This window comes from Solanum pennellii, chromosome 12 (assembly GCF_001406875.1).
Source record: "Solanum pennellii chromosome 12, SPENNV200".
Lineage (NCBI taxonomy): Eukaryota > Viridiplantae > Streptophyta > Magnoliopsida > Solanales > Solanaceae > Solanum > Solanum pennellii.
The window spans coordinates 60,938,480-61,042,971 of NC_028648.1; the positions used below are offsets into that span (position 1 = coordinate 60,938,480).

The 104,492-nt window shown below is 31.3% G+C and overlaps 9 protein-coding genes and 1 non-coding gene across 20 annotated transcripts; all 10 read right to left on the reverse strand.

Annotated features, from left to right (window-relative positions):
* Positions 1-15,892: 15,892 nt before the first annotated feature.
* Positions 15,893-17,792, reverse strand: LOC107006461 (acylsugar acyltransferase 3-like). The gene is made up of 2 exons (XM_015205010.1): positions 17,122-17,792; positions 15,893-16,544 (listed from the first exon to the last, which is right to left on the reverse strand). Exons 1-2 carry the CDS (start codon positions 17,790-17,792, stop codon positions 15,893-15,895), a joined length of 1,323 nt encoding a protein of 440 aa, XP_015060496.1.
* A 2,833-nt stretch (positions 17,793-20,625) lies between these two features.
* Positions 20,626-23,870, reverse strand: LOC107005833. 3 transcript variants are annotated; one of them, XM_015204487.2, is made up of 5 exons: positions 23,773-23,870; positions 22,389-23,046; positions 21,742-21,957; positions 21,484-21,575; positions 20,626-21,377 (listed from the first exon to the last, which is right to left on the reverse strand). In XM_015204487.2, exons 2-5 carry the CDS (start codon positions 23,037-23,039, stop codon positions 20,768-20,770), a joined length of 1,569 nt encoding a protein of 522 aa, XP_015059973.1. In that variant the 5' UTR covers positions 23,040-23,046; positions 23,773-23,870; the 3' UTR covers positions 20,626-20,767. The 3 variants fall into 3 exon arrangements, with proteins under 3 accessions (XP_015059973.1, XP_015059972.1, XP_015059971.1); XM_015204486.2 differs by lacking the exon at positions 23,773-23,870 and adding an exon at positions 23,144-23,766; XM_015204485.2 differs by lacking the exon at positions 23,773-23,870 and having other exon boundaries at positions 22,389-23,135.
* A 1,287-nt stretch (positions 23,871-25,157) lies between these two features.
* LOC107007251 (COP1-interacting protein 7-like) lies at positions 25,158-37,957 on the reverse strand. Of its 3 annotated transcripts, none has more exons than XR_001455031.2 (13): positions 37,630-37,957; positions 37,212-37,305; positions 36,398-36,528; positions 36,123-36,305; positions 35,940-36,039; positions 35,828-35,855; positions 35,440-35,482; positions 35,202-35,354; positions 29,620-31,846; positions 28,101-29,487; positions 27,203-27,460; positions 26,995-27,078; positions 25,711-25,728 (listed from the first exon to the last, which is right to left on the reverse strand). XR_001455031.2 is itself a non-coding variant. In XM_015205784.2 (12 exons), the coding sequence occupies exons 3-12, from the start codon at positions 36,454-36,456 to the stop codon at positions 25,664-25,666; spliced, it is 4,329 nt and encodes a 1,442-aa protein (XP_015061270.1). In that variant the 5' UTR covers positions 36,457-36,528; positions 37,212-37,305; positions 37,630-37,955; the 3' UTR covers positions 25,158-25,663. The 3 variants fall into 3 exon arrangements, 1 of the variants encoding a protein (XP_015061270.1); XR_001455032.2 differs by having other exon boundaries at positions 37,179-37,305; XM_015205784.2 differs by lacking the exon at positions 27,203-27,460 and having other exon boundaries at positions 25,158-25,728; positions 37,630-37,955.
* Positions 37,958-40,647: 2,690 nt separating this feature from the next.
* On the reverse strand, positions 40,648-40,720 carry TRNAA-UGC. Its single transcript has one exon. It is a non-coding gene; the product is annotated as a tRNA-Ala (tRNA).
* A 4,995-nt stretch (positions 40,721-45,715) lies between these two features.
* On the reverse strand, positions 45,716-52,631 carry LOC107007487 (phosphoinositide phosphatase SAC2-like). 5 transcript variants are annotated; one of them, XM_015206124.2, is made up of 17 exons: positions 52,494-52,631; positions 52,158-52,256; positions 51,163-51,367; positions 50,928-51,093; positions 50,158-50,380; positions 49,835-49,911; positions 49,447-49,634; positions 49,276-49,373; positions 49,031-49,164; positions 48,792-48,920; positions 48,090-48,435; positions 47,836-47,957; positions 47,635-47,748; positions 47,088-47,276; positions 46,523-46,696; positions 46,287-46,377; positions 45,716-46,164 (listed from the first exon to the last, which is right to left on the reverse strand). In XM_015206124.2, the coding sequence occupies exons 2-17, from the start codon at positions 52,254-52,256 to the stop codon at positions 46,048-46,050; spliced, it is 2,472 nt and encodes an 823-aa protein (XP_015061610.1). In that variant the 5' UTR covers positions 52,494-52,631; the 3' UTR covers positions 45,716-46,047. The 5 variants fall into 5 exon arrangements, 4 of the variants coding, with proteins under 4 accessions (XP_015061610.1, XP_015061612.1, XP_027769421.1 ...); XM_015206126.2 differs by having other exon boundaries at positions 50,530-51,093; positions 52,494-52,597; XM_027913620.1 differs by lacking the exon at positions 52,494-52,631 and adding an exon at positions 51,700-51,812.
* A 7,945-nt stretch (positions 52,632-60,576) lies between these two features.
* LOC107006683 (GDSL esterase/lipase 5-like) lies at positions 60,577-67,009 on the reverse strand. Its single transcript, XM_015205199.2, has 5 exons — positions 66,727-67,009; positions 65,899-66,023; positions 62,284-62,505; positions 61,289-61,544; positions 60,577-60,875 (listed from the first exon to the last, which is right to left on the reverse strand). Exons 1-5 carry the CDS (start codon positions 66,995-66,997, stop codon positions 60,652-60,654), a joined length of 1,098 nt encoding a protein of 365 aa, XP_015060685.1. The 5' UTR covers positions 66,998-67,009; the 3' UTR covers positions 60,577-60,651.
* A 4,200-nt stretch (positions 67,010-71,209) lies between these two features.
* On the reverse strand, positions 71,210-74,099 carry LOC107005404 (ethylene-responsive transcription factor RAP2-12-like). The gene is made up of 3 exons (XM_015203988.2): positions 73,760-74,099; positions 71,561-72,490; positions 71,210-71,461 (listed from the first exon to the last, which is right to left on the reverse strand). The coding sequence occupies exons 1-2, from the start codon at positions 74,040-74,042 to the stop codon at positions 71,613-71,615; spliced, it is 1,161 nt and encodes a 386-aa protein (XP_015059474.1). The 5' UTR covers positions 74,043-74,099; the 3' UTR covers positions 71,210-71,461; positions 71,561-71,612.
* Positions 74,100-76,439: 2,340 nt separating this feature from the next.
* Positions 76,440-85,592, reverse strand: LOC107007363 (AT-rich interactive domain-containing protein 4). Of its 2 annotated transcripts, XR_003575664.1 has the most exons (17): positions 85,318-85,592; positions 84,680-84,944; positions 84,359-84,547; positions 83,596-83,649; positions 83,398-83,486; positions 82,472-82,748; positions 81,838-81,894; positions 80,931-80,962; positions 80,462-80,597; positions 80,195-80,368; positions 79,062-79,691; positions 77,881-78,018; positions 77,642-77,740; positions 77,284-77,384; positions 77,104-77,194; positions 76,864-77,012; positions 76,451-76,765 (listed from the first exon to the last, which is right to left on the reverse strand). XR_003575664.1 is itself a non-coding variant. In XM_027913522.1 (16 exons), exons 2-16 carry the CDS (start codon positions 84,827-84,829, stop codon positions 76,914-76,916), a joined length of 2,316 nt encoding a protein of 771 aa, XP_027769323.1. In that variant the 5' UTR covers positions 84,830-84,944; positions 85,318-85,592; the 3' UTR covers positions 76,440-76,913. The 2 variants fall into 2 exon arrangements, 1 of the variants encoding a protein (XP_027769323.1); XM_027913522.1 differs by having other exon boundaries at positions 76,440-77,012.
* Positions 85,593-87,656: 2,064 nt separating this feature from the next.
* On the reverse strand, positions 87,657-92,150 carry LOC107007365 (translation initiation factor eIF-2B subunit alpha-like). The gene is made up of 5 exons (XM_015205959.2): positions 91,578-92,150; positions 89,501-89,653; positions 88,948-89,089; positions 88,176-88,417; positions 87,657-88,037 (listed from the first exon to the last, which is right to left on the reverse strand). The coding sequence occupies exons 1-5, from the start codon at positions 92,049-92,051 to the stop codon at positions 87,831-87,833; spliced, it is 1,218 nt and encodes a 405-aa protein (XP_015061445.1). The 5' UTR covers positions 92,052-92,150; the 3' UTR covers positions 87,657-87,830.
* Positions 92,151-95,031: 2,881 nt separating this feature from the next.
* LOC107006815 (translation initiation factor eIF-2B subunit alpha-like) lies at positions 95,032-103,239 on the reverse strand. 2 transcript variants are annotated; one of them, XM_027913380.1, is made up of 6 exons: positions 103,005-103,239; positions 101,673-102,211; positions 99,613-99,765; positions 96,349-96,490; positions 95,572-95,813; positions 95,032-95,433 (listed from the first exon to the last, which is right to left on the reverse strand). In XM_027913380.1, the coding sequence occupies exons 2-6, from the start codon at positions 102,144-102,146 to the stop codon at positions 95,227-95,229; spliced, it is 1,218 nt and encodes a 405-aa protein (XP_027769181.1). In that variant the 5' UTR covers positions 102,147-102,211; positions 103,005-103,239; the 3' UTR covers positions 95,032-95,226. The 2 variants fall into 2 exon arrangements, with proteins under 2 accessions (XP_027769181.1, XP_015060820.1); XM_015205334.2 differs by having other exon boundaries at positions 101,673-102,152; positions 103,005-103,238.
* Positions 103,240-104,492: the final 1,253 nt, after the last annotated feature.

Sequence of the window (104,492 nt, forward strand, 5' to 3'; positions counted from 1 at the left end):
GACGGTCCGTCCTGCCATTCCGTTACGAAGTTCAGAGAGTCGATTTCAGTACCCAAATTTCAAAATTCTAAGTGTTTTGGAACGAGACCACCCTCGACGGTCCGTCGTGCCTATGACGGTCCGTCGTGGGTTCCGTCGACTCAGACTGTTTTTCCAGAAATAAAATCTGCTGCTTAAAACGACTAAACAGGTCGTTACAGTTTAGATAATTGTTATTCATTTATTGTATCGTTATTATTCCTACAATTTTTTATTTTGATTGTTATTTAAAAAGTATTGTACTGTATTGTTAAATTTCGTTGTTACGGAACAATGTAAACCCCTATTTTATGGAACAACCAAATTGGTGTGTTCCCATTGTTACTTAATTTCTTTTTTTCAATTATATCTTTACAAAAATTTTCAAAATATTATTTTACCCTTTAACTTAATTATTCAAATCTAGTCAAACCTCCTGTAAGGATATTTTAGTAAATTTCTAAATTGCAATACAATACGATACCATCAAACCAAACAACTAAAATGTTATTAAACAACAACAAACAATACAGTCTAACCAAACATTGTATCTACCATACAATACAGTACAATACAATATATTATGAAACAATAGGTAACAATGATTCAAACAAAGTGTAAGATAAACTATCCATAGAACTTTTGATAATGAGAAAATACATAAAAAAAAAAACCTCTTGAACTTGGTCGAACAATTTATTACGAAGTGATTTTTTTCATTCTGAGACTGTAACATCACTCTCACCTGCCACATCATAGCCACGTAAATGCCACACCATAATCATGTTAGACACCATGTCATTAATTTATTATTTCTTTTTTACTTATTCACTATTTTTTCTTAAACACTTTTTAAAATTAGTTATATCAATTGATTATTTTATTAATTCATAACTACACCTGACCCCACCCCCACGGCCCCACCCCACCCTCTTTTTCTTCTTCCTTGTTGTTTATCATTATTCAAACCTTCAATTCTTTCTTTCTTTTTTTTTTTTACTTTTTCATCACTATTCAACAATTTTAAGCAGGTGTAACGCGGAAATAAACAGGTATAACACGGAAGCTAGCAAAGCAAACATTGAAATAGTTGAGCTAAAACGTAAGTGTTGAACTTGAGAAAATGGTTAAGTTTAAGACTCAAGCTAATAAAAAATTAACAAAATATTTATATTTTTATTATGAATAATATATATATAATTTTTTGGTTCGATTTGGTTATTTTTGCGATTGTTTCTAAGTAAAATCAAAATCAAACCAAATAGTATTAATTTTTATAATTTAAAACCAATCTAACCAAACCAAATCAAATATTAAATTTTTTTCATCAAGTTGATTTGATTTTTAATCATAACCATAAACAACCCTATACATTTGGAAGCAAAATTATTGGTCTCACCGAGGTTTTGGTTAATAGTCAAAGTGAAGAGGTAAGATTTTGAATTATTTTAATATTTTAACTTGTAAGACTAAAAATTCTAAAATACTTTACACACTACAATAGAAAATAAAAGTTTTTTTTCATCATATAATCTTCTGCCATCTAAAGTGATTTAAGTGTAATTGGTTGGTCATTTCTATCTTTAAAAGTCAAATGTTCTTCAAGGTAAAATTTGTATTTTCTCAATAAATATTCAATGATTCATTTTAAACATATTTTTATTAGAATTTTCACACAAAATTAACATAAGTGCTAGTTGAATTTGTTATTATCAAGATATAAGTAATTCTACTGTTATAGAAGTGTGGGCATCAACATGTATGCTTACATGCATTTTATATTTGTTTAAGGATATTTTTGACTTTGCGATGTGTATCCACTGCACATAACAAATCATTTAGGAATTTCTCACTTCTCTATCGATGATAGAAGTTGTTGTGCACATTTGATTGTATTCATCTTTGTTTTTCAATTCTCGTAAATAAATTTTATCTATTTGTTTACAATTCATCTTTTTCTGACTTATCCTTCAAACTCATACAAAGTTTTGACCACAAACTGTACTCGGACTTCAATGAAACCACATCTCCAAAACTTCTAAGCAAGTCGGACTCGAGAGAACTCCTAATTACAACCTGTTATTTCTCAAAGCGGTACAGAACCTACCGAAAGTGTCAATGCTCAAGAAGACTCCAATTTGAGTTAAATGAAACACCCACCTCCAAAATTTCTTAGCAAGTCGAACTCAAATTCATCAAAACTCGATTAAGAGAAATCCCAATTAAAACCGGTTATTTCTAAAAGTTGTGTTGAGCACGAAGAAAGTGTCAATTCTCAAGAGGACTTTAGTTGTGGACACTAATTTGGAATTGAATAGCACAATTTATAAAATCATAATTTGATTTTAATTTTTCACTTAATTAGCCCAACAAACGGATATCATGATATCTTAATTGGACTATTTATTCTTATATAAATCCAGTAAAAACATGAGATTTGTGTAATTCGAAAAAGAGTAGCGACAATTAGAAAAAGAATAAAGATATAAGATAATTTTATATTTTAATTAATATTTTTTTCATTTAATAAATATAAGATAATTATTCTTAGTAATATAATCAATTAATATGAAATGGAGGATGCATTTTTTAAATTATGATTTCATTAAATATGAAGTAATAATATGTGGTTAATACAATGTACGCAGACTAAATAGTAAAGTCATTAGCAATTATGAAAAAATGTAATGATACACTTGCAAGAGAATTAAACGGAATTAATATCTCAAATTGTTATTCAACTTTGAATTGTTCATTTAGAAAGTCACTTAGATTTATTTTATAACTCAAAAGTGTTTCAACTATTGGTATTTCACTTGTCATCCAACAATTGATATTTCATTTAGAATATCACCCAATTAAATTTAAATAATTTTTCATTAAATTTTATTTAAATTATTTTTAAGAAATACTAAGATATATATTTTAATTATCTTATTGATCTACTCTAATTATTTAATTGTAGTTTTTCTAATCAAACGTACAACAATTAATCCTAAAACAACCTTTCCTGTTCTAGTAATTGTATGACTGGATTAAATATCTTCAAAAATTTATCTAAAGAAAATAAGAAATTGGAATCGATAAGTAGTAACTAAGAAGCAATAAGAAAAGCACACAGTAGCAGTTTTTTTACTATTTTATGAAACAATAAGTAAAAATAAAAATTTTATTTTAACAAAATTTAATAAAATAATTGAAATAAACATCTTATTATTTAACTCGGCTATATATAAATTGAGAAAGGCGGAAAAAAATGAGTTTTCAAAACAGTATTCTGAGTCAAAGAAGTAAAAGTAAATACATAAGTTCTAGGAAGAAAAGGAAAAATGCTCAAACAAGTTGTACAAGTTAACAGATCAATTAAAGACCTAGGATCAGTCCATATTAATGAAATGAGTCCATTTAAATTATATTTACTGATTTGGATCACTCATATTTTAATGGATAAATTATCTATATACACATCTTTATTTTCCATAATTTCTATTATTTCCTATCATTTAAAAATATTTTTAAGATTTCTTTTTTGCCTTTCAAACTCATTGTTCCAGATACATAAAGTTATATACGTTTTTCTTTCTGTTTTTACTCCTTATTTCACTCTCTCAACCTCTTCCTGTTTTTACTCACTCTATCTCTTCCTATTTTCACTCCCTCAATCTTTACTTCCTTCATTTTTTAATTTTCAGATTTAATTCTCTTTATTTTCAGTAATATCTCTCCACAATTTTTTTCAAAACAACTCAAGTTTTCGCTTTATAAATTTTTTCAAAGAATTACCGAATTCTCCTCCTTTTTCACCTTCACAATATGCATAAGGGAAAGGTAAAAGATATGATGTATTCATATTGTTTCCTTAAAAAAAATCAGTTTTAGGAGATTCTCTTTTGCTGTTGAAACTACATTATGAAATGAAAAGAAGTAGTCTCTACCAAATGTATCATTTTATCATGTATCAAGTGTTGCTATGTATCTTCTACGGTTATTCAAATTTAGAAGAATATGTTTTCGTACACAATATTAAATTTTATTCGTGATATATTTGTGAGCGAAGAAATCAAGGAAGGACACATGCTCGAGCTTTAAATCTATTGTTTTACAAATTTTCAAAATTTCTCATTTTTGCACATTAAATTAATGTATCAGTGCATCAGATTAATGTATCTCATGCATCAGATTAATGTATCGTGTATAAAATGTAATGTATCTTAGTTAACGATTTATGTATCAGCGCTTATTTTAGTTATGATACGTAAATTCAAATTTATACTAAATGTATCTGATACATAACAATTACCAAACAATAATGTATCGATCTCAAACAATTACTATAATGTATTTTAAAAAAAATTTAAAGTGTTGTATTTCTCAAATAAAATAACAGACATAAATAATAATGTATCAAATACTATTTTTTTAGTTATGATACGTAAATTCAAATTTGTACTAGATGTATCTTATACATAACAATTACCAAACAATAATCTATCTCAAACAATTACTATAATGTATTTTAAAAAAAATTTAAAGTGTTGTATTTCTCAAATAAAATAACAGACATAAATAATAATGTATCAAATACTATTTTTTTAGTTATGATACGTAAATTCAAATTTGTACTAGATGTATCTTATACATAACAATTACCAAACAATAATCTATCGATCTCAAACTTAAAATCTTATGGGCAACACTTACTTATTTAATGTATCTAGTAAAAATATAATATTTATCAATTCAATCGAAAGGATCTTAATGATCTCAAATAAAAGAACATACATAAATAATAATATATCATGCACTAATTTTTTAGTTATGATACGTAAATTTGAATTTATACTAAATATATCTGTAACATAAGAATTGCCAAATAATAATGTATTGATCTCAAACCTAAAATTTTATGGGCAACACTTTCTTATTTAGTGTACCTAGTAGAAATACAACACTTATCAATTTAAATTGAAAGAATCTTCATGATGTATCTTCTCGAAAATTTTGATAATTTTTAATCAAAATTGAAAGAATCTTCAATGAACTAGGAGAATAATTTTGAAATTCAAAATTTTCGTCAATTTTGAATCAAAATGGAAAGGATCTTCAATGACTGGAGAAGAATTTAGAATCTCAAAATTTTTTATAATCTTGAATAGAAATCGAAAAGATATTCGATGAACTTGAAGATTTACAAAAGAAATCGTTTGTCCAACAACAATTCCATACAATCCTTCATAACTCATCCCGCTTTTCAAAATTTCGACATATTTTTTTATGAAACAGAGAGAACGATGAACAAGAAGAAGAAATTTAATTTTTTGATTTTTTTGGGTTGTTACACTATAGGATTTTGAATTCTTGATAATAATTTTGAATGGAATAACGTAATTTGTGGAATCTTAATTTAATTTTTAGTTTTTCCCCTTAATTAGTCGAACGAATGGATACTATGAGATTTTAAATTGATTTTACAACTTTTTTTCCTTAATAAGTGCAACAGATTGATACATAATGTATCAACAATAATGTATTCGGATCCTTAATTATGTATCTGAAATGTCTAAAAAATATGGGATTTAAGTAATTATAAAAATAATAGGGATAGAAGGTAATTTAGGTTTTTACACTATGGTATTTATGTACGTTATACAATTTAAGGGAAATAACATTCACTAAAAAGTAAGGAAAATACTTTTCAAAATAATTTTGTAACTCACACCTCAACTTTTCATTTTAACTTTTAAGTCTCGGGTATCAATTTTAGATACTAATCCTAGATCTGGCTCATAATTCTCAATTCAAAAATCGAATCTTCACCTCAATTCGAGACCCAACTCTTGAGTTCCGGTTTAGGGTGGAGTCTCATATTGGGTGACGGGATCAAATCCATTTTTAAGTCAAACCTGAGTCGAATCAGATCTCGGGTCGGGTCTCATGTTAGAGTCGAGGTTAGGGACGGGTATCAAGTTAGGGTTGGGTTTGGGTCCAATCTCGAGTTAGAGTCAGGTGTCAAGGTTAGATCTTGATTTTTGGGATAAGGTCGGGATCGGGTCTAATGCCATGTGTTGGGATCGGAGTTGGGTCTCGGGTAGGAGTGGGCATGATATAATAAATCTGATTAAAGAAATACATAGTTTTCAAAGTAACAATGAAATCCATCTCGAATTCTCATCCATTATACATCTTTTAGTATTTAGCAACCGGCCATTCTTTGAACAATTAGTAGTCAAAATGTGTAACTTTTGTGAAATTTTAATATTCAATCATGCTATCACTATAATTTGTTGATTGTGTAGCCCCGAAACATTGGTCATACGAAAAAATTACTATCAAACAAAGACTACACCAGAAATGGTTTTTAATTAGTAGCAATTAATTAACGACAATAACTTAATTGCCGTTAAATATGTTATTTTAGAGGCAATTAACACTCTTGTAAATGCTCCTAAAGTCGTAGCGACATTGTATCCTATTGCGATTAACTATTGTCGGTAAGAACTTTGTCACTCTTTCTTAATATATATATCTATATATCTATATATATATATATATACACACACACACACACACACACACACACACACACTCACAAACTAGACAATTGAAGGCCCGTTCACGGGCCCAATATAATTAATTATCTTTACAATTTTAATTTTTTTAAACCTAAATTCACATATTATTCTATTATGATTTCTAAAAAATTTTCTAGCATTTAAAAAAATTACAAAAATCTCATATCAGATACCTCTCTCTCTTCCGTCAGATACATCACTATCTCCTCTTGAATACATGCATATCCTCTCTCGAATACATCTTCATCTCCTCTTGAATACATCTCTATCGTCTCTTGGATACATCTCTCTCCTCTCGGGTACATCCATATTCCCTTTCAAATATAACTCTCTCCTCTCGGATTCATGCGTGTGCTATGTGTCTGCAAGTTTCCTGAATAACAATGTGCATGACCAATGTAACCGCTTATCTACTGATAAATCTAAATTTTTTTAATTCTAAGAAATTTTTTGTAATTTGAAAAGGAGTAGAAATATAATGTATTAACTCTTAAAACTATGAAACTTTATGTCATTTTAACTTTAATTATGTGACATATTTTTCTCTGCAGTCCATTTCAAAAGAATGATGTATTAATATATTTAATAACATTTTGACTTTAAAATATACATTCTATTCTTAGTAAGAAGATTTATAGTCATATGAACATCAATTGTTCGTTTTGGACCACGAGTTTTAAAAGTATTTTTTTTAAATAAAAACTTCATTTTAAGTTAAATAAACATTACAGTAATCGAAATTGTGTGAGTACAAATTTTAGTTAAGTTTTTTTTTTTTTCAAAAAAAAAAACTATTTTGTTGTTTAACAAATCACAATAACTCATAAATAAAATGAAGAAATAACAAAAATGAGGTAATACTAATAATAATACCTAAAGATGTTTCTAGAACTATTTAATTTTTTTGTTATCATTCTTGGTAGATTTTTGCTTGCATGAGTTACATTTTTACCTTTAATCATCATTCACATCATATATAGAAAGATGTTTCTAAAATTATTTATTCTTGATAGATTTCTGTTAAAATGAAATTACATTCATCTTTAATACAAATATATCATCCTATTCATTTTTATTTGTAAAGTTACTTTTAACATCTTTTTCTTTAATTTCAATCTAATATATATTATTAATTTTATCACACTAATTTATTTTCAAGTATATTAATTAAAGCCAAAATAAATATTGAAATAATTAATTAATGATATTTTTATATAAAAAGTAATTTTTTTTGTAAGCATAATGAATAGAAAAAAATTAAGGATTAAATTAAAGTAATAGGAAAATAGAGTAATAATAAAATAGATATCACAGTAAATCACAAAAGAAATAAAAAGGAAATGAAGTAATAACAAAATAATTTAATGGTAATAACAATAACTTAAGCTATTTCTAGAACTATTTAATTTTTTTGTTATCATTCTTGGTAGATTTTTAGCAGTGTGAAATTACATTTTTCCCTTGATCATTATTCACTTCAGATATAAAAAGATAATTCTAGAATTATTTATTATCTTTCTTCATAGATTTTTGTTAGAGTGAAATTACATTTTTGCTCTTAGTCGTTCTCTCACTTCACTCTTCTATCTATATAATAGAAATATATAGAAAGATAATTCTAGAATTATTTATTATCTTTCTTTATAGATTTTTGCTAGCGTAAAATTATTTTTGCCCTTGGTCGTCCTCCCACTTCACTCTTCTATATAATAGAAAATATTTACTTCATATAAAGAAAAATAATTCTAGAATTATTTATTATCTTTCTTTATAGATTTTTATTAGTGTGAAATTACATTTTTCTCATTTAAATTTTGTTTTAAAAAAATAACAATATATGAAAGCTCATTTCAATAATAACACATATATATTTCATTTTTAATATATGACTCACTCCTTTTTTGTTTTATATGAACTTATTTTTTATTTCATTTCAAAAAGAAAATAGCTTCTGAATTTTAAATTTTATTTATAGCATATTAAAGATCACAAAATTAAAAAATATTTCAATACACAAAATTTAATATACATATAAATTTTAATTTTAATTTTGATTGGTTCCACCTAATATTATACTTGATATATAATTATTAAGAGCCAAGTGTAATCATTATTTATTAACTTTCATATAATAAATAGATATCACAATAACTCATAAAAAAATGAAGAAATAACAAAAATGAGGTAATACTAATAATAATATCTAAAGATGTTTCTAGAATTATTTAATTTCCTTGTTTATCATTCTTGGTAGATCTTGCATGAGTTATGTTTTTACCTTTGATCATCATTCACTTCATATATTTGTAAAGTTACTTTTAACATCTTTTTCTTTAATTTCAATCTAATATGTATTATTAATTTTATCACACTAATTTATTTTCAAGTATATTACTTAGAGTCAAAATAAGATTGAAATAATTAATTCATGATAATTTTACATAAAAAGTAGTTTTTTTATAAGCATAATGAATAGAAAAAATATTAAGAATTTAATTAAAGTAATAGTAAAATAGAGTAATAATAAAATAGATATCACAATAACTCACAAAAGAAACAANTATATATATATATAAAAAATTTAGTGGTAGGGGAGTAGGGGAGGGTATATTACTATATTATATTAATATTTTAAGTTATAACAGTATATTTAGACTTTCAGTTATAACATTAAGAATTTCAAGTTGTAACAATTTATTAAAAAAGATATTACTTTTAATAATTGAAAATATTTGTTTTTAAAAAATAAAAAAGATAAAAGAAAAAAAACGTTTTTGAAGGTAAAAAGGTAAAATACAGAAATGGTAGTGTTTAATCTAATTTGAACTGAGGTCGATAATTAATAATTAGCGCGAATTAGGGGATGCAAACTAACTAAAAATATATAGTATCCTTAATTCACTTAAGTTAGTTAAAATTAATTTAAAAAAATAATCAGATTTTATCCTTTTTTTTCTTCAACGTATCTATATTAATTAAACATGATGGAAGATGGAATCCTTCGGGTTAATATTTATTATTGTTTAGTGTTTGTATTTGAATTACAGCGAAATTAAATTTTTTTTTGATGAAACTGTAAATCGTCACTTATTTAAGGGTGATATGTTTTTTTGTTGATTGTTGTGAAATGATAATATTAATGATTTTTTTTGTTTTTGGTTATTTCCTATAGTGTCGCAAAATATGAAAGATTTGAGTATAAATTGATAAAATATAAATAGTTTTATTATTGTAGATTGAATATGTAGATTAAAAATATAATACTGCGTATGGTTTTTTTTTCCGAAAGAATAAATTAAATGTATAGTTTTGATAAATTTGATAGAATAAATAGACAGAAAATTGTATGAAAGTGTGTTCAGTAATTTGTAAAAAAAGTTATTTAGAATTTTAACGAATCGTATGAAAAGAGTGTTTTAAGTTGGTATTAAATTATAAATTTTTTTGTTTATATAATTTTTATCATTTGTGTGTAAATTTGTGTGATAGGATCGAACTATTTGGTATGAGAAATGTATAAATCTTATATGAATGATAATTGTTTGTATGAAATGTATTTTAAGTGGGTGTGAAAGGTGAAAAAATATCTTTTTATGTAATATGTTTTGTAGTGTATTTTCTGAATGATATTTATATGAAAAAATAATGACGAGTATGTATATTTTTGTTGTTATTATAATGATTTTTATGGATGTAATTTGTATCCAACACATGTTTTCTTTTACTTTCATTTTATTTAAAATTGTCTGTGATTTCGTAATGAAACATGAAAATATGTTGATTTTTATATGTGATTTCGTAATGAAACAAGAAAATGTGTTGATTTTCATATGGAAGAAATAATTATAGTGGCATGATCATGGTATGAATAATGAATTTTGACATGAAAATGTATGAAATTTGTGAATAAACTTGAACGCTGGAAGAAATTTGCTCATGTGAAATTCAAAATGTCTAAAGTTAAATGCACTACATGTCATTGATCTAATTACCCTACACCAAAAAAATTATTTAATAATTTTGATTCATTCTGTCTTTTAAGTAAATGAATCATAATTTCATAACATTTATTATGAGTATTGTAAAATCCATTTTTATGTATTCACAGTTTTTCAAATATATAGTGAACAATTTATTAAGTAATGCTAGTATGTAATTGTATTCATTTAGTATGCAATTCAAGTCACACAAATATTATTTATTGTAATTTTTAATTGGTATTCTTTTGATATCCACTTGGTGTATGACTTGAAAAAATATATAAAATAAGATGTAATTGAAATGGATACAATATAATATGATGATTGTTTTGCATTGTGAGTTTCATTCATCCCATATTTATACAAGGTGGATACCAACTTCATATATTTTTTTATTTTCTTATTTTTGTCTTAAATTCTCAAGTTAAAATATCAAATGTATACAAATAAGATACCAATTTAATGTCATTCTTACTTTTCAATTTGATGATCAAGTAGATACAATGTAATTAAGTCAAAACATCAACACCACTTAATCAAATCATTAATCTTTAAATGTATAGTGAACAACTAATTAAGTAATGCTGGTATGTAATTGATATTCAATTCGTATGCAATTAAAGTTACATAGATACTAGTTAATATTATTTTTAATTGATATTGGTATATATCTGGTGTCGACATGAAAAAAATATAAAATAATATGTAATTTAATTGGTGTTCATTTGATTTCGGACTATAATCCAACAAAAATAGAAACAACAAGATGTATTTAATATTTCAAACCAAGTTATCCAAACTAAAACTAGTTAGTGATCTATCCAATTGGTAAGCATTTTGTATACAACTGATATCCCGCTGAAAAATTATAAGAAACAAAACGTAAAATTAGTTGTGTTATTCATCTGATATCCATTTTAAAAGCTTAAGTGTAACAACATATACAATTGCGGTGTACTATATTTATGAGGTGTTTTCAAAACTGGAATCTTATAAATGCCTGACTAATGCTTATATTCAAATTGTATAAACTTTGTATCTAAATTGAAACATTTTACAAATTAAAAAAAAATTGTATGAAGTTGGTATCCAACTGGAACAAATTACTAAAAGAAATAAATTTTACAATGTAACACAGTGCATATTGATTGTTGCAAAAATCTGTAGCAAGAACAAATGCATATCAACAAAAAAAACATGTAAAGAGTGCATTTTCTCGCTTACAAAATCTGACAATAATTAAAAAACATATCAACATTTGTTGATTTTTCCCAGTTTCTCTTGCTTACAAAATCTCAGTACGAATCAGAAGAGGGTTCCACCATTTTTCCTTTCCTCTTTATTCCTTTTTGATTAGGAGGACTTCCAATTTTCTTTGCTTCTTTTTTCTTCTCCTTTCCTATAATTCGTTTCTTCTTTTAAAAGTATCAGTCTTTTTCGTCGGAGTTGCATTCTGTTTAGGCTTTCTCCACATTCTTCGTGTGTAGATCTCCTCCCAACATTCAATCATGTACATGTGGAAGAGTTCTGTTGATTTTCTTTTTGAATGAAGAAGACAAATGTTGAGAGAGAAAAAAAATTAGTTCTCTGTAAAAGAGAAACGTGAGGGTGGGAGTGTGGGGTATGCGTGTGGGTAAAAGAGAGAGATGGTGGCGTGTTAAACTGAAAAAAAAATTCCTAAAAATGTGTAAGAGGTAATGACAATTGATTCTCTAATATTAATGTTATCCCTAAAATGGTATAAGAAATAATAATAATTAATGCTCGAATATTAATGTTATTTCTCTTACTTATTAATTATAATGTAATTATAAAAAATAACTAACAGTAAAATAAATAAATTAAATTAATGATTGAAACTAATATGTTGATGCTGGTAATTAAACTGTTATAATTAGTCATATAAAAAAAGCACATCTAAAGTTTGTAATATTAAGTCTTAAGTAGATATGTGGGGTGATTTTTCCTTTTTAAAAAAATATAGATAGGTTGGTGGAAGGTGGGGGTGAGGGGTGGAAGGATTATTTTTTAAAAAAAATAATGTAAGTCGCTGCCTTTGGCAGCGTTTTTCAAAAAAAAAAAGTTTTTTTTTAAAAAAAAATAAATTGAAAATCGTTAGTCATGGTAGCGATTTGAATTTTTTTTTAAAAAAAAATCACATTTTACAAAATCGCTTTTTCCGGTGGAGTAAATCGTTGTTGTTCCAACGATTTTACCGTTTTGATTAATATAAAATTTATATAACATTTTGAAATTTTTGTTAATATTTTATACTTTTTAGGCTCCAAACCCTAAGATACATGCTCAACAAAGTATTAATGCTACATAAACCATTATTATTCGTCAATATTAGATCTTTTTATTTTAATAATGATATATATTTTATTTATTCGAGATACATAATATAAAATATCCATGCTACAAATATCTTATCACTCTTCGACATTAGATTTTTACTCTCTTAACATTGACATATACAATATTTTGTTCAAGATACAATTTATTTATCCGAGATACAATAACTTATGACACATTTTTTCATAAAACATAGACACCATGTATCTAACAAAATAACAAATCTGACTAACATCTTCTTGTCTGATCATACAACCTTGAATTGAAATCGATTATCTATGACGTATTTTTACATTATGATCTTACAACTACTTGATTTGAACAAGTTGTGGCTATGATCACAAATAATTAACATGATCCAAATTACTATCCAAAATGCACTATGATTATCTGCAAGAACTAGTATGAATACGGTTGCAATGTCACCTCCAACTTCAACAGTGAATGTATCTTAGTCAAAAGATATTTCACCATTGTTGCTTCATCCAAAATTTCTCTCTATCTTTGTTATGCAGAATGGATACAACCCGCAATTGAATTGACATCTTTTCAATTCCATAAACATCCTCATGCCCATCTCGTTTCGAATTTCCAGTTGAGTTACATTGCCTTCCATCGTGTATCTTGTTTCCATTATTTTGCATGAAAAATCGATCTCTAGTTGTGTTGAAATACCACCTACTAGATCATTGTAGGTTGCATTCTCTTTCAATAGCATTCCATCAATTTTATAATTTTCGTGATCGATTTCAGAGATTCATGAACCTAAATGCCTCAACATTATGATTGTATTCGCCATTTGAATTATTATTTTTTTGAAAATTCAGTATTCAAAGGAATGAATCGACGAAGTTTACAACACCAGATCTGTCAATATGTGTGATTTAGTATTTTTTTTTAAAAAAAAACCTATAACATTTGATATGAATTGATCCACCAAACCTGTTTGTTTGTTAAATCCCATATTTTACCCCTCTAATTATGGAATTTAAGTTACACCATTTAATTCAAATTAATTAAACAACGCACACCTTCCTTTTATTTCTGGTAGATATACGCATCTAACTACTTTGATTCATGTATCCGATTGAAAAAATGGTATAGAAAGTAATGAATGCAAGTAATTATAGGATGAAAACAAGTTTTTTTTAAGTTTGATTAGTTTAGAGATTAGAAAATATATTATTTTCTGTTATCAGAGGCGGATCCATGTGTATAGATAGGGTGCAGTACACCCGTTAACTTATTTAAAGAACGAAAAAGGGTCTAAAATACCCTTGAAGTATTGAAAATGGTATAAAATTACCCTTCATCCACCTATTGGCTCCAAAATGCCCTTTTCATCTACATATTGGCTTCAAAATACCCTTGTCATCCACCTTTGGGTTCAAAATTGACCACTTTTTTAATTGTTTTAAAATTAAACTCTTTAAATATTTTTTAAAATATTTGGGTTCAACTATGGTTATAATTTTAATTTATTAATATAATTTATAAACCAACCCACTACCCACTCATTACTAACTAAATCTCACCCAATTAATAATCCAATTATAATATTAAAATCGTCATAAACACTACTAAAACACGATGAAATTATAGATTCCTGAAAATGACATTCAAAATTATTCGAGACCGACTCGAAGCCCAATTTAAATTTTGTTTGAGCCGCTTATTTAGAAGGACACTTTCTTTCAAAATTCAATTAGAAATTTATGATTAAAGGTAAAGAAGTAATATATCCCGAATTAATTCATGCACTTTTTTTTAAATATAATTTTATAAATATTTATGATTTGTTTTAAAATCTTTAATATATTATTTTGAAAAAAAAGTTACCTATGAAGTAACATCACATAATTGAGACGTAAGAATAATTAAGATGAACAGAACATAGTCAGACTTTTAAGTTTATCGGTGATTTTTATTTAGCCACTTGAATGTATGATAATGTACTTCTATAATTTTTAAAAACACTCAATTGGCAGTAGCTTGCATTGATAATGTGACGGGTTTATTAATTTAGATGGATTTAATTAGCAATGGGTGGGTAGTGGAATGATTTATAAATTATACTAATAAGTTAAATTATAACAAATAGTGAGCACCACGTATTTTAAAAAATATTTAAATAGTTTAAATATAAAACCATTAATTAAGTGGTCAGTTTTGAACCAAAAGGTGGATGACATGGGAAGGGTATTTTGGAGCCAATAGGTGGATGGAGTGTAATTTTGTACCATTTCCAATTGAGGATATTTTAGGCTCTTTTCTATTTAAAAAAATCATTTTTCATCTTTCATGTTCAATAATTAAGTCGTCCTCCATCTCAACATATATAAAGGATGGCACTTAGTACTGCTGGTGACATGTGCTCCCGTCCTTAGCTTACGACCTCGATTTGAGCCCAACTAGAAACATGCACATCATATTGTTTTCCATATAAGTTTTGAATTTAAAAGGGATTCGAGTCTTTAAATTCTGAATTCGCTTCTAACTGCAATATGTATATATAATTAGTTTTATTTATAATTTTATAAGGAGTTAGGTAAGAAAATAACTTTCATATTTTAAGCTTATTATGGTAGAGTCATGATCAATAATGGAAAAAATAATTAGTGTATGAGATGGGATAAATTTGTTAATCAAAAGTGTGGGAGAGATTAGGCTTTAGACATATGAAAGCTTTTAATAGGTATTTTTCAAATGTTTCATATATAATCGTTACCATCAATTAAAACACACGACTAGAAAAGAAAAAAGACAAAAATTATCTAAACATCCACTTGAAATGACATAATTATCATAATATCGATGAAACTTTATTGATTGAACAAAAAAACAAGTGTTTGTACGCCTTTCTAAGCTCTCAATGCTAACTATTACTAAGGATCATAAGAGGTTAGCCCAATCCAGTCCTCTCGAACTAGGGTTGACTTCTCGGAGTTTTCCTTTAAAAGAGAAAAACTAAGAAATTGGAACTAAATACGCAAATTCAAGAAGTTGAGTGTCACGTTCCAGCACAAACATATCTTGTTCACTTAACATCACAAAAGCATCAATTCCACCACTTTGATTACCCATCAAGTAAATTACTTTACCAAATGGTCCATTTGCTACACTAACTTTTATAGGCTTTCCCCATCCAAAATCTATTTCATGAAATGGAAATTTTACAAAACTACTACATAAATAAGTGTCACAAGTACTACTACTACTACTACTATGGTACATTTCTTCCTTTGCTAAAGTTGATTCAAATATTTTATCAACCAATACATTTTGTTTCACATTGTCACTTTTGTAAGCTTGTTCTTTTCCTTTTCTCATTTCACTAACTATTATTGATAATTTCATGCTTTCTTCATTGTATATTGATGTGGAAAAAGATGTGAGGATATTTCCTACTATATTTTGTGGCAAATTCAGTTGATTTCTCAAATCAATATGTTGAACCAATGTAGAGGGGAGAAATGAACCCGAATTTGCCTTGATCGCGAATACTATACTTTTGAATAGAAGTCCGCTAACAACTTCTGTACGAGTAGGATTTTGAATTTCTGTTTCCGCGATAACTAGGGTCTTGAGTTCATTTAATTTTGAAGGTGAAAATATATACCTATAAAAGAAATAAAGAAAGATTTTGAGACACGAACATATTTAATTTTTAAAAAAAGATATAATCCATATATTGTTTGAGAATATATAGACAAGTCATTCCAAGATATAGTGAAGCCACTATAGATAACAAACATATTTAATTTCTAAGCATAGATCGTTATTGTAAAGAACTTTTTACAATATCATCTGTAAGACTTCCTTAAAATGAGAAATTTGTAATCTTGAAAATAAAACAGGTATATTATCAGTCTTTTCACAAATTTGCTTCAAAATTTCATTATATACGTGAAGTGGGTGTAAAAGTGACCTAATAGTGAAATTTTTCTTACATTGACAATGTATAACTTAAAATCATATTCTTGTATATATTTACAAAATTCTTTACCTTAAAATTTCTTTCTTTCTCCCTTAATTACATGCTCTTATAGCCATAAAAATATCATGTTTGAGATGATAAATTTTAGGGAAACTTTGGTATAATATGTCAAAAGTTATTTTTCTTTTTATTTCAAATTTTATGCCTGATCAAATACCGTCATATAAAATTAAACGAATAGAATACAAACTAAAAATACCTTCTTTGTACACAATCTTCTTTTTTTAAACCAATGATTGGGGAATTTAAAGGACCACTTGGAGGAGATGGATAAATAGATTGCTCCAAATAGGAAATAATTGGTTTTACACCATTTGGATTACTTGTTATCTTAGCCCAATCACGAAACATATAATAACTATTGCATCCATCTCCAATTTTATGTGAACTACACATACTTATAGCTATTCCTCCACAATTAAAATAGCTAAGTTGAGCTACGATTAATCCACGATTCGTATAATTTTTCCAAGGTAAATTTTCAGGAAATATTGCACGTTCAATAAAAGTGTTGTGACAATCAAGAGCCTCGGAAATTGAACTATCGATTTGTACTTGTAAGAACTCAGCTCCAGTGTCATCACAATCGACGATAGTGTTGTCATGTAACCTCCCACCATATGGATAATATAAGGTTAAAATTTGTGAAAGAGAATTTTCAAGAATATGAGATATTTGAGAAGGGCTTTTTGGAATTGAATTAAGTTGTTGTTTTGTGTAGAAAAGGGCAAAGGGTATGTAAATATTTGCTATGGCTTGATCTATAAGAGAAAGATTGTGCAATTTTTTTGTAGGAGGAGTTGGGGATGAGGGTTTGATGATTTTTTGTGAAATTAGTAGTGTTGAAGGTGACAATATAGTTGAGGCCATTTAATTTGGCTAAATGCTAGTAGTAATATGTAAGTTTGGTTTCTTGAATTGTGCACAAAATTAACATTGCCCAAGTTGGACTTATATAGCCTTGAAGATTGCTAAGGACAAAATAAAATAGGAGAAAATATACCTCATTAGACATACATCAATATCATGTATATGGTTAGTTTTATTTATACTTATAAATGATTACGTATCTTACCACTAATTAAGAATTATCTATCGTATATTATATGGATACACGTATTTTTGTTACTGTATACACTAAAATAGGAGAGAGATGAGCGAGATAGTCATGTATTTCAGATACATATGAATCATACTAAATACATGTATTTGTATGTAATTGGGTAATTCACATGTATCTAGAATACCTGCGAATTAGCGGAGGTTACACAATTCGTCCTCTATACTTGGAATTTATTTCTTTTTCCAAATCTTTGATGTCACTCTCTCTATATTTAGAATACAAACATGATGATTAGTTGGACCTTTTATATCACTCTTTCTATATATTTAGAATATGAACATGATGATAAATTGGACCCTCTACGTCACTCTCTCTATCTTTAGAATACAAACATGATGATCAGTTCAAGCCTTAACAAATTAATAAATTTATTTTATTCTAATTTGAGCTGATTAGTTACTAGTCTGTCTATTTTTCGCTTGCTTTTACTTCCTCTGTCTTATACGACACTATTTATGTTTTGGGAGTCAAACAGTTTAAGTTTGATCAAAAATTTGTTCATGAAATCTTTAATTTTTTTGAAATGAAATTTATATATTTGTATACTACGTAAAAAGTACTGAGTCACAATAATAATATAAAATATTTAAAAGATCTATGAAAAATTTACTGTCAAAGATAGACTTGTTTGAATGTTGAAATACGAAAGGTGACATTAAATATGAGACGGAGGGAGTATATAGTTTCTGCTATTTCTAATTTATTTTTTAAGTCTACTGCGATTTTTTTTAGTATATTTTTTTTTATAACTGTTTAGAGTCTAGTGTAGTTTTTGTGTGTTGCATATTTTAAAATTGGCATAATACGTAAATGTATCTTTTCATTTAGTTCTATCCAGTATTTTAGTCCTTCAACTTTAAGTGTGCACAAATAGCCACTTTAACTTGTATAAAATTGCACAAATAGATGCAATTTATGTCCTATGAAGAGTCTTTCATGTAATATCTCATGTAGGATACATGTGTCTATTTGTTCAATTTTATACAAGTTTAAGTATCTACTTATGCACGCCCAAAGTTGAAGAGTATAAATATCGAAAAATGCATAAGTACCCCCAACATATGCCTGAAACCTCAAAGACAGACTTATACGATACTAAGGTCATATTAACCCCTAAACTTATTTTATAAATAATTTTCTACCCCTTTTCGGCCTACATGGCACTAGCTTGAAAAATAATGTCAACAGACGTTGGGCTAAAAATATAGTGCCACGTAGGAAAGGGATAGAAAATTACTTATAAAATAAGTTCAAGGGTAACAATACTTTAGTATAGTATAAGTGTGTCTCTAAGATTTCGGACATAACTCGGGATACTTATGCATTTTCCCTATAAATATCATCAGGTGAGTTAAATGACGTATAAATTTTGGAATAGTTTAAGGATGATTCTTTTGTTCATTGTGATAATTTAAGGATGTAACTCAAGTTTTAGCTATAATTTAGGGATATTTTTGACCAAAAAATTCTAAAGTTTGATCTATTTGGAATAGTTTAGTGGTATATTTAATCCTTTATACAATATTACTTGGATTCACGGAAATTTAATAATGTTTTTTTCTATGGGAAACTCTCCAAGATCAACTAAATACTTATGCTAGATTTGAGAATATTGACAATTGCAATTGATTTCAAATTTTAGAGTAATAAAAAAAGAATCTTTAGATTTCTATAACTATTTGTTGTTTCTTTATTGTCAATATTTTATTTTCTACATGTCTATCAGAAATAACCTCTCTACTATTTCAAGATCTGCGTATACTCTATCCTCTCTAGACTCCACACATGAGACTAGTTTGTTGTTGTTGTTGTTGATAATAGCAATTGACACCTTTGTAGATGTTTCTTGTTTAAGATCTTTGTGTCGATTTAGAATATAGACATGGTGATTGTTGAACCTTTGATTACTTAACATCTTTTTTCGATTGACCTCCAGCCTACTTCTTTGATTCACAAAAATCAAATTATCATTGTCGTTAAAGTTACTAAATGAATCTGTTTTATTCTAATTCAATCTTCTAATTACAAGAGAAAAATCACGCTCTCTAGGATTTAAAGTAGAGATACAACGACATTGTTTATTAATAAATGTCATAGAAACAACCACATTTTGTTGTAAAATGTTGTAAAAGCAACAACATTTAGTGGCAAATCTCATAGTGTTAGTCGCTAATTACATACATTTACACCTAATATTGTAAATCTAAATCATATTAAAACAAGGCAATGCAGGTAGCCAGGTACATTAAGGGCCCGTTTGGATGGGCTTAATAAAAGCAGCTTTAAAAAAGTACTTTTGAAAGTGCTGAAACTTATTTTTAAAATAAGCAGTTATGTGTTTTAATAAAAGTGCTGAAGTTGCTATGCCAAACGTGAAAAGGGAAAAATGGAAGAAAGAGATGTTAGGGTTATGTTGTAATTTGGAGATTGTATAAAAATATTTAGGGCAAAAAGATAAAAATGTGGTCAACTTAAAACAGCTTATAAGCTAAAAATAAAAAAGCACCCCTATCCCAGCTTTTAACTTTTGGCTTAAAATAAGTTTTTTTAACTTAAAATAAGTTATTTTGAGTATTGCCAAACAGTTAAATAAGTCAAAAATCAGCTTTTAAGTCAGTTTGACCAGCTTTTAAGCTGAGCCAAACAGACTCTAAGTATACATTTTTCTCAAATGAGCTGATTAGTTGCTGTTAATTGACCTTTTAAATAGCTTCAGCTACTATTATGAACATGGTTTTCCAAGAGCTGAAGCAGCTGAATCGATATGAAGAAGTAAACACGCGTAGAGTTTTTGCTTCAATCTGTCAACTGTCTCAGCAACATCTTTATTCAAAGCTGATTTACTCTGTAGCTTGTCCAACCAGTCATTGGCATGTTTAAGTTGTGACAACGCGAGAGCAATTTGGTTGTTTGTATCCGTTTGTTGTACAATACGTTTCTTCTTTTTGTGTTCTTGCTCACTCAGTTGGAAGCCAACGTCAAGTGCTTCATCCAGGAATTTAAGAAACCACGATTGCATTTCGTTGAACAGAACATCTCTTAACTCCTTAACGCCTTTAGAACCGTCTCCTTTTGCCCATTCTACCTTTTCAGACAAAGAAACTTCGATCAATGACTTAGGGGTACTTTTAGTATCGTTCAAGGAACGTGTCTTCTTGCTTGATTTGATCAGCTCCTTGTCTTGTAAAGATAATTTTGAAGCAAAGTTATCTAGGATTTGTTCATTTGATTTCATATTCGTTTGATCCATGAGTTGATTGAGGGTGAAAAATTTGGACAAATTTAGATGAGGGCTCTCTGGTGATGCAGATGAGCATAGTTCAGCAAACATGCTGAAAAGAAAAAAATAAGTGAAGACACGTAGCTCGATTATGTGAAACACAACCCTTTGATTAGCACAATAACATGTTACGACTGAGTTAACGTTGTGATGCTTACCTGATGCAATGAAGAAGATTGGTTGCTGTCAATGCTTCTTCTTGAGCTTCTGCTGCTATTAAAGAAGCTAACTTTTTCCTTCTAAGGATCCCCTTATTATAATGACGATAAAAACAACAACAAAACATAAGTACATTTGCATCATGTTGATTATCTAATGAGTCATCAACGTCTTCTTTAAAATCATTTAATCTTACAAAGACTCTTTCTTTTTCACTTGCTGCAGTAATAAAGGAGAACGCGAAGAAACAAGTATACCTTCCCTGGCTTTGCGAGGTTGGCTGGTAGAGAGGACCAAGGTATGAGTGTTTCGGAAAATGGACAGTTCTCTCTAATGTTTTCTTGTTTGGTGCTAGTGCGTTTTAGAGTTGAAAACTTTGGAGTTGTCGAAAGCTCCCTGCTATTAATCACATTGACATCTGTGTTTGGAGAAAATGCATCAGAACGACTACGAGAAGGAGTTGTAGGCTGTGTCTGAAATTCAAAAGCAGAAAAACTCATCAGCAAACTTGTTTTATAGAATAAAACATATAATACAAGTTTTTTTTTGTCTTACCTTCGATATAAGTTTGTCGTTCAAAAAGAAATAATGGTCAAAAACACACCTGAAGTATCACGTTTTTGCGAGTTTATCATGTGTTCACTTTACTTATTTGTCAAATATGCTTCAACTATTAGTTGTTCCATTTTCCTCCCTGTTTGATGGTGATATTTCAGGTGGAAAAAGGGAACAACGATAGTTGAGGTGTGTTTTGATAAATAGCTCGGAATAATTCAGGTAGGAAACTTGCAGAAACGTGATACTTCAGGTGTGTTTTTGACTAGGTCAAAATGTTCCATTCCTCATCTTACAAGTTAAATGTTGTTCTGATGAATAATCCATGATGCAGGATCATCGATCATACCTGAGTACTTTTAACCTCTGGTTGTTTCCCTTTCAAAGGTACAACCTTATGATCTGCTCCGCTACTGTCATTTTCAACGCCTTTTGCACCAGTACCGTGATCATTTCCACCAATCTTTACGTTCTGGTTTGACACACCTTGCATATACCTGGATGCAACAACCGCCTTTTCCTCTTTGATAACAAATTTCTTCTTCTTATCGATCTCTTTTTTCATTTCAACCAATTCATTCGACTTTGGATCAGTAGTACTACTATTTTCCTGATCAGGTACCTCAGATTGTTCCAGCATTTGCATAAGATCCTTCGGATTGCCAACAAATGGATGTCGCCCTGGAATTGGCCTAACGCCAACTAAGACTGGGACCGGTGTTCCAGCTTCCATTTTGTCAACATAGAAGAACTGTCCAAGTTGCAATTTGTTGTTCAAAATGAACTCATTGTCTTCTTTTGACAGTGTAACATAAGTCGAATGAGAAGAATCGGAGACTTTGATAAAGAAGCCGTGGTTTGGCCACAGTTCTGAACCACTCAACGCGGGGACAATGCTGATTACTTGTAAAAGTACTGATCTATACTCTCCGCGGACTTTTACATTGGAGTTCATACTCTGTAGAAGCTTAATTAGTACTTCTGGTACGAGAGACGCCATCTTTCACCTAAAACATGTTGCAAACTCATGTTAACAAAATTACACAAATACAAAAGGAAGATCAAGAAGGTCGTTTCAAGAAGAGATAATGGTCAAAAACACACCTGAAGATTTACTTTTTTGCGAGTTCCCAACCTAAATTATCAATATCACTAACTATTTATCAAAACATGCATCGGAATTAGTGAGTCAGTTGTCATGTGGACGAAATGTAATGGGCAAATTAAGTTAGTCACTCACCTTTTGGGAGTTGTTTTCAAGCATTTTGTCTAGTCAACTTCGAGATGTGTTTTATTAAATAGTAGTCAACTTCGAGATGTGTTTTGATAAATAGTTGATAATAATTTAGTAGAAAACACAAACACATAGTTCAAGTAGAAAACTCCCAAAAACAGCGAAAATTCAACCTGATAGTTCATGTATGAAACTTGCAAAAAAATGAAAATTCAACCTGATAGATTATGTATGGAACTCACAAAAAAAAGTGAAAATTCAACCTGATAGTTCATGTATGAAACTTGAAAAAAAATGAAAATTCAACCTGATAGTTTATATAAGAAACTCACAAACAAGTGAAAACTCGACCTGATAGTTTATTTATGAAACTTGCAAAAAAAAAAATGATAATTCAACTTGATAGTTATTGTATCAAAAAAGTGAAAATTCAACCTGATAGTTCATATGTAAAACTCGCAAAAAATACCTATAGGCTATAGTTTTAGCATAAACATACCTGAAAAATTGTGGTGCACCAAGAAACAGAAAGAAAATGAACAAACACAGTGGCAAATATAAGAGAAATTAATCCTTGAGCAATAAAAGCAACTTTTTTGTGTAACTTTCTATTGCATTCAAGTTTGTGTCTAACTTATCTTGGCTTCTAAGCCAAGGCAACCAACTTTCTGGTCCTATTTGTTGACAGTTTCATAAGGGGGGCCCTTATATTGTTCTTAAAATGACCATTATGTCCAATTTGTGAATATGAGTCTTGTGAGATTCTTGTCATTTTTGAGGGGTAATATAGTCAATTTGATGATATGGTTGTTTTGCTGGTCAGTTTAGGTATTTTAAGGAAGAGGGGATTGAGCTGTTGAGAGAGTAAGAAAGAAGTTTTTTTATTTTGTAAGTCTATGTAGGAATATTGAAAATGACATTATTATATATAATAATTAGTTATATGTAAACTTCTGTTTAGATGATTATAAAGTACTCTACTTAGCTTGCTTGATTCCTTAAAAACTTTTGTTTTCACAGTGTAATTATTGAGTGATTCTTTTTTTTCGAGAACACTTCATTGCGTTATTTTAAAATATGTTTCAGATGTGACACTATTGCATTAGTTACAACACAACTTGGGAAGCTAGAATCCCAAAAAACCATATTTGTACGTGAAATTAAAAAAATTCAGTCAGATTATGAGTGAACGCATTCCATTGTAATTATTGAGTGATGAGCGCCTATTATTATTAGGCAAAGATTGATTAATTGGCTCATCATATTAATAGTTCTAAAACTATTTCTGTTATTTTCTGTAAACTATTTGGTTAAAAAAAAAAAGATATTGTGGCACTTTCTTTTGGAATTGGCCCAAATAATTGGTAAATTATTCCCTTTTAGCAAACAGATTCTGGTAGTGTTGGTGAGTCAAGCTTGTAGGCAATACGCTGCACTTAAAAGTTTGTCTGGTATGACTGGAAAATCTTTTTTCGAAAAATAAGTGATTTTTTAACTTATTTTTTAATATTTATAAGTAAGCAGTAAATATTATCTCAAAAAATATATTTATATATAATTTATGCAATCACCAAGAGGCTAGGGGTGGGGTGGGGGACAAAGTGTTAAGAGGATGTGAAATGCTACTAAAGGAACTCATTTTCCGTGCTTCCATTAGGGAAGTCATTTTCTTCATTTTTGAGGAATTTATTTTCCGAGAGAAAATATTTCTCAAAAATTATGACGGAAGTATTAAGAAAACATTTTCTGGCACCAAAACAAACACAGATCACATCTACTTTCCCCATTGACAATTGACTAAAAGCAAAAACATCAGAACTTTCAACTCTCTTCACAAGGTCGCAAATGATAAATCCCAATGAAACCTCATGTTACAACCAGAAATTTGGAAATTTTGATCCATTGCTATAATACTTGTATCAACAAACACATACTGAATGGGCGTTATCGAGAAATTCCAGAGGTCTAGATAACAAGGTTATACATCGCGATATGCCTTATATTACAAGCTATAGTACAGCAGAATCAAATAGCTACCTTCTACTCGCACAACATTTGATTTTTGAACACAAATCCATCTTCTGATATTTACACAAAATCAATGTATATGGTAATGTAAGAAAAGAATGGCTCTTAACTTACAAAATCACATAAACATTCCTCTTCAGGACCGTTATCTTAAGATAATATACAAAACTATTTTCCGAGAAAATTGCTAGAGATACCTAAGTGGAAGCAAGGCCTCTCAAGCTCGACGATACACTAACTATACACCATACACAGATGACTGTAGAATAACCTACCTCAGTCTCTGTAAATTACTGTTTTGAATATTGTGAAGGAAATTCCAATTGCTTAACGAGAGGGAACTTTTAATACTTCGGAAGGACCTATCTTGGTTTTGAATCACTTCCTTTGCCTCTGAATGTCGATAAGGAAAAAAATGATTTTGGAGCTGTACAAACAGTAAATTAAACAATAGTCAGCATGTAAAATACTTCGGATCGCTGAAGCATAATAATTTTACAGACTTCAAATTTCTGCAATAGAGTAATACTGTGTTGACCAATTCAACACAGAAAGTAACAAGCATTAGAATCCAGATGGAACAACAGTACTTATTTGTGCAAATGTTCAGCTGCAAGAGTGTAGAAGACTTGGGAGTTTCAACTAGATGTCTAGCTTAAATTGGTAAGATCCTAAGATTGACAAAATACCAAGAAAAATGTATTATCCAAACATGAGTTTTTCAATAAACTTAACAAGTTTAAGGAATCTAGTAGCAAAACCATAAAACAGATTGTCTCACCCACTAAGCTAATCGGAAGCAAGGTTACAGATTATAGCTACTAAATGGAGTTCTACTCAAGTCAGACACCACCTGAAAACACTGTTCACCTCACACTAAGGACAGCCAGTCCTCATTTAGAATGTATACCTTTTAAAAAAATTAGAAAATAAAAACAAAAAGTTGCTAATATTTAAACCAAGTAGGTGGCAATCTACAAAAATGAGAATATATCAAACCGATAACTTAGCCAGCTGTCTCTCTAAAATGATTTGCAGAATATCATCTGTTACTGAACTAAAACTAATAAAAGTTGATTCTTTATAAACACATAATATTTTATTCATACGATATCTCGTGTAACGGTTCAGATGCAATCAGCAATCCCAAGTACTCTCCAGCTGAAAATTTAAGAGAAGAGAAGTCAAAGAGTAGGATGCTACCCCACTATCACTCATGTGAGTCCTGTGGAAGGAAAGAAAAAAGAGGGCTTTCGAGGGGTACATTTGAGGAATAGTCTATCATTCCTAGTTTCTTGTAGGTGCTCATAAAATACTAGTTTGAAATAGAAGATAGGCTGCCATTTATAGAGAATCATATTATGCTGTAGATTCTCTACTTTTTAAATGCTTGTACACGAGATTTTCTCCTTAGTAATAAAATTATTTACCTTATGAAAAATAAAATTCTGTAAGCTTGTTTCTTTTTCATGTTTTTTTACAAAATACAAACCTATGAGCTCTTTTCTAATATTATGAAGCAAAGTGACTACTATGCTACCACAAAAGTTCTTTACCATTTCTATTGTCCTTTTTTAATGTTTTTGCTCATATCCCTGGTGCGAAGTTTCTTCACATGGTGGCTTTAAAATGATAGAAAATAAAGAACACAGAGCATGACAGGAAAGACCAATTTTACATACTAAGTAGTCACCTTTAATTGAGCTCCCTGATAAATAATCCTCCTTCGATTTGAAATTATCTGGAAGTGCCAGAATAGAAGTGTGCAAGGATTGAACTGCCAGAAGAAATGGTCATTCAGTTAGTAACCTTAAATCTAGAATGTTAAAAATAAAGCTGGAAAGAGATGACTGGATAATTAACTCAAACACGCATCAGAAGGAAAGTGAATAAGAAATCACCAACTGAATCTTCCAAAACATCCTCATTTACATTTACATGCATAGAGGTTAAGACCTAAAACCTCCAGGGTTAGGAGTTTTTCCATTTACTTGATGCTCGTGAAATTGACTTAACATTAGATAGAGCAAAAGTGAAATGGACCACTTTGCAAAAAGAAAAACTGAGGATCTCCTTTTCTTCCAAATTTTCTTTATAGAGAAATCTCGGTAGCATCACCCCTGAATTTTTGCTGGACATACAAGAAACACTACAGTGATCTGCACAGAATATCATCTGTTACCACTTAATTTTTACATGCATTGAATTATTTGGAAGTGGAATGAAATGGACCTAAATAGAGTTGAATGGGATATAGAGGATTCATATAGGCAACCAGATTCAATATAGCTGATTGAATGATGTAGAAAAAAAATAGGAACTTCAAAACTCAAATAGTAAGAGAGTTAAAACACACCATATGAAGCTGCAGATAATAAGACGTTTATTTTCATCAAGAACCATTATTATTTCCTTTTTTCTTATAAGTGAGTTTCATAGAATCATATCTACCTCTAATTGTCCTTCAATAAAATCGTTATGAAAAAAAGATCCCTTACCTTAATCTTAATATTCAGTTACACTTCCTATCAGACACATTTGCATGTAATTGTAGTACTATTTGTTTGTTCAAATGTCAAATTTCCTCAATAAATACACCACAAATCTAGGTGTCCTGAGCTTACAATATATATGGTAATAAGCCACTCTTTAACTGATCAATAATATCATTTTGTGAACAGTGTCACTGTAAAACAATAAACAGTCGGAACAATTATTCAAATTTCAGGAGACCAATATTAATCTGCCATATAGAAACAAGAAACATTTCTTTTATAGAATGGAACATCAAAATTTCACCTCGTTCACTGAAAACCTCATCCCTGCACGAGCTATCATCGAGTGGATGCCCTTGTGAGAGGCCCATTCTTGACATTCTAAGATATTCTGAAGATCGATTATAAGGATCACGTCCATCTTCTGTGTCATCATCTCCTTCAGAGGTAGTTGCAGAAATCAGGTCAACTATGTTATCTGTGCCACGATTTTTCTTCCCGAATTTCAATAACCGTTTAAATCCTCCAGATGTATCCTTGCGCGATTGACTTTGAGCAGCATTCGCCACAAACATAGGTTTCTGAGCCATTCCCCATTTCTTTCTATTTCTAGTTGCATCACTCTCTGTCTGACTTAGAGACTGTGAATTCCAGGACACAGGACTTCCCACAGGCGAGTCCACAGATGCATCAACATCAATTATCTCTTGAGCATAAGAAAAAGGTTGGTGAGCATGTAAATTCCATGATACGTGACTTTCTCCCACAGAATCTTGTACAGTTCCACCAGAAAGAAAGCCGGAAGGCAATACAGCTTCCAGAGCAGAGTCCACCAGAGAAAATGATCTCAAAACATCACCACTTTCTGATCCAGAGGTCACCATCTTCTCTGAATCATGGCTCAGTCTTGGCTCCCCATAATCGAAGTATGACCGAAGTTCAGCTGTCATGTTCTCAAATTCTTCCTCTTCCTTATCCAGGAGCCTATCTGCTGTATCATTAGGCTCAAGGGCCATGTCATTATATTCGTTATTATTGTCTTCAACCTTTGATATGACAGAAGACCCTTTCTTTGTCAGACCAGCTCTAGTGCTGAAGACAGGGTCTTTACCCTTTATTAAGAAAGTCTTCGAGTCTGAATTTTTTAGAAATTTATCATTGAGACTTTGCTCCATCTGAAACCTGAGTGGTGCCACAACACCATCTGAATTCAACGGAGATGCTTCCCTAAATTCTCCCACATTGGCAGAGCTTCGCCTCAAGGATTGTGATCGCCATGATTTGTCCTCCTTGACTAGAGATACCCCTTCTCTGGAGCTTTTATCACCGGTATAGTTCCTAGATTGTGAATGAGTGGTTTTACCAACTGCAGAAGAAGACTTGGTGTTTTCCTTTCTGATGTCAGAGAAGTTTGGGACAGACTGAGCAAGAGGATTGTCAGATGGAAACCTTCGTCTACCTGAAGAACTACTAGAAACTTTCTTGCCAGATCTTGGAACAGGTACTAGTGAAGTGCGAGGGGTGGATGAAGAAAAACTTTTGACAGGTAACTGTTTCTTGTTCTGAGTGTTTTTAGAACCATCTTCCCCAACAAATGTTTCATCAGAAGACCTGTCTTCACCATATTTTTTCTGCTTTGGAAATTCAGAAATACCTTCTTCTTCATCACTTTGCTCAAAAACTAATTGTTGCTGTCAAAGTAAACTTCTTCAAGGTTGGTTACACATAACAGAAAAACAACCAATCAACTCTAAGAACAAGAAGCAGTAATGTGCACATGTATAGGTATTGCTTAATTTAATGATAGAGCAGAATTAAACTACCTGGTTTCTCTTCAAAATGGACCTAGAATTAAATGATTGAAGTCTCTCAGCACGCCGACGAGCACCAGAGACAGCACTGCCCTTGTCAGTGGATCCTGCAAACTTGGTCTTCATATCAGCTCTACTCCTCTCAAGGCTATCCTCCAATGCCTTCAATTTGGCTTCCTTCTCAACTCTATTAGAATTCCATTCTGCCCTAAGTTTTGCATCCCGTTTCTGCATATATCTCTCATAGAATTTTCCTTGGGAGCCATCTGAAAAACTTAGCTCAGAGGAAGTCCTATTTAAAAAATCTCCAAACGTCTGATTGTTAGCCTCTTTAGTCGGTGGAGTAACAGCAAACCTCTCTATATCATTGGAACTTGTGGCAGGTTCTCTCAACATGTTACTGTCAGATAATTGAACAAGAGACTTATCTACAACAGGCTTCTGGTTGGAAGAAGTTGCAACTTGCCATCCTTGCATGTCGCTGGCCTTGCTCTTCCTGCTAGAATTAGATTGGTCTTCAGGGGCACGTAGTTTGTGGTCAGCAAAAAGCCTTTCAAGCTCATTAGCTTTCATTTTCAGCTCGTCATTCAACTCCTGGTTTCCTTTTGACTGCCTTGCCCTCTGCACTTTCCCTATAGGGGGTGTCAAAAACGACTTGGGTCCCTCCTGAGCCTCCATAAACATTTTGCCGGACAACATCACTTTTCTTGTTCCAGAATTGCTTTCATCTCTGCTATCTTGTGCCTTCCTGATCTGTTCAGCAGCACCTTGTTTTTTACGCTTCACTAGTTGGTGTCTGAAATCCTCTCCCTTTGATCCAGAAGCACCTTCTACTTTCTCAGACGGGGCCAACTCAACCTTTTCAACTTCCTCAGTTTCACCAGGTGATGGCAATCTTGATTGCAGGTAAGGAGAATTATTTTCAATGCCTTTAGTAGAAAAAGATTCTGTAACTTCTACTCTAGAACTACTATCCAACTGCACAGAGTCCTCTGTAGTCCTTTGAGAAGCCTTATCTCGTTGAGAAACAGAAAGATCACTTGATCCAGGTTCCTCATGATTCCAAATCTTGGCCTTCGCATATTCACTCTCTTGCTGAGCACCATGTTTCTTCAGGCCAGGAGCCTGATGAACCAATTGGCCTTTACTCCCTCCAAACTCATCACCCCCTTGGAACTCCTTGAAGTTTGAGTTGGGAGTTGAAGCAATTTGATCGCCCTTAATTCCAGGGGATGTGAGCAACTCTCCTCCAGGTTCCAGTTGATTTTTCAGACTCTTTTCCTCAGCCTTTCTAATAAGTGGGATTGACCTAGCCTTTCCACTAGCTTGTTCTTTCCATCCATCACTATCGAAGATACCTGAAGTAGAATTTGATATAGACTTGGAAGAAACTTCAATATTCCTACAAGAACCAAATAATTGCTTTGCACCTGCCACCTCTTCCTTTTCATTTGTATATGCAACCCTCAAATTAGGATCTGTCTGTTCATTTAATTTGCTGCTACCAACCACAGATGGAACACTACATAAATTTGGCCTGCCAAAACTTGCTGTATCAGTCAAACCTGATGTCTTTTGGTCATTTGGCTTGGACTGAGAAACAGAGGCAGAAGGAGTGCATTGAGGGCTCTCAGTGTCCTTGTCACCAGTCAAATCAATGCTCATATCACTGGCACCACTCCATCTTCTCAACACCGCCTTTTCAGTGACAGGAGGGACTGAGACACCAAATGACAACCTCTGAAGCTCTACAGGTTTTCCAACCACTAGCTTGCCAGCACTCCCAAAATTTTCCTCCTTCTGCTTGTTCTCAAACAAGCTGATACGGTCCTGCACGCTGAGCCGCCTTTTATGTCTACTAAGCTCGGTCGATTCGGCTTTCTGGGATGAAGTGTCCTCTTCCTTTTCTTTCTCAGCAATGACTTCCCTTTCCTTACTCTTCTGTTCTGATTTTATGTTAGATTCTCTGCTATGTTGCAAGAGGGGTGTCAGTTGCTGACCCATCGAGGGCATATATTGGACAAGGTGGTGTGGATGTTGCTGTTGTTTCAAATAGGATTCTGGACTGGTAGAATGGGACAGAGTGGATGGATGGACGGATATAGCAGGGTCCTCGTCAATCGACATGTCTGATCCATAAGAGCAACGAACAGCTTGATCATCTCTTGGCACCCCTTTCCACGGATTGATCAAGTCTGGCCGCCTCTCACTCACGGATATAAATTTGTTGCATGCTTCACTGAAAAAGAGAGAAAAAAAAAAGAGAGAGATCCATTTATATATTTGAAATTGCAAAAGGTAATAAATGATCTGATTCCATAACCCAAAGGGAACGAAAAAAACAAAGAAGCTGAAAGTATATTATCCAATATAAAATACAAATGATGTGGATCTCATTGATATGTAAGCAGTGATGTGCTCACTATTTCATCAAGCATATAAGCAAATTATACTTAGTCAAATGTGATGTGATGAAAATGTGTCACCAAGGCTTAAGGGTAAGTTCTACCGAGCGGCAATTAGACCTACTTGTTTGTATAGGGCTGAGTGTTGGTCAGTCAAGAATGCACACGTTCAAAAGATGAAGGTAGCGGAAATGAGGATACTCAAATGTGTGTGGCATACTAGGAAAGATATGATCAGGAACAAAACTATACACTGCAAGGTGGGAGTGGCCTCTCGGGAGGACAAGATGAGGGAAGCGAAGTTGAGATGGTTCGGGCATGTGAAGACAAGGTGTAGGGACACACCAGTGAGGAGGCCTGAGAGGTTGGCAATAGTCAATAGTGAGTGTTAGAAGAGGTAGAGGTAGGTCCAAAAAGAGTTGAGGGAGGTGATTTGGCAGGCATGGCGCACCTCCAACTTACTTAGGACATGACCCTTGATAGGAAGGTTGGAGGTTGAGAATTAGGATAGAAGGTTAGCAAGTAGCCGAGTGTTGTATCACCTTTGTGTGGGAAAGAGAGGGGGTTAGTCTCCTCTTCTCCTTTCTTCTTATTAGTAGTATTACCATTTAGTACTTGTGTAATATCTTTTGCATCGATTTTTTATCTGTTATCTATTGCTTCATTAATTGTGTTTATTTTGCCATTTTGTTGCCGTTATTATTTTCTTTATAGCATGTTTTGGTAATGCATCATTGTGCTGAGAATCTATTGAGAATAGCCTCTCTACCCCCACAAAGGTGGGTATGATTTATGTACATCCTACCCTCTCCAGACCTACTTAGGGGTTGACTAGATATGTTGCTCATTACATTTGGTCACATGTTTTGGTGAGCCAAGACTTCCAAATAGTAAAAGTTTATTGCTATTTCAGCTACTTGTCAAGAAACATTATTACATACAAGTACCTGGTGGAATGGTTGAGCTATACGCAAGTTGACCCAAACACCACCATTGTTACAAAAAAGAGTTCTTTCTTTAATTATTGTGAACAATGTCCACTGTAAACTTCAAATTATTTATTTGTCATACAAATTCCAAAGTGTTGTCAAAATGTTGATTTCTTGTTTTTGCAATTACATGCTTTCCTTTGTTTTCGAAAATTCTTGTGTATAACCTTTTTATGCACCTCATCTTCATTTATCATTCACTAAAACTGTAAGGCATTATTAAGCCTTGGACATTTTAAGGTTGACACGACTTTTCAAGTACAAGGCATACGAGAGGTATCTAGGTGAAAAGTCATGCCAACTTTAAGGGGCTGCACAATGTTGTGAAAAGCGCAGAAAAGTGCGCTTCAAAGCGAGGCAACACCAGTGCGCTTCTTTCTTCTGAGGCGATGCGATCTGAAAAAGGCGCTAAAAAAATTAGGTTTTTTTTATAAAAAAAATCTGAAATATACAATATAACTTAATTTTTCTTTCACAATTCTTCTTTCGCTTCTTCTCTCTTCACAACCGCGAGTGAGACTGCGTCTCTCTTCACACCTCGACCGCGATTGCAGGTAAGTTTTAGCCGATGTTTATTAGTTCATCTCTGTGAGTTTCTTTTCTCCTGAAATATACAATCTTCGCCTTTGCTCATCTCTGTGAGTTCCTTTTCTCTTCAAGAAGTGTACGAAGGAGAAAGTCTCACTTATGGTGATGTTTCTGTGGCAAGTGGTGTTGAGGAGAATATTTATAGTTTTAGGGGGAGTACTTTAAGGGGCAAAGAAAGAGGAGTTGGAGGTTCTAGTTCAAGTTGAAACCTTGTTGATGAGCCTTCTGATGATGAAGAAGATGATGACCAAGTAGAACCCTTGGTTATGGCACTTGAAGAGTTTGAGGATCTTGTTGAAGAATAGGAGTTTGAGTCTTTGTGATTTAATTATGTTTTTGATTTTTTACTTTATATGTTATGACTTATAAGTATTATTGACCATCTATTTTCTTTTAATCTAAGACTATATTACCTCTATTTAGTTATTTAAGATTTTTTTATTTTTATACTAAATGTCGCTTTTTTTAAAAAAAAAGTGTGCACTTCGCTTCACGCGTCTCGCTTCTGTGAAGCAAGCCCTCATCGCTTTTTTCCGCTTCTCGCTTCCCAGAACACTGGGGCTGCCGATGGTTTCCACCTAGAAAGAATGAAGTATAAATGGGATTGTGGTGCCTAAGAAAATGTTTGGACAAACAAAATTTTAAGCCATTTTTGACTTCTGGAAGTGTTTGACAAATACAATAATAACTTAAAGTAAGTCAAAAATGACTTAAATAAGTTAGGAAGTGTTTGGCAAGGTTAAAAATAACTTAAAATAAGCTTAAAATGACTAAAAATAAGTTAAAAACCAAAATAGGTCTCCCCCTACTTTTTATTTTTTGACTTAAAAGTCATTTAAGTTTGACTTTCTATTTCAGGCTCCAAGTGTAAAGAATTAGGATATCTAGGCACAATGTGCTAGGGTAATGGTATGATAGATGAAAATGTAAAATATGGACTTCAAATAGGATGACTAATACAAAACGGTGGTATGAGACTGCTAGGCAATATCCATCTACCCGGATTTGAGAGTACATTGTTCTTGGTTAAATCAAACAAACTAATTTCTTCTCATCTGCCTAAGCTTTAGTGATAGAGTTACCTGGAACCTGTATTAATAGGAGAGTGCAAGTACCCAATAGAATAATCGAGGTGCACACAAGTTACATCACTGTTATCAAAATAAGAAAGTCAGACGAACTGCTAAGTCCCATTATGGATGCTTAACATGATCCAATCCCTTTACAACCAGGTACCACAACTTAAAACAGGTATTACTTGGATATATTTCAAGTCATCTTTAGACAAATTGGCTTTTATGACTTAGGAACTTGAACCAGTTCAAGGATTTATTCTTATTGTCCCAGACAATCTGAAACCAGAATTCTCCCACACAGCCCAACCTTTCTAATGAGTAACCAGCTAATTTAAAGACAATAAGCACACCAAGAGACTGTGGACACTTACTGTGCAGATAGGCAATTTGATCAGCATGCCTTCCTAGCTTAAACAACAACAATTAGGATATTTGGGTAGATCGAACCGTAGACTAACTTTTCATGAGGACAGACAGAGAGGAGGAAGGTAGGTTGAAAGAACTAACGCACAAAGAAAGGCGTAAGATATTCTTACTTCAAGCGATGGGCACCAAACTGATCTGCAAACATTTGAAGTTCTGATACTGTGTCTAGATTGAAACCAGCAGCTGCTGCACGAGAAGAAGCTGTACTTAAGTCCTGCCGTACTGCAGTAAGCCTCACATCAATAGCTCGCAATAACTCCTTCCTGTGTAAACAGGCAGTAGGGAACATGAAATAAAGCAACAAATGCTACAAGCAACCACGCATGTAAAGGCAAAAAGAGGGTATACTTTGTTGCATCAGCTGCTACTGTAACTCCAGATCCACCACTTCCTGGAAGAATTATGAAGCCGATAGCAACGTCAGAGAAAACCAACAGAGAGCCACAAAACTAGCGAGTAAATACAGTAATTTAGAATAAAAGTGAGTCCTGAATATCAAACGTAATAGCCAAAATTGACACACGCAAATAATGGAACAACAAACTTAGTACAGCATTTAAAACACACTCAAGTTTAAATAAAGAGAGCTTAATATGTAATAACTACAGAAACCAGGAGCACTTATCGAAATTCATGTTCATCAGATGTTGTAAGGGGCGTTCAAGACCACTCAAAATGCCCATTACCCAAAGGAACGTTCTTTAACCAATACAGATAGGTTATCGAGCATTCATACCTGTGCTACTAAACTGGTACCCTTCTCCCTGAAGTAAAGGAAAAAGAAAGTTATAGTTTTACTAAGTAGTTAAGCGACTTGTTTATGACAGTTAACAATGACAGTTCATTACCTGGGAATATATTCTTCCGGCAGCTTCAAGTTGAGACATTTCTGCATCCAAGGTATTGACAAGCTCCAAAACTTCCGGTGTGCTGACAAACCTCACAAACCTGGAAGACATGTGACATCAGCGATCAATCACATCACTCTTCATTTTCCCAGTTTCTCCTGGACAAGTAGGATGGGCAATTACCTTTCTAGAGTTCCCTTTGTGAACCATGTTTCAGAATTTTTACACCTTTTAACTTCAAGCTTTATAGACTGAACTGCCAATGCAACTTGTTCTTCTGCAACCTTTAAATGGGTCACAAACGGCTTTAATAATCCTGATGCCAGTTTCTCCGTATTACCATCACTGGAAACAAACAATTCACATCTGCCCAAGCAATTTACCATAAGACATGAGAGAAATCAAGAAAATTAACGAAATTTCTCCATAACTGCAACAAATGCATAGCTATCACTCACCGAGAGCGTTTTGGTGATAGCTGGAAAACCGCATAATCAAGCAGCATACTGGATTCCATCTTCCCCTCCCCTCCTTGACTAAGATAGTAGAATCTTCAGATTTGCTTCTTTCATATATACCCTCAATGCCTCTTATATTTCAGGAAAAATCAAGAATAAGTGTGAACAACACATTGAATTTCAAATATGTATACAGAAGAACAGCAACTTTGTGAGTTTAAATAAGCTTGAGAGACAGAGTGAGTATTGGATAGTTTCATGAGCAAACAAAAAAGGAAATAAATATATTCATGAAATAATTTCAAAAAATAATCTTTTACATGATAGATCTTACTTCGAAAATAGGTGATTTTAAGCAGACTGTGTGTGACGAGTAGAATTTTATTCAAGCAAAAGTTGAAATGGCATACTATTAATGTGAAATTCATTCAGATCAGGTTATACAGCAGTCAATCAGCTATGCCTAAATCCCAAACTAGTAGCACTTGGCTAGATATAAATCGTCAGTATCAATTATCAAATGGCAAATTTCATTATAGGAAAAAACAAATTTCAAATGAAAACGCAATGTGAAATTCCGTATAAATATGACAGGCAAAATAAGTTAGCATTTCTCATAGAGAAGTCCCTAGATAAGCAAAGTTCAAGGAGGAGGTAACTGAATTTGCAAAGTAATTAGCTTTCTTGAGCAACTGAAAAATAACTACCCATTAAATTACTAGTAAAACATACAAATACAATTGAAAAAGAAAGTGAGAGAATAGCAGAAACAAGAACTAACATTAACAATACGAAAACAGAGATCTTCACTAACCGAGCTAGATTGTCCCCATTCAGTTCATATCTGAACCAGCATTTTGTTTTTTCTATCAGTTAGTTTCCTCCTATCAGAACCTTCAAAGCCCTAGCTGCTTAGATATAGAAAACCCCATAAATTTCAAATTAGCCAGAGCCAATGCATAATAACCATATAAATAAAACAAGTATGCAACAAATTTCTAAAACTTCACAACTTTAGATAAGCTAAATCCAAACAACTAATCTAATAAGCACAAAAAAACTACAGCTTGTGATATGTGTGTTACCGCACCTCACCAAATATCATTATCCACCAAATTTTGAACCATGAGCCAGTAGCCCTCAAGCACATGAACATCAACTACTAAAAGAACCCTAGCAATTAACAATCATCGCATAAAAAAGTAACAAAATAGTGTAAAATTAGAACTAACCCTATCAATGTGAAGGCAAATATGTTCACTACGTTAGCTAGATCGTTCAAATTCAGTTTAATTCTGAGCCAGCATTTTGTTTTTTCGGGTTCTGTGTCAGTTCCCAGACGAACGAAAATAGCTTTGTTTTTCGAAAACCCTAACAATGGTGAGTGAACTGCAAGTGTGTCAACAATGGTGTTCACTTTACTCTCTCTCTAACTTTATAGGGTGAAATTTGAGATACAGTAGAGAGAGAAGAGTTGAGTGGAAGAGAAGGGGAACAGAATGCTGTATGTAGGACAAAATCGTAATTTTTGCTGTTTTCAAATTTACCAATAATTGTTTGACATTTGTGTTTTTGTATAACAAATTTTTTCCATTAAAGCAACCATGCCAACAATTTTCAAGCTTTTGTCGTGCTCAAAGGTTATTATACCACATGGTGTTAGATTTATAATACGGGACGAATAAAATGTACGTAGATTGAAGTTTGATTGACTAAAATTTATATCGAATACTATTCGAGAGGTAATGCTCCTTATTAAGTTACTCATTTAAAAAAAAGTAAAGGAGAAAAATCCCATTTTTTTTTTACGATAAAGAAAACCGCAGTTGCTATTCTTTGGATGCGCACAGGGTAAAACTCCGCTCCTATGCAATAGCTCGCAAATCACATAGGAGAGGTAGCTCGACCCAGAAGGCAAACCCTATGCAATAGCTCGCAAATCACATAGGAGAGGTAGCTCGACCCAGAAGGCAAACCCTTTGCTTTCGCTGGCAATAGGTTTCGAACTTGAGTTCTCCAACATGGAAGTCCCAAGTTCAAACCACTGGGCCACCCCGAAGTGTCAAAATCACATACTTTTAAAGTTAAATTATCATTTGTCCCTAATAAGTTTATAATATAATTACAGAAATCCCTCAAATTGATACAGTAATATAAGCACTGATACATTAATATGATACGCGAGATACATTAATCGTTAAGTAAGATACATTACGTTTTATACATGATATACTAATCTGATATATATTTTATACATGATAAAATAATCTGATGCGCGAGATATAGTAATCTAATATGCAAAATACATTAATCTAATGCGCTCATACAATAATCTGATGCGCAAAAATGAGAGATCTTGAAAATTTATAATAATAATAATAATAATAGAACTTAAAGATAGATTCTATCATTTTTCCCTTAAAAAGAGAGTAAACCCCTCTACTGTATTAAATCTTTGGATGGCAATTTTTTTTCTTTTGTTTCATACTATTAAGTTAATCCTCCTATGTAACAAAAATTAATTTTTGTATAATCATTTTTAGGACAATAAAATACATAAAACTTACCTTGTGGTGAGAAAAACTAAAGCCATACCCCAAATTAAGTTTATGTAGTTGATGAATATATAGTAATTCTTCATGTCAATTTTAATTTTCTGGATATATTTTATATCGTAACATAAAATAAATCAAAGTATGGCACTTTTTTTTTTTTTGGGATATGTAGTCCCTTTCATTCTTGGAATGTAAAACAAATGAAGAGTTCTTGTCACATGATGGGCATGTGTAGGTTTTGTGTCTTGAGATTTTTCATATAGAAATATAGTTAGTCATAGTTTAACATATAAATATTTTAATACAAGTATAAAATTTGAATAAAATTTAGAGATGGTAGTCTTTTTCTTCTTATTTTATAAATATAAAACAATAATTTATAAAAATTGTCTTTTTTTTTCCTCTTTTTTATTTTTTCGATATTTTAACACGTGGTCATCTATGTTTAGTGCAAAAGTTATATTTCTTACTCAAAACTAGGATTGATCGGGAAAAAATATATTAATTTATACCGATTTAAAATTGTTTTGGGAGTCTAGGTCAAATTATTATTTTTTAAATAAGATTATAAATTGGAGGAGGTAATTGTATATTATCGTCCAAACACATACACAATTTCTTAAAACTTTACACTAAATTTTCTTTGACATTTCAACTAAATTTCATGTCGTTTTGACCTCTCAAGTCAATTGTTTTTATGTATCATTTAAACCTAATATATATATTCAACGCTTGTTAGAGAAAGCATTAAAAAGTTTTTAAAATATGCAATTAAATAATGACAAAAGTATATTATTTTCTCCAAAGTCATTTGGATTTACTTGGCGTATACATTAATTATATTAATAATTAATTTATCATCTTTAACAATATATATAGTTGAGATCGATTAGGGACAAAAGTAAATATAAATATTGCATTTGTGTTACGGTAGATGTATCAAACCATTTCAATCTATATATCACCAACAAAATATATGTCTATTATTCTGGTAATTATAATTCTAAATTTTGATATTATATAGTTCTCCTCAATTTATTTCTTTGCTTATTATTTTAACATTTAACGAACAATATAACTGATATTTTAAACTTTTATATAAATGAAATGAATTATATAAATAAAAAAATATATCTTAATACACACTAACTTGTCAAAAAAATTATTTAACATATACTACATATATATATATATTTATATATATATATATATATATATATATCACAAAGTAATTATTCTAAAAGAAATAAAATTTATTGATTAAACTTTAGTTCAACAATAAAGGTAAAATTAAACATGAATTGCATTGTACTACTCTATAATATAATTTTTCTTAATACAGACAATTCTCTTCAATGCATTTCTCAATAAAAATGATTTAAATATAGAATAATAAATTTAATTAATTGATAAAAGTAATAGCTATAATCAATATAAATGATTTAAAGGTTAGGAAAAAGCAATAATATATATGGACGATATATTTGATTGGTGAACAAATTACTGTACCCGATATCAAAACTTTGACTTTATATTAAATTTCCAAATAAACTTGTTTTTCTTAGAAAAAAGGAATGACTTTTTTAATTCAACATTTAGAAAGAAAACAACTTCCAATAAATCTATATTTGCTACTCAAATCATAAAATAAAATAAAATATATGATAATGTTAACTTATTTTTAAAACAAAAAATTGGAGATGCGGGGGATCGAACCCCGTGCCTCTCGCATGCAAAGCGAGCGCTCTACCATTTGAGCTACATCCCCAAAACTTGTTCATTTTTAATACATATAACATAATATAACTTATAAGGAAATATTTTATACACGCCTTCTGTTTTCTTATTTCCAATATCCCCTTCTATTTCAAAAGACCTTTAAAATTCCTTATTTCTCTCCTAATATATTTAATATATCCGAGCTACATAATAATATATCCGAGCCAGTATTTAATGTGTATGAGCTACATATTATGTATCCGAATTATTTTATAACGTATCCGAGCTAGTTATTACTGTATCCAAGTTACACACACACACACAGAGAGATATATAAAATAATTTTAACTAAAGATACTCTGATTGAAGGTAATATTATTTATCCGGATTATTTTATAATATATCGGACATAGGGGGTACTTGTACATTTTTCCTTAATCATTCGTGTCATTATATCAAAACATTATTTACTCACATTTCTTTTATCACGTATAGGAGTCTTATAAGGTTGATGCGAAGGAACAAACTATGAGAATTTTCATTCAATAACATATTTTTNCAGCGATTTTTCATATTTTTTTTTTAATTTTTTTTTTTATAAAATCGCTGCCTAAAAAAAAAATTAAATTATATTTTTCTTTTTTAAATTTAAAATCGTTGCCTAGGTAGCGATTTCATTTTTAAAAAAAAAGAAATTCACATTTTGCAAAATCGCTGCAGAGGCAGCGATTTTGCTTTTTCCGGTGGAGTAAATCGCTGTTGATGCAGCGATTTTGCCGTTTTGATTAATATAAAATTTTATATACCATTAGCTAACGACTCTTCTCTTTTATTCTAAAAAAATTATCATGTCGTAGTGATTTCCAATCAATTCATCCATAGTGATAGTATATAAGTCTCACCTCTTAAAGATTGGTTCAATTCCTCGATGGATTCTCCTTCTCTCATTTTGACATTATAGATTTTTTGACCTAACTAGTATCTATATGCATAACTTTTAATGTATCTCATATATTATTTTGGCATTAGAGTATCTTTGAGATTCAATAAATTAGAATTTTGTTGGTCTTGGCATTGTTTTGAATGTCTAGCTAGTTTGTGATACTTCCCTCAAGTCTATCTTTAGGTACTTGATTCTTTCCATCTTCCCCATATATTGTAGGAGTGGTTGGTCAATGTAGAACAAACTATCAAAGTGATCCATTATTCTGTTCTTCACCCGCCCATAGTATTTTTCATTAAAGAAGGGTGGTTTAGTTTGTATCACGACCTGAGTCTATATCCTGAATGCGATTGGCATTTGAAATCATTTTTGGCCGGAGTGGATTCTTGATATGTCATATCATAAGATTGGATGTTGATTTATGCAAAAGCTATAAAAATTAAAAATAAGCATGTAATTACTTAGAGAAAAAAAAAGAACTCGATTGTAACTCATATGACTTATCTATGTAGCCTCTAATATAATAAAGGTAGGTTATTAGGTCAGGGACCAAGGCTACCTGATAATGTATACTAACTACTAATACTCAAGATAAACTAGAACCCTCTAGAAGTAAGAATGTCTTATCGAGACGGGATGAGAGTGGTCCTAATGATGCATTTAATGTCGATTTTGAATATTTGTACCTACATCCTTAAAGATGAAGCATCAAATGACGTCAATACATGCAATGTACTATAAGTAAATAATTAAAAAAAAAACAAGTGATTAAAACTGAACATAGTAAGTTGAATGAGTAACTATGAATATAGACTAAAACAAAGTCAACTGAATAGTAATACCTACATGTGTGCTTTAACAATAAAACTTTAAAGCTGAATAATGCAATATTAGCAAATACTGAAAATAATACAACTTTATTATTTTGGAGAGTTTCTTACAACCGACATTCATCACATGAACTTATGATGCCTAACATCTAACCTAGTTCGGAAGGCCTTTCCAAGATATAAAACCTATTTGTCTGATGTGGATCCACTAACTTAACCTCTTGGGCTAAAAGATTTGATGACTAGTGGACTCAAATCCTATGATGACGTGAAATTATGAAATTCGAATTTTTTAAACCCATGTCTCTCAGTGCTAAATAATCCTTTCAAAATAGTCTAGATATGATCATAATATATCATGAAATTATAGTGTTGGTCTTTACACAAATCTATAAAAATGTATAGTGCTCGTGAGATTAGTCACAACTATATGAAACATACTGAGTTTTGTGTTCATGATAAAAGACACTTCTCTTTTGAAATCATAAAATGTATAATAAAAAATTGTAAATTTTTGTAATGAATCTTTCAAGTGACTAAATTTTCTTTGAAAACATAATCTATAAAATAGGTATATAGAAATTTCATGAAGATACACTTTCTTGAGCTCTTTCCCGAAATAATACACTTTAAGTTTAAAATGAAAATATTTTCTTGAAATACATCTAGAAAATCTTGAACTTACTTCTCTTTCATATAAATAATGCATATGAAATACCGTGATGACAATGTTTTCTAATAACTTTGGCTAAAAAGGGGTCAATGTAGCATAATAAACATAAAACATGAATCAAAGATCATTTATGATATAAAACACCACAATTTTGATGATAAAAATCAAAAATCAACGAAACGAGATAGAGGAAATTCAACATCATAGACTTTGGGGTAAAAATTCTTGCTTTGATCTTACTAACTGAAACTCTAGACATAGGGTTATGAGGAAGAATTAAGTTCCTCACTATAATAGTCTTACATACTTTGAATTACTCCAATTGATATTCTAACATTGAAGAGGAATCCCTAAAATCCGTTCTTGAACCTTGAGATGAGTTACCTTAAAGCCCTGATTTTTAATTCTTGCTTAGGATATACATAATCACATCTTAAATCACTTGGAAATTATGACGTGTCTTGCGCAAAATCAAGTCTTGAACTCTGGAAGTGTGTTATTGATTTCTCAAGAGATAAAAAGGAGGATTTGATGTTACAGTCTTGTTAAAAATTCATGATAGAGATTAAGAATATTTATAAACGCTTGAGATACATGAGAGGAACATACATTGGTGTTGGAGATAGAGGGGAGGAGAGAATTTGAGAGAAAATAAGCCCCGAGTCATTCAAGATGAATTTTCCAGTGATCCACTGACTTGACTTAATAAACATGTAACTTGATATAATCGCATGGAGACGATATAATACTCAAACTGAATATCTCATATTTTCTAAATATATAAAAAAAACATACATAATTCATTCCACAAATGAGATTTGGAGAAGATAACAAGCTAATAGGCTAATAGATCTTACCCTTATCTATGTTGACAAAAACAAACAAAAAAAAAGAATTCAAAATATGGTAATAAGAAAATATGACAACAAGATGCGAAACAAGTAAAATAACAGAGAGTAACACACATAGACACATACGCACGCACACGCGCAGCCGTGCACATACACAAAAATAGATTTTACATAAATCTCATAGTGTTAAGATCTAATTATATCATATTCCTACCATTTTTCAAATTACAAAAATTCCTTAAATTTGGTGAAATCTAGATACATCCCAAAACGTCCTGATACATCGTGTCCCGGTTTCCAATACATCTCTCAACGTCCTGATACATCAGTCCCGAATACATCACTCAATGTTCTGATACATCGCGTAAAGTGATGTATCCAATCGGTACATCGCGTAAAGTGATGTTTTCGACTTATACATCGCGCAAAGTAATCTATCCAACCGATACATTGCGTAAAGTAACATCCCGATACATTGAGTGCATCTGATATATCGTAAAGTTATGTATCCGACTAATATATTGCGTAACATAGGAATTTTTATAATTTTTTTAAATGATAAATTTATTTAGAGAATATAATAAAATAAATTGTGTATTTAGATAATTTTTCCAAAAATAAAATAAAATAAAATAGAACAACGTGATTATTAACTATAGGAAAAGGGTAGAAGAAGGCTATATAGATGGACCAAAAATTAGTCAACTAAAAGTTAAATATACTTATCTAAATATTACATGAAAAAAAAACTAAAGTTCATCAATAATTACGATACCAAAGTGCAATTATCCCTAATGTAAATGATGAACAAGAGGCTGCTTTCTAATATCAATCATCAACTGCAATTCCACTATCCTAAATTGTTAAATGCAATGTTATCTTATAATGCATACATAAATTTTGTGTATTATTAATATCTTATTTGATATATTTTTTAAATTAATGTATAACTAGTATAAACATTAGCTATATACACTATTTGATATATGCTATATATCTATATATATATATATATATATATATAACTAATACATGGTAAAACATGACATAAGCAAGTCAAAAAAAATCTAATGCATGTATTAATTATGTTTAAAAACTAATTGTCCATTAATACTTTTTCCACATCCTTCCCATTGTGCATAAGAAATAACCTTAAGCATAAATCTCAAGCATAAATAAACAGTTACATAAGAAATAATCTCAGCATAAATAATGCCCAACATTACAAATATATCTTATTAAACACTATTCTTATACACCCCATCAAAACGACTCCTTTAGTATCAACTTACGCTAACTAGTCTAGAATTGAGATATGCAATTGGTTGACATAAAAATGTTTGGTACAAAACAGCTAATTGAGTTCTTAACACAAGTTGACCAAGTAAACTAGCCTCTCACCTTCAGAATAAACTACATGCATCAACAATATAACACAAAAAAGGAAGGAAAAAAGAAAAACCAATCACAAAAACAACCCAGTGTGATCCTATAAGTAGGGTCTGGGGAGAGTAAAGTGTACGCAAACCTCACTTTCTACCTTGGAAAAGGTAAGAGAGATTTCCGATTATCACCTGTAAATAATACCACAACACACGAAATTTTGAAATATATTAGAATGATGCTTCCTCCAAGAAGCTCGCGTATTACCTAAGCAATCACGATCCACAATTACCATCACTACGATGAGATGGTAACTATAATCCATGAGTTTCAAGATCAAACAAAGCATTCAAAATAGGGCACGTCGAAATGAATAATCCAGCTTCAATTTCTAAAAGTAATAAAAAGTATTTACAGAAACTGAAAGCTAAAAAAAAAATGTTGCTGGTCTGGGGAAAAGAGGATCCAAAAACAACTGAAAAGAACATGTCCTTTTCAATTTACACCTACACTTCCCTAATATAACTTAATAGCTTTGTATAGGCTACTATTCTTTATCCTAGTAAAGATGATCACCTTGTTGTTTATTTTTTCTTTATGTATCCGCATCGTCCTTGGGATGCGATCTATCGAATGAAACTGTCCAAAATAATGTATAGCTCCAAAAAGAGACCAGACCAGAACTTTACTGAAACTTCAATCAAAAAAACCATCTTCTTCGGTAACCCAACGAACAAACTTCTCAGAGTATTGCCGGTGCATCTGCTTACTCACTTTAGCATCAACACTGATTTCTCCGGGAGTCTGCACCTTCTAAAATAAGAAAGTTGGAAAGAAAAAAGGAATTAGTAGTGCACACTAACATGTAAAAAGAAGAAAATAACAAGGTATTTGCTTCACTTATTTGAAATTTTCTAAGCTCTGAGTGAACTGACCTTCAAACTTGTCCCGGAATCAGGAGCTGAAACGTTTGTTGTCATGCTATCCGATGACATGCCCCGAGATGGAGAACCTATGATTGAAGATCTGTAAAAACAGAATAAGCTTAAGATTTAACAAAAAAAAAAAAAAGTACTACTAATATAACAAACAAGGCCATTAAAACCATGTTTTCCTAAAACGATCAATCTGTTGTGTAGTGGTGCATTTGGTCATTAAACATGAAGTTTACCTGTCATATGTTTCTTCTTCACAAGAATTTCCTGATGAAGAGAGCCAATCAACATCTAAAAAATTTGATGAATCGAACAAAGCACCTTCCTCAAATTTAAAGCTACTACTTCGGAGACATTGATCTAACTGTATATCATGGAAAAGCTGTCTGCTTGACAATGAGGGGTTGAACCTATAACAAGAAGAAAAGAACCAATACCGATCAGTTATCGAAGTAGGAATATTTTTCCAAATATCATCACATCAACCCAAGTAAAAAATGAAGAATAGGAAGTTCGAAAACATACATCACATTTTAAGAGCTCAGTTACAACAAAAGTCTTTGAGCAAACAGAATTTTTCAAGATGCAACATGGCAATATCACATACAGCCATGAGGTTAAGGTATGTTCTTTTTCGGTAAGAAATCATACATTATCTTTGCATATTGCCATTAACAATATTTCTACCTCAAGTAGCAGTTAGCAGCCATTCGATGAAGAAATATCCGACATCATGAATCACCTGAATATGTTACTGCTTCAAATGAATTTATGAAGCACAGAAAATCTAAACCGAGCTACCTGGTAAACGAAATATCACTGTCACAGGTACAGATTTCTGGTGATGACTCCGAAATACCCTTACAACCTTTGCCACGTTCAGTTAAAGGCTCGTAAGTGTCTTCAGTCTGATCTAAGTCAGTGTCTTTACCCTGAGAACTGCTTCCGCAACTTATGTTTCCTTCTGATAGCGATCTTTTAAAATATGACCTGCGTATTAACAAACTGCTTTGCTAACAGCTTTGATACAATTGTGTCTGGCAAACAGAAAAAGTTTCTTTCTGTTTTGGATACTTCACCAGATAACTTGAAAAGACAGCTTTAATTACGCGGTGGACACGTAATCAGAATCACCTTTAACCTTCATATCGGTTAGATGGTTACACCTTCATATCAGTTAGATGGTCACAAGGCAGGCTTACATTAATGACAGGCATAAAACAGTGACATATCACTATAACAACCAAATAGTGATTCAACAGAGCGACCTTTAAACAGTAAAAAAAAAAAAAAATCTAGAAGAGAGAAACAAGGGATCGATAAGTCTGCCTTGTAATGGCTTTCATACCTAGATCTTTCGGCAGTTGGATTTGATCCATGCTTCCTAACATCATAATGCTGGTCTGCATTCAATTCCCAAAGAGCTGGCCCACCCTCTTGTGGCTGGAAATGGCCCAAGAACCTGGAAATGGTAATGCATTAAAGTTGCACGTATCTTTTCAAAATATCAGCCTGACAGAACTTATCGTAAAGGAAATAATTCACATACACATTGATGGCATCTTGTTTCGCAGGGTCCATGCACGCATTACGGTAGTAACGCTGGACTGATCGAATGATCTCTTGAGACCTTGTTGCTGCTTTCCATTGGCCTCGCATTTCTGAAAATATCTGTTTGGGTTCATATTCATCAGTATGGCAGATCATCAAAAAAAAAAAAGTTGTCCCACCATCCCATCCACTTAAATGAAGATAACTTAAAAGGAGGGCATCGGAAATTCAATGCACTGAAAGACAGATTACCTTATTATGTGCAGCAGAGCCACCATATTGCAGTGCAAGAGTGTCTCCCATTTCTTCGTAGATCTGCATTAGTTCTTGTGCTAAAGGAGAATGTGAATCAATGTTGATGTTGTCAATATCTACAAAGCCTAAGGCATGCAGCTGATGGGACAGAGCAACCAGTCCATAGGCATACTGGCCAACATTTGTGCGATCCAAACAGTCTACACAATTCGTTCTTAAGACTCCATTTTGGACTGATGAAACTTTGACACAGTAAGCTCCACGCAGTTTGTCACACTCATTGTCCATTTCAACATCCATTTCGTCAAGGTCCTCTTTAACATGGTCTCCTCTATCATCACAACTACATCAAATATGATCGACGTGAAGAGAACAAAAAAAAGAGCTTTGATGCTCTTGAAAGAGCAGCAAACACGAATTGAACCCATATAAACTACTTGAAAATACCCCATATCAACTAGATTGCAACAAAACTCTATATAATTTAATGCACCACACGAGGCTAAATTAACTTATGCCTCAACATATACCCCAGCCGACACATGGTGAATGCAAAAATACCAAAAAAAAGCCAACCAAACATCTAAGCTCCATAGCAGTTTTGCGAGATTCTCCCAAGAAATGACAATTAGAGAACGATCAACTCTCACAAACTAACAAACTAAAACCTTCAAAAGAATCATTTGATTGGCAACTTACCTGGTGGGCGACAATTTTTGTAACTCCTCAGTTCTTGAAGTAGGGATAAGCTGACAGTGTAAAAAGCCAGTTAACTCCAAAGCATTAGCAGCCACATCACCTAGACGTAGCAAGGCCATTTTAGCTTTGCTGTAAGAGAGATACCAGATTGTCATCAAACCCATAGATCAGTACGATAGATTCAAAAATAAGAACCAACTATAAAGATAAAATGAAAAGAAGAGGCAGCGACAATATACATTCTCGGGCGTTTGTTTATATCCCAGTGAAGAAATCTCAAGCGTTCGTCCTCAGGAAGATCTTTGTTTAAGAACTCAATAGCATTAGCAAATTCTGCACGAAGAATCATTTCTCTGGGCCTCTTCTCAAAAGTCTGTTTAACATAAAAATAACAAACAATGCAAGGGGGAAGTGTCAGAAAAAATCACAGTACTGCTTGTACTTGAAAAGTAAAAATAATGGACTGAATCCTGAAAAATATTACCTTAATCAAGTTCAATATAATAATTGGATTTCCATATCTTTGAGCAAGATCTTCAAAGTGAAGTTTGGTGGCTTCAAACTTAAAGTCCCTCCTTGACACTAAAAGATGAGAGAGTCAACGAAAATTGAGAAAAAAATACTCAAAAAAATCTTAAGTATCTATTGGTCGTACATATGATGTCAGGTTTCACATTCAAGAGCGAAGTTTCTTGAGACCAAAAAAGAGGTATTGAACCGCGGTTCTGTACAACAGAAGTTGCTCCAAAAGGGGATCCTTCAGGTACATCTTCGAATACAATTTGTTCCGTCTCAACATCATTTGCTACACGGCCCTTCTCATTTACTCCTCTTTTTAAATATCTGCGTAATATAGAAGGAACAAAACTTGGTTAAGCACTTACTGATGTTCACTATATACTCATTAAGAATTCAAATGAAAGTAATTTAAAACACCTAGGAGATAAGAGAACTATTTTCATAATTTGGTGTCGTGTTAGTTCCAGGCCACTTGCCAAGAGTTAAAATAGCAAATAAAGGATGACACAAGATTCCATACGAACCTGGTACCAGCATAATGGCGAGACCGTCTAGCAATAAGGGTTAAGATGAAGTCTTGCGAAGAAATTTTAAATGTAGCCTGTCCACAAAAGTAAAACATAAGAAAATCATAAACGGTTGAAAGTATGATCCCACTTATAGTGCCATTAAATAAGTAAAGCAAACATAAATGCTCACAACGATATATTTTGAGATAAAATCACAAACTGTACACATCAAATATGGTATCATATCAAAAAGCCATATCTGCCAAGCTATATTGAGCTAAGATTCAGATTCGCAGTTACGTGTACAAATTTAAAAGAATATTTTCAGACAGAAATACCTGCTTAAAAAACCCATAGACTAATGCGACAGTCCATTTAGTATTTTGGAGTTGATTGTGAATTTCTCGAGTCAAGAACTCATTCCATACAAACATTGTCTCATAAATGGCGACACCTGACTTTGAGTTGCTCAGGTTCTTTTGAAAGCTAAGCATTATATGATAGGAGTAGCTGAAAAAGTAGTCCTTTGTGAGATCCATCTTGCGGAGGAGCTTTAGGTATCTATTTCACCGAAACAAGAAAAAAAAAAGGAACCAAAAGAAAAAAAGTTAAGTAAATATCACTTTTGATGCAACAAATAGATAAAGTGTAGAGGAAACAATTTTGAAATAAAAAATTCAATATTTGTGTTGCTAGAATCCTGAAGATACCTTGTCTCATTCAACATGTAAAAAATAACATCAGAACACCACTGTAATTTGCCCCTGTACATTTGCAGGAAATGAACTGGCACTAGGCTCTACGAATGACTTAGCTATAAAAGGCTCATCTATAAGCATTCTCAGTATACTCATCCTGTGAGCATCTGAGTGAATCGGTCAACATGAAATCCATTGGACAATGAATACGTTACAAGGTGTATTGCTAAAATAGTGTAGCAATTACCTCAGCAACATACGACTACTTACAGATGTCAAAATAAGATAGTCACCATCCAAATAAAAGAATATTAAAACACAACTAGAAGTGGTTTCGTAATCGTTCCATTATATTGCCTTCCTAAAATACTATGTACAGTTTACATTGACATGCAGAATTGACGAAAGACCTGTTCTCATCCTTAGAATACGTCATTTTGGAAAGCACCGTAGAATTGGGAACCGGGAACATCTCGCTCTCAGTGATAGCGTAAACAACATGACCACGTATCTTTCCGATCTCTCTTCTTTCAGTTATAACCAATAAGTAATGAGCTCCCAAAAACTTTATAAAACCTAAGACAGAAAAGAAACATTAGTTGTGTTCACATATAAAGAGAGCGACACTTCGGAAGTATAATATACCAATAATTCCATAGCAGAGACAAACGAATTTAAGCCCTCCAGTAGGCTTGTTTCCTTCATGTATTCTACTTAGGAGGTCTAAGTATTCACGTTCAGAATATATGGTGGGATCTTCATGAATGAGTAGCTCTGTGGATTCTGATCTATCAATCTTTAATACTTTCCAAATAGTTCTGCTATTATCCCATCCTATCATGTAAAAGTTCTGCCGTATATATAAAAAAATAAGTTAAATATAATCGAGCATTTAGTATAACGACAAGGCATAATTAATGACTATAAAATTGCGCATAACGACATATTTAGGTTGAGTCAGACAGTTCAGCATAAGAGAGAAACAGGACCTACCAAAATAGGAAAAATAACTAAAACCGCATATCATTTCAAATCTATAATCCTAGAATCTCGGAGAATAAATATGGTGGTGACTAAATTCGTACTAAACAGCATTTACTACTCATTATTGATGCATTCATTAATGCAGGAACAAGAAAACTAGGGAAAAAAGGGCACAAAGCTTGCACAGGTAAAACACACCTAGCAAGTTGTACGCAAACACGAGCTTGAACATAACGTTCTTTTCCACATTCAACCATGAGAGCGCAACTTGAGCCATCAAAGCTAGTACACAAACACCAGCTTGAACACAACTAAAGTTTATTCAAAAAGTGAAATCAATACATCTCTTGAGATTGAAAAAAAGTAATGGTTATTCATTTGAAACCATACTCCAACAATCTAACACAAAGAGATGTAAATAAACACACGAAAATCGAATAGTACAACTCTACATTCAACAAAAACAATTCACTCTCTCCTTCACATTTCGTTTCTCTTCCAGATTCAATCAACTAACTTAAATCGACAAATCCAACTAAAATCAGTTCAAATTAAAATTCAGATACTCAAAACACAACGCAAAACGATCAAAACACACACATTTTTAAACATTTCGAGACAGAATTGTACAAATTAAAAAAATTTCAAGCATATACCGAGCGAGTCTCGTAGAGACGAAACTTCTGCAGATAAAAATTGTTCTCTTTCGGCGGCTGCAAATTGGTTTCATGCCTTTCCTTGCTATCTATCTCCATCTAATCACAAAATTCAAAATTAATCAGTTGCTCATAAAACTGAAAAATCGAAAAAAAAAATTCACAGGTCAACTGACTCATACAAAAATCTAAATGCTTCAACAGCTATTCCAAACAGAATTGACAAACTTTAAAATCAAAATCACAAGTTCAAAAAAAATCAATGAGAAAATAAAAACAGAGTTGATAAATCACAAAGAAGAAAAAAATGATAGAAGAATTGCAGAAGAGATTAACCGGTAAGACGGTGAATTCTCGCCGGCGGTAGAGGAGAGTTGCGAATGGCGGGGTTTACAGATCGGAAATGGAACAGCTCCGGCGACTCTGTCCACAGAATAAACGGACACACATATATATATAAATAAAAAAAATGAAGATTTATGTAATTTCGTACAGCTCAGCGTACAAAGGAACTTTTCAAAAATGTATTAATAATACAATCATCATTTAGATGTCCTAAGAAAAAAAAAATTAAACATTTTGAAGGGAAAAAAATGTGATATATATTTTTTTTATAGTATAGTTACAAATTATTGTTTTTTGTAAATGTAAAAATTCATTATCTCACATTTTAATATTTTTAATATCTAGGATTGTTTGGATTATAGAGTACGTAAGTTTAGGAGTGAATCGTGAGTTGATTTAATTTATGGATCGAATGAGCTATTTTTACGTATTATGATATAATTTATTTATTTATTTTTTAGTGTTCTCATAATTGTAAGTGAAAGTTACGTGGTTGCCGGTAAAATTTTACGCGGGAATTATTTGTGGCGTGAAATTCTTCAATGTGACATTAAAGTTTTTTTGTCGAATATTACTTAGATAAATATGTTAGCTTAGAAATTAATTACGACTTCCCCTACAATTAATGTGTTAAATATTTCAATTCAATAATCTCATTATGGTATCGAAAAGTTACGTGACATCAATTAGGTTTATGTAAAAATTGTTTCGATTGTGAAATTTATTAACAATAAAGTAGGTTTCATTTGATAATGCTATTAGAAACTGTCTTTCTATCTTTTAAGATAGAAATAAAATCTCAATATATATTTTTTTTTCATTTGTAAAACTATCAAAAAATATATAATTATCAAAATAGCGATATATAAAATTAAAAAATATCGACGTAATTTTCAAGTAGTTGAACCAAAAGATTAAAAATGGTCATGCACAAGTTCTAAATTAAATTAATTGTATGACTTCTCTCTTCCTCAATTAAATATATAGAAAAGTTGACATAAGCATATATAATATTATCAAATGTTTCATTCATTTACACACATATTATATTATATATTCATTTAATTTATAGTTAAGAAAAATTCAACAATAGATGACTTTTAGATCGTGTTATATCAAAGGGAATCACGTCGGCAAAAACGTAACATTATCGATTGTCACATTTAATTAGGACTATTCTTACAATAAATTATTTAATTTAATTATGATATTAATTATATTTACAGTCAATAATCATATCATTTAATTATGATGATTTTATTTTAACAATTATTGATTTTATTAAATCATAATTATATTTTTAATCGATTGTCTCATTTTTAATTAAGATTATTTTTATTTCGATTAAGATTATTCTTATAATTATGAATCATCTCGTGCAATTACAACTATTCATATATTTGGTTGTCTCATTTAATCACGATTGTTCTCATCTGTCACATTATTTAATTACGGTTATTCTTATGATCATCTGTGTTATCATTTAATTACAACTATTCTTATGAATGATTGTCTTATCATCTATTTATGATTATTCTTATAACTAACAGTCTTATTTAATTACAGTTATTTTCATGATCGATTATATCGTCATTTAGCTATCGCTATTCTTATATTTGATTGTGTCATGATTTATTACTATTGTTCTTATAACTACTAGTTCCATTTATTCTTACAATCAATCATCTCATCATTTTACTATGGCCGTGTTTACAAGTAATTGTCCATTTTATTTTATTCTTATGATCGTTTGTCTCATTCTTTAATTACCGTTTTTCTCGAAATAGTATAATCAATTGTCTCATTATTTTATTATAATTAATTTTATCATTGACAATCTCATTATTTAATTAAGATTATTCCAATAATTTAATTAAAAATAACACAACACTAAAGACAATTCCAATCATCACAATTCATGTGGAGAAGGGAATATTAATATATCACACCAAAAAGCATATACTATAGAAAGAAGATATAGCTCACATTAGAAACATGACTTTGAATCAACATTTAACTTAGTCACATTTTCGTTAATCTCTAAGAAAATTCTATGAAAATTCACAATAATCATAAAAATAATGGTATATTCTAATAAAATATTTTTTTCTCATTATAAAATATTATTAAATTTTCTATTACAAAGAAAGTAGATACAAGAGATAACAAAAGGACATGGAATTAAGATACTGAGGATTAACTATCATATAAAAATTCTCAAATTAAAATTAGAAATACTATATAGCAAGTCTTATAATATTGCAATATTTAATTTAAATTTTTATATATAATCTTTCTTTCAAACATCCTAATAATTATGTTGCTAGTATTTTTTTTTTTTTAAAAGACACAATGACCTCATATTTATTTATTTTTTATTTTTTTAAAAAAAAATAAATAATATTTAGGTGTGTATGACATGGAGAATCTGATATGTGCAAGATGGGCTGATTATAAATTTATTTAAAATAATTATGAAAAAATCAGAGTTACATTGGATTAAATATTTTTTTAGTTAAGAAATTTCAAAATCAAAATGATCTAAATATAATTCTCATTTTTGACTCATTGCTAGAAACAGAGTTTTTTTTCTATCACATATCAATAGAAAACTTGTTCTAATAAAAACATGGTTTTTCACCTTCATACCGATCGAATCATTTCATTGAGAAGAAAAATACATAATAAAAAATATTTTTGTTCACTTTTTTTTTTTTTTTAATTCTCACTAATTCAATTGGAATCACTAATTCAATTGGAATATGTATAATAAAAATAGATATTGAGTATTATTTTAGTGCAGAATAATAGCTTGTTAATAGTATATTTTATACATAGTAGGATTCTTATCCTCTCGTTTTAATTTATTTATTTTATCTTGTTTTGGTTTAAATTTTTTTAAAAAAATTTATTATACTTTTTATCTGGTGTTCGATATTGATATTGAAATTCGACTAAGCGAATTAATATAAAAAAATCACACATTAAGATAAAATACTTCCTAACAAAAGCGATTACACACTTAGAGAAACTCCCAAATCTTAAAAAGTCTGATTTAGAATGAAAAGCGTTTACCGCTCCATCATATTCTTTCGTTGATTTTTCAAAAAAATAAATGAACTCACACTTTTCACGTGAAATATTTAATATTGTAATACTTATCTTGAGTTGTTCCATTTTAAGCTAGCGTTTGGCCATAGATTTCCAAATATTCTTGGCAAATATTATTTGAGTGAAAATTTGGGTGAAATTTCACCATCTGTTTGGCCATAAAATTTGGTAAATATATTTCAACTTTTTAGAAAAATATGATTTATACCCACAAGTTTTAAAAACTATCAAAACTAACTAAAAGTTTGTATTACAAGTCAATTGAATGTTCGTTACAACAATAACAAATAATGTCCATGACACTAAAACGATGTGGTAATTTGGAGTGAGTGCAACAAGAATTATTCCATGTATCGTGAAGCAGACAAAGTACATGACTTTGTTACCTAAAGCCAATTTTTAATAATTTTCATCAACAATCATATCATTATTTAATATTCACTAAATATTTCATCACTATTTTGGTGTTCACGTAAAAAATGATGTAATACAACGCAAGCAAAAACTAGAGAGGGTGCTTTTGTAAAAGATAAAAGATTGGGGTAAAATTTTAATTTTCAAAATATCCCAAATAATGAGATTTGGCCCAAATACTAGAAAAAACTAGTATTTGGAAATTTGGGATATTTGCCAAAAATATTTGCCAAATAATGGCAAATTGTATGGACAAACATTATTTGCCAAATTTTTCCCAAATATATTTATGGCCAAACGGGCCCTAAGATCACATATTTTGAAAGGGTTCTTCTATTTTTTTAATAAATTTTACGTTAAGTTAAAAATCGATAAATAAATTAAAACGAAAATAAATAGTTTGGGAGGTGTCACGTTTATGATTTGGTAGAAGTGAGAAAGGATAAGCACGTGCCGTAATGACACAATTATTGTCAGAACAAAGTCCGAGGAAGTGTGTGGGGCCCTACTGCCTGAATAGAAGACAAAAATAAAATAAAAAAATTTGGCTTATCATAACTTTTATCATGCTATTTATCAGATCTTTAAAAAAAATAAAAAAAGAACACAAGAAAAGTGTTTACTTATTCTTATCCCAAAAAAATAATTTACAACCTTATCTTAAAAGCGAAATCTATCGATTAATATTTAAGATTTATTTGATTTGTTATTTTGTTTTTGAGTAACTTTTAATAATTTTATTTTTATGTTAAATCTTAACAGTTAAATTGATAATTGAATAAATAATTTTCAATAATTAATATGTCAATATTTAAGTTTTATAAGACTATAACGATTTAATATGTTTATAAATTAATAATTGGTAAGTTCAACTGATAAATTTCAAAATCGAATTGATCGAAAAGCAATCCTACTATTCCACCTTAACGACTTTTCAAATCATGATAAAATGTTCCTACTCTTTTTGTTCTTTTTAATTATTATGGTCTATTCAAAATCAAACTATTAGAATTTTTACTATTATTTTATAATATATTTTTTTTATCATATTGATGTGCAAAAAATGTAATTTATAATTCTTTTTATATAAATAATTAAAATATTGAATTAATGATATCTTTAATCAAATTGATTTTCAAAAGCGTAATATGACTATTAAAAGTGAACGGAGATAGCACTAAATATTTCTAACTCAAAGTTATTGCAAGTATTAAGTTTGAAAAAAGATGGGTTGCGTCGATATAATGTTAATTATATGAATCGTTTATATTTTACGTCTATTAATATCGTTGATATAAATTTTTTTAATTAATTGTTAATAATATAATACTGAAAATTGACGTTTATCTATCGATTTTTTCATTTAGTTTTTGGAGCAAATAAATTCCATAAATAAAGCGAGTGCATGTATGAAAAATAACATAAATCCTATTAATTTAGGAGTAATTTTTCAAGTAAGTTTTCAATATTATGTATCTAATTATTAAAATTTGAATTTTGAATACATTTATTTGACGCATTCAAATATATATATATATATATATATTCTCTCTCTTCTCTCTCAATGTATCTATATACATAATGTATCTGGATCGGTCTTGTTATTATTATATATGTATTTATTGTGATTCACATTTATCTGAAAAACATAGATTATTTCGCTTATCTCACTCTCTGACCCTATTTTAATGTATCTGATAGTAAAAATACATATATCTATTGACTTGAAATATGATTGAAATTATTGATTGATGAGACAATACGAATTATTTTAAACTATAGGAAAAATTAATATATATGTGATTAAATTATTTTAAATATATTTTCCACGCAAAATTGCACTAAAATAACCAAGGGACATATCTCAATTTTGATTTTTAAAAAATAGAAAATTTATTTTACTTGTCTAATTTTAAAAAATTAAACTATTAAACTATTACTTAGTCCCTAATTTACCCTTATTATTGGTTATAGTCATTTCTAAATATATTTAAAAACATTGAATATACCATATTCAAAAAGTTGTTATCAGTTATAGTCATTTCTCAATATATTTACAAAAACATTAAATTTATCATATTTAAAAAATTATATAGTAAATTATCATTTTATTTATTACTACGATCACGAAAGTATTTAAAGTAAGATTTAACTTAAGGCTCTCCACATTATGTCATGTGCGCAAGCTCATTTGATGTATATGATCTTAATGAAGATATATTTATGAGTCAAAGAAAGAGTTAATTAAATTAGAAAACAACTTAATTTTGATAATTTAGTGATGTATTTTGGATTTCCATCGCAATAGTTTTAACAAGATTTTTTTTTCATTTTGAAAATGTAGATCAATTAAAGACACAATTATTATTTTGATTAATTTTCTATTTTTTTTATTTATAAACAGGATTGTCTAATTTTGCATTATGTTAGGTTAGTGTTCAGTTTAATCCTTGTTCATTTATTAATTTTATTATTTAAATGAAACAAAAAAAAAAGATAATTACAGAGTAAGACAATCCGAGAAGATTTTTCTGCCACTCTGTTTTATTTAATTTAAAAATATTCATTGACTTCTGTTTAATGATTGTATAACTATAAAATACATAAATATAATATAGGAAAAATTATATATAATACCAAATTATTAATTTAAATTAAATGTTAGAAATACACTTTGATTTAATTGTTTCCTCTAGCAAATTATTGCTATTTTCGCTCTCTCTGGTGGAATCTCGCTAGCCACTCTCGTTTGGTGGCAGTCTCATTCGCTTCTCTCGGTTTTATGCAAACACGAATGCATAAAATTGTGTTTGTAATTGTATAACGCGAGTGGAAATTATATATACATATATTTTCGTTTCTCTCCCAGATCTAGCTCGCCACTCTCTCAGATCTCGCTTGCCTCTCTCGCTTATACAAACATAAACGAAATGTATAAATTGCATTTCTATTTATATAAAGCGAGAGAAGATTGTATATACACATGCAAATACATATATTTTCGTCCTATACAGCTATAATTATACAATACAAATATTTCCCTGCCCAATTTTCTTTTGTCTTTCTCTCTTTCTCGTTTTATACATACACAAATTATACAATTAATCTTTTGTATACAACTGCTTTCTTTTGTATATGTATAGCTAATTATACAACTGTTTTCTTTGTATATATATTACAAATTATGCAGCTGCCTTTTTTTTGTATATGTATAACGAAATATACATATTTATATTTGTTATGAAGCGCAATTATACGAACTATAACTATATCTACAAATATGATTTTTTTTATATTTGCTATATGTGAAAGTTACTCTATAATATACATGATTTCACCTAGATAATTCATGATATATACAATATTTTGTATAAGCATGTATAACTATGAATATATAGATATACATGAATACACACGCACACAACACAACCTCCGCCCCACCCACACACCCACCCGCCACCACCAAACACACAAACATAGTTTTTTTCGTTTTGTGAATCCCTTAACAAAATTGATTGACGGCTCAATGATAATGAAAGGGGCATGAAAAAGCTTTTGACGCTAATATTGTGGGTTCGAACATATTTTTCTATTTTATCTTAAAACTTAAAACTCCAAACTCCTAATTCTGACTCCTTCTCTCTTTACCGTCCACCCTTACTTGATTCATCTTAAATTCCATTAAATTTTACCATCTTCGTTGTCTGAACCATATATCTACAAAATGGTGGAATAGTTTTAATTGCAGCATAATAAGAACACGTGTATGGATACCAGAGGAAATTAAATTTATCAAAATCGACAAACTTGTGTTATTAGAGTTAATTTTAGTCGATCGACTAAAATAATTACATTTACTAGCTAAATATACAAATAAGATATACGCTATTTTTGTATCAGAATTATAAATTTTTTGATATATCATACTAATATATATATATATTTGTTAGCTATTATTTTAGTGGACTATTAATAACACAGTTTAATTTTCACATTATAGTACTCAATATCTCCCAATTTATATGTCATATGTTCCTTCTTAGTCATTTTAAAAAAGTCATTCTTCCTTATTTAAAAATAATTTCACTCTAAACTTCAAATTTTATTCTTTAATGAGATAATTTATACATTTTCGTCCATTTTTACTTGTCATAGTTTTTTTTCTAAAGTCAAACTATTAAAACTTTGACTAACAGTTTACTATGTATTTTTTTCATCATATTGATATGCAATCAATTGTCATTTATATTACTTTTCGTAAAGTTTTTGAATATCTATTATTTTGTTTAAACTATCAAATTAATATAATCTAATTTAACTCTGAGAATTAGTCAAATTGACTTTTGTAAAGCATAACGTGACAATCAAAAATTGTAATTTATAGTATTTTTGGTATAGTTTTTGAATATATATTATTTTGTTTAAAATATTGAATTAATATAATCTCATTTGACTTTAAAAATTAGTCAAACTGACTTTCGTAAAGCACAACGTGACGATAAAAAATGAATGGAGAGAGTATAGGCAATACAACTTGTTCTGTGCTACGAATTTCAAGATCTTTCTTTTATAAAATACCGTATCCAGTCAAATAACATCACATAAATTGAGACGAAAAGAACAACTACGAGCATCGAAAGAGGGACTTGAAAGTAGAAGATCCATTCCACATTTCAGTTGCCATTTGGTGATAAGTAGTTTCAGTTAGATGATATGAGTCCCAAAATACATGCATATTTGGATTTTGACAAAGCTCAAATTTATGTCCCACTGGCCTTTTTCCTCCACAACTATGTATCCCTCTGAATCGTCCTATTCCACAACATGCTATTTTTCCTTCCTTGAGACCTATCACGATTGCAATAATATAATACTTTAGTTCAGAATTTAAATTTTATAAATTTAAGATTCTGAATTCTCCGATAGCATAACTTTACAACATAACATAAATAAGTCGAGGGTGATCTATTAGAAACAATTTTTCTATCTCTATGAGGTAGGGATAAGGTCTATGTGCATTCCATCGACCTCCACAAATATAATATTGAAGTTATATTTTAAAGGAATGTAAGAAGGATTCTTCCTATTTTAGATGGGCAACAACAACATAATCGGTGTGATCCCACAAGAGAAATCTGGGGAGGGTGATATGTGTGTATGTACACAGATCTTACTCTTATCGATCAATATATATATATATATATATATAAACAATTATTCACATTATAAATTGTGTATATGGCTTTGAAAATAATACATACCATATTTGGAGGGATGATCAATTCTTTTTCTCAAACTACTATTGAAGTCATAGAGTGAATACTTGAACCCTTTCAATTTTTTCTTCAATTTGAAGAGGGTATTGTACAACTCAACATTATGTAATTTGGCCATATTTGAAGCTTTCTCCAAACACCCATTTTTGTTAGATGAATTCAGCATTCTTAACCCTGGTAGACACCCCAAGTCTCCTAAATTAAGGAACCCAAATTTCCTTCCTCCAATTTTGTATATCTCCTGTGGAATTCATATGAAACGAAACACCAGATAGATGAATACTAGAAATTACTAAAATCAATTATTGGTGACACGAGACGGTCACTACAATAAAAATAACTTTTAACAACAATAAATATAAATATTATTAAAGAGTGTTAAAGTCTATACAGACATTAGTCAATTGTCGTTTGAATTTATATGAATGAAACACCAGATAAATGAAGACTAGAAATTATTTAAATTCAATTATTGGTGACACCAGACAGTCACTACAACAAAAATCACTTTTAACAACAATAAATGTAAACATTAATAAAGAGTGTTAAAGTCTATATCGACATTATTTATTAAAATTCATATGAATAGAACACCATATAGATGAAGACTAGAAATTGCTAAAAGCAATTATTGGTGACACGAGACAGTCACTACAACAAAAATAACTAAATATACACATCAACAAAGATTACTGATAAACTCTTTACCGACATCAATTAATTGTTATTGGATCCAATGTTATTATAGATTTTAGAAACATTTTGAAAGAGTGTTATTTACCACTAATATGAACATTTTGAAAGAGTGTCATTTTGGTGAATTCATTTTTTTAGTTAAAAGAAAATAAAGATAGATAAAATTTAGATGTGGCAAAAACAATTCATTTTTTTAGTATAGGCTAATATTGAAATGGACTAAATCAAAATAACTTATTGAAAAATATTTATTATTAGTCAATTTAACCAGCTTATAAACTTACGTTAACGATGGTTGTCAAGTTCCCAACAACCATTTGTTGGTATTGAGGAGAGATTGGTATTGAGGAATTGGTCACAAAGAGGCTTAAGTAGTCATTGCTTCCAATGCTAAACAAGTAAACTGCATTTGACAAAATATTTTGTGATTTCCCTTTGCCCAATTTATTTCTCAACCAACTCTTCACCTTTTTGAAGTTTTTGAGCTGAGTTTCCATATCAATTACCTAAAACAAAAATAATTAATTAAACAATTCATGTTGATCTAAAACAAATAAATAATATTATTCTTTTCCCAAATTAATTGTTCTTTTTCTTGGTATAATCATGTCAAGGAATCTATATATGACTTTCGATACGATTATCCAGGTCTCATTCGCAATCTATTTGAATATAATATAACATACATTCAAATACACTTATTAAGCATCGAATACAATATATTTTGCTACAAAGATACACTATTTTTTGTGATTTCCATGTGTTGATTAAGGTTCATGGACCACCAACCTAAAATTGTGGTGTGGACATAATATTAAGTCCAAATAAAACAGCAATGTATTTGTTTTTGGGCCTGGCCTCTAGTACAAAGCTGTCATTGGTCTCTATTGATTGTCCAAGGGACCCTCTCTATTACTTGTAAGTTGTAACAAGCAATCATGCATGCAAACCCTAGTACAAATTTTCATCAAATTAATGAAAGGCATGTGTTAGAATATATACACGATTAGTGACGGACTCATGATTTTCACAAAGTGGGTTCAAGATATAAAAAATAAAACTAAAGTGTTGGAATAAGGATTTAAACTCGGGCAGGCTAGGAAAATTAAGCCCTTTTCACCACTGGGCCAAGGGTCACACTTGTGTTAGTAGGGTTAAAAGTTAATATATAGATATAAAATTTTAAAAACTGATCAAATATACATATATATACGGTGTTATTTTTCAACGAAGTGGGTTCATCCTTTTTGGGTCCGCCCCATTGCACAATACATAATTACTTTCTCCGTCAATTATTAATTAAGTATTTGTTTGCAACATCACAAATCTTATCATTTTTTGGTGCATCCAGATTCATGGAGTTAAAATTAGGTGTTGTTCTAGATACTATGTATCCAATGTAAGTGGATTCGTATGTATCAGGAACACATAGACAAATCTCGCTCATCTCCAGCTCATCTTGCTCGTTATTACTCTCCTATCTAGTGTAATTGCATGTATATGAGATATATAGAGACAAATCTTGTTCATGTCCCTCCAGTTCTCGATCTCTCCCTAGCTATTCAAGTCATGTATCTAGTAGCAAAAAAACTTGTATCTAGGTGTATCTAACTTGGAACATAGTATGAAATTATTAATTAATGAGTAAAATATAATTATTTCAAACTATAAGGATAATTAGTAAATATGATATGAATATCCAAATTCAAATCAAATATTAGTTAGTTTGACCCTCCTATTCAAAATCAAGGCAATTATTTTGGGATCGAGGGAGTATAATTTAATCATCATAAGTCTGTTTCTTTTTCTTTTTGAAACTAGCCACTACCTTTTAAGTGTGCACGTGGTAAACTCATTTATTAATTATGTTTTAAATTTTTTTCTGGTATATAATCATTAGTTAGGTGACTCTTTGTCCTAATAGATTTGGAAAAGGAATATTTTGTCCTTTTTGGATTGAGAGAACATTTTCCTCATAGATTTGGGGTACTTGAGATCTATAATAGGGTATGTAGTTGGAGATTCTGAAGTATTGTATATGAAACAATGTAGTCCGAAGGGCTTGAAAACATTATAAACTTGTTCTTTTTCTTTCATAGTGGAAAACTTTCTCTGTTTGCTTGGAGGAGTAGACTTAGCTAAACCTCATTATTATTCTTGTGTTATTTTCTTCTCTGTTTTCTTTATTTGTGATTGTGTATTAGTTAATTCACGATATTTTCACAACATTACTCTTTTGCACTAGCTCAAAAATCACTAAAAATATAAATTATACTAGACAAACTCCGATTTAACATGCTCAACTAAAGATAAAAAAATAGTATTCACCAATTCAACTATTATTACGAGTAATTACTAATTAACTATATGTTATATTAATTTGATATAAATACTGAATACAAATTAAAAGTATTCTTGATCTCTCATCTTAATTGAAGCGAATTGAACCTAACATAAAAGTAGCTAATGGAACATATAACGGCTTTGAGAATCTGCCTAACATATACTATAATATAATTTATTAATTTCACCTACTAATTATATCAACATTGACTTTTTTTAAAAATATATGTTCCTAATAAATAGCTTGCATAGTCCCCTTTTTATTTATTTCAGAATGTGGGCACTAGGAAATACGAACACGACAACATGTGAAACTTTTCGATTTTTGGAATCGTAAATTCTTTTATATCTTTTAGTTATTTTGAATGATTAATTATTTTGACTTATAATATTTTTTCTTATGCAGTTAGTTTATAAAGATATAAATTTTATTTTAATTTTTTTTAAAAAGATTTCATGCACAAATTTCCGATCACATTTAAACTATTTGACTCTCGAATTAAAAATAAAAAATATCACATAAATTAAGATAACGAGAATAATACTAAATATCATTAAATCATCAACACACTTTGGTTAAAATGAACAACGATAAAATGTGAAAGATAAATTTGAGTCACTTTTATAACATTAAAAGATAATATATATGACATATAATATTAAATATTTCGAACAATATTTATATGGGACTCTTATGCTGAATAGTGAGTCAAAATTACTTGTTTAAGTTATTTTTGAAAAAGTCAACTATACAAAGTCAGTAATTCTTAGTTGTCTCTATAGAAAAAACATTTGATTCCACCTAATATAGCTAGCTTCTTTAAGTCAACAAAATAATTATTTCATCCTTTTTAACTTATGTCAGAGAGTTAAAAAAAATAAATTTAAATAATTGTTTTATTAAACATGTTACTCTTTAAAGTTCATATACTTCCTCCGTCCAGAAATAATTGTCAGATTTAGATGATACACATTTCTCAAGAAAAAATTAATATAATATGTAATTTGACAAATATAATCCTAAAAATAATTGTCAGATTTATAACAATAACTCTAATGACTCTTACATTTAAAGGCAAATGAAGTTTATACAGAGAATAAACTTTTGGTATACAGAGAATGGATATTTACTTGCTACTGCTCTAATGACTCTTAAAAAACTGTACTTAGAATGGTTGATATTTTATTGAAAACTGCAAAAGCAACCTTTTATAAATTAAAGTCTTCTTGTAACTTTAAATCAATAATTATTAAAATGAACAATTATTAAGGGTAGAATTGAAAAAAAAATGAGTTAATTAGTTATTGATTGTTTAATTGACAATTAATCTTACACATCTATTTTTAATATATCGGACAATTATTTCCGGACGAAGGGAGTATTGTGTTTGATATTAAATCTCCTTAATATAAAGGAAGTTTTTAATTTAGTAATAAATATGATTAAAACTGTTATGTACGTTATAGATATGAATTTAAAGTATGACATTATATACATATATAATATTGAATTCTCTTGTTAGAATTTTCAATAAGGAGGAAATTTAACGACTTACAAATCCCTGAAAAGTCGTGACAAGAGATCCCGCTCCGGCGGAGGCGAAATTTGCTCCATTATAATAGGTGTGTTGACTACCAGGCTGCAGAAAGGGTGGCAGCAATGGCAATTTTGCATATTCAGCTGTCACCAAATAAAAACAATAAAAAAAGACAAATATATGAACAGTAAAATATATTGTCATATTACAATCTAGGCTGGCTAGCTATGAAGAGCCCCCCATCCAAAAGAAAAATTTAAAACGAATAACGGAGTCAGAAATCTTAATAAATATTATATCACATTTATAATTCAAATTTGTAATCAAAAGTAATTTTTGAACTATTTATGTTATTATCTAAAGATTTTGATATAATACGATTCAAAACCTTACGTATAAAAAGAATTCTTTCATTTAACTTATGTGTTTACTTTGTTCAAATTTTGAACATCAAAATGAAGGATGTTGATTTAAATACCTTCATTAATCTCAACCCCTTGTAAAGTTCTGAATTTGTCGTCGTATTTGTATATCTCGGTATACTTATCGAATTCAGATGGATATATGTATATTTAATAAATTTCTTAATTTAAAATACAAAATTTATACTAAAACAATTAGACTCGTTCGAATTCGTACTTAATACTATAGTTCCAAGGCAAATACGAACGTCGAGTCGGGGTTGGAGTTAGGGTTTACATTGAAAATTCAATCAAACCAATAACTTTAATCCAAATCCCTATATTTATCTTTAAATAATCTATTTAGATGTATACAAGTATTGATACAAAAATTCAGAATCTATAAACTTCAAATCTGTTGTATTTCAACAACAATATTACTTACCTATGAAATCGGAAATCAGACGTCCATCAGAAAATCGACCGGTGGGGAACTTGAAATAAGTTTCTCCATAAGGCTTGAAGTTGGCTTGGTCAAGAGTGGTGGTGTTGATGTAATTGTTGTTGCCCACATCAAAAAGAGAATCACCAAAGATGAAGAGAGATGCCTTTTCTTTTGTTTTTTGGCATTTGCATTCCACAATATGAATATGGAAGCAACAAGCTATAATAAGTAGGACTAGGGTGAAATTAGAGGTAACCAAAGGCTTTGACATGCTTGACTTTATTTGTGANGACAATCATTTTGAATTAAGGTCTTTAAAGAAATTCTTTAAATATCTGATTTGTTTGATCATAGATTTTGAAAATCTGTCTTATAAGAAAAAAAGAAATCAAGTCCTAGAAATTGGTTCAAACTTATTTTTGGGATTTCTACTTGTAAAACTTCAAGTTTTTTCCAAATAAAATACATGTTCAAATATAATTTTTAAGTAAAAAGTTATTACTTTAAAAACTGGATTTTACAAGTAAAAAGATCTTCAAGGGAGTATTTGTTTGTTATTCGTGTATGAGTTTTTTTTTTTTTGAGAAATTGATATAAATAGCTTTCCATAAAAATAAGTCAATAATTTATTTATTTTATTAATATATGAGATACATAAAATAGTGTATTTAAAAAATATATGATTAACGAATATAATTGATATGACCAATTTTTCAAGTATTTGTAATTGATTTGAAATATTGCCTCTAACCATGCGAAATAGATTATTTATATCTTTCATTATATTTTGGGATAAAAATTCTGCCAAAGAAATCACATATTCTCAAGAGTTAACAATCAAAAATTTTAATATTTATGACATATCATATAAAATTAATCTTTCTACTTAAACGTAATCAATTAAATTTTTTACGAAATTATGAATCATTAATTCTGACCTAATGAAATCGATGACTTAGTTGTGGACCACTTGATTTAAGGATATGGTGACAGAAAACTGATTAAATGCATCACATGATTTTGCCTTTGAATATCTAACCCAAGTTGAATAACAAATTGTAATAATGGATATAAGCGGTCTATTTCGCAAAATTTAAAAATAATTTTAATGTTTTTCTGAATTTTTAAAATTCCTTTTGGGCTACTAAGTCAACGGTTATCAATTACTACTATTAATAACTATGAGTGTGTTTGATACTAAAGAACATGTTTTTTAGGGGGATAGTGAGTTTTTTTTATCTGCTTTTTAATATTTAATAAGTAAAAATATTATCTCAAGAAAAATACTTATACATAAAATAGGAATATAACAAATATTATAAGGTGGGATGAATGCGGACGAGTGAGTGTTTGACGTGGATATCTGGGAGTTGGCGGTGTTATGTGAGTAAATATAAGATAAATAATTTAAAATGTCACTTATAAAACTTCTATTTTCGTATCAGAATTCATTTTCCTTATTTTCTAAAGAACTTTCTTTTTCTAAAGAATATATTTTCAGAATATATTAAGTAATCAAATATGAAAAAATAATAATACACCCTATATGTAGTTAAATATCATTCAAATTCATTAAGAAAACAAATATTTATTTTTATATTGTAACATGTTTAAAAATTACTTGTATTTTCCTCGATGGCAAAATAAATCTTGACAAATGTTAATATATAAAAGTTTTAACTCTACTTATCATTAAGGAATTTCATTTTTTATTGAAAAATATCTGTTATTGATTAAAAATAAAATAATAATTTAGTAATAGTCAATAAGTTCTGAAAATGACAACAAATATTATTAAATATATTCTAGTTGTTAGAAGATGTGATTCACGTTATGAGATGTTTATATATTTATCAGACAAAATCGTAATCAACGACTTTTGGATTTTTTTTTTATTAAAGACAATTATATAATATAAATATTTGACTGTAATTAAAAATTTAAAAACAAGTACACACTAGTGTATACATTTGTTAGGAGCAAAATAATTATTAGTGAATCTTTTTTTATGTCTTTTGACTTTATTTGTCAAAAAACTCCGCACAGTATTTGTTTCTATTTAGATGTGAATAATATTTTTTTCCCCTCTTTTTTGAATTAGCTTCCAATTAATATCTATTATTTATAAAATAGTGGGCCTAAGAGGATGAATATGTTATAGTTAAAAAGTAGGCAACAAATAAATAATTTGTCTTAACGAGTCCGAAATCAAAAGAATAAAAAAATTATCAAAAATTTCAAAAGCACACTAATCTTTTTTTATCAAAAGGGTAAATCACTCATGAGGGAGCGATATCCTTCAGAGAAAATCAACTCTGTCTATTCCGTTACATTGAAATAAACAAAAATTGCTAGCTCAGCAGCTATTTTGTAACAAAGAAAAAACTTTTTTTTCCATAAAATCGCTGTCACAGTAGCAAATTTGTCAAAAAAAAACTTTTTATGAAAAAACATTTTTTCATAAAATCACCGTCAGTGAAACGATTTTCTCTTTTAAAAAAATACATTTTTTTTGCAAATTTGCTGTTGTGGCTGTGATTTTATGAAAAAAGTTTTTTCTTTGTGATAAAATCGCTGTTGTGACAGCGATTTTGATATATTTTAACGTAACGAAGTAGACGAAGTTAATTTTCTCGAAAGGATATCTCTCCCTCAGATGCAATTTTACTCTTTTGGTTAAAAAAAAGTGATATTCCCTTTTGAATTTTTTGACTTTTTTTTATCATTTTGAATCCGAACTCTTGTTTTAACCCTCAACTCTTTAGACTTTTTTAAATTAATCCTGATTTGATGTTTATAACCGATAAACACCAATAATCTCATAATATTAAGAGCTAATTACTTCTTCTTTTTTTACTGTTTTGCCATATAACATAAAATCTCATAAATAATGAGATGGAGATCCTTGATACAAAACCTGTATTTTATACGTGGATAACTACTTTTGAAAACTTAATTAATCAAATCCCTTAATTTAAGGTTAAAATCAATGAATGTATCATCTTTTTTAAAAAAAATAAAAATCGAAGATCAAGGAACAAATCTTCTTCTTTTTTTAAAAAGAAAATACTAATAATAATAGTCAAAGATCAACAAATGCATCCAGTATAATTTTATGTATCTGAGATACATAACGAATCTCGTTCATCTTTTTCTTATATTTGCGTATTAGTAGTAAAATATATGTATGTAAATATATTTTTTTAATATATGATAAAAAGCTTTTAATTAGTGATAAGAAACATAATATTTTGAAAGTATAAATAACAATAGTATATAAGAATCCAAGCATATCTAATTTATGTAGTTTTTCCATATTATTTATGTATAGTAAGGACTTTAGCAAAATCATTTCGTCTTTCACACCATTTGACATTCAAAATTATCATAAATTAGTAACATTAACATCAATGTAAATATAATATGCTTATGATTTGAGGTAAATCTTCTAACTTCTAGACTTTAGTACGTAATTAAAGTTATATATAATGGTGTAATAAATATTCATGCATTTTTTTTTATAAACAACAGCAAAGTTGAAGGTTGGTTATGTAATTTTTGTTTAAACATCTCATATATGATTAAATCTGATTTTATAACTCGAGAGTTATTTTAATTAATTTTTAAAATTAAATTAAAATAGTTTAATATTTTAAATTGAAATTTAGATACTTAGATATAATACGAATAATATTGTAATTTTTATATTAATATGGTATAAAAATAATCTCAAAATATTAATCAGAACTCATTTAGTTTGACTTTAAAAAAAGAGTACAACAATAAATATTTTAAGAGAAGAGTGTCACGATTGTGTAGTAACCAAACGTGAAATAAGATAATTCTGCAATTTATTCTAAAATTGTTATTTTTATCTCTAAACCAAACGACTTTCTAATAGTAGCATACAATTTTAATTCTATCTATGAAAAATGGTCAAAAATGTCCTTCCAACTTTTAAATCAGTTTTAATAACGTGTAACTACAAATATTTGTATGTTTATAAAAAGAACATGAAGATATACGATTTATTAACTCAACGCCTTAAAATATTCCACTGGTTTTTGAACAACAATTTGCTCAATATGTATGAATGTATAAGAGTTGAATAGGGTTTAATAGTTTTCATACATTATTGAGATTTCATGTTTAAAATTTGAACTTAAAAACTAACCAAATTTCAAATCATTATTTCAAACTATCAGCTTTCATTTGCAAAATTTAAAATCATGAATTTGTTCTAGTAAAATATAAAACTCATCAAAATATAAACTTATGATTCAAATTTTATACTTAAAAAAAAATTAAGATCACAATTAGAGATTTCCAAGTCCTATTTTTTTTTGTCATAGAATTTGAAATCATGAGCTAAAGTAAATTTTTTGTAGAAAATTCATAAACAAATGCTAGTTTAAAATCAAAACTTGAAATTAGGTTCTCAAATCCTATGAGCAAAAAGCCTTGTCAGTCAGCATATGCAATATAGGATAAACAATGTCAAGCAACTAGCCATGAATAACCAAGTTGTGAAATATTAAAGCATTTTGAACCATCAATTATCATCCACATTGATGCAAAATTTGGAAACTTCAGCTTGTTGTCAACAGTTGTTAATAAACTAATTACCCACCTATTGGTCTATACAACCAAAACACTTACTCAGTACACCATCCATGGAATCCTAAACATGCTTGAATGGTTGTCAACTTGTCATCATCCTCCTTAACACAGACACCTAAAAGAAGAAAAGACAGATCAAACAAGTTAAATTTTGAATTTACACTTAGGTCAAGTGACTTGGGCGTTGTTTGGAGACGAGAGATGAGGAGCAAACCTCATCTTCACATGAAGCCCTTATTTACAGAGAATCTGCAGGTTACACATTCTCAGACGCCTCCCATTAAAGAAGAAAGCTCATCAAAGGACCAAAGGTCCATAGCATTTTCAACACCCTGAGTAGCATCTGAATCGAGGAAGGCATCGACTGGTACATCCATATTTCCTTCTGAGTATGGCGTCTGATAGAACTTCAACTGGGATTCAAAAGTTGAAAATACTTCAGGTGGCTTTTGTGCAGTGTTCACATTATTAGGCCCCAAATTGTTGGTACAAGATTTTGGTTTCTCCTCCAGGTCGACACCTTCAATAAATTGAGCTTCATCGCATTCTATAGCAGCTGACAGAACAGATGATATGTCTGGAGTCCTTGAACATGTTTCTCCCCAAAAGTCTGAGGGGCCAAAAGAGTTACTTCCTTGGTCAGAATTGAAGTAAACACCAGCAGCAGCTGGATGGGCATATGGGTTAGGTCCTGTATCTACAGGAGTCACACACAAAGCTTCGTAGCCATTCAGAGTCTTTGTTTTCTCTTCGAGCAGGCCCACATTGTCACAATATCCACTATTCAAGTTGTTCATAAGCATGGTGTTGGGCGGAACTGGGTTAGAGCTCTCATCAGAAAGAACCTTCCGAGGATTCACCTTACCAGCTTGCCTCGAGGCAGGCACTGAAGCTTCATCAGGAAAGTTTACTTTAGCTTTATTGCCTCTGATCCTCCTAGCTTCAGCATCATAAGCTCTGGCAGCTTCTTCTGCAGTATTAAAAGTTCCAATCCAAACTCGGACCCCCTTCTGTGGATCACGTATTTCAGCTGCCCACTTACCCCAAGGACGCTTTCTGATCCCCCTATACTGATTCTTCCTCTGTCTCTTCGCAGATTTCTCAACTTCCTTGTTTGCATCAACAGATAGCAGTGATTTGGATCCTTTCACATACAAAAAGAAAAAACCACTTCAGACATTAACAGCAACACAATAATTTGCAAGAACCAATCCATCACGATGATTAAGAAATTGAGACACCCAGAGACACAACATGCACATCACGTTTCCTAATAATTGCTTGTAATAAATTGCAATGACAGGTTTTATCAAGCCAAGTTCTCCCAAGAAAATTCGTATCTTTGTCAAACTACACTTGTACATTACATGTTCCCTAGTCTCATATGCACGAAACTTACAAAAGAACACAACTCAATCATTTTAAATTTAAACTATAGGCATCATGTAGCCAACCGGCCAACCCCCATCAGGTAAAGGAATCATAATCTGACGAACATGCTCTGTGAATATCTATTTTTCACAACCAAATTGTGCTTGAACAGAGACTTCTAATCCAAATAAACAGATCACATGAATCTCGATGATCTTACCAAAAGAATTTGTTAGCTTGAGCAAACTATCAATACTGTGCCAAGATGAAACTCCGATACAACAGAAGCTAGCTAAAACTTAGATGCATACCCAGCCATCTACTTATGTTTATACTCAGGAAACACCATGAAACTTTCATACACCAAACAAGAACTTACTACACAGCCCTAATAAAATTAAGAGGCATCTTCTATCAGGAAATTTTTTTCAATATATTTCTGGCTAATAATCGAGAAAAACAGCATCTTGGCTTCTTGTTCAACACTCATCTTCTTCACTTAGATGAATAGCCATCTACATAAATCGAATACCAATAATTTCGACCAAAATAATAATTACAACCAATCTCAATCTAAATCCAGCATTTTTGGCAAAAATAGAAGCCCAAAGAATAGCCACACACTAATGCAAATGAAATACCAATAATTTCAACAGATATAACAATTATATAACACATTTCAAGCTATATTCAACTTCTCCAGCAGAATCAAAAATCCCATTCCAAGCCCAAACAATAGCCAATAGTGTAACAAACTCAATCGAAAGAATACATGAACAATAAAAAACACATACAATCTTTTACCCGATGAACAAAATAGCAGAACCCACAGAAAAAAGCTCAAACTTCAAGGATACTAAATCTAAGCTTCAGCCTAAAAGAAGGAAAAAATTCGACCTGCCCAGAAAATAAAACAAACACTACACTCATTCATTCACTCAGCTCATTTTAACACCTCCAAATTTCAATTAAATTTCTCTGCGTTTCCCACAAAGCCAGAATATTTTTCTAAGGAAAGAGAAGTATTTTTTTAATATTTTACCAGCAGAGGTTCCAGAGAGTTCAGAAGCAGAGAAAACAAAGGGTTTGATATCAAAACTATAAGCTTCTTCATCATCAGAAAAATCCTTAAAATCCTGAAAATCAGCTTCAAAGTCTACATTCTCAGATCTCAAGCGCTTAGAGTGGTAATTGGAAGGATTCCTCTTCTTCTTGTTCCTCTTCTTGTTTTGCAGGTCGGCGCAACCCCATAACTGGTCGGCGGTGAGTCGGCTCGAAGATCGAGACGGCGGTATCCAATCGGAGATTATGGCACCACCACACATTGCTTTTTCCGGTACCGGTGAGAAGTGAAAAGTACTGTCAAAATTTGCTTTTGCGGATATTTCGAGAAGAATCTATCAGAAAACTCTTTAAATAGTGGATGCTTCGTGTTTTACTTTATTGCCCCTCCTGTAGTCACTTAATTACGTTTTTTTTTCCGTCAATGTCTTGTCAATGCCACGATCTAAAGTGGATGTGATGACACTTATTCATTTTCATCAAGAAAAGTTAGTCTCAATCCAACGAAATGACAAAAAGATAATAAGATAAAGCAAGAACAAAATAAAAACGGAAAAAAATTATTCTTTTTTTTAACAATTTAAAACTTGATTGTCACGTGTACAAGTCATTAATACATAAAGTGCGGAATTAAGAAATAAGTACAAGTCTCACCCTTTGTTTCTCAAATAGAACAAAGCATAAAAGAAAGAAAAAGAGGGTCCATCGAGATGACAAGCAACTACCTCTAAATAGTTCTTTGACAACCCTCAGAAAGTAGGAGAAGAAAAACGATTACACAGTATGGGGCTCGAAAGCTACACAAGTGTAGAAAAAAAGACTGAGTACCAACAACACAATATTCAGCAAGCAATTTAATAAGTGAAGTATCTAGCTAGAAAACGATAATTATCCAATCGAACCTCCTTAAACTACAACTTGCACAAAAATCAATTCAACCTAACAAATCTATAATAAACAACTTATAACGCTTAATAAGTCACAATTCAACACGTATCAAGTAAGTCAATATCAAGATCAAGATCATAAGTAACAAATGCATCAATCACAATTAGTAAGTAAGTCACAAATAAGCATCAAAATATATCAAATTACAATAATCAATCTTCTGCTGAAATCATTTTTCATCGGCACAATATCGAGTCCGAAGCCTGAAGGGCTAAAAAAGTTAACAAAAATTCCAAATGTTATATCAAAACACTCTCTAATCAAAAGGTAAAATCGCAACTGACGCAGCGATTTATTTTGACGGCGTTAAGCAAAATCGCTGCTCGAGCAGCAATATTGTACAATTTTTATTTTAATTTTGAAATTGCTGCCTTGACAGCGATTTTTGTTGTTGTTGTTTTTTAAGTTTTTTTTTTTTTAACAAATCGCTACCAAGACAGCGAATTTAGTAAAATTTTAATTTTTTATTTGTGTATTTTAAATCGCTGCATTTGCAATGATTTTAGTGAAATTTGTTTTTATTTTTAAATTATGAATTGTAATTCGCTGCCTTTGCAGCGATTTTAGTTATTATTTTTTTTAGTAAATCGCTTCTAAGGCAGCGATTTTAGTTTTTTTTTTTTAAAAAAAAATTAGTTAATTTTTTTTTCAAAATTTGTGGATTTTTTTTTAAAAATTGGAACTTCTTTTTTTTTAAAATTATATTTTATAATTATTTCAGCCAATTATTTTTTAAGTAATATAATTTAAAAAAAAAGAAGTTTCAATTTTAAAAAAAATACACAAAAAATTTGAAAAAAAAATTAACTAAAAATCGCTGCAAAGGCAGCGATTACACAATTTTAAAAAGAAGAAAAAACTAAAATCGCTCCAAAGGCAGCGATTTACTAAAAATAAATAATAAATAAAATCACTGCGAAGGCAGTAATTTACAATTCATAATTTAAAAATAAAAACAAAATTCACTAAAATCGTTGCAAATGCAGTGATTTAAAATACACAAATTAAAAATTAAAATTTCACTAAATTCGCTGCCTCGACAGCGATTTGTTAAAAAATAAAACTTAAAAAAAACAATAACAAAAATCGCGCAAAAAGGCAGCGATTTCAAAATAAAAATAAAAATTGTGCAATATGAGCAGCGATTTTTCTTAACGCCGTCAAAATAAATTGCTAGTCAGTAGCAATTTTACCATTTTGATTAGAAATTTTTTTTATATTTACCCTTTTGAAATTTTTGTCAACTTTTTTTCCCCTTTAAATTTCGAACTCCACAATATTCCTAGGCGTAACCATTTCTCATCGGCTTAAAGTTATGTTTCTCCATGAATACAAATTATTAAATTACTTTTAAATCTTTGTGAAAATATTTTTTTGATGTTTTAAAATGTTGGAGTTCCGTTTCAAAAATTTTATAGTCAAAAATGATTTTCAGAATTTAATTCCAAAAGAAAGCAAAAAAATATATCCACACACAAATGGTCACTAAGTTAATCTGACGTATATAACTTCTATCGCAGTTTCTCTTCCTTCTATTTGATTTATTTTTTTATAGTTTATTAAAGATCACTTTGATTAAACAAGTTTAATTAGTATTAATTACTCTTTTTGACCTTTTTTCTATAAAAAAAGGAAATGAGGGTAAGAGAAGAAGAAAAAAGGAAGTATAAGGTGGTAAATCGGTGAAAGTTCAAGTAACCAATCAACTAAGCTACTAAAATTCCCGGCTCGCAGACTAGAAAAATAAAGTAGAAGAAAATTCAAGGTGGACAGAAAAGAAGACAAAAAAAAAAAAAAAGATGTGTGAAATTTCAGAAATATGAATTCCACCAACCAAGCTACAAAATATCACATCCTCAACAGAGGATTATATATATTACAAAGACTTGCCATGAGCCTGCCTGCCTGCCTGCAGTCTCAACCCTTTCCCTATCTCTACAATTCTTCCTCCTAATGAGAGTGGCACCACTCCTAGTCACCGCCTGGCGCCTTCCAACGCCTTTTCACTTCTGTTCAATATACGCCTCCGCGTCTTCCTCTGTTTGTCCAGAACAAACACAAGAAGTTAATGCCCAAAGTAATACAAGCTTTAACTAATTTCTCTGCAAAAACACAGTTGATGTTCTAAGAGAATACATGTATATAATCAATTGGGATTGCTGTTGTTGAAGTCATTAAGCTTAGGTTCAGGAATATCCGTTTGCTGTTCTCAGCACCTTCTTTTTAAAATTAGTCACGCTGCATTGCGGACATATGTATTCCAGTCCATCTGTCTTTGCATAGTCCTGCAACAAGAACCAGCCCATACTTCACATCAAAAATCCTCTTAGACTACTAAAAGATGAAAGAGGTTGGTTATGGAGATCAAAGTGGTACCTTGAAGGCGCCGAGACCTGGTCTTCTATCACAGCCAAAATGTGCCCACTCACCACAAATCCCACAGTTAACCCAATCTCCAGCAGCACTACTGGAGGACATAAGGAAACATCATGTTAGGCAAACATTATTACAACTTTAATAACGAGCAGCATTAAAACTAAACGAACAGGAATTGACCTGTTACATAACAAGCAGCACTCTCCATCAACATCATCATGAGCCAATTCATACTCCAAAAGGTAAGTTTCATAATGTCTTTTAAGTGTATTCCCAACACCCTGGTTCAAGAAATTATTTTGTTAAAAAGAGCTGTTCAAGTTTCCGCAAGTAAACATAAAAAGGGGATTGAAAAATGAGAAGTAAAAAATCCTGAAGTAACAGTTCTCACGAAGAAGTATAAGCATCCACAAAAACTTGTGAACATAAACAAATATGCAGTTCTTTCAACCAGGTACAGAGAGAAACATGCTTAGTCAAAAAATTGTTGTTGGAATCGGAACAGGCTATGATATGTCATACTGAGTAGAGGCCTTACAGTCATCCTATTGGTTACTGTGTGATTTCGCATCTTTGAGAAAACTTGCCCTTTCCAATTGATGCCGTTGCCAACATGAAACCCACCCCTTGAAACCACCTGAAGAACATTTAATTTACAAATTAGGACAATGTTCGAGTCCTGTCATTTTTTCAACAAGGGATTATAATATATATTGTTCTACACCGTAAACAGATTCCTGAAATGTACTTAATAAGTTACAAAGAAAGAAAGCTCACCTCCCTATACAAGTTAAAGAGGTCAAGGCGTTTGGCATTGAGAATAGCGTCTGGAAACTCAGCAATGCCACCTTGAGGAATGAGACGAGTATGCCCACGAAGAATTAAAAACTGCATTACATCTTTCAGAAATTCCTCCTGTAAATAGGTTGGGCAGAAAAAAGGGAACAAGAAAAAATAATTACAATTATCCATGTTGTTATAATCCAATCAGTAGAGTAAAGTGAAAAGACACATCCGAGGTGCAGAATGTATTCTGAGAGCAACTGGTGTTAAAAGAAAATCTCTTATCAGGTAATGCAGATTAAATAACTTGATTCCATAAGTTTGAGTCAACACATTCTCATCTAAAAGAACTACAAAGTTCCAAAAAAAAAAACGGCAATCCTTCTTAAGAATAAAAAATCATGCAAGGCCCCTATACATCATATATGCTAGAATGAATATTGTAAATTACCATTGAATGATGACAAGCTTCACAAATACAATGTCTGAAATCCCAACACATATTTTTCTTAGAAAATAAGCGTAAGAGTTCAGAAACCAATTATCTTATAGAGTGTTCTGTCAAATTGCAATAATGCCAGTTACATAGGTAAACAGCAGATAAACAACATCATCCTATGCAGAAATTAGATTCCTTAAGCAAAGTTATGCATGAAAATATATATGAAAGGATCTTAGAAAGTGGAAGGTTATCCGCGTCAGCTGGTCTTACACGTACAAGGACACGGGCGAGGACCATCTTCTTATACATTGTGGGTTTACCATGAGACTATGGTGGAATATATTTAGGTGGTTTGGCACCCCATAGCATTACCAATAGCTGTGAAAGAGTTCAGCTGGAAGAGTGGGAGAATATGTAGGGCTTGGAACATGGTCCTTCGTGCGTTAATGTGGTTGTTTGGAGAGAGAAATAGGAGTGTTTGAAGGAGTAGAGTCAAGCTTCTCTCAGTTCAGGAGCAGTCTCAGTTTTATTATTTTCTTTTGGTGCATACAAAAGTCCCTTGCTGAATAGATGAAGGGTTGGAGTTTGCAGAGAATCACGTCTTCTTGTAGATTCTTTACCTTTTGGTATACCCCTTGTATATAGTATTTTTGGCGATGTTTATAATTGAAAATACATTTAATTGATCAAAAAAAATCTATATATATATATACGAAAGGAAAACTTATCTTACCTCAGAACACACATGTATTGGGCTTCGCCCACAACCATGTTTCTTCAGTGGAAGAGGATTCAAGGATATAATTTGCTTAGCCTGATGTGAGCTTGATGCTGATTTTCGATGGGTGGCCGGAGTTACTCCAACATTGCTACCCTTAGTTGAAGAAGGAATGATGGGCAGATTTGTTTTCACCTGGTTCCCATCAAGGCTATCCAGCTCCGAAATTCGTGAAAAGGGTAGCATTTTCTGGTGACGGACATGAGGAATGGGCCTCATAGCAGCAACTTTGAGTTTTTGTCTAGCAGTCACCAGAGGTGTTGCAACACCATTCCCTAATCGACTTTCTTTCTCTTCTTTCACAGCCACATGATTTCCAGGTGTTAACCCATTTTGGCAAATATAACTCGCTCCCTGATAAAAATCAGACCTCTTTCTACTAGGAGCAGGCGGTCTTAACCATGCTGGAGGATTGCCTATCTTAAAATTACCAAAAAACCCATCCTTCCCTTGCTTTGTGCAGAAGAAAAGAAGTCGTTGAGCATCATCTTTTTCAAAAGAAGCTACAGCTAGTCCCTGAATGCTAGCAATGCCAAGTGCAACTAAACTACGATATGAAACATCAGGAGCCAATTGTCTCAAAACCTGAAAATAATGGACAAGAAGAACAAAGCTATAAAGGACTAACTAAACCTAGAGCAGGTGGTAAACACCATCAACTATGAATATATGAATTAACTCCTTTCTATTTTAAAACTAATGAAAATATGAACAAAAACTTTTAGTGATCCTGGAATTCAGCACACAATCCTTTAATGGTACAAATATGAAAAGGTGACTAAGCAACATAAAAGAAGAACAACAATGACTAGATCAACCATCACATGTATAGACCCATCCTCTTAACATACAAACGAGAAGGCAAACTTTTGTAACAAGAAATTAGAAGATGAGAGATACTGCACTTAGTACAAGCACAGAAACTGTTTTGTTCTTTATGAGGACAGACATATACTGATTAATCATCCATTAGTTCAAAGAAAACCTGGAGTCAAATATTGGATTCACCCTCTTCTTCTCTCGGGGTATCTCTCAAAAAGATTCAAAGGGAAAAAAAAGAGAAACAAAGAGAAGTGAAAATAAAGGACCTGTGAAGCCCACATCGGAACCTTCATGCAAACTTCAAATACTTCTGATCCACAAGCTACAGACATTGATCTGCGAGGCGCAGATATAGGTGGTCTATTTTCCTCATCACTTGGCAGTACATGAACCAGCGTACTATTTTCAATGATTTCACTTTTTATGTGATTCTCTAATAGCTGAAAATTAACAGGGAGATATACATAAGCCAATCTGTTATCAGAGGGAGATTAAAGTCATTTGCTTATACACGAACATACTGCAAGAATTACCAGATCATCAAAACATGTTTGAGCACTGCCTGAAACTAGAAGTGAAATATGAGCAGAACTACTGGTTGACAGATCACACCGCATAGTCACAACACCACGGGAAAATGTACCAGCCTGAAGAGGAGGTGGAAGGGCACTGTATCACAGAGAAGCAACATTAGGTGCACAAAATTTGACAAGAGAGCAGCACATAGAGAAAGCATTTAATCAGGGAAGTGCATAATGCTGAAGTCTAGCTGACTGGCAAACCAGAAGAAAAATAAGCAAATCTAGCTGAGATTCCTCATAGAATAAATGAAAGCAATCAGATATGAAACATGTAAGTTTCCTTGTCTTAAGATGCCATCAACAGGTGGACTAGATTTTAAAATGCTATTCGCCATCAAATTTTAGAAAAGGAAGATAACAACTCCAAAGCAGGTCGGGAAAATAAATTGTTACTGATCCACAAGATCCATCAGAGAAATACCTGACCCGGTTATGCAGCTTACTCCCTCGCATCTGGAATAACAAAAAGATTTGCAGTTTTTTCAGTACTTGATCACGTCTTACAAAGAAAATATTTAGTGATTTTATGAACGTCCTACTTTCTCATTCTTCAGTAGGCATGCAAAAGATACAACGAGGATGCATGTAATTGCTAGGTTGTGTAATTAATAAGGTAGCATTTGCGCAGTCCAGTAATTGCATGGCTTAGTAAATACAAGGTTTGTTCTTTGTCATGATTTAATTACTAAATAATTCAACATCATGGTTGGTGTGTTTCACAAGTGGTAATTACAAAGCCATATTTTAAATTTAAAAAAAGTAATATAAAAGTAACAATACGAACAGTAAATAAGCTTTGTTAAATACGTGCATCTAATCATATAATTAAAAATAATTTATAACTCCCTTTGTTCCAATTCGTTTGTCTAGTTTTGACTTGGGCATGGAGTTCAAGAAAATAAAGAGAACTTTTGAAACTTGTGGTTTAAATTAAAGATACATATAATGTACCAAAATACATTCTTTCCACCGTATTTTATCAAGGGTATTTTCGTAAGCAAATATTTTTTTAGAAATTATGCAAGGCATGTTATTTTTAATACACCAAATAAAGCAGTGTATAAGAAATAATCTCAGCAAAACTAATGATAGCATTACTCATACACCTTATTCAACACTTTGTTATACACCCTACAAAAGACCCCTCAGTCAGATGGCGAGAAGCCAAAAACAGGACAAGTCTGAGCAGCTGAAGTAAAGAAATGTTGTCAAGTGATAATCATCTGAAGTAGTATTACTATATTTGTTATCATAAGCGGCTTCCGTTTCTTCAAGAATTGAAAATCTGTGTCACAAGGTGAAAAAAGAGGAATTTTGGTGCAACTTACTTCTATGTTTAAGAGGGCATTCAGGCCATCGGCTATAGATCCCAACAAGCATTCATCCTGAGCAGAAGAAGTCATTCATAGCATAAGTGGTGTGTACAATTAGTTCCAAACATAACATAATACAACTTAGAAGATAAGCTATGAACAATATATATATATGTAAGCTGTATATCTTCAGTCATAAACTAAGTACATGAAGAATAAGGAGAAAGTTTAACTAACATATTGCATTTGTAGCGATAGCTATTTAACCTAACTTCTTTGAATTGCTCAGTGAGTTGATTTGATTGTTTAGATAAAGTTCAGAGAGTTAAATTCATAAAGAAATTATTACATTTTGTTGTCAAACAGCTTGATAACATATTGCAGTTGTAACAATAGACAAATTGATCCAACTTTCGGATTTTGTTCAGATAGGATTTCGTAAAGGAAGGATCACAATTGTTGTTCAGAATAGAATTGATTACAAAAACAACTACGTCTCAGCCCAAAAAAATTGGGGCAAGCTATATGAATCCTCATAAAATTGAATTGATTAATAATTTAAATTTTTGGAAGTCAAACTCTTTAGTATAAAAAAGGGAATTGTGCCACGTATGCGCAAATAGAAAGAGTACATAAACGAATCCCATACCAATGAGCATGGCAATCCACAGACAAGAAACCTCATGGTCACATCATCATCATAGATCTTTATGGCAGGAAGAGCATCAGAATTGCTTTCTTCATCATCTTCAGGACCTGCCTCAGGTGGAGGGACATCAATGTTTGGAGGATCACCAAGCAGGTGAGGACCCACATTATCACTGTCCCTCTGACTCATCTCAGAGAGAGCAAAATTATTTCGTACACAGTAAAGCCTGAAGGATGCATGTGCAAGTTGGAAAGCATCCCAAACATGACAAGTTGAACTGCAGGACACAAGTAGACCTCTTGAATCAATTCCTTACATCAACCATACAGATATAAAATCATGTATAAATTTATTACAGTTAGCTCTCCTAGAAATGCAATGTAGATAAGAAATCAATCACATGGTCAGCTGATCTGAAAGTAACTAGTACTATTATTTGATGTAAGCCTCTAAAGAAAGGCGAAAGCATCCCTTTGCTGTAAAGTGTGCTGACAATCCTGACATTCCCCAGACAACATTCTTGATAATCAAAGAGACCTCACAACATTTCTCTAGAGAGAAGGTCATAATGCCACCAAAATCAATATGAAAAGCTCCGTGAAGTCTACCACTAAGGGTCTAAGCCACCATCAAACAAGACAAAAGTGCAGTGTATATCTTAGACAAATGTAGCAGACATGGAAAAGGAATGGAAAATTTGATAAAAACAAAAACACCAACAAGAAATAGCTTAACGGGAATGTATAAATGCAGATAGTTTTCTAGAGGGGATACACAGCCATATTATTGAAGTCAACTGTGAGAATACATCTGCTGTTCTCTAGCATAGAGAATACGCACCAAAAGGGAAGTACAAGCAATTAATATATCGGAAGTCCAGAATAATGCATCAAATCACTGCACATCAGAGTCACCGCTAAGATTACCTCTGTGCCACACATAAAAATGCATGTCGAAAATGGGATGCTGCATAGCAGGAAAATGCACTCTTCCAGTACATCACATAAGGAATTCCCTGCAAAAATGAGCATAGGAGTGGAACAAAAAGAAACCATCCATTAGTTTAAATGAGGAGATTTGACCAGCTCATCAACTAATTTAGTGAACAACAGGTAATCTCTCACCTTAGCATGAAGTGCTTCAGCCAATTTTTCTCCATTTGGGAGCTCCAAATAGACCTACAATTGGATCATCAAGTAAACAACAGAACTAACGCTAACGCAATTTATGGTCCTAATAGTGCATGTATAATGTGACCAAAGGAACACTTCGAAATAATTGGATCTTCAGGAGAATACAACTTAACCACTAAAAGGTTGTTTAGTATTTATTAATCAGACATTTTTTGAATTAAGGCATTACAGTACCAGTTAGGAAGAAACACCAGTCTGTAAAGTGGACAGAAACCAACATATTGTTGAACAAACATCCATAAATGAATGAGACCAAAATACGAAAACCTTTAATCACATCATCTCAACCGCTAGACTGAAAACATAAGCACAATAACAGCCTTCATTGAAGTAATGCAGAATTATCACAAAATTTGATTCTCCCAAATAATAACCATGCACCTTTTATGATTAGAGAGGGTGACTCTGCAAAACAACTGACTGGATCATATTTATTAAATTAAGTGAAATAATACAAACCTAACGATCCTGCAGATTATCTTATAATCCGAACCTAAACCCTTTGGTAAGATATATTAAAATCTAATGACTTGGCAATGGCTTCAAAAATAACACAGCTGAAATACAAATCTGTTTAACACTTCAATAAAATCTTTTAAGACATCAAGAAAAAAAATCCTTCGAATATCCAACCAAGGGAAGGCACTACTAGCTCAAACTCTCGTGAGAAAACAAAGGAAAGAAAGTTACATACAGCAGTTGGCAGCATGGAACTAAAAAGTCCAGAAATGGCCTCCGCAGAAGACAAATCAAGACCTCCCCAAACAAGTGAACCAACTTCATCATTTGAAAGAAGTTCTCCTTGCAAATATACAATATTTGGCTGCCATGAATCTAAAACTTTATGAAATTCATCGGTACTTGGGTTTTTCAACACTTGCACCTACATTTAGCAAATTGTAATAGACATAAGAAACCAGCTCATATGCCAAGCTGATGATTAACCTTTCTACTGAGAGGTATTAAACCAGAACATGTTAAATTAGATACAAAAGCAATTAAGAATGATACCCACCTCCAAACGCCCTGATGATACAATCTCCGGGAAGCAATATCTCGGCTTACCATCATGTACATCTTTCTTCTGATCATATTCAGAAGTTCTCCCACATAATACTGCAAGAAGACTGCAACTTTGTCTGGAAGCTCCTTGGCAATGAAACATCACGTTAACCTGGCTTCCCTTTCCTAAAACTATTTCACACCTACAAAGAAAATCTAACTGCAGCAGCTAAACTCCACTCCACTATAATCTTACACCCTGAATCTTTTAGCGAACCCTGTAGAAAAAAAGAAATCCTATTATACATGTAAGAACATATAAAAAATCCCCAGCAGAGCAAAAACACCAAACCTTCAACACATGCATAAACCGACAGAACTGCAACATATTGATCTCATAAATAACCACCCCAATCCAGAAAATCACCAATAACCACTTAAAAATCAAGTCTTTAGTCTCAATAACAACCAAATTCATAAAATTACTCATACCCAACTTGAAAATCCTCAAAATTACCCCAAATTACACCTACCCACTTCAAAAAAACCAAGATTCTAACATCAAAAACAACCCAAATCCTGAAAACCAATGAACAATAAACGACCTAAAAAAAACAACCCCCAACTGGGTATAATCAAAAAAACACTCACCAGATAGAGAAATCATAGAACATCAACGATTTCCATTATAGCTCCGAATCCACGAACGAATCGAAAACCCAAATAGAGTAAAAAAACAGCTAATTCAGCCACAGATGAAAAGGCAAATAAAGTACAAAATAGAAACCCTAATACCCTTTTTAAAATCTACAACTAATAATCAAATGTAAAAAGAGAAAAAAAAATTATATGTAAACAGAATATCGAAAGTTAAAAGTTCGTGGGATTAACGAGTTAAATTATTAAATCAACTGTTAATTCAACAGCCAACAAAAGAAGAAAAAAAAAGATTAAAAAAAAATTAATCATAAAGTTTTAATCTTTACGTATATAATCAAACTTGAGTTAAGAGTGACAAAAACACTAAAAAAAAATAAAGAACAAGAGATTAACAATAATTTTTTGATTAAAATATAATTAAGAAACCCAGAACTAGAAATGTGCATAAGGAATTTAAATAAAGCAAAATTCTACCGATAATTAATCTAATTTAGATTAGAGAAAATGAGACTAATCACTGTGTTTGTTTAATCATGCAAAAAAAGAACAAGATTAAACTAGAGAAAATTCTATCAAAACTTTACAAAAAGTAAAATAATAGTAGAATTTGAGTTTGTACATATTTAAACAGGGTCAATTTTATTCTTTGTTATGTTTGTTTTATAAAAAATGTTGTTGTTATTATTTTTTTTGTGTTTAAATGTGTCCCTTAACTAATAAAATAACTTCAAAAAATACTCTTCTTACTAATAATTGATTCAAATTAAAAAAGAATAATCTAATTTTACCCTTAATTTATTTGAAATATGATATTTTACCCAATATTTAAAGTTTGGAGTTAGTGTTTTTAATTTGTGAAGACTTGAGTAAAAAAATTAGACTAAATTTAATTTATTTGAATGTTAGTTTTATGTTATATATAAAGATGAAATATTTGCGTTAATTTTTTAACTAAATATTTGTTTTGCTATTTTCTGTAAAATTATATGTTAACTGTCCTCGATTGAAATTAGTGATTACTTAAAATTATGATTGATAAAAGCGTATACTTGAAAAAAATTTTGTACCAAACACATTTCGGTGTGCTTTTTTTTTTCATTATCTTTTAATTTAGGATTTTATTAATTTTAGCGTATATTTGAATGTCTTGGTCAGTTGAAAACTAATGTTATATTATTTACTATGTAGATTCTACTTAAGAGATTGAGATAAAATAATTTAAATTAGATGAGTATAAATTTATGACGTTACTAAATCTAGTATAAAATTTATTCTACACTAAATTTTCAATATTTAATTTTATTTCGCAACCAAACGATCATTAAAGCATGTAAAACATATAGTGCAATAATAGGACAAGAATCATATTTTAACCTTTTCTCAACATTTTTTTCTCAACTTGATTTGACCTAATTATAGTAGAGAGAAATAGTGTGTTATATGATACTTTTTCATCAGATTTTTGTTTTTTCTCAAAGGTATTCAAAATTCTATAAAAGTGACTTAGTATAAGCTGAAATTCATCCATCTCCTTCTATTTTATTTTTTTATTTATAATAAATGTCTAGTTAACTAACCAATAGGGTTTCATTGTTTTGGGATTTGGAAAACGTTCATTATTTTGAAATTGTAAAAACGCTCACAAAAATGATAGTGTTCATTATATATGTAATGCTCATATTGTTGTTGTTTTTCTTTGATGACAACGAAAACCCGCAACCGCTACTCTTTGGGTGGGCACAAGATAAAACTCCTGCTCCTATGCAATAACTCGCAAATCACATAAGAGAGGTAACTCACACTAGGCAAGCCCGATGCGACAAGCTCGACCCAGAAGGTAAACATCATGTTTTCGCTGGCAAGAAATTTCGAACTTGAGACCTCCAACATGAAAGTCTCAAGCCCAAACCACTGAGCAACCCTGATGGATGTAATGCTCATATTGTTCACCACAATCTTATGTTAAATTTTTAGTTACATTTGACTACAAAAAAACAAAAAAAATGCTACAATTTATTTAAAAAAACAAAATGTGTATCAGTAAGATTTTAAATTGACTATAATGAGGCAATAAAATTCTTTTTCATAATTTGAAATTAGTAATGAATTTGTGAAATCTTATTTTCTCTTCACATCAAAGCTTGTTTCATCAATTAAAATCAATGTCACCAATAGATTCAACGCAATTTCATATCTATTCTGTCCTAGTTTGGGTGGACAAAGTTATCTAGTATCTATTATTGGTGAAAGGCGATCAGTATCCCATGGATTTAATTGAAGTGCGCCAAAGCGACTCGGACACTAAAATCATAAAAAGAAAACAAGATGAATTTACTCTGAATAGTCTAATGATTCCTTTTTCAATTCATACCCAAAGGATAAGCAAACTTAAAAAAGTAATATATTCTTCCATGTCATAGAAAAAATGGGAGAACACAGAAAATAAAATTTCCTCCTATAGGTAATATTTGGAATACCTACAACATAATCAAACTTCATTGGGGTTATAAATATAGCTGTATAAGCTCATCACTTACTACGGATGGTGTTAGAACGCCCAAATCTGTGAATAGCAGTGTAAGATACTGCGGTGGTGTATAATCGCGAGCAGATGTTTCAATCTCCACCTTGGACGGAATTGGCACCCCAAAATCAATTGGACGTAAAGCTGGAAACATATCTTTTTGGTCCAGCGGATAGAGACGAGCAAACTGCAAGAAATTACAACTTGTTAGGAAGCAAATGAATCACATAGCATTCTGTATGTTCATCTAGTTACAATGTCCCTCTTTAAGAAGATATGTGGTTCGGAATCCTTAATGTTAACAGATAACATGCATTCAACTTACCTTGTAGCTTTCAGCAGCTACATAGACTGGTTTATTCATGCTCTTCGCTACCAAAGCAATTTGGTAGGTTCCCATCATGTTGATAACACCTCCGCTTTCAACCACACCGTCTGCCCCAACAAAAACCATGTCAATTTCATCCATGTTGTATGCCACAGCAGAATCTATTAAGAGTTTTACAGGAACATCAAGCTTCGCTAGCTCGTTAGACAATCGTAACCCACTCCTGTCTGGCCTCCCTTCTGCATTTTAGATAATGGAATACAGATTATCATGTGATAAAATTATAGTAGCTCATCTTCTCAAATAGGTTTAGATGAATGCATATGTAACGCGATACTTAAAAATCAACAAGTGTTGCATAATCAAAGAAACTCGAAAAAAAATTTCACGATTAGTCGTTGAGAAAGAGAAACAACATTCTTTTTGACATGGGACTACAGAAAATTTGACTCCTAAAGTTCCATGTGGATCTCCGTAACCAAAACAAATAAATAAAGGAGCAAAATCAAAGAAAGTTCTCTCTTTCCCTTATTTGTATTTAACTACCCTAAACATTATTGACTTCTATCTGGTTTACCAACATGCAAAAGATCTTAAGCTAGTAAATTGATGATAGAAATGTTTTTCATTCACTTTTGGCTAACCCAACAAATATGAAAATACATGCAAAGAAGGGAGAAAACAATTGCCACTTAATTGATAACATATAAAACTATCGAATTCTAGCAATAGTTCATATAAACTAGAAATATAATATTTCTACACAAACCAGTGCAAAGAACTCGAAAATTCTTCCTATTCTGAGCAGCTGTTTTCAGAACCTCAAACACAACTCTGGAGAAGCCATGTACTAAAATGGTGCAACCATCAAAAATAAATTCTTGGCTGAGCATTGCAATTATCTTCCGAGCCTGCATAAAATTTTTTTGGAAACATTGTGAAACAAACCCGATTTCCAACACAAACACTGATATATATAATATTCACAGGATACAAATTACAACGTATAATACACACAATAAAGAAATAATATACTAATTATAGATAGATTAACATAGAAAAAGGTAACAAGAAGGGGATGAGATACTAGAACAAAGAAAGAGGATGAGAGATAACTGAAAGCCAAAGTTTCGACATAATTTTCATAACCGTTGTTCAAACTCCTGGTCCTCTTTTAACAAAGTGTAAATGGGCCAGGATCCCAAATAAAACTCTGTAATAGCCGGTGATCCCTTACAGGGTCAATTTGGTTCACAACACATTGTGTTAGTTTGATTAAAATGCTTTAATATTTTTTCTTTTAATAATTACATGGTATATACCTTATAAGATATTTCCCCAAACTTCTCCGCACGTTCAAGAAAGCGAGACTTGGCTGAATTAAAGTCCTCATATTCCAATGCTGAAGTTCTTGTTACATAGCGCATAAACAAATCACAACCAGCTGTCAAAGAGATGGAGGTTTTATCCCATGACTGCAATACAAACATAAATAGTGAAAGAGCAATAAAGCATAAAATTCTCAAGTCTCTCAGTATGCTTGCAATCAAATTTTACTTGACTACCATAAGATAGATGTACACTGTTCGGAAATCTACTTTTACACATCAAAATACAAGGGTCTACGACAGCAGGTATTTAAGGAGTTGAATACTAAAGCTCTAATGACATCTGACATATATCCCCCTCCATCAAGGGCGATATTGGATAATCACTACTGCAACGGATCTGCATCCATGTTGTTGTATTAGTCCATCAAAATCACGTTTCGTAAACCACCACTATTTCTCCCTTCAAACCCAAAAGACATACTTCTCTTTTGATAGGTACTGTAATGAAGTAGTGACAATCAAATGAAATCAAATCGAACTATATTCCTCTGATGGCAGTACTATATCTGATGGTATGGCTCATTGATACTTAGTTCTTTCAGCAAAACAACAGTGACCTTTAAATATACTTTTAAGAACAAACAACAATGATTTTTTAAAAATTTATTCCCTTGGCATCCACATTCAATTTATGTTAGCTTAAAAACTCAAAACATCATAATAGACTTTAGAGAAACAGATCCATGTCTTTCAAGAAACTTCCAAATCTCCCATTTGAACAAAATACAACAGCAATGGGTGTTGTGGGGCCAAACTCCGTCAACACAATTTACAACTTTCACCGCTCAAAAAAATCTCAAAATTCCATACGGGGAAATATTAACAAAAGGGGAAAAACAACCTACTCTACTTCTTTAGCACAAAAACAGTTACCATCGAATACGTTATAAGGACTGAAAAATAAAAAGTAATTTGTCTAAGAAGCATTACCTAACCTTATTATAAACATGTACCATTTATATCGCTCAATACATCTTAAAGTTGTCTCAAGGGGAGGCTGAGTGGTTAAGGCGTAGGAGTAACACTATGTGCATTGGATTCCCAACTTTGCACTCCAATAACAACACAGTGTGAGCTCATCAGTTCCACCCTTGGTAGATAATAGGCTGCTGGGTGAAACTGCCGAACACCACGCCATATAAAGAGCAAACTTTTCTATTTTATGTCAAAAAGTAAAAGTAAATATAATGTTAACACTTGACTAAAGGAATGTTGACATTTGATTAAAGGATTCAAGGCGATAATTCCACCACCACAGAAAAGTATTTTAAAAAACACAAGAGCAACACTTTCTAAAATAGTAGTGAAAAAAAGAAAAGGACCATTTTGTGTTCCTTTTTCTTGAGTAAACATTTTCAGACTACGAGAACATGTATGTTGTATTAACATGAATGGGCAACAAGGCTACAAAAGCCATTTGAGAGGTAAATATCAAGTTAATTAGAGTAAAGTGTAGTGCTCCCAGACTCTTCATCACCACCACCATAGTGGTCCTCGCCTTTACCAAACATCACTAAGAGATCTTCTCCACCACTGTCCACAACCCCTTCAGTGTCAGTATAGGTGGCAGCAGTCTATTACCACTCTTGGTGCCTCAGGGAATAAGTCCACCAACATTCATTGTAAGCTGGTAAAAGAAAAATTAGCAAATTTGGGCTCCAAACTGTATGCTTTCTCATCTTTGACTTGAACTCTATGACATCCCCTTCACTTCTCCAATTCTTATTTCTCCATTTTTCTTCTTCTGTGTCCACTCTTTTTGTCACCTCTTTATCAAAATGTGTCAAAGGGTGCAATATATTGATTTCCTTGACTGTTGATAGTAAAACTACTACTTCCACCAATTAAAAAACTCAAAGTACCAAATTTAAATGAGTAATTTTAAGGAATTGAGAAGAACCAAAACAAAAAGGGCGAAAGAAAAGATAAAACGATATGCCTAATAGTATCAGAAAATAGAGTTAAATTAATTTCAACAAGAGTAGTGATAAGAGGAAAAAAATCGAACCTTGAGAGAATCAGAAGCTTTTTTGAGTTCAATTTCAAGTTCCATCATAGTTGTAGCTTCACTAGACCTTATAACTGAAGCCAAAGCCCTAATAGCAGCAACAGCCTCAGCCAAATCAGGTTGTTTACGCCAATTATTAAACTCATCAATCACATTAAATTTCCCACTCAAATCTCCAGACTTAGAAGAAACATTCGAGGATACAACGTCTTCAGATGGTTGGTCTACGGCAGCTTGAGCCTGAGAAAGCCAGTCACTTGTAACAACTCCATGATGAGCCGCTCTAGTTTGATAGTACGCTGAAATGTCAGGATTAGGGTTAAGTTGTTGTTGCTGTTGCTGTTGCTGCTCCTGTTGTAGTAGGGTTTCAGTCATAGATGATGAATCGACGACTGAAAGAGGAGAAAGATGGTGACTTTCAGAGACGTCGTTTTGGTTTTTGTCGAGAATGAAAGAAGCTGATCTACGCCACATCTTTTTCGGGAATGTGCACAATGGAGAATCTCCGAAAAAGGCAAAATCACCGGTGAAGTTGTGAATCAAATTCTGTTGAATAAAAAATGAGAATTTGACGTTCTCCCACATAATACTGCAAGAAGACTGCAACTTTGTCTGGAAGCTCCTTGGCAATGAAACATCACGTTAACCTGGCTTCCCCTTTCCTAAAACTATTTCACACCTACAAAGAAAATCTAACTGCAGCAGCTAAACTCCAATCCACTATAATCTTACACCCTGAATCTAAACTCTTTAGCGAACCCTGTAGAAAAAAAGAAATCCTATTATACATGTAAGAACATATAAAAAATCCCCAGCAGAGCAAAAACACCAAACCTTCAACACATGCATAAACCAACAGAACTGCAACATATTGATCTCATAAATAACCACCTCAATCCAGAAAATCACCAATAACCACTTAAAAATCAAGTCTTTAGTCTCAATAACAACCAAATTCATAAAATTACTCATACCCAACTTGAAAATCCTCAAAATTACCCCAAATTACACCTACCCACTTCAAAAAAACCAAGATTCTAACATCAAAAACAACCCAAATCCTGAAAATCAATGAACAATCAAACGACTTAAAAAAAAAAAACCCCAACTGGGTATAAGCAAAAAAACACTCACCAGATAGAGAAATCATAGAACATCAACGATTTCCATTATAGCTCCGAATCCACCAACGAATCGAAAACCCAAATAGAGTAAAAAACCAGCTTATTCAGCCACAGATGAAAAGGCAAATAAAGTACAAAATAGAAACCCTAATACCCTTTTTAAAATATTACAACTAATAATCAAATGTAAAAGAGAAAAAAAAATTATATGTAAACAGAATATCGAAAGTTAAAAGTTCGTGGGATTAACGAGTTAAATTATTAAATCAACTGTTAATTCAACAGCCAACAAAAGAAGAAAAAAAAAGATTAAAAAAAATTAATCATAAAGTTTTAATCTTTACGTATATAATCAAACTTGAGTTAAGAGTAACAAAAACACTAAAATAAAAAAAAATAAAGAACAAGAGATTTTCAATAATTTTTTGATTAAAATATAATTAAGAAACCCAGAACTAGAAATGTTCATAAGGAATTTAAATAAAGCAAAATTCTACCGATAATTAATCTAATTTAGATTAGAGAAAATGAGACTAATCACTGTGTTTTGTTTAATCATGCAAAAAAAGAACAAGATTAAACTAGAGAAAATTCTATCAAAAAATTACAAAAAGTAAAATAATAGTAGAATTTGAGTTTGTACATATTTAAACAGGGTTAGTTTTATTCTTTGTTATGTTTGTTTTATAAAAAAAATGTTGTTGTTATTATTTTTTTGTGTTTAAATGTGTCCCTTAACTAATAAAATAACTTCAAAAAATACTCTTCTTACTAATAATTGCTTCAAATTAAAAAGGAATAATCTAATTTTACCCTTAATTTATTTGAAATATGATATTTTACCCAATATTTAAAGTTTGGAGTAAGTGTTTTTAATTTGTGAAGACTTGAGTTAAAATTAGACTAAATTTAATTTATTTGAATGTTAGTTTTATGTTATATATAAAGATGAAATATTTGCGTTTATTTTTTAACTAAATATTTGTTTTGCTATTTTCTGTAAAATTATATGTTAACTGTCCTCGATTGGAATTAGTGATTACTTAAAATTATGATTGATAAAAGCGTATACTTGAAAAAAAAATTTGTACCAAACACATTTCGGTGTGCTTTTTTTTTCATTATCTTTTAATTTAGGATTTTATTAATTTTAGCGTATATTTGAATGTCTTGGTCAGTTGAAAACTAATGTTATATTATTTACTATGTAGATTCTACTTAAGAGATTGAGATAAAATAATTTAAATTAGATGAGTATAAATTTATGACGTTACTAAATCTAGTATAAAATTTATTCTACACTAAATTTTCAATATTTAATTTTATTTCGCAACCAAACGATCATTAAAGCATGTAAAACATATAGTGCAATAATAGGACAAAACTCATATTTTAACCTTTTTTCAACATTTTTTTCTCAACTTGATTTGACCTAATTATAGTAGAGAGAAATAGTGTGTTATATGATACTTTTTCATCAGATTTTTGTTTTTCTCAAAGGTATTCAAAATTATATAAAAGTGACTTAGTATAAGCTGAAATTCATCCATCTCCTTCTATTTTATTTTTTATTTATAATAACTGTCTAGTTAACTAACCAGTAGGGTTTCATTGTTTTGGGATTTGGAAAACGTTCATTATTTTGGAATTGTGAAAACGCTCACAAAAATGATAGTGTTCATAATATATGTAATGCTCATATTGTTGTTGTTTTTCTTTGATGACAACGAAAACCCGCAACCGCTACTCTTTGGATGGGCACAAGATAGAACTCCTGCTCCTATGCAATAACTCGCAAATCACATAAGAGAAGTAAATCACACTAAGCAAGCCCGATGCGACGAGCTCGACCCAGAAGGTAAACATCTTGTTTTCGCTGGCAAGAAATTTCAAACTTGAGACCTCCAACATGAAAGTCCCAAGCCCAAACCACTGAGCAACCCTGATGGATGTAATGTTCATATTGTTCACCACAATCTTATGTTAAATTTTTAGTTACATTTGACTACAAAAAAACAAAAAAATGCTACAATTTATTTAAAAAAACAAAATGTGTATCAGTAAGATTTTAAATTGACTATAATGAGGCAATAAAATTCTTTTTCATAATTTGAAATTAGTAATGAATTTGTGAAATCTTATTTTCTCTTCACATCAAAGCTTGTTTCATCAATTAAAATCAATGTCACCAATAGATTCAACACAATTTCATATCTATTCTGTCCTAGTTTGGGTGGACAAAGTTATCTAGTATCTATTATTGGTGAAAGGCGATCAGTATCCCATGGATTTAATTGAAGTGCGCCAAAGCGACTCGGACACTAAAATCATAAAAAGAAAACAAGATGAATTTACTCTGAATAGTCTAATGATTCCTTTTTCAATTCATACCCAAAAGGATAAGCAAACTTAAAAAAGTAATATATTCTTCCATGTCATAGAAAAAATGGGAGAACACAGAAAATAAAATTTCCTCCTATAGGTAATATTTGGAATACCTACAACATAATCAAACTTCATTGGGGTTATAAATATAGCTGTATAAGCTCATCACTTACTACGGATGGTGTTAGAACGCCCAAATCTGTGAATAGCAGTGTAAGATACTGCGGTGGTGTATAATCGCGAGCAGATGTTTCAATCTCCACCTTGGACGGAATTGGCACCCCAAAATCAATTGGACGTAAAGCTGGAAACATATCTTTTTGGTCCAGCGGATAGAGACGAGCAAACTGCAAGAAATTACAACTTGTTAGGAAGCAAATGAATCACATAGCATTCTGTATGTTCATCTAGTTACAATGTCCCTCTTTAAGAAGATATGTGGTTCGGAATCCTTAATGTTAACAGATAACATGCATTCAACTTACCTTGTAGCTTTCAGCAGCTACATAGACTGGTTTATTCATGCTCTTCGCTACCAAAGCAATTTGGTAGGTTCCCATCATGTTGATAACACCTCCGCTTTCAACCACACCGTCTGCCCCAACAAAAACCATGTCAATTTCATCCATGTTGTATGCCACAGCAGAATCTATTAAGAGTTTTACAGGAACATCAAGCTTCGCTAGCTCGTTAGACAATCGTAACCCACTCCTGTCTGGCCTCCCTTCTGCATTTTAGATAATGGAATACAGATTATCATGTGATAAAATTATAGTAGCTCATCTTCTCAAATAGGTTTAGATGAATGCATATGTAACGCGATACTTAAAAATCAACAAGTGTTGCATAATCAAAGAAACTCGAAAAAAAATTTCACGATTAGTCGTTGAGAAAGAGAAACAACATTCTTTTTGACATGGGACTACAGAAAATTTGACTCCTAAAGTTCCATGTGGATCTCCGTAACCAAAACAAATAAATAAAGGAGCAAAATCAAAGAAAGTTCTCTCTTTCCCTTATTTGTATTTAACTACCCTAAACATTATTGACTTCTATCTGGTTTACCAACATGCAAAAGTTCGTTTATTAAGCCAGTAAATTGATGATAGAAATGTTTTTCATTCACTTTGGGCTAACCCAACAAATATGAAAATACATGCAGAGAAGGGAGAAAACAATTGCCACTTAATTGATAACATATAAAACTATCGAATTCTAGCAATAGTTCATGTAAACTAGAAATGTAATATTTCAACACAAACCAGTGCAAAGAACTCGAAAATTCTTCCTATTCTGAGCAGCTGTTTTCAGAACCTCAAACACAACTCTGGAGAAGCCATGTACTAAAATGGTGCAACCATCAAAAATAAATTCTTGGCTGAGCATTGCAATTATCTTCCGAGCCTGCATAAAATTTTTTTGGAAACATTGTGAAACAAACCCGATTTTCAACACAAACACTGATATATATAATATTCACGGAATACAAATTACAACGTATAATACACACAATAAAGTAATAATATACTAATTATAGATAGATTAACATAGAAAAAGGTAACAAGAAGGGGATGAGATACTAGAACAAAGAAAGAGGATGAGAGATAACTGAAAGTCAAAGTTTCGACATAATTTTCATAGCCGTTGTTCATACTCCTGGTCCTCTTTTAACAAAGTGTAAATGGTATTGGATCCCAAATAAAACTCTCTAATAGCCCGTGGGACCTTACAGGGTCAATTTTAGTTCACAACAATACTCTTACCCTAAAAATGAACCTTGTCCTCAAGGTTCAAGTGAGGAAACTTCATTCGACAGCTTGGAGTATTATAATTGCCTTGGCTGCTACAGGTGAAAACCATCAGGAATAATATGATGATTTTGTTGGCAGCTTTGTGCATTGTAGAATTAACTCCATCACTCTTGCTAAGCTTCCAAACCTTCATCACTTTGTACAAGATAGCACGACAAAGATGTATGAAATTTGAGAAGTGTCTAAAAGAGTAAACCACCTAATGTTGTCATTCAAACTTCCATATATCATGACTTTGATATGAGAAACGTACTGGCAGCATCATAAAGAACAAGTGATATATTAACTAACAGAAACTCATTGATATAGCTAACAAATTCTGCGATGTTCTCGCTCCATTCGTTGTCAACCTCAATTCCTTTTATATTAATTGATATATGATGCAAATGATTCTTTTTAACATACTCCAACCCGTCAAAGCTAAATTTTCCATCTTCAAATACCGACGAACAATTTTAGAATCTCCTTCTTCCCCCATGTCTCTCCATTAATATTAAGCCATAATGTAATCTATGGATCACAACCAAATCTACCCTCTCAATAGCACCACAAATGTGTAACCAGTAAGGTGAACAACTTGAAGCTTCACCTTATATCCATTCCGTAACTTCAATACCTTCCACTCATGTATTAGGACAACAAGTACATCAGTTGCAGGCTGCATTTTACTACTTAAATTTGCGGCGAATAGATGAACATTTGTCTTGGAATCAACCTCACCAATTATGACAAGCCCATCAAAGTCGAATTTCGATTCTATTTCAATAGATTTCTCAATTTGGGTTAGAAAATTCAATAAGAACACCGAGAAAGGTGGTTTTGGAAGTGATTGTGGCAGCCGAGGTTGACAAGTTTGTACCCAAAGATAGACCACGAAATGATATAACACACTGTCAAAAGAAAATGCACCACAATCAAGAAACTGACCAGGATTAAAGTGAATATATCGTGAGATAGTCCTCGATTTATGAATTAGACCAAACATAGCACACAAGAGTTTAACAACTCTATTGACCGAAATATTTGGTGACTGCTTGGAGTATCTTTCAACAAATTCTTGAAGCATATTCATACCTTTCTCCTCCATAACATTTTCTCTAAATTTAGACAATAAGAAATTATAACTATTCCTCCCCTTCAAAGTATCCACCCAGTTGCAAAAATTTCTCAAGTTTGATATGATAAACTTATCATGATCCAAATCACTCGAGGCAACACAAAATATCAAATTATACATACCTAGTAAACTAGAGCCAGAATCAAATGGAAACTCTAAACCAAATTGATCAGGTGGAAAAAGATTCAAAATCAAGAGAATCACTTCATGAACAAGTCTACTGGTTATACCTCTAGTTATAAGATTGGGATAACTGCAAATTGAAGACATCTTTTTCCACCATTGAGCAAGCCCCAGACCATGTTGCGGGTAAACTTTTCCATCTCTGATGATAACAATTTCTTCTTCATCATTTTTGTCTTCACTTTTAGCATCATTTTCACAAGAGTTGCCTCACCATTAAGAGAGACAAGACATGCATCAATAGTATCTCCTATTGTCAACTTACACATCTTCTGGGGATCCTCAACTTCAAGTTAACTAAGCTTACAGGACATAATAGAATTTGCATTTGTGGGTTTTTCAGACAAGTCATCAAACACCGCGGGCGCATTGGTTTTGTTGTTGCCTTCAGATTGCTCGTCATAACATTGTGACAAAGGTGAGTTGGTATGTCGTTCCATTGTGGAGAAACATATGCAATATCCGACGTGAGTACATTAAAGTCACCATATCCCGACAAGACATCCTCAAAACGACTTTGGTAGTCAATCACAGAGGTTATTTGCTGATTATTGTGAGAGTGACATCTTTGTGATTCGAGATGGTGTTTACGAAATCGAATCATTACTTTCGCAATGAAGTGTTTCCAATCTGCCAACTGCTTGTTCTGAAAAAGCTATATATACCACTCCAATGCTTTCCCATCAAGATACAATGAGGCGAGAGATAACTTATACTTTTCTGCGATTTCATAGAATTCAAAGTAGTGTTCAGCCTGAAAATTCATGCCTCTAGATTATCACCACAGAACCGTCCAAAGTTTATGTATGTGTACTTATGACGAAACATCGGTGGTGCCGGAGACAATTCTCTATTCTTATTCATTGAACATTGTTTTGGGGCCTAGTAGTTGCAATTTTTCTAACCAACTCCTGTAATATTGAACGAATTTCATACATCTCTTTTGGCCACAAATCCTTCCTGGGGTTAACTGAATCATAATGAGTTCGCAATTGGTCCTCCATTCAAGACCTCTGGATGAAAGCACCAATGAAACAAACCCGATTTCCAACACAAACACTGATATGTATAATATTCACTGGATACAGATTACAACGTATAATACACACAATAAAGTAATAACATATTAAATACATATAAATTTAACATAGAAGAAGGTAACAAAAAGGGGATGAGATACTAGAACAGAGAAAGAGGATGAGAGATAACTGAAAGCCAAAGCTTCAAGATAATTTTCATAACCGTTGTTCAAACTCCTAGTCCTCTTTTAACAAAGTGTAAATGGGCCAGGATCCCAAATAAAACTCTGTAATAGCCGGTGAGCCCTTACAGGGTCAATTTGGTTCACAACACATTGTGTTAGTTTGATTAAAATGCTTTAATATTTTTTCTTTTAATAATTACATGGTATATACCTTATAAGATATTTCCCCAAACTTCTCCGCACGTTCAAGAAAGCGAGACTTGGCTGAATTAAAGTCCTCATATTCCAATGCTGAAGTTCTTGTTACATAGCGCATGAACAAATCACAACCAGCTGTCAAAGAGATGGAGGTTTTATCCCATGACTGCAATACAAACAGAAATAGTGAAAGAGCAATAAAGCATAAAATTCTCAATTCTCTCAGTATGCTTGCAATCAACTTTTACTTGATTACCATAAGGTAGATGTACACTGTTCGGAAATCTACTTTTACACATAAAAATACAAGGGTCTACGACAGCAGGTATTTAAGGAGTTGAATACTAAAGCTCTAATGACATCTGACATATGTCCCCCTCTATCAAGGGCGATATTGGATAATCACTACTGCAACGGATCTGCATCCATGTTGTTGTATTAGTCCATCAAAATCACGTTTTGTAAACCACCACTATTTCTTTTTCAAACCCAAAAGACATACTTCTCTTTTGATAGGTACCGTAATGAGGTAGTGACAATCAAATGAAATCAAATCGAACTATGTTCCTCTGATGGCAGGACTATATCTGATGGTATGGCTCATTGATACTTAGTTCTTTCAGCAAAACAACAGTGACTTTCAAATATACTTTTAAGAACAAACAACAATGATTTTTCAAAAATTTATTCCCTTGGCATCCACATTCAATTTATGTTAGCTTAAAAACTCACAACATCATAATAGACTTTAGAGAAACAGATCCATGTCTTTCAAGAAACTTCCAAATCTCCCATTTGAACAAAACACAGCAGCAATGGGTGTTGTGGGGCCAAACTCCGTCAACACAATTTACAACTTTCACCGCTCAAAAAAATCTCAAAATTCCATATGGGGAAATATTAACAAAAGGGGAAAAAGAACCTACTCTACTTCTTTAGCACAAAAACAGTTACCATCGAATACGTTATAAGGACTGAAAAATAAAAAGTAATTTGTCTAAGAAGCATTACCTAACCTTATTATAAACATGTACCATTTATATCGCTCAATACATCTTAAAGTTGTCTCAAGGGGAGGCTGAGTGGTTAAGGCGTAGGAGTAACATTGTGTGCGTTGGATTCCCAACTTTGCACTCCAATAACAACACAATGTGAGCTCATCAGTTCCACCCTTGGTAGATAATAGGCTGCTGGGTGAAACTGCCGAACACCACGCCATATAAAGAGCAAACTTTTTTATTTTATGTCAAAAAGTAAAAGTAAATATAATGTTAACACTTGACTAAAGGAATGTTGACATTTGATTAAAGGATTCAAGGCGACAATTCCACCACCACAGAAAAGTATTTTAAAAAACACAAGAGCAACACTTCCTAAAATAGTAGTGAAAAAAAGAAAAGGACCATTTTGTGTTCCTTTTTCTTGAGTAAACATTTTCAGACAACGAGAACATGAATGGGCAACAAGTCTACAAAAGCCATTTGAGAGGTAAACATCAAGTTAATTAGAGTAGAGTGTAGTGCTCCCAGACTCTTCATCACCACCACCATAGTGGTCCTCGCCTTTATCAAAAATCACTAAGAGATCTTCTCCACCACTGTTCACAACCCCTTCAGTGTCAGTATAGGTGGCAGCAGTCTATTACCACTCTTGCTACCTCAAGGAATAAGTCCACCAACATTCATTATAAGCTGGTAAAAGAAAAATTAGCAAATTTGGGCTCCAAACTGTATGCTTTCTCATCTTTGACTTGAACTCTATGACATCCCCTTCAATTCTCCAATTCCAATTTCTCGATTTTTCTTCTTCTGTGTCCACTCTTTTTGTCACCTCTTTATCAAGATGTGTCAAAGGGTGCAGTATATTGATTTCCTTGACTGTTGATAGTAAAACTACTACTTCCACCAATTAAAAAACTCAAAGTACCAAATTTAAATGAGTAATTTTGAAGGAATTGAGAAGAACCAAAACAAAAATGGCGAAAGAGAAGATAAAACGATATGCCTAATAGTATCAGAAAATAGAGTTAAATTAATTTCAACAAGAGTAGTGATAAGAGGAAAAAAATCGAACCTTGAGAGAATCAGAAGCTTTTTTGAGTTCAAATTCAAGTTCCATCATAGTTGTAGCTTCACTAGACCTTATAACTGAAGCCAAAGCCCTAATAGCAGCAACAGCCTCAGCCAAATCAGGTTGTTTACGCCAATTATTAAACTCATCAATCACATTAAATTTCCCACTCAAATCTCCAGACTTAGAAGAAACATTCGAGGATACAACGTCTTCAGATGGTTGGTCTACGGCAGCTTGAGCCTGAGAAAGCCAGTCACTTGTAACAACTCCATGATGAGCCGCTCTAGTTTGATAGTACGCCGAAATGTCAGGATTAGGGTTAAGTTGTTGTTGCTGTTGCTGTTGCTGCTCCTGTTGTAGTAGGGTTTCAGTCATAGATGATGAATCGGCGACTGAAAGAGGAGAAAGATGGTGACTTTCAGAGACGTCGGTTTGGTTTTTGTCGAGAATGAAAGAAGCTGATCTACGCCACATCTTTTTCTGCACAATGGAGAATCGCCGAAAAAGGCAAAATCGCTGGTGAAGTTGTGAATCAAATTCTGTTGAATAAAAAATGAGAATTTGACGTTCTTATTAACATAATGATTTAATTACAAATTTTAAAATTTAAATCAAATAATTAAAATAAAATGATAATATATAAAAGGTAAAATAAATAAAATAAAGAATTTCTTATATAAAAATGAAGGATGAATATTTTAAACGAAACTTAATTAAACTTATGAAATATGTTAATTAATTAATAATAGATATATTAATAAATATGTGTAATTGATATGGTTACTTTTGTTTCGGAAAATAATATTACTGCACATTGCTTTACTTTATTTAAGTAACATATTTTTTTGCTTCTATTTCTATGTTAAAATAATTTTATTGTCGGTCAAACATCTTAATTTTTTAAGAAAAATATGATTTTCTTTATAGAAAAAATTCTACCATAGTAGAAGAGTGGGTCAAAATTACCCTTAAACTATTCGAAATAGCTCATATATACCCTTAAACTTTATTTCGGCTTAAAACTACCCTTCCGGTCATACTATTGGGTCAAAAGTACCTTTCTTATTTAACGGAGTTTCAACTTTCGCTAATAAGAAGGTCACTTTTGACCCAATAGTTTGACGGGAAGGGTAGTTTTGAGCCGAAATATAATTTAAGGGTATATATGAGCTAATTCGGATAGTTTAAAGGATACTTTTGACCCTTTTCCTTTCCGTCTATGTGGCAGTGAAAATCTATTGTGGTGCCATGTGGCATTTAATAATTTTCATTAATTAGAAGAGCATTGTTGACCCAATAGTTTGACGGGATGCATGCCTTTCTTTCACCGACCTCTATTGAAGATTGAAGAGGAAGAAAAAAGGTTTTGGATTCAACTGTTTGCCTTCAACAACAGCTACAATCTTGATGTAATTTATCATCTCTCTTCAATTTTGAATTCGATTTTTGCAGCTGCTTTTACATTGTTTGTTGCATTTTGCTTTTGCATTTACTTTTGTTTATGACCAAACAAAAATTAGGGATAAAATGGCTCTACAAATATTTAGAGTGCCATTAAAATGTAAAAATTGAATCTGATTTGATCAGACAAATAATCATTTGCTTTTGAATTAATTTTTCAGTAAACAGAAGAGCACAAGATTTGTAGCACGTAGACAGAATTTCATGTGTTTACCAATTCTTTAGGATCAATTCTTAATATATATATATATATATATATATGATTAGTAAGATATTAATAGCCAAGTTTGACATATTCCAACTTTACTGAGTGGGACAAATTTGGTACTTCTACTGTCATTTTGGAGAAAAAATGAAAAATATTACAAGTGAAAGGAAGAATAAGAAGAGAGCAATGAATTGAGCTAGGAGAAGAAGTTGGAAATTTGCATCATGAAATTATTTCTCTATCCACATGAGTCAAGTTAAATTTTTCGTCATGATTTTGTGCTCACATGAGTTTGAGCTAAATTGTTAGTCATGTAAACTGTCAAGTAGAAATTACTGAAAAGATTATAGGCTACAATAGAAAAAGGACCAAGTATAGTGATAATTTGATTGTTATTTCAACAATCATTACAACACAAATAATTATATGTGTAAACCCATCAAATTAGTCATAACTTCTAAAAAAAAAAAACACGCTACAATATAATGTGGTGTGTCCGAGTCCCTGAGAGAAGAAAGGTTGAAAAACTAAACCGTTGGGAGATAACAATGAGTCAATGACCATTCTACTTCAACATAGTTCATGACGAAGTCATCGTAAAAGACTTTTCATAACATAAGCTGCGACTTTGCTTATTACAGACACCTTTTTTTGTTCTTCAACTTTTTAAATTTTACATGTTATTCTTTCTACCATCACTATATATATATATATATACATACACACATACATACATATACTGAAATCTACACTTTTTTTTAATGCCTTAATATTTATAGTATTCTTTGTTTTTTGCTAGACATATTTAGTATTCATTTGTAGTTATTTACAGCTTTCTAGCTCCATTCTCTTTAACTTATAACTCCACAATCTAAAACCATCTTCTTCGTAATTGCAAATATTTTGTGAACTCCAAGGCATCATCATCACTTGCTACCACCAACTATTTTATCTTTTCTGTACAAATATGTAAATATGTATGAAACATAGTTGAAAAGTGCCTAGGCATCACAATAATAAACATAATAATACTTGTATATGTATTGCCTATCTATAATAAAAATTACTGTCAAGAACAATCACATGTTTGGCCCGTGCGCGCACAGGCATCATCATCTAGTAATAGTAATAAAAGAAGACATCAATATATA

What these genes read in the sequence shown, in the direction of transcription:
- LOC107006461 (XM_015205010.1), bottom strand. Translation starts at nt 17,792, where the DNA reads ATGGCCTCAACTATATTGTCACCTTCAACACTACTAATTTCACAAAAA. An exon ending in GAAGATTGTGTACAAAGAAG is followed by an intron (nt 16,545 to 17,121) that starts GTATTTTTAGTT and finishes TTTCTTTTATAG; the next exon opens with GTATATATTTTCACCTTCAA.
- LOC107005833 (XM_015204487.2), bottom strand. Translation starts at nt 23,039, where the DNA reads ATGGCGTCTCTCGTACCAGAAGTACTAATTAAGCTTCTACAGAGTATG. An exon ending in CAGAGGTTAAAAGTACTCAG is followed by an intron (nt 21,958 to 22,388) that starts GTATGATCGATG and finishes TTTGAATTTCAG; the next exon opens with ACACAGCCTACAACTCCTTC. An exon ending in ACCTCGCAAAGCCAGGGAAG is followed by an intron (nt 21,576 to 21,741) that starts GTATACTTGTTT and finishes CATTATAATAAG; the next exon opens with GGGATCCTTAGAAGGAAAAA.
- LOC107007251 (XM_015205784.2), bottom strand. Translation starts at nt 36,456, where the DNA reads ATGGAATCCAGTATGCTGCTTGATTATGCGGTTTTCCAGCTATCACCA. An exon ending in ACAAAGGGAACTCTAGAAAG is followed by an intron (nt 36,040 to 36,122) that starts GTAATTGCCCAT and finishes CATGTCTTCCAG; the next exon opens with GTTTGTGAGGTTTGTCAGCA. An exon ending in GTACCAGTTTAGTAGCACAG is followed by an intron (nt 35,483 to 35,827) that starts GTATGAATGCTC and finishes TAATTCTTCCAG; the next exon opens with GAAGTGGTGGATCTGGAGTT.
- LOC107007487 (XM_015206124.2), bottom strand. Translation starts at nt 52,256, where the DNA reads ATGGAGATAGATAGCAAGGAAAGGCATGAAACCAATTTGCAGCCGCCG. An exon ending in GTCTCTACGAGACTCGCTCG is followed by an intron (nt 51,368 to 52,157) that starts GTATATGCTTGA and finishes TATATACGGCAG; the next exon opens with AACTTTTACATGATAGGATG. An exon ending in ATAAACAAACGCCCGAGAAT is followed by an intron (nt 48,921 to 49,030) that starts GTATATTGTCGC and finishes TCTCTCTTACAG; the next exon opens with CAAAGCTAAAATGGCCTTGC.
- LOC107006683 (XM_015205199.2), bottom strand. Translation starts at nt 66,997, where the DNA reads ATGTCAAAGCCTTTGGTTACCTCTAATTTCACCCTAGTCCTACTTATT. An exon ending in TCACGACTTTTCAGGGATTT is followed by an intron (nt 62,506 to 65,898) that starts GTAAGTCGTTAA and finishes TTTTTGTTTTAG; the next exon opens with GTAATTGATATGGAAACTCA. An exon ending in TGATCATCCCTCCAAATATG is followed by an intron (nt 60,876 to 61,288) that starts GTATGTATTATT and finishes CAATCGTGATAG; the next exon opens with GTCTCAAGGAAGGAAAAATA.
- LOC107005404 (XM_015203988.2), bottom strand. Translation starts at nt 74,042, where the DNA reads ATGTGTGGTGGTGCCATAATCTCCGATTGGATACCGCCGTCTCGATCT. An exon ending in ACTCTCTGGAACCTCTGCTG is followed by an intron (nt 72,491 to 73,759) that starts GTAAAATATTAA and finishes TGTATGTGAAAG; the next exon opens with GATCCAAATCACTGCTATCT.
- LOC107007363 (XM_027913522.1), bottom strand. Translation starts at nt 84,829, where the DNA reads ATGTTTCATTGCCAAGGAGCTTCCAGACAAAGTTGCAGTCTTCTTGCA. An exon ending in ATGCCCTCTTAAACATAGAA is followed by an intron (nt 80,963 to 81,837) that starts GTAAGTTGCACC and finishes TTGTTATTCCAG; the next exon opens with ATGCGAGGGAGTAAGCTGCA. An exon ending in AAACATGTTTTGATGATCTG is followed by an intron (nt 80,369 to 80,461) that starts GTAATTCTTGCA and finishes GTTAATTTTCAG; the next exon opens with CTATTAGAGAATCACATAAA.
- LOC107007365 (XM_015205959.2), bottom strand. Translation starts at nt 92,051, where the DNA reads ATGTGGCGTAGATCAGCTTCTTTCATTCTCGACAAAAACCAAAACGAC. An exon ending in TTGGGGAAATATCTTATAAG is followed by an intron (nt 89,090 to 89,500) that starts GTATATACCATG and finishes AATTTTATGCAG; the next exon opens with GCTCGGAAGATAATTGCAAT. An exon ending in TTTTCGAGTTCTTTGCACTG is followed by an intron (nt 88,418 to 88,947) that starts GTTTGTGTAGAA and finishes TCTAAAATGCAG; the next exon opens with AAGGGAGGCCAGACAGGAGT.
- LOC107006815 (XM_027913380.1), bottom strand. Translation starts at nt 102,146, where the DNA reads ATGTGGCGTAGATCAGCTTCTTTCATTCTCGACAAAAACCAAACCGAC. An exon ending in TTGGGGAAATATCTTATAAG is followed by an intron (nt 96,491 to 99,612) that starts GTATATACCATG and finishes AATTTTATGCAG; the next exon opens with GCTCGGAAGATAATTGCAAT. An exon ending in TAGCTGCTGAAAGCTACAAG is followed by an intron (nt 95,434 to 95,571) that starts GTAAGTTGAATG and finishes AATTTCTTGCAG; the next exon opens with TTTGCTCGTCTCTATCCGCT.